The 144,179-nt window shown below is 40.5% G+C and overlaps 1 protein-coding gene across 2 annotated transcripts; it reads right to left on the reverse strand.

Moving 5' to 3' along the window:
• Positions 1 to 3,188: 3,188 nt before the first annotated feature.
• On the reverse strand, positions 3,189 to 111,560 carry Ptn (pleiotrophin). Of its 2 annotated transcripts, none has more exons than XM_004661183.2 (5): positions 111,429 to 111,560; positions 29,119 to 29,234; positions 27,795 to 27,968; positions 25,541 to 25,702; positions 3,189 to 3,939 (listed from the first exon to the last, which is right to left on the reverse strand). In XM_004661183.2, the coding sequence occupies exons 2-5, from the start codon at positions 29,231 to 29,233 to the stop codon at positions 3,884 to 3,886; spliced, it is 507 nt and encodes a 168-aa protein (XP_004661240.1). In that variant the 5' UTR covers position 29,234; positions 111,429 to 111,560; the 3' UTR covers positions 3,189 to 3,883. The 2 variants fall into 2 exon arrangements, with proteins under 2 accessions (XP_004661240.1, XP_045016739.1); XM_045160804.1 differs by lacking the exon at positions 111,429 to 111,560 and adding an exon at positions 103,967 to 103,985 and having other exon boundaries at positions 3,189 to 3,936.
• Positions 111,561 to 144,179: the final 32,619 nt, after the last annotated feature.

Consider the following 144,179-nt stretch of genomic DNA (forward strand, 5'->3'; position numbering starts at 1 on the left):
AATAAAGACGTTCAGAATTACACAGTCCAGAGTTAGATGTTATGAGATTTGCCCTTCGTTCCTGAGGAAATATCTGTTCTGTCATTAGAGAAAGGACTGTAACTTATCCTGTCTCCCTCTCTTTTTCATGAAGGATGTGGTGTGTGTGTGTGTGTGTGTGTGTAGATGTGGACACCTCAGACGTACACACGCAGAGGTCAGGGGAGGACATTGGGTGGCCTCATTACTCTTACATCTTATTCCTTTGAGACAGAGTTTCTCCACTGAACCTGAAGCTCACCACTTTTTTTTCTTTTTGTGTTGCTGGTGTTTTGGCCAATCTGGTTAAACAGTAAGTTCCATGACCTTCTATCCCCCCAACCCCAGGGCTGTGGTTACAGGCATGCACAGCCATGTCTGGCTTTTTTACATGGGTGCTGGGGATTGAACTTGGGTTTTCATGCTAACTCAGAGCAGGCACACTTACCCACTGAGTCATCTCATCAGCCCATGGCTTTTCCTGTCTCAATAAAATTTTCTACTTTCAAATGAATATTTGTGTGTGTGTGTGTGTGTGTGTGTGTGCGCGCGCGCGTGCGCGTGTGTGTGCGTGTGTGTGCAAGCGTGCCTGTGCCTCCCCACTCACCCCTTGGTAAATACTTGGTAAGGAGTATTAAATAATATGTGTTGTTCTACTTCAAAGAGGTAACAAAAAGAGAGGAAATCATCCCAGTTGTATAGAGTCACACTGTTCACACATGCGGCAACAGCATCATGCCTTCAAGAGACATTGGAAAGCTCCCCTTCTGCTCCCTGGGGAGAGCTTTTTTTAAACTGTTTATATATTTCTGTTCAAGGCAGGGTCTTGGTCTAGCCCAAGCTGACCTAGAATTCATTCTGTAGTCTGAGCTAGCCTCAAACTCCCAGAGATCCTTGTGCCTCCTCTTCCCAAGCACTAAGCTTAAAGGTATAGGCATGTACACCTGGAATGATTTTCCTTTTTAACCAGAACTTGTCAAGGCTGCTTTATATCCATTGAGTTATTAAATAGAAAATAAAATGCTTTAAAGTGTTTGCGGAAGTACAGATGGGTTCTTTACAGTTTTCTTCCCATCTACAAGGCACCATGAACTTCCAGGTAGCAATCATTAAAAAACCAGGACATGGGGAAAGAGAACCATTCTTTAATATTCTATACTGTGAAAATGAGAGTTTGTTTGTTTGTTTGTTTGTTTACCCCCTTTGTGTGCACACCATTGATTTGGGGAACTGGTCCTCTTTATATTTCAGTGATTTTGTGCAATTTAATAAGTTCTTCAAAGCTGATAGGGGGTGAAATAAGTTTCAAGACTTAAGGAAGGTTGAATTTCACACCCTGTGCACAGGAGACTAATATTCCAATCCCATTTTAACAGAGAATCCAGGAGCTTGCGCACTTGGAGTCGCGGTGGGTGCTGCCTGCCTGGGTGTGCCCTGGGACTACAGAAGCATGCCATGGGCACCTGCAGGACTGATCTTTCCCAGAGCTTCTGTTCTTGTTCACCTTCCCTCTTTCCTGACCCATGGGCTGCTGTTCCTATCTACATGACGATGGTGTGACAGTGTGCTGTTCACCCAGAGTCTCTCCAAAGGTGTTGCAGCCTCTTCCATCATCCCACTCTTTTGGGATTTGCTGGCAAAACCCACGTAAGGTATCATTTGTCTCATCCTTTCCATCCATCCCCATGAGAACCTTTTTTCCTATTCAGGTCAGTGCATATTTACTATTCATGTCATTTACACTTCACAAACTACTCTGTTTTTGTTAAGCACCAATCCATAAGATGCCTACAAGTTTATCCTGTTTTTTGTTGCTTTTTTTTTTTTCTTTTACTTCCCCACTGGCCATGGGCTTTGAGTGAGTGGAAGGAATGGACCCTTGACAATCTGTCTTGAAGTGCAGCCTTAGACTAGACCATGGTAGATTATCTGCCCACACCTGTCGTTAGACCAGAATGGGATGATCTGTTTTATAGCTAGCAAGGGTATATGGAAGCCACTGTTTCTGAACAGGTATTTACAGTCCTCTGGGTAACATGGGTTCTTGCTTAATGAGTCCTATCGCCTTGGATGTGAAATGTCAGGAGACATACTTTGAAATCTCAGCAGATTTCCTTAGATATTATTTCTCTGCATAACAGATGCATATGCAGTTGCTTACTTAAAAACCGTGCCAAAAGTCCCACAGATAAGGGAGCTTTACAAAGTCATTATGTCTGTGGCAGAGTGAGTACAATATCTTGGAAAGTAAGCAGCACAAGCTACCATTTTGCATCTGATTGATTTTATCATGTGATTCGGATTTGTACTGTCCTAACGCAAACTCATTTTTTAAAATTTTTTGCTCCATTAAATATTAGAGTACTTTGGAACTTTTGTTAAATTCAGTAGCACCGTTCAAGTTTACTAAAAACTGACACAAATTGAGACTCCTTTATCTAAAATGGTTGAGATGAGCTATTCCAGATATCATCTCTTTGCAGATTTATGAACCTTCACTAGTACCACAAAATATGTGGGGTTAGGGACTGGCATTGAGCACTGGCTTCATTTATGTCTCATAAATGCTGTGCACACATAGATAAGGCAATTCTATGCAATAGTTTTATTATGGATGTATTTTGACTATGAACCTTCATGCAGAATCATGAATGAAATTTTCCATTTGCAGTGGCATGTCTGTGCTCAATGACTGACTGCTGTTCTCACAACTCCAAACCCACAACTCCATGGTGAATCCCGGTAATCCAATGGAGGAGGGCCCTTAGTGGAGTGGAGACAGGGAGGAGGGAAAAGATGGTACCAACACATGATGTGTCCATATAAAGTATACACTTAATTAAAAAAAGAGAAAAAAATGGACTTGGGAGCACTTGAGAGTTGGGATTTTTATATTTGGAATGCTTATTGGTATAGAATGTACCAAAAGACAAAGAATAGGAAAGAAGAGAGGAGAGGAAAGGAAAGGACAGGGAAAAGAAGAAAAAGAAGAGAGGTGGGAGGGGAAGGGCAGAGGAGGGAAGGAAAAGAAAGAAAAGAGGAAGCGAAAGAGGCCATTCTGTGTGACACTTTTACCCTTGGATTATTTAACCTGACTTTATGCCAATGTCTTTCTGTCAGCGGAGAGAGGAAGACAGTTCCCATGTAAAATTATTGCACACAAGAGCACCTTTTATTCAGCATCACCTTGATTTATTTTCCTAGTTTTTTTTTCTCCGATGGAAAAATAATTTTATCAAGAAAACAAATGTTTCTGCCAAAGTGAAGAAATTTTATGATTCAATGCTTTTCTTAAAAAAATTGCACTAAGTCATTGCTCTGCCTTTTGCTTTCCCTCATTTTGCTAATTTTTAAAGAAAACATTCACTGGCAGAAAACTATATATTTTTCTCAAGTACAGCGATTACATTTTATTGCTATTTTTGTTTAGTATATATTTTTCTCAATTGGGAAAAAAAGTCTAGGTGAAAAAATGTCTACCTAACAAGAGAAGTAGTTTACATGGTCATAACATTTAAATTGCTGCCAAAAGAAAAAAAGTGTAAAAAAAATGTAAATGTGAAACATCACATAACCTCAAAAAACTTACCTCAATTGCCTATCATCTATCAGGTACTACAAGTCAACTTACTAAACAGTATTACAGTCCTTTATTATAAGCCCCTACTGGTACTATGGTATACATTTCAAAAGAATGCTACTACAAAAAAAAAAAACTTTTCTCTTTGTTTTTGCCTATTTTGTACTTAAGCTATCGATAATTGTTGAATAAAAAGCCTAGAGTAGGTATAAATGCAATAGTTAACCAATCCTTCTTGCATCAATCACTGATGTTCTCCTCATGTTCCCCAGAAGGTGGCATCTTTCAATCCAGCATCTTCTCCTGTTTCTTCCCTTCCTTTTTCTTCTTCTTTGATTCTGCTATAATGATGAGGAGAAATAGAGAAAGGAAAAATAATTATCAAAACAGGACACCGAGGCTTGTGAAAATTGCTGCACCTTTCCAGATGCGTGCCTAAGTAGGAGTAGAGCTTCCGACTTTTGCCTCATCTTTTCTTTGTAAATTATTTATTTATTTATTTATGGGAGAGAGAATGGGCACACCAGGGCCTCCAGCCACTGCAGACGAACTCCAGACACACGCTCCACCTTGTGCATCTGGTTTATGTGGGTCCTGGGGAATCAAACCTGGGTCCATAGGTTTTGCAGGCAAGTGTTTTAACCACTGAGCCATCTCACCAGCTCCCCCATCATATGTTCTAGTAGTTTCTAAAGTCCATTGCACAATGGTTGAACTAGTATTACGGTCCAGTGCAGCTGTTACAGTGCTTCCTTCATTCAGGCTTCAAGGGTGTGGACGTGTAATGTGTTCAGCAGCCTCCACAGCCCTACTGGACCGCAACCCTGTAAATACATTTCTTTGGCTCACAACTAAACTCAGTGACACCATGTCTAAAAGGAAGAAACATAATCTTCATTCTCTTTACTTTTAGTCCTTTTATTTAACTACATGCTGTCTTTTCAAACAATCAAATATCTCATCCTATCCATTCTGCTCCTCCAAATGCCCCTGAGGAATACAGCAACAGGCTAATCAGGCACTTTGTATACATTTACGTCAGGATACATGAAATTATTTTGAGTTGACAGTATATGACCTAGACAATGAATGTTGTCTCTCTCCATGAACACATTGGGGATGAGATTATGTCCACATTCTCCTAAGAACTCTCCTTCTCTCTCTCTCTCTCTCTTCTTCCTAGGACCTAACATTGCTTACTTAATAACGGAGAACTTGTAACGTAGTAGGTCATCTGCACAAGGGCAACCAGTTCTTTCCGCACTGTTGTCAAGACATCACAGGGCTGTTTATACACTACAGACCTTTAGCTCACTCTGTTCTTAATCCAAATGGAATAAAAAAAATAAAAGTTGAGAAACTCTTCTTAAAAGAAAATGTAAGTGTAAAACAGAAAGTTCTGGGACTTATAATAAGATCAATTTGACTTCTCAACAAAGAAATTTGGGTTGGTAATATTGATTCTAATCAAAACAATTTTTTTGTCTGACTTTCATGCACATCTAAATGAAAAACTAAAGGAATTCTGTCACGGCTTGTCTCTGTGGCCTCGAAAACTTACCACCTTTCAGTTTTCATCCAGCATATGTGCAGCATTTAAAATAGTAGAGTGAAATCTGTGCTGCAGAAAGGATGTAACAGATGAAGAAAAGGAAACAATGAAGTGGCCTCCAATGGACTCTGCACGCATACTGATTTTGTGATTTAACACATGCATTCTGTTTTATGTTTGTTTGTTTGTTTTTCTCTCAAATCTTTGACCTGCAAATCCACATGGCATTTAATCAATCCCATCTTTCCACTGCTGCTATCCTCCCGTCATCTCTCTTCCACCAGACAGGGACAAGATTTAACTCTCTACTTCTCGCATGGTGAGAATGAGAAGCTTTTCTTTCTACGTTCTAATTAGAGCAGTTTTCCCAAAGCACAACTACCATCCAGGCACAGGCAGTGAGAGAGATAAGGCTTTGCTCCTGGCACATTGAAGACAACAGTGAGTCCTCGCTGGCATAAATGGGTAGCATGTCTCACCATCTTCCTGATGGAGGCTCCTTGAATAGTCCATGCTTCTTGTGTCTTGCCCCTTATGTGTGATGACCTCCCCCTCCCTTACCTGAGTGATTTCTCAGTCTACTATCTTAGCTTTGCTTAGCCAAATGTATTCATTCTTGAGATCTCTGTCAAATTTTACATCCTCTGAGAAGCCTTCTCAGAACTCCTGCATGAAGCAAGCAGGCTCCAAGCACAGCAGACACTCCCTTTGTGGCACACCTTGCTTTTTCCAAAATCAGAACTGAGCAACGTAATTTTGTCCTTAATTAATCTGCATCTTACTCCTCAGCTGAGTGCAGCAACAATTTCTGTCGTTTACCTCTGTATCTGGTGCATGACAAGTTCTCATGAAATACCTCTTGCCTGCAGAATGTGTGTATGTGAGCATTTGAATGGAAAATAAGGAATATCCTTTCATCAGTTTTTGAAAAAAATACTTCCATCAGAAATCAAGGACTAGTAATTCAATCAGAATCTTGCTGTGTCTTAGCATATCTTTAAAAAGGGTGTTTTTTTTTTTTTTCAAAATTCTAGTTAGGTTGTGAAATAATGGGCTTCATCATAATATTTTCATGCACATATATTATTGTGCATATTTGTCTCACCCACTATCCTCCCTCTCCCATCCTGACTTCCCCTTTGTATCTCCCAAATAATCTCCATATATATATATATATATATATATATATATATATATATATATTTTTTTTTTTTTTTCTCCCATGAAAGAAAACGTTAATTTTGTCTCTACCCCTCTTTACTCACTTTGGACCTCTCTCTACTCCCTCCTAGTATAGTATGCCTTTTACTTTTATGTCATGGGTATTTTTATTTAAATAAGATTTTGCATGTAAAAGAAAATGTGATAGTTGTCCTTCTAAATCTGAGTTATTTTGCTTAACATGATGATATTCAGTTCATGTATTTTCTTGAAAATATCATAATTTCATTTTTTATGGCTGAGTAAATCTCAATTGCATATAGATGCTGCATTTTCTTTGTTGATTTACCTGTGGATGATCATCTAGGCTGGTTCTATAACTTGCCTCATACAAAGAACATGAATAAACATGTATGTAAAAGAATAAAGATACATAAATATATATATATAAAGAAGATATAAAACATATTCCTAGAAAATTTATACAGATTTCTTTTTATATAAACAAACTTCTGTGCTCATACCCCTTCCCCCAAATGAATTCCACACTTTATGCTAAGCTGGTCTGGAAATCACTATGTCGCTTAACGTAGTCTTACACTTAAGACAATCCTCCTGCCTCAGCCTACAAAGCACGAACATAAACAACACAACTGTTTTTCTTCCTTCTTTTACTTTTATTAGATGGGGTCTCATGTAGATCAGGCTAGTCTTGAACTCCTGACACCACCTCTCAAATGCTGAGATTACAGGTGTGCATCACCATACCCACAATGTTAAGAACATGTTAATAGTTTTTTTTTTCTTTTTCTTTGTTATTTATTTATTTATTTACAGGAAGAAAGATAGAAGGGAAGAGAATGGGTGTGCCAGGACCTCTTGCCATCACAAACAAACTCCAGATGCATGTTCCACTTTGTGCATATATGGCTTTACATGGGTACTGGGGAATCAAACCCAGGCCATCAGGCTTTGCAGGTAAGCACCTTTAACTGCTGAGCCATCTCTGTAGCACAATAGGATTTGTTTACTGTTAAGGTAGAGTTAAGACCATGAGCAAAACCAGTGTTCAATTTTAGTAGTCTTTCATGGTTGCCATAGGTGTTTACCAGGAGTGTTAAGATTACAAGTTGGCCTAGAGCAGGCCTGCCCCTTAGTAAAGCCAAGTGCTTCATTATGGAGTCAGGTATTAAGAACCAGCAGGGTCCCATCCCTGATGTGTGAAAGTAGGGCACCTTAATTCATCATGAGCAGAGCCAAATCAGGTCACATGTGGCCCCAGGATACATTACCCCCACTGGATTTAAGCTATGAGACTGTCATGCTTGCATTCACGGAAGGATCACCTGTGAGAAGAAGGAAAGAAAGAAACAAAGGAAGAAAGGAAGAAAGGAAGAAAGGAAGAAAGGAAGAAAGAAAGAAAGAAAGAAAGAAAGAAAGAAAGAAAGAAAGAAAGAAAGAGAAGGAAGGAAGGATGAAAGAGAGAAGGGAAGAAAGGAAGGAAGGAAGGAAGGAAGGAAGGAAGGAAGGAAGGAAGGAAGGAAGGAAGGAAGGAAGGAAGGAAGGAAGGAAGGAAAGAAGGAAGGAAGGAAAGAAGGAAGGAAGGAAAGAAAGGAAGGAAGAAGAAAGAAAGAAGAAAGAAGGAAGGAAGGAAAGAAAGACAATAAATGAGAGAGAGAGAGAAAGAAAGTGTGATGGTTTGAATAGAATAGATGGCCCCCAATATATTCAGTTGTTTGTTTGTAGTTTGCATCTGTAGCCACCTGGCTGGAGGCAATGTCACTGGGTGGATCTTAAGGTGTGGTGATGGGTTTCAGATTTCAGTCTAAAGATATGCAAAGTGTACCTAGCTGGAGTACCTGAAGTGTGATGTGCTGTATGGCTTTTGGCTTTTTGGCTTGTACTTCTCTCTCTCTGCTTGGTCCTGTGAAGGCAGGCCAGCTTCTTCTGCCATTTATGGAACTTTCCCTGGATCTGTAGGCTTCAACAAATATCCCTTCCTCCATAACTGTGCCTGGTCTGGAAGTTCATCTCAGTGAACCTGAAGCTGTCTGCTACAGAACTAGAGGGAAAAAAAAGATCATCTGCCAAACAAGTGGCTTGTTGTTTCTTTGATGATCCCAGTGGGGTCATCACTGCTCCAGAAATCCCAGCAAAACCTTGTTTATCTTCCTGCCATTACAAACCTTCATCCTTTCTTTGGCCATTTTTTTCCAGGATGAAGGACAGTGCTTGGTTGGTATGTTGCAGACATGCGAGAGAGAGCAAGTACATAAAACTTTATCTATTTGATTAGCAATAAATTGTTTTTGTTTTAGGTATGAGTGTCCAGAAAACCCTCAGACTTTCCTAAGGAAAAAGAAAATATAGTAAGGATCCAATCTGCTCCTATTTCTGTGAGCCAGAATATCTGAAACATCATCTTCACCATGTTCACTAGAGACTCAAGATTTAACCAAGGGAATTCTTGCAGTATATTGCACCTACTAGTGGGAAAGAAGAAAGGAAATGGAGAGAATGAAAAGTGGTGAACAGGAGCCATGCTGTGATGCATTCTGTGCCCATTGTGTTTGTTGGGAACAGAAATCAAATGTTGATGAGCAATGAAATGGTGTTACAATGGCCTTTGGGTTCAGTGCCAGGAGGAAATGGTGAGGTTTTGTTAGCACCATGAATCAAGGGTTAACTTATACTGATCAGTTGTGTCATTTGGGGATTCTACATTGTTTACTGTAAACTATCAATAAAAAACTATATCTTGGGTTGGAGATAGTGGTTAAGCACTTGCCTGTAAAGCTAAGGACCCCCGTTTGAATCTTGATTCCCCAGGACTCACGTTAGCCAGATGCACAAGGGCGCACATGCATCTGGACTTTGTTTGCAGTGGCTGGAGGCCCTAGCACACCCATTCTCCCTCTGTCTCCCTCTTTCTGTCTCTGTCTGTCCCTCTCAAATAAATAAGTAAAAATTTAAAAATATTTTTAAAAAAACTATATCTTGCACAGAAAGCCCAGGGGAGTATGATTTTGAGATCCCATTTTGTCATAACTATCTCCCCCAAACGCATTTATTCATTGAGCAAATATGCACTCCATCACCACACTGGAGATAGCACTAGATAGCTCATATACAATAGTAGAGAAAACAAAATTCTATTTTCAGAGAGCTGACATTACAAAGAATGCCTTCCCAAGTGCTCCATGTGAGTCTATCAGAATTGTATTGAAATATTTTTATGCTAAAGATCATGACCCCATTTTTATGGCTTTAAGGCCTATTTTTATTACTGATTTACTGTTACATTGCAGATTCATGTGATGTAAAAGAGACAGTTCACACAAGGAAAATGAGTTATTAAGAAGGAAAACTTTTACCTGTATGAGACAGCTTGAAGAAAAATACAATTTCTCTCTTCTTAGTTATTTCATGCTTAGAAATATTAATTGTATGGGGGCTTTAAATGTAATATGGACTCAAGTAGATAATTGAGAAATACATGCAATATGTTAAATGAAGTTATTCACTACTTCATAATATAGAACAACATGGTTAATGGTGAGTTTTGTTTATATTTCTTTCTATGACTTTTATTAGGAATGCACTGGAAATTGATGCCTTATGACCAAAGTTCAATTGCTTATACTTTCTATGTTACCACACATACTTTGAAATATAACTAAGTAGTAATCTTAGATATAATTCCATCTCATACTTTTGGTAAACTTTACTCTTTTTACACACTTGTAGGTCATTTGAATTGTACTCATACCTTCATATTTTGCATAATAATGCAATACTATTTTCACTCACAACTACATTTGGTATGTTTGAATTTTTATTCAATATATATTATGAAACAGGAATTTATGGTGTGCATTTCTAGAGCTCTACATATGCACTAGCAACTTTATTTCTCAGAAGTACTAATCTAAATTCTTCTCAACAGTGTTATGACATCTTATCTCTGCATACTTATTCTCCAAAAATGGACAATCAAACAGCCAGCATCATACATTTTCAAATCTATTTACAGTCCTTTTGGAACAGATTTGTCATGTCATTGTCATAAGTGAATGCCTACTTATATTTTTATATTAAGTAAAGTTGGGAAAAATAGGTCAGAAGTCAACATTGAGGGTGCCATCAGTTTCAGGACTTTGAGGGAAAAAGCTTTTCCAAGCAAAAGAGTTGAGTATTCTAGAGCAGGCTTATCTCATTTTCTTACCAAAAGATCTTGTATTGATTTCTTTATTTTAGGTGGTGTTATAAGGGAAACCAGAAGATAAATGCTGCTGGGAATACCTGATTTTAGACAAGTGAGCCTTTATTTGCTGTCGACTTGTGGCCTTTGGTTCGTTGAAGCAATGAAAAATATTGGTTAAAAGATAAAACTGAGATTTTCTCCTTCTCAGAGGTAAATTTCATATTTTGTGGGATCTAACAAGCTATAAACTTCATACTGAGGATTCAGAGCTAAAGAAGCTATGACAATTTTGCTGGGAGGGACCAGCTCCATAAGACGCATGAACTCACTGAAGGAGCAGGACTGTTTCACTGTCACACAGTACAGTCACAATGGACACAGGCCCCAGAGCTTGGATGTCACCAAGATCCTTTCAATGCTCAGTAACTCACTAGCACTTTAGAATGAACTACCTAGTCTCCTACAAATACCTCATCCCTTACACTGTGCCTTAGAGCTAACAGTGAGGTCTGTGGGACCATGAACGCATAGCTCAGTGCTCCAGCTAGAACCAGAATTTTAGTCGATGACATTTTCTAATATGGTGCCTTTCATTAAATTTCCAAATATTTACATTAAAACCATCATTTTATATTATAATCTCGACCAATTAGGGCAGTTCCTAAAATGGTCAGCTATTTTCCAAAGACACTTACCTACTATAAGAAAATTAATATATGCTAACAACAATAGTAGCAAATGATAATAGCAGTGATGGGTAAGTTAGTGTGAAGTCAAGTTATCTTTGAGTAATGCAAAGATTCCTCAGAAGCCTCCTAGGCTTCTTTCTCCTTCCATCTCAACACTGCTCCTCCTATGGGAGAGGAAGGTGAGTCAGCTTGCCCAGCATTTTTAGAACGTGTGTTCTCTATGCAATAGAGCCAGATGTGGGCAAGCCAGCCATGTCTTCTTGTGTAAGGGTCACTGTCTGGTCTGATCTATACAGGTAGAAAATGGGCAACTTAAATTCCTGTTTTAAACTTAATATATTTACCCCAACCAGTATCTTACCCATGCCTATTGTCTCTACCCCCATCTCTCTTTCTTGTGCATATGTGTGCACACATGTGTGCACACAAAGACACAAGAAATTAATGTTTGAATTTATCCTCAGTTGATGCCTCTCCCCCTTCTGCATTCTATGGGCCACCTTGAGGTCCTACATTTGACTTCTTCCACCCTTAGATAGGAATGAAGATACTAAATATTTAATATGCTATTTCTGCAACAAGGGCACAGCTATAAAATTTTCTTTATGGCAAGTAATTGAAATTTAACTTGACAGTAAAAAAATAAAATATAGTATTTGCAGCAGTAATGACTAGTTCCCACTTAGCTCATCATTATTTCCCATTAGCATATCTGCCCAGTAACTACTAGGAAATCAAATTATGTCTTACAAAAAAAAAAAGAAAGGGAAGTTTGAACTCTAGGATGTACAAAATTTTATTAATTATAGTACCCACCCCCAAATAATTCCTTGTTTGCTTCCAAATGATTTTTTTTCTTTTCAATTCACAAGTTACATAGACAGTTGCTATGCGCTGAATCCCTCCCATAAATTCATGATATAATGCAGACTCCAGAACCTCAGTGTGGATGTGTCTAGAGCCAGAGGCTCTGCAGAGGCAATAAAGCTAAAGTGGCATCATTAGGATGGACACTTATCCAATGTGACCAGTGTTCTCAGAAGAAACAATTTGAATACGGACATGTTCAATGAGGATGTAAGGAGAAGTCAAAGGGAGAAGTCTCAGAAGACAACACCCTGGCAACACTTTGGCCTCCTTCTTCTAGCTTCCCTAACTGCAAAAATAAATGTGTATTGTTTAAGCTACTGGGTCTGCATGCATTGTAACAGAGGCTGTAGCAGGTGTAGCACATCATTAAATTACATGTCGGATCACGTTGTTTACATATACTGGAGAACTTTTTTGTGGAAGGACAAAAATATATGTTTCTTGCTTTTTCATTTGTCCTGAAGAATTATTTTTTAAAAATCTTTACATTCTAAGTCATTTAAATATGTGGCATTAGTACTATAAAGAAGAGAGCCTAAGGGATGAGTAAATATTGCATGCTTCCTATTAAATGTAGATTCATATACATGTATATATATATATAAGTAAATATTTTTTTAATTATTTATTTTTATTTATTTGAGAGCGACAGACACAGAGAGAAAGACAGATAGAGGGAGAGAGAGAGAATGGGCGCGCCAGGGCTTCCAGCCTCTGCAAACGAACTCCAGACGTGTGCGCCCCCTTGTGCATCTGGCTAACGTGGGACCTGGGGAACCAAGCCTCGAACCTGGGTCCTTAGGCTTCACAGGCAAGCGCTTAACCGCTAAGCCATCTCTCCAGCCCTACGTGTATATATATAAATATATGACATGAGCTCAGAAGGGGACTAAAGGACCGTCAAATGGGAGAAGAGGAACAAGGGAAGATACTGGGGTGAGAGGCAAATATGAGGAAAGTGCATTGATATAAATGCATGAATATGTCACAATGAAACTCATTATTTTGGGTTCTAAAACTTAATAATAAAAATAGTGTCTGCTATCAGATTTCATTCTCAGAAGTGGTCCCATACATGCAAAGTGCGTGCCCGTCTCCATGCCAGTGCCTGTGAAGCAGGTAAGACACCAGTTCCCAACAGTCATAGCAGCACAGGCTGAACCCTAACAGCTTCCCCTGAATCTGCCAGTTTTCAGCAGCATAGCAAATTCATAACAGTTGAATGTATGACTCCTGTGTGTCTGGATGCACATCTGTAGAGAACGCTCTTCTGCGTTACATGGAAAGCAAATAAATTTTGAAAGCTTTGTAAGAGAGGATGATAATGGCTTTTTAAATTTTTTTTGTTTATTTTTACTTATTTCTTTGAAAGTGACAGAAAGAAGGAAGGAGGGAGGGAGAGAGAGAGAGAGAGAGAGGGAATGGGCGCGTCAGGGCTTCCAGCCACTGCAAACGAACCCCAGATGCATGCGCCCCCCTTGTGCATCTGACTAATGTGGGTCCTGGGGAATCGAGCCTCGAACAGGGGTCCTTAAGCTTCATAGGCAAGTGCTTAACTGCTTAGCCATCTCTCAGCCCTGATAATGGTTTTTTAAAACTTTATTTATTTGAGAGAGAGAGGGAATGGGCAAGCCAGGGCCTCTAGCCACTTCAAACAAACTCCAGACACATGCACCTCCTTGTGCATCTAGCTAACGTGGGTCCTGGGGGATTGAACCTGGGTCCTTTGGCTTTGCAGGCAAACACCTTAACTGCTAAACCATCTCTCCAGCCCCTAGAGAGTGATAATGTTTTAACCTGTGGTAAATATCTACTGGGCTGGCTCTAGCATCAGACACCAGAAGTATGTTTCCTTGCTTATCATTTACCCTTTGGATTTCTGGTGAGTTTTTCTATGAATATTGCTTCATCCCCCTCTTTTTTTTTTTTAAGCGCTTTAATCTTTTCTTTGCACTGTCTCTGTATGCTGAGCACTAATCAGCCTGATTTCCCCGTGGGCTCCCTGAGGCTTTGTAGCAGGGCTGAGTGGAGCCGCTAAGTGTGTGTCCCTCCTGACAGCGCTAGTTACCAAGACAGCGGTGTCTCTGATTCCCGGGACACACCAGAGCCTCCCCTGCCAATCCCACAGCATGATGGAGACAATCTCCAGTCCTCAGCGTCCAACCTGGAAGGCCACTGGGTAAAACAAGGTGGCTTGTTCTACTATTGTTTCGTGTGTGTGTGTGTGTGTGTGTGTGTGTGTGTTTATGCATGTTCACATGTGTGGGCACACACGTGTGTATAGAGGCTGGAGGTTGATGCCAGGTATCTTCCTCAATCATTCTCCACCTCTATTTTCTTGAGACAAGGCCTTTCCCTGAACCTGGAGCTCAAAATAATTTGTCCAGCAAGCTCAAGGGATGCTCCAGTCTTCACCTGTCCAGCATTGGGGTTACAGATGCGCACCATGGGGCCCCAATTTTACATGGACACTGGGAAGCCAAACTCAGGCTCACAGGCTTGCATGGAAAGCAGTTTAACTTTTAAGTATCACCTCCCCAGAGCCTGTGTTACTTTTATTTGCAATAACAGTAGCAATTCCTTTGTAGGAACACACTTTGAGAAAAACAGCACTAAAAGTTGTCATTTTGTTTCAACAGAGTTATTATAGACTAAGGGTCAGGGGATTCTTGGAAAAATTCAGTCAAAGATAACTCCAAATATCTTTAAAATATTTCATTTTTTTTTTTATTTAAGGGAGAGAAAAAGAGACAGAGAGATTGAGAGAGAAAGATTGGGCACACCAGGGCTTCCAGCTGCTGCAAATGAACTTCAGACACATGTGTCATCTTGTATACCTGGCTTATGTGGGTCCTGGGGAATTTGAACCTGAGTCCTTAGGCTTTGCAGGCAAGCACTTTAACCATTAAGCCATCTTTCCAGTTTGTATCTTTTCATTAATATTCTTTATAATTATCACAGAAACAAAAATAACAGATTGTTAATGCTTTAATAATCCCTATAAAATCCCTTCTGGTTGTATTTAGTGTAGAAAGCTCAATTTCCTTTCATTTTTTTCACTATTGTTTTCTTTATTAGTTATATACATACCCAGCTTGTAAACAGCCCAGGTTGGTACCATACTTACTCTCATCCCTGTCTTTGCAATTTACCACAAGTTCACCCATCCAGTGAAAGGGTACACTTAAAATTGAAGTTGAGTATAACCACTCACTGGATGGGTGAACTTGTGGTAAATTGCTAACTTATTGTGCTAGATTAGATTAAGAAAAAAAAAAAACTCCTTTGATCCACTATGAAGGTTAAAAAAGACAAAAACATACTAAGGAATTAGCTTAAAGTCTGTCATATCATATTAATATTCCATTAATTAAACTGCATCTATAATGCTCAGAAAATGACAGTAACTACATAAATCGTGGGAAGACATTCTCAGTTCAGAAGTGAGAAGGGAGGAATGCAAAAGCCTCAGGGGAGTGAACAATCAGGTGCCTCAGTCCAGTCAGTAATTAGTATGAACATTGCTCTAGTGCACTGCCTCCCGTAATACTAATTATCATATAGCTGCTTTCTGTGTGCACGGCTAATGAGCCTCCAAGTGGGGAATTTACCAAGGGAGATGAGAGTAGACACATGATATGAAGTGAACCCTGAAAATATTTACAGTCCTAGTTTTTCACATCTCTCCTGGAAGTTAGGACCAAAGGTTCTTTACTAATGATGGGAGTGAAACACTCAGGTGACCCTCGGTTCAGGTGAGCTCCTTGGGTTTTTGCAGTCAGGACTCATGACACTGAGGTTAGAGTGCCTCAGTGGTGTGTCCTTGTGTGCCTGGACAAGACAATGGGGCAAAAAACATCATTTACTAAGTCAGCAGAATATTGCTTTACTGTCATGGACTATGCTTTATGACAAATAGTCATTGGGAAAGACAGATAAGTGCCTCACGAGAATTTCCAGGTGAACCAAGACAACTATGACCTCAGTTTACGGTACTGAAGACCTTATCAAGAAAGCCAGTACCCTCTTGAACAAGGTAGTAATTGATGTATGGGAAGTAAACACTGATCTCATTTCTAGACCTTGACTAAATTTGAACTTTCCCTGTTTCCACTCGCATTCTTTTGGCTGTCCTCAAATTCAGCTTCAAAAGAGATCCTCAAAGAGGTTTATCCAGGTTTCTCTCCCAAGGCCGCTCCACACCAGGTCACTGTTTTGGTTGGACTGTCCTAGTCTAAGTTCACTCATTCTGACATCTACTTGTTGTTTTAATGATTAGTCATTTCTTTTGTTCTCTTCACTGTCTAGCTACCACCACTGTAGGCACAGGAGAGTGGGATAGAAGAAACTTGTTTGACGTCACTAGCATGGAGCACACTCTGTGCCCTCCATATGCTCACTTTACATTTCATAAGTAAATGAATGAATTTAAAAGCCATAATGAAAGATTCCATGATTCTCTTCCAGAACATTTATGGCTTGGCTGGATATATCCAGATGTATCACTCTGATATCAGTCTCTCTGCTAAAAGTCGTTAACTTTTCCTGTTGTGTAACACTAGTAACTATAATGCAGTTCCGAGTATGCACATATATTGAATAGGTTTACAAGTAATTTACTGATAATAAATTGTTAATGTTTGAAAACAATTATTTGATATATAGATGTGTATTTTTAAATTATTTTATATATTTATTTATCCATTTTTATTTGTTTTCTTTTGGTTTTTCAAGGAAGGGTCTCATTCTGGTCCAGGCTGACCTGGAATTCACTATGTAGACTCAGGGTGGACTGGGACTCTCTCAGTGATCCTCCTACCTCTGCCTCCTGAGTGCTGGGATTAAAGGTACACTCCACGCCCAGTCTATTTTATTTATTTACTTGAGAGAGAGAGAGAGAGAGGAAAAAGAAGAGAGAGATTCAGAGCTAACAGAGAGAGAATGGGCATGTCAGGGCCTCTAGCCTCTGCAAATAAACTCCAGATGCAAAAGCCATCTTGTGCAGCTGGCTTACATGGGTCCTGGGTCATTAGGCTTCACAGGGAAGCACTTTAACCACTAAGCCATCTCTCTAGTCCCATATGTGTACTTTTATTAAAGAAAAATTAGATGAATATTTGATGCTACATGATGGAGTGCATAATCAGAGTTATTGAACTTGATCACTATTTTTGAATTTATCATCAATTCTAAGAATTTGATATCCAATAAATACATAGTACACAATGGCACATGTATGTCTAGGACCAGACCATCTTAGAAATTACTGGAGGATTGGAGAGTTTTGTTTTTTTTGTTCTTTTGCCTGCAAAGCCAAGGGACCCAGGTTCTATTCCTTAGGATCATGTAAACCAGATGCAAAAGGTAGCATATGTGTCTGGAGTTTGTTTTCAGTAGCTAGAGGCCCAGCATACCCATTATCTCCATCTATCTACCTCTTTTTCTCTGTCTTTCCCCAATAAATATATAAGAATAGAAAATACTGGAAATTCTTCCCTAGTCCCAAGCCAAGATTTATTTAATGATTACTTTTTGTAAAATTCCAATCAGTAACTGAAAGCAACTATGAAAATCAAACACCCCAACACAACACACTCAAAGATATACTAATATGAAACTTATATGCTAAGAAATGAGAGTCAGAAGACTTGGAAAGTCTTTGTCGGACTGGAAAAATGGCTGAATGGTTAAGCACTTGCTCGTGAAGCCTAAGGATCCTGGTTTGAGGCTCAATTCCCCAGAACCCACGTAAGCCAGATGCACAAGGTGGCACATGCATCTGGAGTTCGTTTGCTGTGGCTAGAGGCACTGGAATACCCATTTCTCTCTCTCTCTCTCTCTTTCTCTTTCGCTCTTTCTCTATCTGTCTGATATTCTCAAATTAATGAAAATAAACAAAAAATTATTTTTAAAAAATCTTTGTCTCCCATGGTTAAGTTAGTTAAGTAATTATGTTTCTACACTGGTAGAAAAAAAAAATTGTATGTTCATGAAAACTACTGCAGTTCATAACATAAACTGGTTTCAAATCTGGGCTGAGGTGTTTCCGGCAGTGCCGCAGCTGTGACGTCACGGACACTGCAAAGTGCACATGGTGTGTGTGGAGCCAACAGGTTATAGTGAAGTTGTGTGAGGCCACAGGGCAAGGGCATCAGAAACACCTCAGATTCATTATGCAATTTATTTACCTATCGATTTTTGGTGTGTGAGCATTCAGAAACCTCTAACTGTTGCAAAAATTTGTGTGACCTCCACATGTAGTTATGCATCCCCAAATGAGATCACACCCACAGTTTAAGAAGCTGGATCATAGATAGGCACATTCAAAAATTATTTGCCAGGCTTCACATGAAGAATAAAAAGTTTCAAAATTAAAAAAAAAAAATAGAAGGAAACCATTCTTGGTTGTGCGAGCTACAGGTCCAGAAAAAATATCTGCTTAAGAATTCATGTCCCATTCCTGTCTCCAGAAGCTCAGGACCTTGGATTGGCTGAGGCAGATTATGTAGACAATAGAAGCAGAATAAGGATCAGGCAAATTGTCATGATTTGAAGGCTGTACTGTTAATGATTCAAGCTGGGCTTGAATGCATTGACTTCCTTAGGTAGGAGATGTAATACCTCTGTTTAATGGATATAGGGAACGGGCAATGAGGGTCTAGCGTCAGACTTCCATGCATTCTAGTCCTTGTCCTCGGCTGCTCAGGTAGATGACCTAAGCATCCAGCATCCTGAAGCCTCAGTTTCCTCAACAGTAAGGCTGGGAGTGCTGGGGTAATGTTACAGCTTCATGAGCATTCAGTACACTGGGTTATACCAACAGTGTGCTGCCCAAGCTCACAACCATGGTTTCTGTTGTAATCAGCTGAAAAGTTTTGGAGAGAAACATACACCTCAAAGCTAGCTTTGGTGTCACACAACCTAACTCTCTCTATCATGGGATGCCCACTGTCTCAAATCAAGCTTCTTGGGCAATGTTTCCCCCATGAGTGACAGCAGTGCTTCATCCACTCCAAGAGAAGGAGGGGGTTAAATCTAATGAGACTCCAACAATTCTAGAACTCCTGCCCATTCTGACAGGTCATCGCACTAAGTACCAATTCAAGACCTTTGAATCATTCCATCTTGTGCTTAGGGACTCCCAGAGTTCCTTGCAGCAAGATGTTCTATGTGTCCTAATTTCCATCAGCACACATACATGAGATAATGGAGATAGAAGAGATTGACTCATCAGAGGAGCCACTTTGGAGAGAGTGAATATTCCCACAGTAAAGGAGGAGGTGGAAGGTTTGGAGGGTCAGCTGTGTGATTAGATGCACTGAACAGTGGACAATTTCATTCAAAGGGCTTCTGCTAGAACAGCCCCCTGTGGTGTGGTTTGGATTTCTCCTAGTATTGTTGCCTTTGGCCACATTATTCCTGTCCTTGCAGCACCCAAGCCAGATCTTCCAGCCCTCCTGGAGGGTCTTTGAAGTACCTAATACCATTAAATAAATTCACTTCAGCTTAACTTGCTAGAGTGGAGCTTATTGCCTCAAACCCTGACAGATGTAGGGTTTTCATAATTAAACTAAACCTAATAAATTAAAATTCTTTCTTAAGATAATAAAAGCAGAAGTCTCCCAAAACAATCATTTTCTAAGGTATCCATAATAGACTCTTTCAATCTCAACAATCTCTTGTTACAGTTTGTCAGTCCTTTAAGCAGTTCTGCCTTAGTAAACCCCTAAGAAAGTGGTATGTCAAACCAGCATCATTCTATTGTTGTATCCGCATAGGGATAGAAATACCTTCTCTTCTTATGAGTATATAATAGTGATGTTGTTGTTTCCTTGGGGTTCAATGAGTTCTCTACATGAAAACGTGGGAACCATTAAGCGATGGGCTCTGAGGTGATATACCACTGAAATTTTCAACTGAGTCTCCAGGATAGAGTTTGTGTAATACTGACAGAGCAATAGGAGAACCCTTTCTATACCATGAGAGGTAATGCCCCTATACTAACCTGAAGCAAATTTTAAGGCAACGTAACATATGTTCTGTGTCTAGTAATTTCCAAGTGTGTGCATGAAAACTAGATGCTACAGATCCACATATTTATGAACCAAGTCCTCTGATCTTTAATCCTCACTACCAGTGACCAAGTCACGAAGACATTGCCTAGTCTTCCTTGGATTTAATATTGCGTAATGAAAACACTGCCAGCACCTTCATGTTACGTTCTAAAAATCAAACCTACATTGTTTCATCATGGAAATCATTCAGTTTCACGTTAACTCAAACCATTTTCTAAAATGTGAAAGGCAAGAAGTTTCTAAAACAAACGGAAAAACACAGGATAAACGAAACTGATCCTGGTTGTGTGTTTCACAACAAGACTAATACTGAGGAAAATGGTACTTTTTGTCTATGAACTCAGTGGCTATAACATATGAGAAAAGCATATGTAATTGTGTGTGTGTGCGTGCGTGCGTGTGTGTGTGTGTGTGGTGTGATGTGGTGTATGCACATGGACATAACTGTGCAACTCCCTGTGCTCAGCTGTGGTGGCCAGAAGAATTCCAAGTGTCAGAGTCTATCACCCTTTGTCTCATTCTTTCTTGAGCCAAATCTCTTAATGATCCCAGAACTTGAATTTTTTCTTTTTTCTTTCTTTTTTTTTTTTTTTTTTTGCTGTTTTTGGTAATCCTAGTGATCCTCGGGTCTCTGCTCCCCTGTTCCCAATGGAACTAAAGTTACAAGCACACATGGCAATGCCTAGCTCTTTATTTATTTTTATTTTTTTAATTTTTTTGTTCATTTTTTATTTATTTATTTGAGAGCGACAGACATAGAGAGAAAGACAGATAGAGGGAGAGAGAGAGAATGGGCGCGCCAGGGCTTCCAGCCTCTGCAAACGAACTCCAGACGCGTGCGCCCCCTTGTGCATCTGGCTAACGTGGGACCTGGGGAACCGAGCCTTGAACCGGGGTCCTTAGGCTTCACAGGCAAGCGCTTAACTGCTAAGCCAGCTCTCCAGCCCTGCCTAGCTCTTTATGTAGGTTCTGAGGATCAAACACTAGGAAAATCTCGAACCTCCTCAGGCCCTAATGCCTGCACAGGAAGGGCTCTTAACCACTGAGCAATCTCTTCAGTCCTTGAATCTTAATAATTATTTATTTTCCTTGAACTCACAAAGTATGAAAACTACAAAGACTGAACAGTTCCCATGCATGGGGGGGATAAAAAGCCAAGAAATGTGTCAAGTGAGAAGACAATGTGGAACTGATTGAGTGACTGATAGTGTCTGTCTGAATTTTTCCATGAAGCTTGTGTCAAAGAACAGGAAACTTCCCCCGGATCTAATGAGTTCAGACAGAAAACACTAAGGAGCATGACAAGAGTTTCAGGAGACTGGAGGCTGAAGGCAGGCAACATGGCACAGTTGGAAAGGCATAGCAGCCTCTGCATGGGTCTGGGTATGGACTTGAACCCTGGGCCCACCTTGTATGAGCTGCAATGCCTTGGGCAGATCACTGATGCTCTCTAAGCCTGTACTTTCTCCTAAAATTTATGAGAAATAAACTTTGTTATATAGAGTTGCTTTGAATTTGAATTGAATAATAAGAAGCCCCTACCACAGAACACAAGGTTACTGAGTTCCTAGTCCTGTTATTTGCCTTCTAAACTGAACTAAAATAGACGCAGCATTGATGACTTATTCTTGCTTGAGTAAAGGAAGAAAATAACTCATAATTATGCCACTTTGGAAAAATATTAGATAAATAATTACTAAACTTTGTTCCAGGCTTTGGTGGGTTTATTTGTTACATAAATATTTATTAAGCACCGATTACATGCTATTTCTTGTACTGGGCACTGGGGACATAGGAAACAAAGCAGGCCAAGGTTCTGACCTACTGAAAGTAATTTAATGCTGGATATCATTTAGAATTGTCAAAAACAATGGTTGGAGGGGGAAGGCTACCATTTGGCCTACTGGCACAAGGCTTTACAAAGCTCACATTGTCGTGTGTGTGTGTGTGTGTGTGTGTGTGTGTGTGTGTGTGTGTGCGCATACACATGATTGCAGTAAGATACCATCAGAGTACAAAAGGGCACCTGAATTTAGAGTTAACTAAATCTTGTCTCTGTCATTTATAAGAGATATACCCCTGTATATAACAATTAAGCAGTGTATTTTAGTCCCTTTTATAATAATACTTACCTGCAAGGTTATATGAGGCATTATGAGAAGGTATCTGTCCAATGCCTGGACCACTAGGCAGCAGTAGAAACAGGATAATGACAACAGCCCAGATTCCAACCCAGTACCACCAGCTCCCCCATGCATCAGAAGAACACAGAGTCATTTTAAGACGTAAGAGAAAGCTCTACCATTCACCCATAGCTGCTTTAGGGGGAAAAAAAATAGCACAAATATATGCAACTCCCAAATGTCCCTTGTTACATTTTATTTAAACTAAGAAAATTACATCTAGGAATGCATATGTGTTTTTCCCATTAAGAAGGTTTCCTGTCGACATGTCCCTGGCTCAGCTCCTACTAACGCAATACAATTGTGTGGAACCTGTAGAGCCAAGTGACATTTGTAAAAGCCTTCACTGTTAAGAGAGGAGAGCCTGGTGAATTTTAACAATGGCCTATTTGGAATAAGAAGGTTGCAATTTAATGACCTATGAAATGCAGAGGTAGTTTAAAACATGATGCTCGTTCAGGCTAACCCATTTTAAATTAATTATATATCCAAATTATTTTGTGGCACATTATGTAATATGTGGTGTGTGTGTGTGTGTGTGTGTGTGAGATGCATGTATGTGTGGCTTATGCACACTGATATGTAGATGTGCATGCCCCCCACACACATGCAAAGGCCCAGGAAGACACTGGATACCCTCATCTACCCCGCTTCTGCTTTATTTTCTTGAGAGGATTGAGAGAATCTCTTGTGAAGCTGGTGCTCAGCATCTTTGGTTAGAATGGCTCACCAGTGAGTCTTAGCCAACCTCCTGACTCTACACCCCTCAACACTGAGGTTGCATACATGCGTGACCATACAGAGCTTTTCTATTTATTTTTTTTTTTACTTTTACGCTTGTGAACGAGCAAGAGAGAGAGAGATGGCACTGAGGATTGAGCTCAGGGTCTCATGCTTGTGCAGTATCCACTTGTGTCCTCTAGTCCTCTCCCCTGCTCCCTACCTGATTTAATTGTCAATGAACCTGAGAAAATGTCTACCCATTTGAAATATATATTTATTTTTACCAATATATTGCAAATGGAAAGCCAGAGTCACATTTTATTCTACCTTGTGTGCATATGTGTAGAGTGTTGTTAGCATGTGTGTGGGCACTCACGTGGGCGGGTGTGACTACATATAGAGGCCAGACGTAGATGCTTGTGGTTTTTCCCAGTTGCTTTCCCCCCTTATTATTGGAAAATGAATCTCTCACTGAATGTGGCACTCACTGATTCAGCGACACAAGCTATCCAGAAAGCCCTCGGGGCTTAACTATCTCGACTTCTCCAGTGCTGCTTTGACAATAAGTTCATGTGAAAACTGAATCTCTGAGTTCTTCCATTTCTGGAGGCACCTCTCATCATAGATATAAATGGCTCCTGGTTTTGACCGGTCCTTGCAACTGTCTCTAGATAAGTGGCACTTGGAATGAGGGCGAACGTTCCCACTGCACCTTTCCAGGCCCCGATTCCATGTGTGGCTAATACACACTACCACAAGCAGCCTCCTGTCATCTGCAAACAGCCTCCAGAATCCCAGCTTCATCATCTTTATGTCCAGGTAGACTCTGGTCATCCTCAGGTTGGAGGCATCTATTTCCGTGGCCAAGTTCATCAGAGGGCAAAGAACTTGACGTGAGACCACATGCAGTAAGCCAGCCCTCCTCCCCAGCCTGCATAGGATTACTTTTTCTATTTTCATTAACTCATAGGTCTGTTTTCACAGCCGTTGTTCTGAATTTATTTTTATAATGAATCTGAAAGGATGAATTTTCAAGTTGATTTTGGGCTGCACTATAAGTAGAGGCCAGCAGGGTGTTTTAACGTAGAGTCCATTGGACTGTGTGAGTTCTCTAGCGCTGGCAGAGCAAAGCCCCTTGAAGTAGGTGGTTTAAACAATAGCCATGGTTTTTGTTTTTCTTTTCTTTTCTCTTTTTCTTTTTCCTCAAAGTTCAGGAGGTTAGAAGCCTGTGATCAAAGAATTTGGCTGATCTGACTTTTTGTGTGCAGTTTCTCTCCTCGCTTCTCAGATGTCTGTGCTTTTTCCCCCATGTCCCCCACGTGGTCCTCCCTCTGCATATGTTTGTGTCCTAGCTTCTTCTCAAAAGGACCTTGTCCATATTGGATCAGAGTTCACTCAAATGGCTTCATGTTGACTTAAGTATCTCTTGAAGATCCGTACTTCCAACAGTGATCACATTCTGAGGTGCAGGAAGATAGGACTTCAATATATGATCTTGGAGAAGACAGAATCCAGCCCATAACATTCATGAAATTAGGAATTTAATACCTTCTCAATACCCTTGCCTTGAACTCTGTTTGCGTGAAATGGTGGCTCTACTCGTTTGGGGTTCACGTTGACAAGCATGAAAGCATGTCCTGGCCTTCTGGGAGCCAGTACTCTATGGATTATCAAAACTCTCTGTTGAATACAGTTGTTTATCTAAACTATTTAAAAATACATAAAAGTCATGAAATAAGTATCAGAAACACAGAGCCTATCATTTCATGCAGTATAGGAAGGAGGGACTGTAAAATAACCTTTCTGATTTCATGAAAACAATATCTTGGTTAATTTGGCACTCAGGAGCCTCAGATTTATTTGTCTTGTCAGAATCTACTTTGGACTTAGAGTCTAAGAAACTTGTCCTCCGTACTACAACCACCTTAATTGGCATGTTTTACTAAGATATTTATTTGTGTAAGGAGGTCACATCCATCCCTCCAACTCTGCAGAGGACTTGAATTTGAACTCAAAGATTTTGGTCTGAATAGCACGACGGCAATGTTCAACATGTGATCACTTTTTCAGTTGTCTTAATAAAAAAACTCAACTAATTTTCTTCTAGAATATTTGGGTCTACATGTATGAAACAAGTGCCCAGTCTGCCAATCTAGTAATCTCAAAATATATAAAGAGAAGGGCTAGAAAGATGGCACAGTGGTTAAGATGCTTGTCTACAAAGACTAAGGACCCAGGGTTCAATTCCCAAGTACCCACATAGTGGATGCATCTGGAGGTCATTTCGCAGTGGCTAGAGGCCCTGGGGTACCCATTCTCTCTTCCTTTTTCCCTGTGTCTCTATCAAATAAATAAATAAAATGTTAGATACTATATTATATTCATACTTATTAATAATTGTGACACGTTATTAATACTTAATAATCAACAATTGTTACATTAGTTATGACATTTGTAAATATGTGGAATTATAGCAGGGACCTACCTTGAGGTTTGGGCTTGGTCAGTTTTCCACAGGGCTTGGAAATGGTGACTGTCTTCTGGCATTCGGCATTGTGAAGGGCTCTCTTCAGACTTCCAGTCCTGGTCTTCAAGGCAGTATTCAGATCACATTCTCCCCAGGCCTGGAACTGGTATTTGCACTCAGCTAAAAGGAAAAAAATATAAAAAAAAGCATAGGATCAAACAGAAGTCATTGAGGGAGCCTATGGTGGTGCTGTGATTATAATTAAGGCATAAGCTTGACATTAGGTAATTGTAGATTCCCTTCCAGTTACAATAAATAACACATAAAGAGTCCACATACTTTGCCCATTTCCCCCCAGTTGAGGTGTCTTGAATAAGTACTTGGAGAGCACAATCATTTAATGGACGCTGATAGAAATGTATTCAGATGTCACCAATTTTACATGTGCTCAATTGGGTCTTAGTGTATAGTAGTTCAGGGCAATGCTATCATGTGAGGATATAATGTAGATGGTGATCATCACCATTCATATGTAAAATAATTCCAGCACAAGGGGCCTATGGATTGGAATATGTATAATGATGGCAGGATTTATATACTATACACACACATGAATATATAGATATCCCCTTTTAAATCTCTCATAGCTATAAATAACTTCCCAGCTCAATGATTCTGTAATCTTAAAAATGTTCTGTGAATGGAATTAAACGATATATTAAGTTTTGTGATTGGGTATGTTTTATCTGGGTGTTGGGTTTTCTTTAAAGGGGAGTTTTATTTTTTAATTTATTTGTTCACCTTTACCTGACAGAAGGAGAGAATAAGAGAAAGAAAGAGAGAGAGGAGGAGTAGCCTCATCAGGGTCTCTTGCTACTATCAGCATATGCCCAGCTTTATGTGGGTTCTGGGGAACTGAACCTCTGTCAGGCTTTGCAGAGAAGTAAGTACCTGTAGCTACTGAGGCATCCCTCCAACCCAAGAGTATATTTGTGGTTTACATTATGGCTTGGAGTTCAATTAAAAATTATTTGTATCAATATTTTTTACGTTTGTTTGTTTAACCATCTACTCATTGAAAGACAACTGGCTGCTTCTAGCTTTTGCCTATAACATATTAAATTATTAATTATTCAGGTTCAGGGTTTGTTGGAATCATAGATTTTTATTTTTTTTCTCTGGGATAAATGCCAAAGAAACTGTTGGGTTGCATTGTATCCATTCACGTTTAGTTTGATGCAAAAGCAAGGTATGTATATTAAAAAAAATAACCCTGCCATATTCTTTTCCAATAGGTTGCTGGTGGGAATGTATATTCACTCACCATTTTCACTCATCTGTAGGATGTCATTTACTTTTGCATCACATAGATCGGATATTTAAAGTGTTATGACCCACCATGGCCAAGAAAAAAAAATTGTGCTATAGAAAAAAAAAGATTATCTGGGTGTTGGGTTTTAAGTTGTGTTGAATTTGGAGGTATTGTGAGAACTTGTCTGAAGTAGATAGTATAACTGACTGTAAATAGTGAGAAAGAGGGAAAAACAATCCATGAAAACTGGCTGGGACCAGCCCTGTGAGATTCTATGAATCCATGTGTGAGATAGGGAGGGTTCAAAAGAGGGAGTGACAGAGTTATGGAGAAGGTGAAAAGAAAAAAGGAAAATAAAGGCAGTGCAGAAATAGGAAGGAAGCCTGCTGTGGTTGCACACCCCTTTAATCCCAGCATTCGGGGAAGAAGAGGTAAGAGGATTGCCATGAGTTCGAGGCCACCCTAAGACTACATAGTGAATTCCAGGTCAACCTGAGCTAGAGTGAGACCCTACTTTGGAAAATCAAAAAAAAAAAAAAAAAAAAAGAAAGAAAGAAAGAAAGGAAGGAAGGAAGGGAGAAAAATGGAGAGAAAATAGGACAATGAACATTACTGGAAGGAGTCCAGGGCATATTTCATCCCTATAAAGCAGTGATTCCAAAAGGACACCTAACTATTTCCCACAGCTGGTGGGGGTAGGCCCTATTTCTAGAAACTAGTCATTAGATGTTAAGGACGCGGCCTACAGTGCATGAGACAAAAAAGCGGTGCCTGTCCCACCATTGCCACTAAGTGCTAAAGCTAAGAAAGTTGGGGCTAATTATGCTATTTTATCACTTGGTGTCTAAGAATACAAAGCTTATGCATTATAAACAACATTTTACCTCAAAAAGAGATTTAATAGCAATAGACCAGAATGCTAGCAGATTAAAGCAGGAGTGCCAGGGGGGTCACACTGACCTCCGAACTGTTTCTTCCAGTTGCAGGGGATCTTACATCTCTGGGTCTTCATGGTCTGCTTGCATTCCGCGCCAGTGCGAGTGCCCTCCCGGGTGCCCAGCCCGCAGTCCCCGCTGGTGGGCACACACACGCTCCACTGCCATTCTCCACAGTCAGATTTCTTCACCTTTTTTTCTGGGAAGAAAGAAACAAAGTCAATCAACACACACACACACAGTCTCTCTCTCCTCACCCCCACCCCCCCACAACACCTGGACACAACTAAGTTCATTTCTCAGTGCCTTGGGAAGTCTGAGGATTTAAGCTCCAACCATATTGTCCAGTAAACAGCAGGAATGTGTCAGATGCCAGCCAAGTGACCAAATCAAGAAATGAGCAAGAAAAGAGAGCAACGGCGTGGAGGGAGGAGACGGACTTAATAAAATGGACTGCTGTCTATGCCAGCTGTATTCTGAGTGACTCACTGACATCTCTTCTAAGAAACATGAATTTTTATAGGAACAGATTTTTTTTTAAGTCTGGACAAGAGAGAGTGAGTCTGTTAGAGATAGTAGTTTCAGATGGCTACCGGGGCAGAACCAGAGCATCAGTATGATCTCAAGCTTAATCTGCCTGCTAAACCTTTCTGCGTCGACACGTAACATGTGTGTGTGAGCGCATGTGTGCACACGTGCATGAGGGGGCCAGAAGATGATAAAGCGTGTTTTTCTAAACCACTCTCTACCCTATTTTTAAAAGCTTTTATTTTTATTTGTTTACTAGAGTCAGAGAGAGGGAAATAGAGAGAGAAAGACAAAGAGATAGACAGACTGGACATGCCAGGGCCTCTAGCCACTTTAAACACACTGCAGATGAATCAGCCACCTTGTGCATCTGGCTTACATGGACCTAGGGACTAGAACCTGGGTCCTTAGGCTTCACAGCCATATACCTTAACCGCTAAGCTATGTCTCCAGCCCTCCACCCTATTTTTAACTGAACCTGGAATTCAATCAGCTAACTAGAAATTTCTCCCCTAGTTTTAATTAAGTTAAAAAGTTAATATTTTTATTACTGAAAAAAAAAAAGGAGTAACGGTTGCCTGATTACCCAGTTCAGTGCAAGTTTGGGGTCCTTTTTCTGTCTTGTATGTGGAATAATAAAAATATGGTTGGTCACAGTCTTAAACAGCCTCCCAGCTCCATCGCCTACTATGCCTATGAAAGGGGCATAAAATGGTACTTATAATGCAGAGGTGGACAGCAGAAGTACCAGCTAGGTTCCTGTCACTAAACAGGAAAGAGAGAAGGAGAGAGTAACTAAAAGCCTCAACACTACTGCTCACCTGGCTTCTCTTTCTTCCCGGCCTCAGCAGTGTCCACGGCTGACAGAATGAAAATGAATGCCAGGAAGGCGACTATAAATTTCCGACGCTGCTGCTGATGCGTTGGGGCCAGCATTCTAGGAGGGAAGAGAGAGAGGAGGGTGACTTTAACCCACGTCGGGAGAGAAGATTCATGAAGTCTTTGATGAGCAGCTTCTCTTTCACTTCCAGAACTCTGGATTTCAGGAAGACAATCTCGATGCTTAAAAGCGCGATTCGATCATTTCTTCTAACGTTCTGGCACAAGGGCCCCTCCTCAGTCACACACATATTTTCTGACAAAATGCAACCGTTGTCCACCTCAGACTTCACATCTTACTTGCAAAATGTGATTCTGGGATGTGGAAGCAAAACAATTTCAAGGCACGTTCAGTGGAGTAGATTCCTACGCTAAACCCTATTGTTTACCTCACTTGGTGATATCAACAACTACAGCCATCTTCAGGGTTCCTGGCAGTGCCTAGAAACAGTCACCATATTGCAATCTACGAGGTTCGTTTGAATGACACCAACAAATGGGTGGTGTACACAAAGATACATTTGCCGCTTATCTTTAGATATGTTGGGAATGGCCAATGCCTCTCTCTGATTTTTCTCTGTTTCCACAATGATTTCTATCATATGATCATTACCCCATTATTTCTAAATCAGAGTGAAACACGTGGCAGAGATGATATACCCACGATGCACATCAATCTACAAGCTTACTTCTGTTCAAGTTTCTAAATTCTAGGCTATAGGAAAGAGTGATTACACTTCCTAATAAGTTTGAATTTTCATCTAATGTGAATTAAAATCCATGAATAATACTGGAAAGATTTCCCCTTGGCATTCAAAGCCATCTGTAATCAACCTAATATCAAGATGTCCACCTTTCTAAAACATCCCTGTGGAAGTGTTAGGGTTGCCAGCAGCTATTCCAAGCCACAGACTACAGCAACTTTCCTTTTAGTCAACTAATGTGTTTTATATTTCATACACAATAACAGAAAGAATATGATCATTGTTAGCTTTCAGAATTTATTTTCCAAATGTGCCAATAAATCAGTTCAGATGCTTTTACATTCTCTTCATTCACATGTATGATTGTGATCATCCTGTTGGAAATGTCACTTATTCATGGAATTTTCATTTCGTTTATTATCAATGACTTTGTGTTTTATAGTACCAATGAGGCAGAACTGGCTTACAAACTCAAGTTAACATTTTTGATCAATTAGTCCTTTAAATCATGAACTCTGGTTATTGACTCAAAAATTTCATCACCAGCAACAATCTAATGCTGAGTGTTTTGTTCTTCCTGATGCAGAGATTCTGTGATTGTACCTTAGTGGTAATCTCCTTGAAATGTTCCTACATAGTCTGAGGCTTCTTGTGTGCTCTATCAGTCATGAGTTGCATGAGGAGACAGCCTAAGTATACTTGTTTGAAACACTTGTCAGTTCTCATTGCTGAGTAACCTAGTGTCCCTTTAGAATGAGCTTCTTCTTAAAATATTCAAATACCACTTAAAATAACAAGTTATAAGGTGAATCAGAGTGGCTGCCTTCTAGATTCCCCAAGGGCATACAAGAACCTTCTATCAGTGACTAATAACCTGGGTGAAACGTTTCACTGGAGTTCTTAAAGGGAGAAATTAACTTTTCAGGTCAGAACTTTTCAGTTTTGATATATTTCTGTCCACCTTAGGATTTCGTGTCTGACAATTAGTCCACAACAACCTTAACTATGAAGATCATTGTGCAGTAGATTACTGTGAGAATTTGTAAATTTCCACTGAGAAAGCATAGTTCTTGAGAAAAGTTTGTGACTGAGCAAAATGAGGGATATCCTAATCTTCCATGCTCAATAAAGTAACGGGTAGATGTCAGAAGCCCCTCAGAGCCCAGTGAAGTTGCATGGTTATTATCAGAACTGGAAAGAATTCCATCTTCCATGCATATAGCACACTACACACACACACACACACACACACACACACACACACACATCACACACATATACATGACAGTTGTTAAGAGAAAGTCATTATCATAGGTGAACTTCAGTCTCAGCATTTCTAGTAGTATGTTCCTAAATTCTTGTTTTCAGCATTATTTTCAAAGAGATTTCTAATCATTAAGTTATATTCATTTATTTAAAGGAACACACACCAGGCAAAATTTCCTAATCATCTTAAGTTTTGAGCCATAGAGTACTATGCTATCATAACTGAATTATGAAGGGAAAAGAGGAAAGGTAGGAATCTGGATGGAAGTTAGAGAGATAGTAATGCACTCTACTTGCTCTGCATTTTAGTTTAGAACAATTCAAAATTTCAAGAACTCACTCAATGGTAAACTTCAGTTCTTAAATGTTCTAAAGCAGGGCTGGAGAGATGGCTTAGCAGTTAAGCACTTGCCTGTGAAGCCTAAGGAGCCTGGTTCAAGGCTTGATTCTCCAGGACCCACGTTAGCCAGATGCACAAGGGGACGCACGCGTCTGGAGTTTGTTTGCAGTGGCTGGAGGCCCTGGCGCTCCCATTCTCTCTCTCTCTCTCTCTCTTCTCTCTCTCTCTCTCTCTCTCTCTCTCTCTCTGTATGTGTGTGTGTGTGTGTGTGTGTGTGTGTCCATCGTTTTCAAATAAATAAATAAAAAATTTAAATGTTCTAAGGCAAAAAAGCACGCATACTCATATTAGTGAGATACCTGTGGAAAATATGTTCAGCAAGGGCTTGTGGGTTAGATTGCTGTTGTCTATTCAGACATCTCTCCTCTCCTTCCTCCTATTTTGCCTGTCATCCTGCTTAAGCCAATAGTTTTGATATTCTGAGTAGAAGAAAGGAATAATGGTGTTTGAAAGAAGAGAATAATAGAGTTCAAAAAAGGATTGATTGAAATTACCCAAAAACTCAAGCGTTCCAAACAATACCCAATTACCTCTGCTTGCTTGTGATATTTGCATCGTTGATTGCTTATTTGTCCTTAGTGTCAAGTAAAGATGAAGGCAAAAGCTGTCCCCTATTGAGTTTAACCCTGCCTGTTCTCCAAGATGCATGAAGAGGAAAAACATCTTCCCCCTTCCCCTCTACACATTGCACAAAGCAATTAGGATAGTGGCTTTTTTTTTTGCACTAGAGGAAAATAGTGGAAGAATGAGGCTGTAATAAATTTGCTCAGTTCCTTTTTTTATTTCAGAGAATGTGAGAGGTATACCCAGGCTTCTTGCTGCTACAAATAAACTTAAGATGTATATGAACTTTATGCATCTGGCTTTCCATGGGTACTGAAGACTTGAAGCCTAGGCCAACAGGATTTACAAGCAAGTGCCTTTCACTGATGAGCCATATTAGGTTTTATAAATCAAATACTACCCAAAGTGGATATTTGTTAAACCTGAATGAACGAAGCCTGAAACTCAGTGACAAATACCAACAAAACTAATTGTCAGGCAGAGTGGTTACTTAATATATCCCAATTTCTTCTCCTGAGATGCAGCTGACTAAAAGGTAACAGAACCAGCTCAAGAATGTTTAGGATGGCAATATCTGGTGTAAACACAGAAAGGATACTGTGAGCTGGACCTTAGTGACCTGTTTGAAAGGACCATTATTGGATTTAAAGGAAGAAATTTTGATTCTGGTTCTGGGGAGGTAAAGCCTTTCTACAGGAGATGTGTTACCAGGGATGGGATCTGGAAGATATCCCAGCTCCATTCACACTACGCTACTTCCTTCCTGCTGATGTGGAGAAGAGAATCAGGTTTCCTGGTCAGGCAGATCACAGTTTCCCCACCTGATGAAAGTTCCCCTGGAAACTGGAAACTGAAATAAACCTTTAGCTCCCATGAGGGTCTTCTGGACAGGGTGTACTGTCCCAGCAATAAGAAGGTAACTGCTTTGTGTTTTGGATTTGAAGTATGCCTCCAACAGGCTCATGTGTTGAAGAACTGATCCCCAGTGCAAGCAAGCGACACTCTGCAGAAAGTATTACATTCAGGTGAACTCTAACATTCTCAATGTTCTAATCCATAGATGCACCTGTTAGGGCCTCAGAACATTCCTTTCTCCTCCTTCTGTCCAGTCATAATCAAGGTTTCAAAGGTCTCATTTCTCCTGTCCTCCACCCATTGATCATTTGGCCATTTCTCCTGGATCTTGCTCTCCTACTGTAATGTAGCCCTTTCCTCCTGACCCCCACTCTTTCTGGGTTCCCCTTTCCTTTGTCATCTTGGATCTCCTGCTGATAGAAAATAGACGTCTCTATCCTGAAGAAACTGTGTCACAAAACCTCTATTCCAGACCTTAACAGAGTTCAAGTTTGAATAGACTATTGGGAGGGGTAGAACTGTGGAAACTCTGGGAGAAATTAGGTCACTGAGACATATCTTTCAAGGATATAGCTTGTTGTGACACCTTTTTGTTACTTCTTTCTGCTTTCCTTATTTCATAAGATGAACACATTTATATTTTCACACCTTTCTATATGGCATCTTACCATATCCCCAAAACAATGGAGCCACCCAATCCTGAACTTGAAACTGTGAGACAATATCAATATTTCCTCTTTTAGACTACTAACTTGGGTACTTGTCACAGTGATGAAAAGTCTAACACAAAGTCCTCCTTTTATTGCAATATATATGTATTTAAAAAGCATTATATTTGGGGTGCTTTTTCTATTATATGTCCAAAACAGGGAGGCAACCTAATGAAAACCAACTCAAAGCTTGCTCAGCCTTATCAGAGTACAAATTCATTCTTCCTTTGCATTTTGGAAAGCTAGTATGAACAAAAAGTCCAATCCAGTATATCTTTTGAGTTCAGGGATTTCCTGTGTTGCAAATTAGAGATTATGTTGAAGTAACTTTACCTATATGAAATGAGGAAAGGCATCTCACTCTGTACCTATATCCTATGCCCTTTTTCATGGCAATAAAAAAAAATTCTTTCACCACCCTCTTACTTAAAATAGCTAAGACAGAGACTCAGTGCTCACCTATTGTTCATAAAACATTTTTTTGCTATTGAAAAATATCAAAAACAAGGGATAAAGCATGAATGTATAAGTTCTTGAAGACACGACTAGAAACAACCATAGTCTCTTTAGAGGTGATATATGGGTGAAAGTGACCATTAATTATTGGTCACGCTCCTCTATCATTTCATGCATTAGATATTTTGTGATCTTCTCATCATTTTTAAACTTTTCATTGCCAAGTAAGACATAAGATATGTAAAATCATATGTCAAAACCAATGACTAACTTAGTGAGTCATAAAATAAATCAGTTTTCCAAGCACATCAGAAAGGTTCATATATTCCCTATCCCAACTGTAGCTCATCCCTCAAAGGTGTAACTCACAGAGAAATGATTGCCTTGTATTGTACTGGAGCATCATTTAGGTATACTTCCCTAGTCTTGCTTAATGGAAAACTAAAATAAAACAGTGGGCTGGAGAGATGGCTTAGTGGTTATGATGCTGGCCTGCAAAGCCAAAGGATCCAAGTTTCATTCCCAAGGACCCATGTAAAGCCAGATGCACAAAGTGACGCATGTGTCTGGAGTTCATTTGCAGCAGCTGCAGGTCCTAGTATGCCTATTCTTTCTCTCTCTCTCTGTTTCTCTTAAATAAATAAATAAAATAAATTTTTAAAACTTACATGCCTTTTAATTAAAAAGCCATTCTTGTTTTCTTTGTATGTAATGATTAAAATATGACAGCTACCTTTCTGAGACTTCCTGACTTTTATGTGGGTTTCTTTATTTCCTACTGTTGCTCTCTTGGTCAACTTCTATTACACTCTGAACAATTTATCCTCACAGGAGACTCCCATCCTGGAAGGAAATTCTAGAGGATCAGCGTTGATTCTGAGAATGGTTCCCCGTGATTTACAATGGGGGAAAGGGTAGTTTGGAGGTTTGTCCATTGTTTGGTCTATCTGATGTGCGTGAGTTCTCTCTGCCTTCATTTGTTCAGACACCAACAGCCTGTGGGTCTTAATAGCATTGTTGTCATTGATTATACCATTATTTATCTTCATCTCTCTCACTTTTACTTTCAAATTGTAAAGAAATAATGTGTGCTGATTTTTGCTTCAAGCCTTTTCCATAGTTTTGGGTATTGACATTTTCCAAACTGCTCAACAGTTTATAGACGAGGATTCAGAAAGATTCCTCAGACTAACCTCCTGTCTCTTTCCTAGCAAAATAAAACAATACTTCAATAAGCTTTAGAGAGGCATCAACCTTATGCACCATAGACCTACATTCTTAGGATACAATAGAAACGTGTGCTAAAATGCACATTTTAACTCATTTTCATGATGCTTACACTCAATAAACATTGGCGAAAACAAAATAGCTAGTCATAACTCCCTGTGATCTGATAAAATGTGCAAGATATTATGAAATATAAGGGGAGGTCAAGTGTTTTGCATTTATTTTCTTATAAAGAAATTTAAGACAAAGATCCAATTAAGCCTTAAGTTTTAATTTGCCTATATTCTCTGTAATAGGATATAAATCACTTACACATATAAAGCTGTTATGGAGCATTAATTATTAGTTTCTCATTCTTTTAGGTATATAGTAAGTGATTTTAAAATTCAAGAAAGAAGGTATTCATTTATTGAACACAGTGACTTAAGTACTATAGTCAAGATCATATATATGTATATATATCTAGAGAGAGACTTGTTAATACTGTTACCTGAATCATCTTCAATAATGTATCCATTCACTCAATTATACAGAAGTATATGAAAGATTCGCCTCTTTTTGATCAGTCATTCTAGGCAATTGGGTATTCAGAACTCTCCTCTGAAATAAAATGGCCATATTTTGCTTCCACCTTTTATTTCTTCCGCAGTTGAACATTCATGTCTCCTCTATGACCTTTTACCTGACTGTACTGAAATCTAAATTACATTGAGTCATTTAATTTCCCTAGGTCTGACCAATACCAACTTCTCACTTCTGCTCATTTGCTACCAGTCACCCTAGCAAAGCATAAAGTCTTAACAGCTCAAAATCAAAAGAAACCAAACAAATCATAGATTTAAGTAATGTTTGCTTTTCCAAAGAAAAACAATGACTGTTATGTCCTGATGTATGCATGATGCCCCCAGAGTGTTTCCTAATTTCTGACTTAGTATATAGTAGGAAATCCATTTTCACTAAAAGCATGTAGCCCTTCAGCCCTGCCTTCAATTAACCTTTACAAAGTAGTATACATTTCTTGAAAATTAGTTTCTGTGTCACATTTAGCTCTAAATATACAGAAGCATCCAGGAATGTCAAGAAGCAAAAATAAATCAATGAAAACAAGTACTCAGAGGGAAAAAACCTCAGTGAATTTTTGTTCCTTTCATAATGGGACTGTGATGTGCAGGTGTTTTTGTTTTTTTAAAAAAATAATTGTGGTGTGCAAAGAGTTAAAGGACTTGAATTGATTGTTTCATGTCTTTACTGCTTTAACTTGTAATCAAAAGAAACTGGAGGTTTTCTTATTTTTATTTTTATTTTTATTTATTTATTTATGTATTTGAGAGTGACAGACAGAGAGAGAAAGAGAAAGATAGAGAGGGAGAGAATGGGCACGCCAGGGCCTCCAGCCACTGCAAACAAACTCCAGATGTGTGTGCCCCCTTGTGCATCTGGCTAATGTGGGTCCTGGGGAATCAAGCCTCAAACCGGGGTCCTTAGGCTTCACAGGCAAGCGCTTAACCACTAAGCCATCTCTCCAGGCCCTGGAGTTGGTTTTTTAAACTTTTAGAATCTTCTAATATTTTCATGATCATTTTAATACCTACCTCTTACAATTTGGTATGGAGGAGCCAGTAAGAGCTGTGGGTAAATCAGACACTGGCTGGGTAATGTGAAACAATACGTTTAACTTCTCTGGAGTTTGTTATCTTTGCAGACTCTGATATGATGTCTTCCCAACAATATTTTGCAATTGCAGACTATGAAAAGCAAGGAAGACAGGAACTTTCACCTAATAGGGTGATACATTCTTATCAATGCCCTTCCACATTACACTAGAGTCATCTCACCAGCTCATCTGTAGTTGTCCTAAGGCTACACAGGGACACTGAGTGACTTCTGCTGTGATGGAACACAGATACTGAACGTTCACTGGGCAGAACGCCCATGCGCGGTGCCTTCTCCAGCTCCTCAAGCTGTCTCCTGACTCACCTCACTGCTGCTTTTCAGGTTTCCCTTCTTTTCTGTCTGTGTCCTCTACAAAGCTGAGCTGCCTAGGCAAGCTCAAAAGCGTTGCTTCTCTCAAGCTTATTTCTCCAGTCTTGTGCCTGCCATATGCGTATATGTAGGTGGAAGTGTTCTTTTGTTCTTTCAATCAACTTCCCTTTGCTCATGCTGAGCCACGTGATTGGAATTTCTCCTCGCCTTCAAATCCATTCACCTGGCAAAACTTTATCACCTTGGCAGGTTAAATTCAATGATTTTTTTTTTTTTTGCAACTTTGTAGAGTCTTTGTTGATAGTCATCTTTAGAGTACACTGCTCCATGCCCACTCCATAGACTATTTCCAAACATAACCCCTGGATGCCCAATTGGTATGTTAAGAGTCCCATTAAATATAGCATGTAAAACTGAAAAAAAAAATGACATGGGTTCTTAACACCATTTATTTTTTTCATTAAAATAAAAAAGCATCTAGCTTAAATTTTTTTTTTAATAAATGAATATAATCAATAAAGAGGAGAAAACCCAGCCTTGGCCATATGGTTTCGGACCATAGCAGCGAACATAGTGCTCATACGCACATCTCCATTTCCTGACCTGGATTTGTTTCTGCTGTCGCAGGAATTTATGTTGAATGTATCACGTCTTTATGTCCCTTTGCTAATTATGTACTTATCCCTGGAAGGCAGCCTTCTGTAGATTATCAGCACCTGCTGGCTGGGGAAATCACACTGAAGGCTGGAGCAGGTTGGGGGAGTCACAGGCATGTAATGCGATATCACAAGGGATGTGTAGAGCACAGGCATTTTCTGTCACACTAGCTAAAATACATCTCATTTTTTAAAAGCTCAAAATCCTTTTTTTTTTTTGTTTGTTTGCTTGTTTTTTTTTTTTTTTTTTTTTTTTTTTGAGGTGGGGTCGCACTGTAGCCCAGGCTGACCTGTAATTCACTATGTACTCTCTGGTGGCCTCTAACTCACAGTGATCCTCCTACCTCTGCCTTCCGACAGCTGAACAGGTGGGATTAAAGGTGTAAGCCACCATGCTCAGCTTTCCTTTTTTAAAGAAAAATATTTTATTTTTATTTATTTATTTGAGAAAGAGAGATACAGAAATAGACAGGTTAACAGAGAGAATGGGCGTGCCAGGGCTTCCAGCCACTGCAAACGAACTCCAGATGCATGCACCCTCTTGTGCATCTGGCTAACATGTGTCCTGGGGAATCAAGCCTTGAACCGGGGTCCTTAAGCTTCACAGGCAAGCGCTTAACTGCTAAGCCATCTCTCCAGCCCATCCCTTTTTTAAAAATAGTCCATTTCCCTTACTTTGCTTAGGAATTGCAGAAAATAGTTAGAACTGGTAAATTCTAAACCACAAGGTTCATTTGGCAAATATGTTTAAATTTTATCTTTCTGCTTTAGAAGTTTACTTATAGTGAGTCTTCTGTTTCCTGTATCATATTTGACAGATGTTTATTTCTCAGGGAGATTTGGTGATTTCAGTTTTACTTTACTGTATTCATGAGTCACTTTTCCTATGTTTTCATTGACTTTATGTTGGATGTACTATGCAATGATCTGACCATTCCTTCAGATTCCTTCTGTCTTGCATAACCACAGACCTGTTCATGATGTAATCTGTTGCTGAGCTCCCTCTGGCCTCCCTGAATTGCCATAGTTAAACACTTAGCCTGAAGAAAAAGTGTCCTAAATACAGGAGTTTGGAACCTCAGGAGCACCCTCACAGAACAGAAATGAGTCCAACAACATGCCAGCTGCAATGGTGTTCTCATAAATTAGATTATGAAAGTAGGACAATCAGTTAATTTTTTTATGGCTCCATGTCTCAAAAACATGGAACTTGACGTTTCAAATATTCCAATGTCATGGTAGCACAGGCTACAGTTGTGTGATATTCTCAGATGTTAGATCTTCAAATATTCATCCACAAATGCTTGTATCCTCTCCTACAAGTGGGCCTCTGCTTGGAGGTGAGAATATGAGAACTGAATATGACACAGCCTCCCTACCACAAATAGTTCTAAGGACATATCCATGGACATGATGTTTCACTGTGGTCAATATTACACACCAGTGCTTGTTGAGTACTCATGCCCAAGAAATCATATTGCTTGATGAGATTAGGAGTGTACATGTTTTATTATTTTTTGTTTTAGAAACTGATTATCTTCCAAGTGAAGAAGGTGAGAAAAAGAAGGGAACTTCAGACTAAAGGGACCACCTGAATCAATGTGTAGAGATACCATTTATAAAATGTTCAGTGATGAAATGAGTTTGCAGAGAAGGGGATGGAAGTAACTATGGGATCCGTTTGTATGTGAGACCAAGAGACAGAGCCCTGAAGCAGGCTTGAGCAGAGGCAAAGAGAGATCATTGGGAAAGGAGACGATTGTGCATTATCCATGCTCTAAAACTGCTGAACCTTGAAGACCAGCAATGCATAGAATAGTTCACTCAGACCCACTTCACTTAGCACATTAGGCACTACCTTGACTTTCTTATTTTTGTTAGTTTTATAAATCTTTTAGGTACTTCATCTCACTGAATGATATTTGTTTATTACAAAAACGGCTACAGGGCTGAAGAGATTGCTTCGTGGTTAAGATGGTTGCTTGTGAAGCCTAAGGACCCAGCTTCAAGTCACCAGTACCCACATATGCCAAATGCATATGGTGACTCATATGTCTGGAACTCATTTGCAGTGGTTAGAGGCTCTGGTGCACCCATTATTTCTCCCTCTCTCTCTCTCAAGTAAATTTTATAATATCTTAAAAAGAGCTGCAACGAAGAGTCAATAACAAGCTCTGAGGCCCCAATAATCATCTTCCCACATGAAAAACATGTCTTCATATGTTAAATTTAATAAAACATGGGCTAAGGCAGTAATTTCTGGATCACTGGCATATCAACGAGGAGGTCCTGCAGCACATTATTCTGGACAGTCTAGTTTCTTATGTGTAAGAGATTCAGTGTAGATGGCCTTCAGGGGTGCCTCAGATGCAGTGTTCAGAGACAAGGCTCCCCTGTCCTAAATGGGTTTCACAAAGCTGTGGGACTACCTAGCAATTAAGTTAAGTCTTTATTATGATTTGCTGCCTATCTGTGAACAATGAGGTTGCTTTATCTCGCCCGTGTGACTTTTGTTAGAGCAGACTATACAGGTGAATTGTCACTGGATCATACAGGGGAAACATGTACAGTCATCTTTGGGAATGTATATGGAAACTTAATGAACTAAAATTATTATTCAAAACAACAAAGAAATTGTACCAAGGCAAAGTGTGATTATAGTTGAAAGACTGGAGCATGCTTCTCATGTAGAACTAACTACTAGAGTCTGGAAAGGAAAAGGATACTATTTGCAATGCAATGGAACCATCCCAAAGGTGAGTAAGTAGAGCTTAGTAAGGCTCTAGGATGCAAGACAAAATATCCAAAAATCAATCATAAACTGAGTGTGGTGGCACACAATTTTAATCCCAGCACTCTGGAGGCAGAGGTAGGAGGATTCAAGGCTATCCTGAGATTACATAGTGAATTCCAGGTCATCCTGGGCTACAGTGAGACCCTACCTCAAAAAAAAAGATCAATCACATAATTAAAATATTTATAAAATTTAAATCTGCCAAATAATTCTTTATGAAGAACAAAGAACATAGAAACTGATTGATTTTCAAGAAAGATACACAGATTACTTATTAATCATTTTTCTTGTGACTGTGATGAACTACCTGACAGAAGCAATTTAAGGGGGAGCAATTCATTTTAGCTCACAGTTTCATAGACACATTCTTTCATGGTGGGGAAAGCATGATAGCTAAGGTGGCTCATCCCATAGTGACAGGATGTTGTGTCATGGCATAATCACATTTTGATGGGTCAGAAAACAGTTCAACCCAGGACCTGAAGAGAATATAACCCAGGACCTGAAGAGAATATAACATTCACTTGGAAGATAATCAGTTTCTAAAACAAAAAATAATAAAACATGTACACTCCTAATCTCATCAATCTCTTTCTACTAGGTAGCCCCAAGGCTCAAAGATACAATGATCTGCCCAAACTATGTCTACAACTAGAGAGCAAGTGTTAAAACATATGAACCTGTGTCAGACATTGTGGCTTCAAACCATAGCAGACAAATAAGAAAATTCAAGAAAAGAAAGAAAGAAAGAAAGAAAGAAAGAAAGAAAGAAAGAAAGAAAGAAAGAAAGAAAGAAAGTTCCATTATGAATCCACAACATAGTCTACTCAGTGACTAAAATTTAAAAGATGATTATCCTGTGTTGGTCAAGATGTGAGTGAACATTAACTGTTCTGTCCTGGTTGTTAGCCTATAAAATGATTGCAGCAGCTCTGTAAAGCACTGTGGGTGTCATTTTCTTTATAATTTAAAAGTATGGGCCTGGAGGGATGGCTTAGCTGTTAAGGCACTTGCCTGCAAAGCCAAAGGATCCAGGTTCGATTCCCCAGTACCCACATAAAGCACATGAACAAGTGGTACATGCATCTGGAGTTTGTTTGCAGTGGCAACATGCCCTGGTGTGACCATCCTCTCTTTCTACCTTCCTCTTTTTTCTCTCAAATAAATAAATAAATAAAATATTTAAATAATATATATATATATATATATATATATATATATATATCATACATTTCAACCAGTATACTTAGTGTATTTTAAGACTTCAACACAAATGTTTGTAGTGCCTTGCTCTATTTGCAGTAGCCCAAACTGAAAGTAAAGTATATAGCAAGAGGTAAACTGGAAAACAACTAGGAAATGAAACAAGAATTAGGATTACTGAAACATGCATAATATGTATGAATTTGAAAATGAGATGCTATGATTCCATTTATTTATAATTCTACTATATAACAATGCTTGCATACTTGAATAAAACAGATCAGCTTTTGCTTGAATATGGAATTTGGAGACATCAGGTAAAGAATGTAAGAAAGATTACAAAAGGGGTTAAGAACACTTGGAAGGTTTTGGACATAGCCATTTTGAGTGTAGAAATCATTTCAAAAAAGAAACTGAAAAGCTTTCAGGCATGATAATTATGAATAGCATCTCACTTAACACTTCAAACGATTAAAAGTATAAAGAAACAAACAAATGAAAGCAATCAGGGTGTGAGAGTATTACAGAGGAGCAAAGCAATGATGACAACTGCATACATCCAATTGAAGCAATGGATGCAATGCTAACGACAGTAGAACACCAAGCAAAAGCCCAGTAGTGAGTGGGACGTCAGGAAGACACTAAGTGCACTGATGCCAGTAAATTTCTTGTACAGTAACATTTTAATAAACTTGTTCAGATTGAGGAGAAAAAATGCATATATATATATATATATATGTATGCATATATATATATATAAATTCAGATTTATATGCTATAATGAAAGAAAACCACATACATGATGTTGAATTATTTTGTTATTTAAATAGGTAACATTAAAGCAAGGAAAATAATACATTTAAAGCAAACTTCATAAATGGCATGAAAGCATGTTTAAACTCACACATAATTAATTGTATTAAACACTCAAATAGACTAAGCATATCAGTCAGGAAGCTAGAATGACAAAATAGATAAACAAGCAAAAACGAGATGTATACTATATACAAGTGGGATATTTTAACAAATTTTTAAATAAAAGGTTAAAAAGGGCTAGAGAGATAGCTTAGCATTTAGGGTGCTTGTCTGTGAAGCCTAATGACCCAGGTTCAATTCCCCAGAAACCATGTGAGGCAGATGCACAAAGTGGTGCATGCATCTGGAGTTTGTTTGCAGTGGTTTGAAGCCATGACACACCCATTTTGTCTCTTTATCTGTCTCTTTCTCTCTGTGTGTCTAATAAATAAATAAATAATTTTTAAAAAATTTTAAAATATAGGTAAAGTTTCCACAGAGATGGTAATCATAAGTAAGCTCATATAGTCATAACAATTTTCATAAACTTGACGCTAAGACAGACATAATTAACAAAACAAATAGCATCATCTTATGATTGGAAAGATTTCTGTTGATCTGGAAGACATAATACCAAATGGGTTTGTACATAAGAAACTATTAAAATGCACAAAGTAACTACAGAAAGATCTCACAAGTACATTACAAAAAAAATTGTACACCTGTACCCTAAGAAACATATGCAATGAAGTCTTTAAAAATATTATTAAACCAAACCAAATAAAGAAAACACAGAATCTAAGAAATCATAACTAGTGGTACCTACAATAGAATACAAGGTTGACTGGATAATTGTTAGTGTACTTGAACACATTGGCATATTACAAGTGAGTATCTTTTATCCAATATGGCCAGGATCAAAAAAGGTTTGCATTTCAGTTTTGAGAGGAATGTAAATACTTCAGCATACATGATAAGGAAATGGAAAGCCTGGGCATCTCTATAAAAATAGGTCTCAGCCCCAAGGGACTGTGAGAGTCTGTTTCCCTTGAGGAGAATGCATCAGTGGAGAACTGGATGCCCATGTGTTGATAGAACAATACAAGGTGAGGTGTGCATTTCACGCTTGTGATGTCCTGTTAACATTCAAAACGTTCTAGATTTTGGAGTATTTAGTGTTTCAGAATTTATATTATAAATGTCCACCCACCCTTTACCAGGAAAATGAGGGAAAAATCATGAGGTTACCTCATCAGATGCAGACTACTCTGATCAATTCTAATATAACTGCCGGATGGACTACGATATGCTAAAATGAGAAAAGTGGTGTAACAAAGTTTGCTTTTATAAAAATAGGAACTAGGGCTGGAGAGATGGCTTAGCGGTTAAGCGCTTGCCTGTGAAGCCTGGACCCCGGTTCGAGGCTCGGTTCCCCAGGTCCCACGTTAGCCAGATGCACAAGGGGGCGCACGCGTCTGGAGTTCATTTGCAGAGGCTGGAAGCCCTGCCGCGCCCATTCTCTATCTCTCCCTCTATCTGTCTTTCTCTCTGTGTCTGTCTCTCTCAAATAAATAAATAAATATTTAAAAAAAAATAGGAACTTAACAGTTCCTTAATGAAGTTCACAGACATTAAGGAATGCATTCAAAGGAAAATAACTTTGAGTTTGGTCTTAAAATCCAGATTGAGAGAAGGGTGAACATTCAAGAGAAACCACATATTCCACTAATGTAATCTATTCCATAAAGCATCAATAAGTTAATGAATGATACAGCATCCATGAGAAAAACTAGGAAATAACAAAAATATTTATAAAGATTAGAGACTGATCTTGTTTCTCTGCTTGTCATACATCAAGATTGCATGAGAAATTTACTGTTGTAGGTATTTTAGCCCTGAAGAGTCATAAAGAACTTTAGAAGAGGGCTGGAGGGATGGCTTAGCGGTTAAGGTGCTTGCCTTCAAAGTCAAAGGACCCAGGTTCGATTCCCCAAGACCCACTTTATCCAGATGCACAAGGGAGTGCACGCATCTGGACTTCGTTTGCAGTGGCTGGAGGCCCTGGAGTGCCCATTCTATGTCTTTCTCTCTCTGTCTTTAGATAAATAATAATTTTTTAAAAAAATAAAAGAACTTTAGAAGAAGGAAGATCATGTGCATTTCTGTGACAATAAGAGACGATAGGGGGAAGTACAGAATGATGAAACTTGGGCCAGGGGGCTTCCAGAGGACCACTTGACACATCCCAGCTGGGCATTGCAAAGACACGCACTGCAACATTGGAAAGAATGTATAGAGAAGAAAAACAAAAGGTAAAATATTGGAGGGCTGGAGAGATGACTTAGTGGTTAAGGCATTTGCCTACAAAGCCAAAGGATCCCAGTTTGATTCTCCAGGACCCACGTAAGCCAGATGCACAAGGAGGTACATGCATCTGGAGTTTGTTTGCAATGGCTGGAGGCCCTGGAGCACCCATTCAGTCTCTCTCTTTCTCTCTTTCTTCCTCTTTTTCTCAAATAAATAAAAATGAATAAATAAATAAAAATATTTGAAAGAGAAAAATCTGGGCCTTGAGAGATAGCTCTGTGGTTAAAGGAACTTGCTTGCAAAACCAAACGGCTTGCAGTTCATTTCCCCCAGGACCCATGTAAAGCCAGATACAGAAAGTAATGCATGCATTTGCAGTGGCCGGAGGTCCTGGTACACCCATACTCTCTCTGTGTCTGCCTTTTTCTATCTGACTATCTCTCAAATAAATACATAAAATAGAATATTAAAAATCTATAAAATAAAATTAGATGAATATTCCATTGAAAGAATCCTATACAACCAAATTTCTGACCTTTAGTCCATAGATAAGATATCAAGAAAAATATGAGGGTTCATAGATAGTGTTCAGTTTCATATATAATGTACATTGTTGGGGTCTAGGCTTATGGTAGTATTTAAAGTAACTAAAGACACATAGTAAATGCATTTAATTCTTTTAAAATATCTGGTTAAGGGCTGGAGAGATGGCTTAGCGGTTAAGGCACTTGCTTGTAAAGCCAAAGGACCTCTGTTTAATTCCCCAGGACCTATATAAACCAGATGCTAAAGGTGGCACATGTGTCCGGAGTTTGTTTGCATTGGCTGGAGGCCCTGGCATACCAATTCTATTTCTCTGTCCCTCTTTCCTTCTCTCAAATAAATAAATAAAATATTGTTTAAAATCTAGTTGAATATGTTCTTTTACTAATTCTACTTTTCAGATCAATAATTAGGTGTTAAAAAGTCACAAAAACTGGAAGCCAGGAGTGGTGGCGCATGCCTTTAATCCCAGTACTTGGGAGGCAGAGGTAGGAGGATCATCATGAGTTCGAGGCCAACCTGAGACTACATAGTGAATTCCTGGTCAACCTAGGCCAGAGTGAGACCCTACCTCAACAAACAAAAAACAAACAAACAAACAAAAAAGTCACATAACTGGGATTTTACCTCAGTGTTAGAGTGCTTTCCTAGCATACAGGTGACCCAAAATCAGAAAGCTTAAAACTGCGTGTTCTCTCTCGTATGTGGATCCTAGCTTATAATACTTACACACACACACACACACATATATATATATGAGCAAGACCAGGTAAAACCTGAAAAGTTATAAACGTGAACGAGAGCATGTAGTAAGAGATGAGGAGGAGGAGGGAGGGGAAGAAGAGAGGACACGGCACGTGAACAGAAGGGAGGTAGGATGCAAGGGATGGCAGGGAAATAGGGAAATGAGAAATGGGAAGAATCAGCTAAAATAAGACCTTTAAAAGCCATACTGATATGATAATTAAAAAATAAAATATAGGACTAGTGAGATGGTTTAGCAGTTAAGGTGCTTGTCTACAAAGAGAAAGGACCAAGGTTCAATTCCCCAGAATTCATGTACCCCAGATGCACCAGGTGGCACATGTATCTGGAGTTGGTCTGCAATAGCTGGATGCCCTGTCATGCCCACTCTTCCTCTCTCTCTTTCTCCCTCTCTCCCTCCCTCTCTCTGCTTCTTTCTCTGTGAAATAAATAAATGATTAATTTAATCATAAAATAAATATGAAATATAGTATGTCCATCATGAATTTAAATACACTCACTACTGCTCTATCCTGTTGATGAATCTTTCTAGAATCTGATATAAAGCAAGAGAATAAATAACTGAAACATTTCAAAGCTTGTACTTAATTCTGTGCCTACCATTATGTTACCAGATTGGTAGGAGGACACAATCACTTTTTAGAGGCGCTACTCAGCCTTTTAAAGTGTAAATTATAGAAAACCTCACCACACTGAAATGCGTAACAAAGATTTAAGATGGTGTTTCATAGCTATATGTACATAAAGCAGCCTGAATTTTTAACACCACAGTAAAATCCTGTCCAAATTTCAAATGGATGACTGAAAATTTATTATTTTACAGTAGAAAATGGAGCAATTGGCAACAAAGAAACAGAGTCCAAGGTCAGGAACAAAGCTGTTATGTTTGTGTCATCCCATCCATTGAAGTCACAGTGTCTCATTCAATTCTGAAAGTCTCAAATTGTTTGAAATATGAGGTAGTTGCCTTTAAATAATAGCTATATAACATACCACGCTGTCAATTTCATTAAAAAAAAATATGTACCAATCAAAAACTGTGCTCTTTTAGAATATCATTGACCTTCAGGCAAAACACGTCGTTCAATGGTTAAGCATTTACCTAGCATGCATGAATTCCTGGGCTTAATCCTCAATATAAAATAAAATTAAAAAAAAAAAAAAAAACTTGCCGGGCGTGGTGTCGCCCGCCTTTAATCCCAGCACTCGGGAGGCAGAGACACGTAGGAGGATAGCAGACAGTTCGAGGCCACCCTGAGACTACATAGTGAATTCCAGGTCAGCCTGAGCCAGAGTGAGACCCTACCTCAAAAAACCAAAGGAAAAAAAAAAAAAACTTAAATTTCTTACTTTGCAGAAATACTTGCTGAAAGGGAAATTACTCTTTTAAAGTTACAATAATTTTAAACTTCCAATTGCAACCTTGTATGTGTGTGTGTGTTTGAGAGAGAGAGAGAGAGAGAGAGAGACAGAGAGAGAGAGAGAGAAAAGATTTATACATAGGATTTATAGATAAACCTCTTGTGAAGATATCAGAAGTCACTGGTCTTAGCATAGATACCAAAGAAGATATGTAGTTTCCAGACCATTCTGAATCTCCTCTTTCTGTACTTGGAGCCCTATGTTTGGCTAGGGAAAAACAGGAAACATCAGAGCCTGAAAATCGCCCCCGCTACCTCCTTGCTCCACAAATGATGGAAAACCCCTTCCAGAACAGTTCCCACAGGACTGCGCAGAGTCCAGATTGGTTCTGAGGCACCACTAGGTAAAGATGAGACGTGTGCTCTCTTGGTTTAGCTGGAGCATGCTGGGTTATGAATGCCTGGTTCCATACCAAAAACAAAAGCCTAGAATAATCCAACAGTTGCCCAGGAAGCCATTTGGATGGAAGCTAGCCTCTCCTTGAAGAACGGAAGAGCTGAGCCTTGCCAGCCATGATTTGCACGCCTTTCAGCAACTATTTCCAGTTGATTCAGCTCATACAACTCCGGCTTTCATTTAGGGCTGAGCTCAATGACTTAAAAAATAAAGAAGACTGGGAGGGAAAGAAAGAAAGCAAGGGAAGACTCAATTGATTATGCAAAGTGTGGCTTTGGGAAAGAGGAAAATCTTGTTAGAAGCCTGGCAAACTTAATTCATTAGAGACCTACTGACATCTTCTGCGACCAGTGTTTCACCAGGTCAGTTTAAACCTCCAAGTGGCCCCTAGTTTTGCAGGACTCCATTTCCATCCATTCTCTCTGCCACATTCCTGACATTCCTTAAACTATTACCAATAGAAAAATACTAAGAAATATGCTGAAAAAATAAAACATATTGGAAATTAAGGACACTGAAACTAAGGATGGTATTTCTGACCACTCACCCTGTACTCTGAGCCAGTTTCTTCTTCTGCATAGGTGTTCATTTGGACGTCGCCACCACCATCCTCCTTTCCTTCGCACATAATCTCAATCAGTCCTCTTTCACCCAATGACCCACTGTGTGTAGTATTGAACCTTAGCATCAGAATCCATCATGATGTGTGAGAGTCAGTTGCCTCCTTTTGAGATTCCCTGGAGAACTAACTGCATCAGTTCTACATGGAGGAAGTCATGCTTTCCCTTTCTGCAAGAAACCAAATGCTTCTGCCCACTGACTTCCCTTCCCTCCCAGAAATAGCTAGGCTTAGAGTTCAATCTACCATTGAACATAATGGAAGAGTAGCCAAGAGATCGAAATAGGCCAGTTGTGTCAAATAACCCTTAGTAAAGTTTTGGGAGAAAAATTACTAAGTAACAGTGACTTCTTTGCCATAATGTATCTTTGTTTCAGGAAACTGTTTGACAAGTATTCGTAAAATATACATCTGAGTAAATCAGTGACATTTACATTTTACAATAATATTGTAAGAGTTATAAACTTAGATAGTCACATTCCAGAGAAATCAACTTGGATAGATTGGTGGAGATTAACCTGCTGTAAACAGGTTTTATTAATAATTGGAATGAAAATATCAAAAGTCTTCTGTAAAGTGCATGTAGTCAATATTGGGATAAATCGGGCTGGAGAGATGGCTTAGCGGTTAAGTGCTTGCCTGTGAAGCCTAAGGACCCCGGTTCAGGCTCGGTTCCCCAGGTCCCATGTTAGCCAGATGCACAAGGGGGCGTACGCGTCTGGAGTTCGTATGCAGAGGCTGGAAGCCCTGGCGTGCCCATTATCTCTCTCTCCCTCTATCTGTCTTTCTCCCTGTGTCTGTCACTCTCAGATAAATAAATAAAAAAAATGAACAAAAAAATATTTAAAAAAAATATTGGGATAAATCTAGAATTATATTGGTGATAGAATCAAGATGAATAATGTTCCAAATGGAATACACTCTTGGTGAAATAAATTAATCAAAATTTCACAATGGCAGCTATAAAAACCCAACTGGATGCATGCATATTAATAACTTAACTAAAAACTTAAAGATAGCTTTCTTCATAGTGGCACAGAGAATGCAGTGAAGGCTTTATTTGATTGCAAGGTTAATATACGCAAATGGAAGTACAATAGAACAAACCTAGTAAGCAAATTAATATATCACATTTTTAAGAAACTCAAATTGTTAGAAATATTTTCTTTACATTGAGCTAAAACTTATTCACTGTAAATTTCACTTACAGTTTCTTGAAGTGTATTAAGGTTGAATTCCTAACCAGTCATAGACAATAGGACAGAGAATTAACTTTGATATAACAAAGTGGCTGCTGTGAGATGACACGGGACACATGCACAAATAGACCTGAGATTATTACCTTGTAGTTGCTAATTATAACTAGAGTCCAAGTTGTGATAGTTGCTAGGTTGGATCTTATTGTTTTCTAAAAATTATAAAACAGTATCATATTTAATGCAACATCCATCTACCAGTCAGTAAGGCAATCAACAAATGTTGAATAATGGGATCAAAAAAAACTTACAAGAGTAACTAGCCAACCCAATGAATGGCCCATGGTTCATACTGTTAGGATCTTCCATATCTTATTCATCATCTTTTGAATTACACATGAAATTCTGTAGATTTGACTGTCTCTCTTTAAGTCTGTGGTAAATTAGAAGGAATATAAATGCTACAGCTGAGGATATTGGTGTCAGCATAAAAATAAAGGCAAATATGGAAAAATTATTTTTGAAATTCATATGCACAGAGTTTAGAGTCATTTAAGGTAGACTCAAATAACTCCCATTAACAAACAGTCCTCACAGTACTGACAAGTACATCATGGTGATGCATACTAAATACCAGGCTGGGTAATGAAAATACAGAGAAATTGAAATCTCTTGAGAAAATAGAGACATAAACATTTGAGGGATTACTATAAAGATGATTTCAAACTTGGAAGGTCTGATATGTTTAAAATAATTTCTACATAGCTCCACACTGTCTTCTTTAAATCAGTACCATTCTAGTTTTATATATATATATATATCAGATATAGTGTGTGTGTGTGTGTGTGTGTGTGTGTGTGTGTGTGTGTGTGAGGTTTTTTGGTCTCACTCTAGTCCAGGCTGACCTGCAATTCACTATGTAGCCGCAGGTTGGCCTTGAACTCATGGTAATCCCCCTACCTCTGCCTCCCAAATGCTAGGATTAAAGGTGTGCACCACCATGTCTGGCTCCAGTTTTCTGTATTCTAAACAATCATCGACTATTGAGATAGAAAAGTAACTGCTGATCATTTTGTCCAGTTAAATGTGGAAACATGTTGAAGAAATTGGAAATTTTACCCCAAATGGTATATTTGGTGTTTTGCTAATACTTGTTTTGGCCTCTTCTCTTTTTTACATGTTCTGCAGGCAGAACTTATGAATCAATTCATTACTGTCTCAATTTACAGCACTACTTTGAAGTAGATACCCTATCCAGGGGATTTGTAAAACACGACTCAAGTGTAGCCCAGACCTCATTAGAATTATATTTAATCCTTATCAGCTATTGTTGGGATGACAGAGACAGGCTCCTTTTTGTGTAGGGGAATTCAAGTTTGATAACAAACAAAATGTAGATTTATTTTGTTTATTACAAACTAGGAAATAAACCAATGATCTAAAATTGATCCTTAAGATTCTATTCTGTCAACTAAAATTTATTTAATTATATCATGTATAGGACTATAGTAGACAAGCATTTACTTTACATTAATTTTTAAAGTAAGACTTGCATTAACTTTTAAAGTAAAAATTCCTGGTAAATTTTAAGATAGCTCTGCTCAGCTGAAAAAATATTCCATAGAACCAAAGGCCTCAATTACATTGTGCATGGTCTCAAAATGAACATAGTACAGCCCTAAAGACAGGAAGATCTACCAGAATTCTTATTTTCAAATAACTTTTCCAGATTATAGAAGGGATGTATGACAATTGTTCACTGATAATTCCTTCTAGAACACAAGCCAGTACATTTCTACTAAATATAGAGTGTAAGGCCCTAACCTGACCTAGAGCAATTGTTTGTCTCAGGAGCAGATCAACAGGACATTTACAAGGTGTGGGGGTACAGTTCCCAAAGGGAAGGAATGGATAAGACCTGAGCCAAGTTCATACTTTAATTACTGTTTGAGGAGAAGGCCATTAAATGGATCTTGATAAGTGAACAGATATTTAACAATTAAGTAGTCAATTATTGTAATGGGAAATCAATCAGCCAAGATGGGTTGGTGTGTTTGGAGACACTGGCTTTCAGCAGTTTTATGAAACAAAAAAATGTAAATTGGCTATAATGTCTTATCTTTATAGATGAATATTTCCTAGAATAACAGAGGGAACTAGTGATCCCTGCTAGGCACAAACTCATGTTTTAGCCACAAGGTCCCAGCAATGGCCTATAATGTTTTGGGGGCATCAGGGACATCCCTGGCCAACAACTCACTGGAAGGTATCCCATCCCTGGCACTGAAAATTTTCTAGCAACACTCTAAGGTTCCTGAGTGTTCCATTGTCCAAAAACATAGGTTTCCATATGATTTGTTTATATCCTTTTAGATTTTAATTAGCCCTCCATTTTGCATGCAGTTCAATGGGAGAGAGAGAAATCACCAGTGAATGTGCTCAACAGTGGACACTGCAAGCCTTATAATTGGTCAGCCAGGCCAAATGAGCCAACGGGTGCAACAGTGGCACGTCTGTCATGGTGGAAACCAACTGTCCTCCAATTGGACTGCAGGCCCACTCCATGGGAGGGAATACATCCCTGATACTGAAAACTTAAAACAGGGGTAGTCATGAGCCCTAGGGTATAACACCTTCTGCTGTCTGTCTAAATGTATATACTATGCTTATCAAACTGCCCAGTAAGCACTTCTCTTAATGTTCATACCCTTATATTAATACTACTCTCACCTTTGATAGAGAATCTTCTCTTTTCAGATGGCAGTGACCTTGGGATGACTCAGAAGGCATCATGGTGCAGGAAAGAAGTGACAGGAGTGCTCAGTAATGCAATATCTCTATCACACCTTCCAAGGTCTATTGCAGAAGAGGTGGAAGAAAGAATGCAAGGGCCAAAGGAAGGGTAGGACTCCTTACAACATGCTCCCCACAGACACAAAATGGTCTGGATATCTATGATCTCACAGTGCCTGACACTACCTACACAAGACCATCATAATAGGAGGAAAACATCATGACAAAAAAAAAAGAAAGAGAGAGACTGATTGAGAGGTGGTGGGGATATGATGGAGAATGGCATTTCAAAGGGGAAAGTGGAGGGAGGGAGGGCATTATCATGGGCTATTGTATATAATCATAGAAGTTGTTAATAAAAAACTTTTGAAAAGAAAAAAGTCAAATGTAATAATTTAATTTCATCTAAGGGTAGTTTTTTGTTTTTGTTTTTGTTTTTGTTTTTTTAGTTGTAGGACTCACAAGCATGAAACACATGTCTTCAAAGAGGTGGAAAGTGATGCATATTTGGAGGAAACAAAACTTTCCTGTGGAGTTTGGATAGTTGGGAGATATTATGCCTCAGAATAAAACTAAAATTATAAACAATATATTTAGTACCATGGATGCCACTGTGAGTAAAGTACATTAGGCAAAATTAGCCTTTTCTCTAAATGGCAGGCTTGGTTCAAAAATTCCAGTGGGTAAAAATAATATAAAGCTGATCATAACATGAACGTCCCTAATGAAAGTATCCCCATGGAACAAGCTCAAGATTGCAATGTACAAGTAGGTCTTGTACCCAGACTCCGGGGCTCTGTAGTTTGATGCAGCACTTACGACAGACTCAATAGGCAGCAGGCATCAGTGCTGTTTCACGCACAGGAAAGCAGAGCCACGCCTTCTGCTCAGCTCATACAGATGGGTAGTGATGAAAGCCAGGACTGAGGCTGGGTTAGCTCATCTCTAAGCCTGTTCTCTGCAGAATGGTAGGGAACATAGTTGTCATCATAGAATTAGAATATTCAGGGGAGAGCTGGAGAGATGGTTCAGGGGTTAAGACAGCTGCCTGCAAAGCCTAAGGACCCAAGGTCAGTTCCCTAGTACCAATGTAAAGACAGATGCACAAAGTGGCACATGAACCTGGAGTTCATTTACAATGACTAGAGGCCCTGCTTCATTTATTCTCTCTCTCTCTCTCTCTCTCTCTCTCTCTCTCTCTCTCTCTCTCTCTCTCTCTCTGGTTGTAAAGTAAATAAACATTTATAGAACCTTGGTATTGAAGTACTGTTTACCAGACCCTTAAACATTAAGGTTCTGATAAGGTTTATATGAGGGCCAATTTTCCTCAGAGGAAAGACCACTGCTACAAATTGCAAAAAGAGACACTCTCTAGCTTTCAGGACGTGAGGGCTCAGAATTCTAAGATGGCACTCAAAGCATAGACCTGTTCTACTCACTCACCAATGCAACTGAGGTTCCAAATCAGTCAATCTTATAATAGGGGCAATTGCTGGGTGTGTTGACACATGCTTTTAATCCCAGCACTGGAGAGGGAGAGGTAGGAGGATCACTGTGAGTTTGAGGCCACCCTGAGACTACATAGTGAATTCCAGGTCAGCCTGAGTTACAGCAAGAACCTACTTAAAAAGAGAGAGAGAGAGAGAGAGAGAGAGAGAGAGAGAGAGAGAGAGAGAGAGAGAGAAAGAAAATAGGGGCAATTATTTCAGTGGATCTGACCTAATCCCATGAAGCCATTGAATCTGGGTCTTGTGTCCAGAAAAGGATAAGGCAAAATGTGAAATGTGATGTTCACTTGGTCATAGGTTTTGAGATGAAATGGTCAAGGAATCTCAATGCTTTCTTTCCTGAAAGTCAACAAGGAACAAAAGAAATCCTCAATGCAGCATCTGCAAGAAACTTCATATAGCTGACAATCTGAATTAGCGGGTATCATGAGTTGAAGATGAATTGTTCCCACAGGCTCATGTGTTGAAGACCTGGGCCTGGTCCCTCTCTGGTCGGGCAGAATTGGCAGGTGGATGGACTATGAGAATATGAATTTCATCAATGGGCCAATGCATGGAATTCATAGCTGGATGGGTTTGGGGTCGTGGGGCCTGGCTGGGGAAACACACCACTGGGGTCAGTCTTTGAAAGTTAAATTTGTCTCTTTCTTTGCTTCCCAGATACTATGTGGTATGCAGTGTCCTCTGTCCGGTCTCACTACAGACCCATTGCAAGAGACCCAACTGACTATTGGCTAAGACCTCTGAGAGTGTAAGCCAAAATAAATCATTCCTCCTTTAAGTTAACTTTCTCAGCTGTTTTGGCACAGTGATGAAAACCTATCACTTCTGAGGAAAAGATTCTTCCCCAAAATCTCCAGAAAGAAGCACAGTGCAGCTAGTAGCATTTATAAACTCTGAGCTAAGAACTCAATCACCTTCTGCCCAAGCTTCTAACCTATATAACAGTGAACTAATAAATTGGATTATTTTAGACAATTAGGTTCATAGTAATTTGCTATGTAACAGGAGCAGAAATGAAGGGTTACAAAGTGCATTAATAGAACAATAATGTTAACCTGTGATTAGGACTTTAATGGATGTTTCAGATTAATTTGAAAATGACTTGGCTTCTCTATAAATCATATAATCAATTTTATGCAAACATGTCTGCTACATGATATTAATGATGTATAAATAAATAACAGGTCCATTAAATCCCTCCTGCCATATAATCATGTGGTCTTGGAAGTAAATAAAGGTAATCTTGGGCTGCAGAGAGGGCTCAGTGGTTAAAGATGCTTGTGGGTAAAGCCTTCTAGCCCAGGTTTGATCCTTCAGTACTCAGTTAAACATGGATGCACAAAGTGGTATATGTGTTTGGAGGTGGTTTGCAGCATCACGAGGCCTTGGCATGCCCATGTCCCCACCCATCTCTTTCACACACACACAATAATTAAAAATATGTTCACAAATCAACCTTTAAAGTAATAAAATAATGGTAATCTTATTAGTAATATGTAAATGAGGTTTAGAAGTATTCAATGTGTTCTCATTCACTTTAGTTGTTTAACTTAGTGGACTGTGAAGTCAAATATTATTTTCTCTCCTGGTAGCATAAGAAATGAGCATGTATAGAAGATAAGTGACTGACAAGGGTGAACACCAGGACTTGGGGACATGATGTGACCAATAGATGGCAATCAGGATCCATGTTGTCCTTTCAAATTTATTTTTAAAGCTGATAAACCATTTTGACAATACATGGAGTTATATTCATTTCCCATTCTTCCTATTTAAAAAAATAAAACAATAATTATATTGTATAAATATAAAACTTTGGCTTAGTTAAAGCATTTGCGTGTGTAGCCCAAGGACCCAGATTCAACTCCCCAATACCCACGTAAGCCAGATGCACAAGGTGGCACATGTGTCTCGAGTTAGTTTGCAATGGCTGGAAGCCCTGGAGCATCCATTCTCTTTCAATCTGCCTTTCTCTTTCTCCCTAACAAAATAATAAAATGAAATATTGTTTTTTAAAGTTTGGGAATGAGTGCTTCCTATCCAACATACAATAACCCTTACTCTTATACAATGTAAAGCATTTTAAAAATAAAAAACAAAATTCTCAAAAAGTTTTCAAAAAGCCTTCCAAATGATTGAAGTTGCATGATGAAAAATTGCCCAAATTTTTCACTAAATATGGTGCGGTGATTTGAATGGATGTCCCCCAATTGATTCAGGAGTTTATTGAAGCTTGTAAGTTAGATCTCCAGTGCCTGGCTGGAAAAGGTGTCTCTGAGGGCTGCGCTGAGGGTCCAGCCCTAAAGTGTGGGTGGATTTGTAATTGTAGTCTAAAGACATGCAAAGTGCTCGTCTGGAGTTCCCGGTCTGTGCTCCCTTAGGGTGATGGTGGTGGTGGCATTTTCTCTCTGTCTGGACCTGGAAAAGTGGGCCAGCTTCTTTTGCCCTTATGGGAACTTCCCTCTATCTGTAATTTTCAATAAATCTTTTCCTTCCATGACTGTGCCTGGTCTGGAAGTTCATCCCAGCACATGAAGCTGGCTGCTATATATGGCTTCATTAAATAGTCTATAAAAATGTAATAGTATGTAGCCATTAAAATATGAACTAGAGCTATCTACATGCCATTCCTAATACAGATCTACCAACACAAGAAAATATTAATTTCATGTGTATACTACAAACCCATTTTGTTTTAAAAATGGACATATGCATGCACACACACACACACACACACATATAACCAATTTTTGGTAGAAGTTATTCATGGACTGTAGTTGATTGTATTTTACTTATAATATCTTTATAAATTTTCTGCAATTTAATAAGTGCTTAATTTTTTTAGTCTATGTTGACTCTCAGGAAAATGACACTGAACTCAATTTCATTTTATAGAATAACTTAATCAAAACCATTCCTCAGTTCTGTACTAAAGCAACATGGTTATTACTAAATATGTCTATGTAGAGATTGAGAATTAAATTTAAAGTAAGACTCTTATCATGTCATATTCATTCACTACACAGCTGGGCCTCTGAATCAGAGTCTGGGCATCGTGGGCTTCGTTAATTGATGCCCTAATTCTCTCACTGTTCCCAGCCATCAGTTTTGACTTCAGTAGCAAGAGCTAATTAAAGTTCTTAGCAGCATCCCAGGCTTGATCCAGTGTGATGGGTGCTGAGCACTTGTCTCCTCTTGCATCAGTGTGAGCCCCCCCCACACTTTTTTTTCAAACTTCTCCAACTAAAGATTCTCCTCCTTCATTTTCTCCCTTGTGGGCTGTCAAAACACCTCACACTTTTTGAACTGAGCTTCCAACTGATATGCTGAATCCTCAAAATCTCTCGCCAGAGGCAGAATAAAAAAAAATGCCATAGATTATTTCCATTTGTGCTTAAAGGTAAGAATAACTTAGCTAGGGTTTAAAACTCCCAACTTGCTGGGAATATATCCCTATAAATCCTCCTCTATGTCATTCAAGCCTTTGAGTCTGAAGTCCAAAACTAGGCTTCTCATAAAACATGAGAAACATTGAATCTTTGGTCTTTGCAAACCAGTGAATACTGCATCATTCTGTCCATCACCAAGGATGGAAAAAATAGTCCATTTAGAGACAGTGTGTGAGTTTTGGCATACTGTTGTGGTCACCTTCAAGGACTACCAAAATATAATCAAAATGTAGAATAACACAATATTTTTATAGTGAATCCTTAGACTTAACAACCTTCAAAATTATTTTGCTTTAATTACTTTTAATCTTCTACTCACATCCAGTTATTTCTTGACTTAGCTACCATCTATAATACTATCTTGTATTCTTCTCAAAAGTTAACAACATAAAAGCTGGGAGTGGTGGCGCACACCTGTAATCCCAGCTCTAGGGAGGCAGAGGTAGGAGAATCGCCATGAGCTCGAGGCCACCTGAGACTACAGAGTGAATTCCAGGTCAGCCTGGGCCACAGTGAGAACCTACCTCAAAAAAAAAAAAAAAAAAAAGAAGTTAACAACATAAAAGATGTGCTCATGCCTCTTTTGTGTCTTAGTTTATGTTTTAATGGCCAAACAATTCCTACCAAGTAGAGATATGACCATATGATATGTCAGTTATGTCCCTTACACGTTTCACCAACTTCTGAAAATGAAAATTTTGTTTGTTTGTTTGTTTTTGAGGTAGGGTCTCACTCTAGCCCAGGCTGACCTGGAATTCACTATGGAGTCTCAGGGTGGCCTTGAACTCACGGAAATCCTCCTACCTCTGCCTCCTGAGTGCTGGGATTAAAGGCATGCACCACCACGCCCGGCTGAAAAGGAATATTCTTACCTGAACTTTTGATAAAAGTATGTAGGAGGTAAAACCATACCACCAACCAACTTGCCTCAAACTAGGGCCACCCGAGCTACTTCCACAGGTCACCCAGGGCTTCCGCTTTTCCTGGCCTCAGTGTTGCAATGGGCTTAACAACAGGGTCAAGATGGGAGATAAGCAACAAGAGACAGACTCCATGGAGGATGGAGGCGAACCAGCCCCTACTTCCTGATGCTCAGACTGGAACTGGGTAATTGATACGAGATTATGCTGGTATGGGTAAGCGTCTTCTGCCTCTCCCATAGTATAACAACTGAAGAATCAAAAAGCAACTATTCCCAAATACATTTATTAGCCATGGGCATACAATTGATCACGTTTCTTGCTAGAAAATGGGCTGGGGGATAGCTCAGCCAATAAGCGCTTGCCTCACAAGCATGAGATCCCAAGCTTGATATTCAGAAACCATGTTCAAAAAAAAAAAAAAAAAAGGGTCAGGATGCAGTGGTACCAGCATTTAATTCCAGAGATAAGGGGGTAGAGACAGAGGGATCCCTGGGCTCACTGGTCAGCTAGTCTGCACAACTCATTGAGCTCCAGGCCACTGAGAGAGCTTATCTCAAATGAGAGGTAGGGCACCTAGTGAATGGCTAGGTGGCTTTTTGCCCTCCACAAGCACATACACATACATGAATTCATACCTATGCACACACGTGAACCTGCACATGCACACACACGCATGCACACCCAGTAAAATGCCAGTGGTTACTTACATGGAAATGGTTGTGCAGAGGTTCCAGGGAAGACAGAGACATTTTATTTTATGTTGGGAAGTGAGGTTTGGGGCCATTCTACCAAACACAGCATCACAAATGTAGTGAGCTGATGGCCTGCTCTTACTTTTCCTGATAATGCATTTTCGTTTTAGGACAATTTTAGATTTATAGTAAAACTGAGCAGAGAGTGCCAGGATGTCTCATACATCCCTGCTTTCACCCCTAGATCACTGGTCTGGTCAATCTGTTATAAATGGGGAACCTCCGTTGACATAGCATTACCAGCAGAGCCCATGGCTTTCACTGGGTTCAGTCTCAGTATTGCACTGTCTAATGATCTGGGCAAATCTGTAGTGACATGTATTCGGTGTTACACATTACACAGTGTACCCTCATGACCCTACCAACCCTCTGTGCTCTGACCTGACAGTTGAAATTGAACAATTCATTATGGAAATAGAGATCATGATAAGACAAAGCACGGAATCTTGCTGTATTAATTTCAATTAGGACCATAATTGTTAAAAAGCTCTTGGCATTTTCAAATGAAAACTAAAATGCTTAGACCTTTTTATAAGATACTAAAGAAAAAAGAAAGTTCTGGCATGCCCTACAAGCAAGGAATGTGGGCAGTATTGCAAATGTATCTTGAGTTTGTTCTTGTGCAAGCAGTTACACCCTTTATTTTACTTCTTTAAAAAGAATAATACTCATAGCTAGACACAAATTCTGGTATGGTTCAGATAGCTTCAAATTGATGTTTTTAATTTTTTTTATTATTTATTTTCTAGTGGAGCAGGAGAAGAGAGAAAGACAAAGTGAATGGGCGTGCCAGGGCCTCCAGCCGCTGTAAAGGAACTCCAGGTGCATGAGCCAGTTTGTGCATCTGGCTTTACGTGGCTACTGGGGAATCCATTCCAGGTCATTAGGCTTTGTAGGCAAATGCCTTAGCCACTAAGTAATCTCTCCAGTCCAAAATTGATGTTTTAGTTATTGGTGGTGTTACTTTTTTTTTTTTGTCATATCCATAGTTTATTTTAAAAAAAACTTGTTAAAAACTAATGATACAGGAATGGAGAGATGGCTTAGCGGTTAAGCGCTTGCCTGTGAAGCCTACGGACCCCGGTTCGAGGCTCGGTTCCCCAGGTCCCACGTTAGCCAGATGCACAAGGGGGCGCACGCGTCTGGAGTTCGTTTGCAGAGGCTGGAAGCCCTGGCGCGCCCATTCTCTCTCTCTCCCTCTATCTGTCTTTCTCTCTGTGTCTGTTGCTCTCAAATAAATAAATAAATATTTAAAAAAAAAAACTAATGATACAGGAATATTTAATATACTTAAAAAGTTTGTTCCCCGTAATGAAGGAAAATACATTTGCAACATCTTCCAGACACCATCTTTATAAAAGTAAAACTTCTAGATGCTGAAATGTTCTACAGTAGATTCTAGTTTACACCTTTAAGCACAGGGTCGGATTTGTTCTCGCTACTCCCCCACCCCCAATGTGGCAGTCATTCTTAAAGCAGTGACATTCGGCTTTCCCACCACAGGCCCTTAGAGCACACACTGCCTAAGCAGGAGCAGAGCATGTCTCCTTTAGTTGCTATCACATCGTTATTTCAGATGAGCATTTGACTTTTAAGTAGAAATACTCCATCTTGTGATTGTAAACATTCACCAAGAGCTTCCAGAGTACAGCGAGTTACAGAGGTGGCCCCGTGACTCAGTCAGCTGTCCCTGACTCATCTGGATACTGCTGAGACTGGGAAAAACGCCTGGAAGGCAAATCGCCTTCGTGACTTCTTTCTGTAAGAAAGTAGTTCTGGATGTATGTGTAAGTGGAAAACACCTGAAAATCCTTCTAAGACTAGTTAAGCACCATTGTCTACTATTTTTTTTTTTTTTTCAGAGTTCCAGGTTCAGCTTTATTACTTAGTAGAAACCCAATCTCTGGAACATTAAAATAAACTGTTCCAAAGTTTAATTAAAAACACAATTTACAAATAGTTAATATCTCCAGAAAAGTGTTTCCAAGTTCAGAATGGAAAAGAATATGTACATAATATATACTCAGATACATTTTTATATCTTAGAGTAGGAAGGAGTTTCTTTTAGCCATCATTCCAGTATTTACTAGGCAGCCTGGGTTCTAATAAGAACTGCTGATGGCCCATGAAATTGCCTGGCACGAAACATGAAGGAGGAATCTCTTCCTCGAAGTAAACCTGATATTACTGCCAGGTGCATTGGCTCTAAACTTTTCTCTGCACTCTCCTCCTGCCTCCCAAAGTGGGGTACCTTTGGACCAGGCACATTTTGCTTCAAAGTATGTACCGGCCCAGTTCCTGAACATTAGCTTGCCTTTGTAAAGTTAGTCACTGGCAGCTTTGCTTGGCAGTCAAGAAGCTCATAAAATGCCAACTTAGGATCACTTGCAACCCATGGTGGCATCTCAGACCCCATCAAGAGAGTTTGGCCAATGTGCAAGTTTCTCTGCTACTTACCCTAGCCACCAGAAAGCAGGCCAAGCTGCTGTTACTGAAAAGTCCTTTAACTATTGTGCCTTGACTTTCTCCTCTTGGTGCTTCTAGGTATGGTGATCGCTCATTTGCATATGAGGCAAATAAAATATATAGAGCAATGTCCAGGCCTGGTGATACACACCTGTCATCCCAGCACTTGAGATGCTGAGGCATAAGATGCTAGGGTTAAGACCAGCCTGGGCTACACAGCAAGATTCTATCTCAAACCCAAATTGTTTGGGTTGGTAAGAGAGTTAACTGGTTAACTGATAATGCAACTCTGATTGTGTGTGGATATGAGATATTTCTCTCTTTTTTTCTTTTTTCCTTTTATAATAAGGTGTCTCACTGTATTTATAGCTCATACTTCCAGAGAGTTTGGCAAGCAATAAATAAGAATCTATCCTAGTTCATCCATCTGGTTTACACCAATGGTATGATCAGCCTTGTATCTCAAAAATCTAGATCTTTCCTGTCTAACACTGTAGCCCCTGACCGCCTGTGACCATTGAGCACAGAAAGCATGAGAAGTTGGAACTGTGGTGTACTATGTGAAATGCACAGCAGAGTTTAAAGACTTCTTATGAAAAATAAAAGTAAAATTATCTCAAGTATAGTATTTTATCAAATCAATATTGACTTACTTATTCAAGAGTCACCTGAGTTGGCATTAAAACTAGAGTAATAAGTCAGATAGGTTCAGTTTTCACCACAAAATCAAGTGCATAATATCAAAACTTCTTCCTCAGTTGCTTGGTATTGTGTGATGTGATAGGGAAAGGACAGAGATTAACCAGAACACCTAATGCTTCTGGTCTCAGAGCTCTCATTTACAAAAATATCAAGGACATATTATGAGATCTTGTAGGATCTCTATCTCTTTAGGTATAAAGGTAAAAATGGCCTGCCCTTGCTATTTCACATAGTAGCATATTAGGCAAAATAAGTGCATATCACCACCACCTGATAAACTTTAAACTCTACCACCATTGGCATCTATACTAATTATCCCAATAACTACATGAATAAGCATTCAAAATACACATGAGATGAAGAGAATTAAAATACCATAGTCTTGGGACATTCCCAAACCCACAAAAATTCAAACAGTAATGGTAAAATGCTAATGAAGGAACTCCAAGGCTGACAAAGTCAGGGCAGAGTTGCAGGGATCTGGAGACTTTAGGAGTGTAATCATATGAAAGAGTCATGACGATCTGATTTGGGAGCCATGCATCTGTAGCCGTTGTGGGTACAAGGGGACCTCTTTGACATGGCCTGCCTTTGCAATGAAGCTTCTTTCATAGGAGCCATTACAATGTTACTGATGACGGGCAAAACCTGTATTCCACTTATGCCATGGCCAATTGTTTCAGTACTTCCACGGTGGGAGGTGGGGCTGATTTCACACTGCTTAAATTGCAGCTTCAGAAACAGGGGGCCCTCTGTGTAGGCCCCGGCTGAGCATTACCAGGCACCACACCACTTAGCCCGTACAAACACAGAGACGCGATTATTCTCCTGACTATCTGAGCTGGCCCCAACATTCCTGGTCTCCATCAGACCCTGATAATCAAGGCAGATCAGAGTATTTCAGAAGTCCCACTCCGCTTGTGCCCACTGCAGGTTTGTTACAGTGGGGGGAAGTTGAACCGATTTATGCTTATACACACTGATTTATGCCGCACAAAAGATACAGAAAAATATTCCAAATCAGGGCCAAGTTCCATCAGTGAGTACGTTTTCTATGTGCGTGACAAAGTAACATACCACAGGAACACACATGGAAGAGAAAGAAATGGGCTTTGCTTCTAGAAGCTTCCATAGACAAATAGAATATTGAAAATTTATATGTGTGTGTGTGTGTGTGTGTGTGTGTGTGTGTGTGTGTGCTTTAAATAGGGCATGTTACAAAACACTGAAGGTCCATTTCCCCCCCCCAAAGAATAGATTATCACCTCCCTCGGTGAGGACGGTTAGATTGGGCTTTGATGTTTTGTAAGATGGATTCAAGGAGCAAGGGTATTGCATAAGTGGAGCTTGCAAATGCACAAAAGCTTTTTTTAATTTTTAACTGACAATATACCATGATCATGATCCCTCCCATTACCCTCCCTTAACCCCTGTCTGCTATCCCACCTCCACTGAATCCCTTCATTCCAAAGAATCCCTCTCCTAGCAGCTAGAGAGATGGCTCAGGAGTTATAAAATTGCTTGCTTACAAAGCCTGCCAATCTGGGTTCAATTTCCCAGTGCCCACATAAAGCCAGATGCACAAAGTGGAACATGCATCTGGAGTTTGTTTGCCGTGGCAAGAAGCCTTGGTGTGTCTATTTTTTCTTTTCCATTTCTCTCTCGCAAATAAACAAAATACTTAAGATTAGTGAGTAAGCCTGTGTAACATATTAGGGAGAAGGGACTCGGCAGAACACACTTCAATGTATTAATTGAGGAGTGTTTAATGAAATGTATTATTTTAAATTGTGTGAAGAGAATTAAGAGTCACCAAGGAGAATTGCATAAGCATGCTAAGCTGAGCAAGAACAAAACATTTGATCAACTTAAGGCCTCAGTCGGAAAGTGGAAGGGAAGAGAAGCATAGGAAAAGGCAGCCTGAAGAAACTGACAAATAAGCAGTGAGAAAGGGAGGGATAGAGAAAGGGCCTTTACAGCTCAGAGTTGCTTATTTCCATAATAAATAAAAAAGAGATGGCGATGGGTGTCTGTTAATATTTTCTATAAAGATCACCCTCCTGATACTCAGAGCAGAACAGTGGAGCAGCAGAGTAGAACTGGAGGTGCCTTAGTATCTACCCGGCAGAGTTGACATGGTAGATGAAAATGGTACACGTGGATCCCGAGGCAAAAGAACACCATTGTTTCTCAACTTGAATTTTCTACAACCTTGAGATGTGCACTAATCCCATTTTTGATTAAATTTTGATTGAACTAATTCCAAACTCTGTGTTCATTAGCTGAATAAATATACTTTAGGTTTCCTGTTCTTTAACTTAGCCATATACTGACCTGAACCATTCAGAAACTTACTGGGTCTCTTCATGACATTAGATAAAAAAAAAAAAAAAAAAAAAAGTGCCCCAGCTAAGGAATACAATAGTTTCTGAAATGTGAAGTTTTCTTTCCAAAATCAACTGATTTTTTCCAGAGGTTTTGATATGAAAATGTTGGTCATTAAGTACTTATATACTTTGACGTTTCGAGGGAAAGGCTCAGAGGATAAAGCAGGTGTCGCTTCTCTGGATATCTGAGTTAGGATCGTAGGACCCCCCACATACAAATGCTAGAAGCTACGATGGGCTTCTGTAATCCCAGCAAGAAGAGAGGCAGAGCCCTGAAGCTGGCGAGTGAAAGGAGTCAACAGGAAGAGACCCTGTCTCCAAAGGGATTGAAAGTGAGGATTAACCTGAAAGTTGTTTTCTGACCTCCACATGTATGGAGGAGCACTCCAACACATGAGCACTTACACACACACACACACACACATAAATGAATAAATGAAATTCAAGAGTCATAAACTTATTATAGTTTGGGTTTTAAAAATGCATGGTCCACTGGAGGTCCAACCCCTGAGACGCAGTGAGACCCAGTGGAATTCGGACCCTTCTATGGGTGGCTCAACACACCACAGTGAGCACAGGTCTTGTGACCCATAATAACTGGGATGACTTCCTGCCTTCCTGCCCAATGTAGTTGGATACATCCAAATCCTTCAACTGTGGCACCAGCCTGCTTCAGGGGGTTGAGTTCCTGGCCAGGAGTTTCAAAAGATTTACTTTGCTTTCGTTTCTTGTCTAGAGCTCAGCTTGTGAGCAAAGGAAACAGCATTAGCAACACAGCAAGTGATTCAAGAGAAACGAGATGTCTCCAGACCTCGCTAGGCTCATAGGGCTGGGACAATGTTGTAGCCCTCTCCTTCACACACTCTATGCTAGGTACACAGAGGTAATGAGTACCAGGAAAGCTTTAAGTTTCTTGTTTATTGGAGGAAAAAAAAAGAGGAACTGTAGAGAGCACAGAAAGAGAATTTCCCGTTGCTGGGGTTTAGTAAAACTTTGCCTTGAACCTTACTGCCTGCTTCCTCTATGGGTGTGTAAAACTTAAGTGTGAGGATTCACAGCCAGAGCACTGTCGATATGTTTACTGAGCCTGGTTCCCAGCATTTGGTTGCCACTAAGGTCATGTGACACAGGGATCCAAGGCCCAAGATATAAGAATACTGTAATAAAACTTTCAACTACAGTCTTAATTTCTCATTCCCTCCCATTAAGTGAGCTTATTACTAATTTTAATCTTTTTTTTTTTCTTTTAGACTCTGGTGTAAAACAAAATGTTCCATATGCTTATTTTTCACTTAATCCTTATCCTAACCCCATTCACAGATGACTACTCTTCCTATCTATAAACAGGAAAGCTAAGCTTCTAATAGAACAAGTCATTATCCAATGATTAGGAGAAAATAGTGCTAAGTCCCAAAACATGGGACACTCTGCACTGTCCACCACAAGGTACACTGTGACATGTATCATATAAAACACATAAGGTCACTGTGCTGGACAAAATAAATAAATAAATATTTCTGATGAAATTACCAAATATGGTCGACAGTTATCTCCAAATGGGAAATGGCCCCTCGTGTTCCTTCATAAAGCCATGCTGGGTAAGAAAGACAGCGCCATCACACATGCAGTCTGCTCTGAGCCCTCATTCCTACATCTGCCCCTGTGAAAGGTGAAAGGGACAAACACCACAGAAGAGCTGCTTCTTACGTGTCCTCTGCCTGAGAATCAGCCCCAAAGAAGTCATCTGCTGACTCTTCCAAGAGGCGTGGTCCTGCTTCTAGAATCACAGAGGCCTCAAGAAAATAGTATCCCTCTCTTAAAGGCCTACAGAACCCCAAATTTATTCCATACACATACAATTCTCAAAATCTTCTTTTATTGAATCTAAGTTTCCTACCTTCTTAGGAAAAACTCACAGCCTTATTTATTTATTTATTTGTTTATTTATTTATTTATTTATTATTTCTTTGGTTTTTTTGAGGTAGGGTCTCACTCTTGTCCATGCTGATCTGGAATTCACTCTGTAGGTCTCAGGGTGGCCCCGAACTCACAGAGACCCTATCTCTGCCTCCCAAGTGCTGGGATTAAAGGCATGTGCCACCACGCTCAGCTGTACCTTTACATTTTTACATGTAAGATAAGTAGGTGACATCAAAGGTCTGAGACTATGGGGAGGTCCCACTCTGTGGAAGCAATGCCACCCTCTCTTTAAAACACCAATCCTCCATCTTTCACAATGGGCAGATGAGAGATAAGTGATAGATAAAATAGAAGATGATTGAGAGGTGATAAGTGGGTGGATGATAGAGATAGGATGAACATTACTATCACATTAGAATTTGTGATTTAAACACATTCACACTCTTTGCTCTAGGGCATCCAGGATTTCCTGTTTATCAAAGTGGACTGAAGGTTTAGGGCAAGGGTGATTGATCCCTGCCATGTGACTTGAGAATTATAACAAATGCATCAAGTGTTTCAGAGGATTATATCAATTTGTTTCTATTTCTTCTTGTAATGATTCATATGAACATTTGTTTCATACTTCATCAGGATCAGCCTTTGAAACAACACCAGAGATGCTGAGAAAAGGCAGTGTGGAAAGAGCCTCAGCAATACTGCTGCCAGACATGAGGCGCTGGGGAAGACACTGGGCATCTCAGACAGAGTGAGCATGGATCCATCTCCTCCTGGGTATGAGGGATGAGGTAGGGGAGGCTATTCACAGACAGTGAAACCCAGAAGGGAGGACCAGAGATGGACTGATCTAGAGGCAGAGTATACCCTGGTGCCTGCTCAGCACAATCCTAATCCATGAGAAAGGGCACAAGGACTGGGATGGAGAAGAGAGACGCAATACAAACATGAAGGCAGATCCTCCCTGTTCCTCAGTGCATCTTCATGGGCCTTGGGTTTTTCTTTGAACTCATCTTGTTTCAATTCCAAGGTTCCATAGCTCCAATTTCTAAGCTCTACGTTGCCCAGCTGAAAGTTTTATCCTCAAACATCCAACACTGAATGTACTTTTTATACAAAGGTTGTTCAATCTACTCTTGCCATCTCTATAGCAATGAGCTCTGTTATTATGCTTGAACCCTTCCATCTGCACCTTAAGTGGAATCGTCACTCTTACCTCACCTTTAATGTTATGCGAACAGGCTCTTAAAAGAAAATGTTTTAAGGCACAACTACAAAGAAGGCTGAGTTTTAGATAGGCAAAATTACATAGGGTAAGGTATAATATTTCACAAGATGTGGCTGTTCCCACAAACACCCTTAAACAACCACAGTAGCCTTGATAAAATTCTGAAGATCGGTGGTACGTTTCAGAGATAGAAAAGACTCACTGAGTGAGGAGCACAAGACCTGTGGTTCCTCAAGGAATCCAGAAGCATTGTAAAGGTGGCAGACAGGCTGAGCTGGACCCAAGACCCTCACTCAGTCAGCCACAACCCCATCAGGAGACGCAGAGCAGTGAAAGCCGTCATGGTGCACAGTGTAAACCAGCTCACAAAGATTGGACCACATGTTTAAAGGAGATAAGCAATGCACAAATTTGGTCGACTAAGATAAATAAAGAAGTAACTGGGCTGAACAGATGGCTAAGAGGTTAAGGCATTTGCATGAAAAACCAAAGGACCCACATAAACCAGATGCACAAGGTGGTACATCTGCAGTCTGTTTGCGGTGCCTGAAGGCCCTGGTGCACCCATTCTCTCTCTTCTCTTTCTCTCTCTATCTCAAATCAACAAAATGAATAAAAACCAATAAAGTTTGAAAAACGAAGTGCCAAGTAGAAAGCTCTCATGCCTCTAAGGATGTCAGGCAGGATGAGAGTCACGTTCACGAAGTCAACAAGGATGTTCAGAAGGCTTATTTAGCACCACACAGAAGCCTAAATAATCCTCACAGAAAAGTCTCCGTGAGCACATTTATAGATTGAGCAGAGATCTCAGAGCTTGGGTTAAAGCAAATGTGTCAGAAAGAAGCAGACAGTTTTCTTCTCATTTGAATACAATGTTTTGCCCTGTTTTGTTTTAAATTTAACATCATAATTAATAAAACTATTATGGAATTTGAAGATTCAGCAAGGGAAAAGAAATATCAAACTTCTTGCAAGTAATTTGAGATAATTTCAAAGTTAATATGTACTAGGTGTATTTTTTTGTGTTTTTCAAATAATCTTAAAATGTTCCTTTGAAGAAATATGTATGTGTGTACATGCATGCATATGTGTGTATTTATAGGTATATGTGTATGCATACATACATGTATACATATATATATATACTACTCTCTCTCTCTCTCTCTCTCTCTCTCTCTCCATATATATATATATACACACACACAACTATCTATCTATATATATATATAGAGAGAGAGAGAGAGAGAGAGTAGTATATATCTATATATATATAGAGAGAGAGAGAGAGAGAGAGGTTTCTCTTTTTTAATGACAGAGTCTCCTGTAGTCCAGGATGGTCTCACTGAATCGCTGAGACTACTCTTAAACTAACTTCCTGCCTTCTCTTCCCAGCTGATGGGATTACAGGTGTGTATTACCATGCCAAGTTTAAGAACTATGTACCGTGTTCTGTATAAAATAAACTTACCTGGATAGTCTAGTAAGTCTCTATATGTCAGTCCTCATTTGTGACTTACAAGGACTGTTATACATTATGCACATTTTCAGATTTTATCCCACATATTCTGTGTGGCAAGAAGGACAGTTTTACCACCTTCATCTTCTAGAGGAGAAACATGGTCCTCAAAGAAGCTCACTGTCATCAAGAAATTGACACAACTAATAAGAGACTAAACACACGTTACCCGACCACTGACTCCTAGTGACCGACTGTTGGAATGTTGACTGTATGGAAATGTAATATTTAACTGCTGCAAGGAGTAGGGAATGAATTGCTTTAAAAGTCAAAATGAATAGGTTTAACAATTGTGGTAAACTCCAATGGAAAAACAATTACGGGAGAAGGTAAAGTAGACCAAAGGGAATGAGAAATGGCTGGGAAGGAGCTGGGTTTGCCACTAACCTACACCTTCTGAAAGGAATTCAGGAGCTAAATAACACTGCAATTGTAATTGACAGGAGCCTTTGCTGAGTGGAATGTGATGAGCGACTTCAGACTGTACTGACCTGCTGTGGCATTTCATTTGAATTATCTCATCCTACTCTCTAGGAGTGTGGTTGGATTAAATAATTGATGCTGCCTAATGGTAAGGTTCACTTACACACACAGATCAAAATAACTCGGAAGTGTATCCACTCAGCTTAGCTCTTCCCAGTCTCCACGTGGTCTGAGTGCAGCCTAGCTCTTCCATGAGACAATTGCTCCTACTTGTGCGGCTCCAGTGAAAAAGTCCTTGAGGGCCATGTTTACGTGCTACATTGCGGGCATTGTGATGCGGTCAATGAGGGCCTGTTCTAGTGGTCCAGCTGCATGGGACACTCGCAGATAGCTTTGTTTGTGTCGTCCTCACTGTGCATTGCTTTTGTTTGGTTATAATGGAATTACGTTGTCTGTGGCTTTAATTCCAAGAGACTTAATAAAGACTTGACCCCTCTTCACTTTCGCTATCCTATGACTATCATCTCCAGAAAACCTAGTCTAAAGGCCTATATCTTGCAATGTCAAAAGGGCTAGGGACAGCAGAAGCTAAAACTGTTGTTTGGCTGAATGGATATGCTATGCCCATCAAATTACCCTCTACATATTCATGTTCATACTCATATAGTACTGCTGTTACCACTTCTGATCAGAGAAACTTTTTTTTTTTTCAGAGATGTCAGTGAATACAGGGAAGACCCAAACTCACCAAAACATTGAGAAGAGACAGTTAAGTTCCCAGCATTAAAAGAGAAAACTCCATCACACCCAACAAGGATCTGGGAGCATTACAGAAGAGATGGGGGAAAGAGTTTAAGAGCCAGAGGAAAGGGAGGGCTGCTTTGGAGTGCTGCACCCTGGACATGGGGTAGAATTTTGCCTTCATGATCTCACAGAGGATGCTGTCACCTCCACAATTTTGGGTCCGTCAACATGTCATCATGGATGATGAAGGAAGATAAAAGAAAAATAAAGAAAGACATCAAAATAGAAAGACCAGTTGGAGGGAGGAAGGGGTGCATTGGGAAAGGTGTGAGGGTGTGGGGGAAAGAGAGAGTGAAGGGAGAGGACATTGATCAAAATGTATTTTGTAGGGCTGGAGGGATTGCTTAGTGGTAAAGCACTTGCCTGCAAAGCCAAAGGATCCAGGTTCAATTCCCCAGGACCCACATAAACCAGATGCCCAAGGTGGCACAGGAATCTGGAGTTCATTTGCAGTAGCTGGAGGCCTTGGCATGCCATTCTCTCTCTATCTCTCTCTCTGTCTCAAGTAAACAAATAAAAATATATTTTTAAAATGCATTTGTGCATATGTAAAAATTGCCAATAAGAAGTCAATTAAGGGCTGGAGGGATGGCTTAACAGTTAAGGCACTTTCCTGCAAAGCCAAAGGAGCCAGGTCCAATTCTTCAAGACCCATGTAAGCCAGATGCATAAAGTGGCACAGGCATCTGGAGTTTGTTTTCAGTGGCTGGAGGCCCTGGTCCACCCACACTTTCTCTCTTTCTCTCTCTCTCTCTCTCTCTCTCTTTCAAATAAATAAATAAATTTTTTTAGAAAGTCAATTAAAATCATATATAAGGGTCACTATTATGGAGCCTATGAAGAAACACTTGTTTCTCAGGCGAGGTTCATGAACTGCTTGGTTTCTTGGCAGATGAACTTATGTACCACACTGATTTCATGGTAGATTCAAGATGGCTCATCAGATTTTAAAAACAGAATCAGTTCATTATTCTATCATTAGAATGGAACCCTTAAAAGCCTTATCACATGAAAACAACAAAGCAAGTAATTTGTGTTAGGATCATTTCTTAAAAACCAGGTAATTTCCTGGCATTTGAAAAATCCTTAAGGTGACTGAAAACTTCCTAAATTTCTCTTGTTCTTCATTCAACCTTGCCACGTGCTATTGTGGGATGCTGTAGAGGTTTGTCTAGGGGCAAAAGGCAAGAGGCAAAAGGCAAAAATAAATAAATTAATTAAAAGGGAAGACCTAGGATTTAACACATTCAGTAGGAAACTGGTATTTTTGTTATGTTAATCCATTCCTCTTGAGTGTTATGAGTGAAAAGTAAGCACACTGATTCCACTGAGTATATTTTAAGAATTTCTTACAGTTCAACCATGATACAAGAAAAAACTGCTGATCTTAAATACAAATATATCATACCAAGTGGTATGCACCCCACTGAGACTTGCAAAACCTCTAGGTAGAATTTCACATAAAGGATCGTCCTTCCACTCCAAAAAAAAAAAAAAAAGGAGGAGAAGAAGAAACTTTACCATTAAACAATAGATTCCCACCTACATTGTTTTAAATAAAGCCATGAATTCAGTGGGAAAGCTTTAATCTTCTGTGCATAGACTGAACCAAACATGTCAAATCCAACCCTTGAGAAGACTGGCAGATTGATTCCAAGCACAATATGCCTCCTATATGAAGTCACCAAACACTGCTTTAAAAATCACTGCCTTTAATGGTAAGTGACCTCAGGGTACATGTTCCTCCCCTTTCCTCTGATCTTCCCCTCCTTTCCCTCCTCCCTCCCTTTATGTTGAGCATTCTGGGGGACAAGTACTGGCACAGTTTCTTTGGGTTACAATATGTTATCCCTAGTGGGAATCAGAAGCTTTCATTCAAAAGGTGATCACTCTTGACCCTTGACCCCGGGTGCCTCCCACCCCACAGCTCGCCTCCATTTTCTGTCTCCATGGAACTGAATAGCCAAGAGGAAAAATGGGAGCAGGCAGAGTCTATAGCTATTCATAGACCACCCCACTCTCCCCCCCAACCCCCGCCCCAAAAGCGAGAAAGATGAATGAAACTCATTCATCAATAAGCAGGAGATGAAGAAGAATGGTCAATTGGCTGAAAAGCCGGCTGAGAACCAGGGAGGGCCAAAGAGAAGGAATGCCAGAAAAAGAGGAGGAGGGGAGCGGAGCAAGGAGGTTAGCACAGAGTACAAGTTGCAAATTCTCCAAAGTAAAATCTCAAGGTAGAAAGCTGGAACACATAGTTCCCCAAACGGAGCATCTGCCAGGGGCCAACAGTTTCAAAAATAAGTATCTATGATTTGCAGCACAGCTTCTTAAAGCAAAGCTATGCTCTTAAAGGAGACTCCCGAGGAAAAGCCAGGGAGCCAGTGGGTGGCACGCCTTGGGAGCTGTAAGATACGGGGTCAGGAAATTGGCAAGGAAAGTTAGCAACTGAGAACTCAGAAAACCCAACAGTCACAGAAGGAACACGTCTACACAAGTCATAGTAGATACAGTCAATCTAAATTGTACCCTTCATAGTTGAATAGAAGGAAAATACCCAAATCTGGGCTGTCTCCTGGCAGCAAGCAACTTGGTAACACTGCAGAGGCTGACAATCAAAGCACTTCCTTTCCATTTAAAAATGCCAGTTATGGACAAAATAAATGGCATTAAATCAGATCAAACTCAAAACTGGAGCTCAGTACCTCTGCAACGATGATTATGAGTCCTCTGACTCCACAAGATACAAACATCCCCAAATTACTAACTGTACATCACAGATGTTTTATCATATGAGTATTATGTTTGAGATTAATACTCCAAAGACTTTTCAGTCTTCTTGAGTCAAAGTAACCACCACATGACGAAATAGGTTGTGGCATGAAGATAGTTTTACGACCTTTCGATCTAGCTCACTTCTACCACAAAGACATCACTTATAACATTAGGGATGGATAGAGATTATGCCTGTAAGAAACAAATCCTCCTGTTTCCTCAGTGATGCAGCCTAGCTATACTCAAATAGAATTCTAAAATTATTCCACCAGGAAATTTGGCGCTGGTCCTAAATGTCTGTTTGCACTTTTCTTTCTTTCTTTTCTTTTTTTTTTCTTTCTTTCTTTTTTTTTTTTGTAACTTCATCTGTCCTGACACATTTCTGACTACATTTTTGAGAACTGTCATATTTCAAGCTTAAAAATATGCATGCGGGAGGGGATGGGTTACGGTTGGGGTGGGAGAGGAACAAAGATGCTGACAGTCAACTTGGTGAATTAACAAGAGCCTGACTCAAGAGAAGACCCCCCGCAGACTTCTAGCACAGACACGTATCACCATGGGGAGAAGGGAAATTGGGCACCTACAAATGCATCAATGCAGGGCAGAGACATAGGTATGGAGAACCCTCCCCCCAAGCGAAATCATCAGAGCCTCTGTCCACCACAGTAAAAGGGATGCCGAGAGGAACCTGTAGCCCAGACTTTGCAGCTGGCGCCTGCCAGCCCTGTTTCCTCACCTCCTCTCCTCTGTTCCACAGGTTCCCATGAACAGAACCAAATGAGGGTCTCTAATGCACAGCCAAGAAGACTCAATTCCTTTTGGACCTCTGCCAGATTCTCATTAGCTCCTGGACATGTGAACCAGTGTGGATTTCCAGGCCTGACCTAGCCTAAATCTGCCCTTCCTGAAACACTAGCCTTTGTCCTCGGGTCGCAGCCTTTAAACGAGGATTTGGGCATGAGCAGTACCAAAGACTCCGTCGCTATTCAGCCATGACTATATGAAATTGATGAGCTCTAAGTCTTGCTGGCTGAAAACTCTGACAGGGTGAGATCACGCTGGATTGCAGAATCGCTGCTTTCCCTGGTGAGTCTGGTTACAAATGAGGAGTGGCGTTGGAAGGGAAGGTAGGAAGGAGGGTAATGGAAGAGTATTTTTTTGTTCCTCAAGTGCCTCTCACTTCATGCTGGAGTGAGAAGCAAACCCTCCATACTCAGGGAAGGCTAATTGCATAAATCAGATACTCTGGCTGCAGTTCCAGCCCTCTGGGAGCAGGGAGAGCAGGAAATAGTGAAATGAAAGAACCCCTTTGAAAAAAGTCCAAAGCCAAGACAGCTTAACTTGCCATTTATTTTAATAGAAGCAGAAAACTCTGGACCAAGGATAACAAAAGTAGCTGACTTTTCATCTTCCAGCAGATTTGGAAATGTATTCCCAATTTATTTACCTCCTTGTTGGAATCTACTTATCTTTATTCTGAGCCATGCCCAGATCTAAATACATCCTCAATTGAAATCTGAAAATGTTTCAGAAGACCCCATTCAGGGGAGCATGTCATAATGCCAACCATCTTTAAATTATTTATTGACTTATTTCAGAGGGAGAGAAAGAATCGGAGGGGGGAGGAGAAAATGGGTGTACCGTGGCTTCTAGCCACTTCAAACAAAGCTCAGGCACACGCGCCACCTTGTGTATCTGGCTCACATGGGTACTGGGGAATCAAACCTGGATCCTCAGCCTTTGCAGGCAAACACCTTAGCCACTAAGCCATCATTCCAGCCTCATAGTAGACATTTTTGTGGCAGCCAGAGCTGGTCGCAGTAAGGAAAACTTAATAGGATTGAGAAACAGGAATATTCATACTTAACTTAGCTTTGTCCCTCACTAGCAAGCATTGTTGGGTAGGCACCTCCTATTCTGGGGCCTTAGATTCCACCTATGAAGTATGGGTTTGGCAAATATTAATAGCTAGAACCTGTGCTGCTTGATTCTCATTCTTCCATACATGCCACAGTTAGGCCTCAGTTGAAACCCTGATATTCAATACAGATATCAAGGGCACACATGCTAGCTACTTTGAAAGTCAAGTATAAACTTCGGACTTTGATGCCATTGGGTTTTTATTACCGTCCCCATGGGCAGCCTCAGCCTCCTGAAATTCCTGCAGCCCCTTCTCTTCATCACTGGCGTGGCTTCATGCTAGACGCACTGAGGTAGCACTCTTAAAAGCTTTTTTTTTTTTTTTAATCCTCATAATACAAATGGCTTTGGGGAACAATAAAACAAGGTAATTATTCTCCTTGTACCTATAAATGTACTATTATCTGGATTTCCAAATTTGGTGGCTCAAAGTTATACTACACTTGTGTGTGTGTTCAAACAAATCATTATACCAACTTCTCAAGAATGTCTGCATGGGCAGCTGACTTAACAAAAGTGATATTTCTTTCCAAAAAGTTTATTTTTATGCCTTTTTGTTTCTGACTAGAACCAACAAATTAAAATTCATTCTTGCCCAATTAAGACCTCAGACTAACTACATTTAAAATTTTGTTGTTGTTGTTGTTCATTTTTTATTTATTTATTTGAGAGAGACAGACATAGAGAGAAAGACAGATGGAGGGGGGAGAGAGAGAGAATGGGCGCGCCAGGGCTTCCAGCCACTGCAAACGAACTCCAGACACGTGCGCTCCCTTGTGCATCTGGCTAACGTGGGACCTGGGGAACCGAGCCTCGAACCGGGGTCCTTAGGCTTCACAGGCAAGCGCTTAACCACTAAGCCATCTCTCCAGCCCAGACTAACTACATTTAATGTGGGTAATCCAACTTGGTGTGTATCTGTGTAATGCAGCTTTTCTTTCTGCAATGAGCTTTCACAGTATGTGCTGTCATACCCCATCCCCACCCACAGCTCCTAATGCCACAGTGTGGAATGCAATTTCCTTATTGTCACTGATGACGGGCAGAGCAGAGCCTTGAACCCCTTCCTTTACAACCTGTACAACTGTCTCTACCCCCAGCTCTATTCTATGCAAAGTGTCATGTGTTGAAATGAGATGACACGACAGGCTGCTGTGTTGTTTGTGACTGAGAAACACCTTCATGAAATCTGTAAATTCTTAGGGTTATGTATTCTGTTCACTTTTATGCAAAGGCAGGGATATGGGATCCTTGCTAAGGGACTCAGATATGTCTTTTATATTGCTCTCCCTTAGACCCAGTCTTCCTAGAGCCTATAATTTTTTTTTTTTTTAATCTCAGGGAGGAAGAGCTACCTCTTACTGAGTGACTTTTGGTTTATTATTATGAATTTTATGTCTCCAGTCCCCATGGCTTTGGAAGCTCCAAAATTTATTGCTATTCAAAAAGTCATGAATTTCATTTTCTTCTCCTATATTTAGCTATAGCCACTCTCTTTGAGAGGTTACATTACGTGTGTTTGTTTTTTCTTAGGCTGCTAAAAAGAAGGAAGGTAAAAGGGGAAACTGATTTTTCCAGTTGGATAAAGAAAGGTCGTACTGAAAAAATCCTGCTGTTCAATATCCCCATGTCACAGAAATACAGCTATGTAAATGTACACACAGCATAAAACACATGCATGCATACAACTAGCAAGTCACCTGGCCTGACCCCGCTAATTCCTCTCAAAGGATTAACAATCTGTTTTTTTTTTCTTTTCATGGTATCTTATGCCACACTACCGACTGGTGCTGGAATACAGAGATTAATAAAACAAATTTCTGTTAGACAGAAACCATGAGGGACTTGACTGGTGTGGCCTGATTAGTCTGTAGGCTCAGACACTGTGATGAAGAAACCCGTTGTGTCAGACAGGAATGGAGTGAAAACGGGATGTGCCTTGGCCAATCCCCACCTCACCATCTCTCTCTATCAACTTGCACTTGGCAAGTTTCCTGAAACAGAAGCAATAATCTAGGGACTGTAACAATGGGAGCAAGAGGATGATGTGGCTACACTGAATGGCTGTTAAATTAGTGACTCATCCTGAGTCACCTAGGTTGATATATTGATGCCTGATCATCCCAAATAAAACTGTGTTACCTCTGAGCCAAGAAGTTTCCTTATCGTAGTTCAAAAGGCTACATATACCTGACATGGAGAAAGAAAAGAAAGATAGAGTCTGTGGTGGTGGTTTGAGTATAAATGGCCCCATAGCCTCAGGTTTTATTTTTCCTTGTTTTTATTTTAGTTTTTGGTTTTGTTTGGTCTTTTTCAAAGCAGGATAGCTCAGGCTGCTTAATCAACCAGTAGGCGGAGTCTTGTTCCAAAGTGTGTCACTGGGGACTGTTCTTGAGTTCAGAGTTAGCTCATAGTTGCTGGGGCTGGCTGTTCTCTTCTGCTATGGACATAGGATGAAGTGAGCCAACTTCTTCTGCAATGAAGGTGCTTCCCCTGGTATCTATAAGCTATAATCTATGAGCTGCTTCTGGTCAGGTGTTTGTGCTAGCAATGAGGGGTCCACAACAGACATTGAAACGAAGCCTAGAACAGAGTACCCAAAGAGGATTAAGAACAGTGTCATGTGACCTGCAGTACTGGAACACTGGAGGAAAATCATTTGTATCATTGACATCATGGGAAGGCAGTGAGACCAGGTTTTGAGTCACCGGTAGCACTGCTATTGCCCAAATGCACCTACCAAGCATCACCAACATGGGATAGCCACACTGCCTTTCATTTATAGAACAAGAGGAATCAGCTTGTCTTTAGTGGCCAATATTTTAAGGTACTCTCTAGTGAACCTGTATGCGAATTAGGATGTATAGCCATTAGGCAGCCTAATGAATTCATCCTCTTCTGTTTGGGGAATCTATACCACACATGCGTCTCGCAATTTTGCTTCAAGATGTCTCCCTTGCTATTTCTATGATAGAGAGCAGGGTAAAGACAAAGGAACAAACTAGTAAGAAAACCTTCTTCCATAAGAGGGGACAAGGTGGCTTTGACAAGACTACCTGCTTTAACCCTTTCCACAGAGGTGATTAAATTGCACTTCTGTTTCCTTTACCTAATGCAGAGATCTACATTGTCCTGCTGGCTGAGTCATGCTTTCATTTTTTAATCTCAAATTTGGTTGAAAACACCTACCTTTTTGTAAATTATTGATATTTATTTGTGGGTTTTTTTTTTGTATCATTCTCCCAGTATCTCTCATACATTTAGTGAAAAATAGAGGCACCAAATCACTAGAAATATTTTCAACAACCATGCCAAGAGAAGACCAGAATAATTTAAGCAGAAAGCTAGGATATTTCATTTCACTTCATTAAAAAAAAAAAAGCTTCAAATCTTGATTTTGGATGCAGATACTCAAAAACAACTCACTCTAAAACATGAACTGAGCAGTGAAAGAATTAGGTGGTATTAATACTAAGTCAAAGCAATTCAGTATTTGTAACCTATTACAAAAGATTGTTGTTAAAAATCAAATAAAATGAAAACTAGCAAATTGAACATAGTAAATACTGGAAAATAACTTTACACAGAGATGTTTGACATCTTGTATTCTCTATCAAGTGTTCTTAGTTAAGTGATATTCTACTTCTAGGTGCTGCACTGCTGTGTTTTAGAAACCTCTCAGTGGTGGTTTTAAATATAATATTCCCATAGCCTCAGATGTTTGTGATTAAGTTTTCTACTTAGTCTCCATCTAGTAGAGCATTTGGGAGGTAGAGCCCTGCTGGAGGAGGTGTGTTGCCAGGGGTGGACCTTGAGTTGAGTCCAGCCCTGTGTGTTTACAGTCAGCTCCTGCTTGCTGGTGCCTAGCTGTTATCTCTCTCCTATGGATGCATGATAAGGTAAGCCAGTTTACTCTGCCCTGCCAAAGCTTCCTTTTGAAATGATAAGCCTTAAATAAACTCTCTCCTCCCATAAGCTTCTTCTGGTCAGGTGTTTGTCCCAGCAATGAGAAGGTAACTGAAAGAGTCTCCTCTTACATACCATTTATCTCCCATTTCTTCACGCGTTTTCATACAGCAAGCCCTCCTGACTGCTGTCCCTTCAAAGAGACACTTCTCTAAGCACATTCTGACTTCCTAGTCCCCAAGTGTTTGCCAGGCAATGTCATGTTCAGTCACTCTAACTTTTTTCCAGGCAGCCGAAAGTGACATGTAAAAAAAGCAGAAAGCAAAACGAATAAACTTTAAAAATCGCAGTCATAGTTCCCAATCTATCTTATGTCACCTGGGAGGTGTTTTGGGGAGTTGCCACTCAGATGCACTCTTAAGACAAACCCAGTCATGAAGGGACAAAGGCAAGGTGTGCGGCATCTGATAAGACTGGAGATAACAGTGCCTACTGTGTGTGGCCTTGTAATTCAGCCATGGATGTTTCTTCCTTCCTGTACCTGACAGACGTGGCCTCACACTGGAGCTAGCAGATATGAGAGCATCCTTCTAGATCTGCTTTCAGATTGTGGCTAAGCAGTAGCTTCCATACTGACCCAGCTCCCAATGTATTTTTACAAATGTCCCAGACACTCAGACTAAAATTTATTTACTCAGCTCTTCCAATAACTAAGAACTATCTATATCCCTTCATCGATCTCATAAGGGTAGAACTTGTTACAGGGGATTTTACTATTTGCAATTAAAAAAAAAATTACTTGAATCCACTCTTTTCCTCATTATCAAAGTTTACTCTGAACCATATCTTTCATAACTGAAAAATAATAAAATAAATTCCCACAAAGTGTGAACAGAGCTGAGAAATCATTTTAGGAAAGCAGAAAATAATGCTTACTTTATTTTGGATTTTATTTTATTTTTATCTCATTTTCTATTATTCAGCTGCTGGGTGATGATGGGAGTAAGAAATCCTATTACAAAGGAAGAAGAAAGGGTGGGCTGAAGCTCAGTTTTAAGCTAGGAAGCATAGGCAAAACTTTTTCCTAAGCTGCATGATACTCTAAATGAGACAGTCCCACCAAGACCAGCATTCAAGGAGAGGATGTGTGTTTAGTATTCTAATAACTAAAGCAGGTTCAGCAATACCAAGGCTCATTATTTCTATGTGCATTATGATACTTTTTCATATGAATTGCGGTACAAGATTCACTAATATGATGCCTGCTGTGATAGTTTGAACATAACAATGTCTCCACATAGACTCTTGGGTTTGAATACTTCATCTCCAATTGGTGACACTATTCAGGAAGGTTGTGGTACCTTTAAGAGGTGGAATCTTGCTGGAAGAAATGTGTTACAGAATTTTTTTTTTTTTACCTGACTCTGATCTCTGGTGTGCTCTCTCACTCTCTCTTGCTCTTGCTCTTTCTCTTTTTTTTTTTTTTTCAATATTTTACTTATATTTATTTATTGGAGAGAAAAATAGGCAGAGAGAGAGAGACATAGACAGAGAGAATGGGCACTCCAGGGCCTCCAGCCATTGCAAATGAACTCCAGATACATGCACCCCATTTGTGTATCTGGTTTACATGGGTTCTAGGGAATTGAACCTGGGTCCTATGGCTTTCTAGGCAAGTGCTTTAACCACTAACCCATCCCTCCAGCCCATCTTTCTCTTTTTTTCTCTATGCTGATGTGACAATATGATGCTGATCTCTTGCTCTTGCTCCTACCATGCTTTTCCAGCCATGATGGAATTCCATCTTCTGAAACTATACACTAAAATAAATAAATTCTTTCCTTCCCTAAACTGCTTCTGTGCTTCTGGTTGGGCATCTTGTTCCAATGATGAGAAAGTATTTATATACCTGCATTCAATAGAATATAGACATATATGAAAGATTTACAGCATGATTTAACATGTAGATTATGAAATGAAAAGAGCTGTAAGAACAGAGTCTGTCTCAGGAGATTGGGTTAGCTAAGAAGTTGAGGGGAATGATATGTAGAATGTTCATTTGCCTATTTCTCAAGTTATCTCTCAGATCCAAACCTATGCTGCTTGGTGATACTCCATCATGTCTCAGTGTTTCATTTCAGTTACCTAATTAAGAAGTTAGCACATGGTCTGGAGAGATGGTTTAGTGGCTAAGACATTTGCCTGTGAAGCTTAAGGAGCCATGTTTGACTCCCCATATCCCACATAAGCCAGATACATAGGGTGACACTTGACACACTTGTGCAAGGTCATACAAGAACACAAGGTGGCGTACTTGTCTGGAGTTCTATTACAGTGACTGGAGGCCCTGATGTGCCAATTCTCTCTCTCTCTCTCTTTCTCTCTCTCACTCTTTCTCATACAAAAGGGTCAGTCTGTTGGGCTTGCCTCAAAGAAAAGATGTTAACACATTGCTATCTACTATGTATGCTTACCTTCAATGTGAAATGGACAGAGTTTATTTCGTAGCCACTCCTGAAAGAAAACTTCTGTGCCTCCATGTATCAGGGTTCAGCCTCTGAGGTATGGATGTTAGTGACTGAATTTGTTGTACCCTTGGCCTGCAAATGTCATGATGGGGCCATTGACAATGGAAAGGAAACTGCAAGGAACTATTCAGTGAAATGATAGCACCACAAAACAAATGCTTGCCAGAGGATTGTTGTGCTATGAGCCCACTGAAGGATCTTTCTTGAGAACTCAGATAGAAGCTGTCCTTGACTGTTATAAAGACAATAATGACTGTGTGGGCCATGTTGTAGAAATGCTTCTATAAACCATGGACACCTACAAGAAGTACCAAGCCCAGGCCAATTTCCTCTCAAATCATAGAAGAAAACTTAGATGGTGTCCTCAGAGAAATTTCATGTCTTTATAACCTCGAAGTTAAGAATGCTGAAAATTAAACAATACTGTGCACACACATGTGTGCATGTCTGTGTGGGGAGGGGGAGGTGGTGGTGCAAAATAACAATATAAGTAGGTGGCACTGTTTCAGCAAGCTTTCACATGTGGGTTCAGATACTGTTTGCCATAGTAAGTTCTTGACACCTGGAAAGGATAGCATGAGCTGGACTCAGGCCATACTCAGGATCTTCAACCTCAGAGTTCCTTGGCAGCTTCTTCTAGTTCCATGTATTGGTAGCCTACCTACAATGGGACCAACTGACAAAACAGAAACACAGTCCACTCGTCTACAGTGCCCCAACCCCAGCCTCTCGGCACAGGGTATGGTGGGTGGGTTGGCAGCAGAGATGCAAGTGAGTAACACCCAGCACATACATAGATCCAAGTGGAGTGGGCTTGGGGAGGTTGCATCATCGCCACAAAGACCTCGTCATACAGCTCTGTGACCTCTTCTCTAGGTTTGTCCCAGCATGTACGTGTTGAAAATAAAATGACATACTCAACTGATAGTCTCATTTTCTTAAGTAGTGAAAACTTCTTACCAACTAAAAACAATGGGTAAAGTTCCAATACATAAAACAGATCAAATAATTTGTGCATATTATATCTTATGCTGAAATGGGAGGACCTTCCCTGATTGTCCAACATTCATGAGTCCCTCTTCAGAATTATAAGACTAAAGAGTGAAGTCAGTGATTCCCCAAATTAAATAGTCCCATATGATCCGTCTTGCTCTAAAGACAGTTGGTTCTCAGATTCTCTCTGCCTCAGGCACTTGTCCTCAGTCCACCAGCATCTCCAACCCTTGGGGGCCTGCTAGAAATGCAGTCTCAAGGCTCTGAATTCTTCCTCTGAATTCTGCCTCAACTCAGACCTATCTCCTCAATGTTGCATCCACACTGAGTAACAAGTTTACCTAGGCTTCCATTTCTATCCCACAATATTGAGCTTGAATCCACCTTAGATATCAATGGATCACATCTCTCCCCAGAAAAATCCCTCTGAAGGACAAACAAGTACTTGTGAAGAATTCAGCAAATTCCATGACCACATATGGTAAGCAATGTCATGGAAGAGAATTTTATGAAGACAGGCCAAGGTCACAATTAATTAATAATAGGTTACTCCTGTCTTTTAAATAGAAGGGCACTGCTTTAGAAATGGCCAAAGCAAGATACCAGAAGAGAGCAGAGAGCACTTTGTTTGCAGGCACAAATGGCCAGCCATCTCAACAAGGCTGAAGGAGGGGACTAAAGCCCATCAGGGGAGCACTGGATCACAGACTGAGCTGCTGCAGGCATTACCTTTCCTGTAAATTAGCCAACTGCCAGATCTGGTGAATGTCATAAATCTCCCAGAACAGGGCTGCACTCATGAGAAAGCCCCAGGTGTCTGACCATCTAGGGTGTTGAAATATGCAAGGCCAGGCCCACTGGTGCCAAATGGGTCACAGCCACCCCTCTGTGCTCGAGTTTCCCAGGCCCCTCAGTGGAACTGCTCACAATTAGCTGCTTTGTCTGTCCCCAAGCCAGACCTCTCCGTTAGACATGGGGTTACTCTCAGGTTGTTGTTACCCACCCCCGATTTCCACACATGCACAGCAAGCTTAACCAGAAAGAAAGTTAGTCACCTAGAGCTGCTCTAAGCCCTTCAGGGAGCAGTCATCGTGGATGGCAGGCTTCGTGAGTGGGAGAAAGCCAGAGCGAGGAGTGCGGGTCGTAACTCTACTTCTCTCCCCCTCCTCTATGCTCCAGATAGCTATCATTCTGTCCTTAGGTTTCCTGGGTGTAAGTCCTAAATATGATTTTTAGTATTATTACTAAGTGGTTTGTAAGGAAATTTTAAACATCAAAGAGTTTTGTAAATGTCCAAGCCCCTCTGGAGTTCAAATTTCTTCTTTAAATGTCCTTGCTCAGCAGTGAATGTCAGTAGTGTGGGAAGCATCTCAGTGGGCCCAGGGAGGCAACTTTCGTACCTCAGACCTCCTGACGACATACCTATGAGTCCTTTCTCCGAAATCCTAAAGAGTCTGGTACGTGACCCACTTCTGTTTCACCTCAGCAACCTCAAACTCTTCCCATCTCCCCACAGCAATAAATGCCTTAATGGGAAGTATGCTTTCTTTACCTTCTCTCTCTGGATTTCATAGGGTATTCTTCAAAGATTTTATACTTTTAAATATGATTAAAAGTATTATAATAATTATATATTTAAGGCATGCAATACATCAACAGAGTTTCACTCAAAGAGGTTACAAAACGTTCAGGAAGAAAATGGATCCAGTGAGACACTGGTGGTCACAGGAGTATGCATGAAAAGGTGTCCTGGGGGCTCCTGAGTGGGGTCTAGGGCAGCTGTCATGTGCTAACACTTCCTAAGCGAGATGGACATGGATCCTTCCTCACAGGAAATCACTGAGTGGCAGAATGCTCCTAACTTCCCTGATGGTTACTCAGGAATTCCAGAGACTTCCATGGATAGGAAAGTTGGGCAGAATCCTTCTGATTCCTTCATATAATATTAATTATGTGTGCATTACTTTTAAGAGGAGAGAATGGGTGCACCAGGACCTCTATCCACTGCAAACAAACTCCAGAAGCATGTGCCCCCTTGTGCATCTGACTTACATGGGTCTTGGTGAGTTGAACCTGCAGGCAAGTGCTTTAACCACTAAGCCGTCTTTCCAGCCCCTGTTTATAATCTTAATCTAGGTCTCATTTAACTTTCAATTCCCGGACTTTTTAGAGACCAGACAAGTAAATGTGTGTATTGTGCATTGTAAGCGATTAGACAGGTGGACATAGGCTTTATGGGCAGCAAGAGCCTCTTTCCCAGTCTCCTGGGTGTTTAACCTTCATTTATGATGAGGTTATAAGCAGCATGGATTTCAGTCAGATGACCTGATTAGCAGTCTTTGTTAATTACCAGCTGCAGATATTGAGAAATGCATTTAGCATATGAAAACTATGCTTTTCTGTAAATTGGAATACTTATGTTCCAAGTGAGATGAGGCACATGAGGCAGTAAACGTGGGAACAAATAAAATAGCCCACCCCACCCCCATGAGCACCCAGGTTTTGCTCTCCAGCATTTTAGTGGTGGGCGCCATGCATCTTTTTACATGTATAGGAAGACTCTCCCTGATCCCTCTGTCCATGACTTCTTTATGCATCAGTTCACCCACATAGTAGCCAAGCTCTCTCTGTACTGATTCGGCACAGTGGCTCAGTTCTTGAGTCAAATAATCAACTTGCTCTCAAGGTGTATACATTTCAAGACTACAGTTTTCCTTTACCATCCTTAAACCTCCATTTCCTCGTCTGTAACAGGGCTTCTTAGAGCCTCACTGAGGATTAATGGAGTCATGTACATACAGACACATTTATCAGAGCATCAGGCATATAATGTTCAATATTACAAAGAGCTAGCATTCACACCCTTCTATGTCTGTTCAGAATCCTGAGTGCCCAAAGATGCCACAGTTTAGAAGCCATTACTGCCAGGCGTGGTGGCACACGCCTTTAATCCCAGCACTCAGGAGGCAGAGGTAGGAGGATCGCCTTGAGTTCGAGGCCACCCTGAAACTCCATAGTGAATTCCAGGTCAGCCTGAGATAGAGCAAGACCCTACCTAGAAAAACCAAAAATAGAGCCATTACCTGACAGTTTTTGGTGAGTACTTCTAAGACTCCGCAATGAATCAAGGTGCTCTGAGGGGATGAAACATACACCTATCATTTTCCCAAGGCCTCAGACCCCTTTGTACAACTTATAGTTGCTTTGGGGGGGGATTTCCTGAACTTCCTGTGTAGTCATAAAAATATAAACCCAAGATTCCTCTCCCCTGGTGGTGGGCGGGGGGGCTTTGTTTCGTATTTCATGGGAATCAGACTAACTCTGAAACTGTCTCTCAGTATCCAAAAGGGGATTAAAACCTTTAGAGATGAGGATAAGGGCACACTGCCAAGACTCAAGCCCTGCTGGGTGCAAGACCTGCACAGATTTGCTGAAGTGAGCATAGCTTGTGGCACTTTCCCCAGCTTCACAGTTTTGCTACCACTGACTGATGCCATGGCTTCTTAGGCTCAGAGTAGCATTTAAGTAGCTTTCAGTGTGATATCCAAGGGCCAAAGGCGGTGTGAAGCAGTCTGAGTTGTTTTCACTACTCCTACCTTGCTTGGCCCGCCCTGCTAAACACATTCTGCTACTGAAGGGTCTGCATGTCTGTGTTCCAGTGACATTTCAGAAAGCAGAAAATAACAGTCCCCTTCTTTATAGCTAAGAATCCCTTTACACTATTTGCACGAGCTGCTGCTTTGAAAGATGTGCATTCATGTTTAAACAAGCACTGAACAACTTCAATTTGATGATTATTATTTTATATAGTGAGGGGATAAAATAGTCTTACCTTTTCTTCTCATCTTTCAGTGTAAAGGACCCACATCCTCCTTCACCCAAAACACACACTCCTTACTTACCTGATAGAAACAATAAGAGCCTCAAGAGAGGCCAGTAAAATATGTTTAGTAAAAGCCAAACATCTTAGTGCCAAATTCTCAATAAACACTACATTTTCTAATTACCCAGCCTGCGGTATTGCAGCTATAACTGGATCAGTTCACACTTCAAGGAAATTCAGCACCACTGTTTTTCTCTGAAAGGTTCATACCTGCCCCCACCCCCACCCCCCGCATGAATAATTCATGAGGCACTGGGTATTTCACAGAGATTAGGAGCACTTGCTCCACACCAAACTTAAAGCAATTGTTGAGAGAAAGAGGGGCAAATCCCTCAGAGGTATGGAGATAAAACAAGAGGGCTAAGTCAAGCTTCAGAAATACTGCAGAAAATAACATGACTATTTGTTTGTTTGTTTCAGGTTCACATTAAGTGATTTCTGTTGATTTTCTGGTATTCACCCGTGTTACAATTGGAACAGCCTTTCACAAACCAGCTCTCTGTCTTCTCTGGCCGGTAGCTGACTGTGAACCCAGCCCACAGGACATCTTGTTATCCTCCACACATCTCCGCGTGGTGTGGATTCATCTGGCAGAACAAAGCTGGGCCGGGGGGATGCTGAGGGTTTGGGGTGCTTGCTTTGTTTCTCAGTCTCCAAAGCAAGCTTTCACATGGACCACATGTATCTGGATCATCATATATTTTGTGGCCACAGGTGTCCGACTCAGAGCATCCAGCCTAACGGTCAATTAGGAAGATGAGCTGACAGCTGTTGGGACTTCCTTGCCGTATTGCCCATCTTGCTTTTCTGCTCTAAGTGGAACTGAATTATACTGCACAGCTAGGCAAGGAAAGAGGCTTCAAGGTCACCTCGCGTTCTATCCTTGAAAATTGGAGGTTAATAACATTTGTCAAACTCTCATACGGCCAGGCTCACTACTGCCTTACAGCCTGGCTAAGAATCAAAGGGATGCTTGCTTTGTAAAAATAAAATCCTTCAACCCCAAAGCTGGGCATGGTGGCACATGCCTTTAATCCCAGCACTTGGGAGGCAGAGGTAGGAGGATTGCCATGAGTTCGAGGCTACCCTGAGACTACATAGTTAATTCCAGATCAGCCTGAGCCAAAGTAAGTCCCTACCTACAAAAACAGAAACAAAAGCAACAATAATAAAAAAAAAATCCTTCAAACCAAATATGACTTGGATTCCTCTGTGGCTTGAAGATATATTTTTTTAAATATTTTATTTATTTATATGAGAGGAAGAAGGACATGGAGATAATGGGGCACCAGGGCCTCTAGACACCGCAGACACTTGTGCCACCTTGTGCATCCGGCTTTATGTGGGCACTGGGAAATCGAACCAGGGTCCTTTTGCTTTTCAGGCAGTTGCCTTCCCCACTAAGCCATCTCTCCAGCCCAAAGATAACTTTTATCCAAACAGATTGATACACATTTCTCTTTCACATATTTCATGTATCACATGTCATCACCTAAACTGCAAACTCAGTGTCTCTATTCATACCAAGTGCTAATTACAAAACTATTTAATAAATATTAACTACAAAAGACTGCTGTTCTGAATAGAATTTATCATGGATGCCAAGTCCTTAGATGTTTGGTGCTAAGGAATATTCTGTACAAATTTATTACTTCTCTACCCAACACAATACTGTCTTTTTGACATTGAATAATGTGTGACTATTTTTGTTGTTGTTGTTTCTCAGGTCGGGTTTTACTCTAGCCCAGGCTGACCTGGAATTCACTATGTAGTCTCAGGTTGGCCACAAACGCATGGTGATCTTCCTACCTCTGCTTCTCCAGGTCTGGAATTAAAAGTTTGCGCCACCATGACTGAATAATCCTATTTTTTTTCTTAAATCAACTTCAGAACATGTTTTTCCCTTTTGTCCCAACATTATTTGATATTCATTTTTCAGTTGAACTAGGACCACTAACTTTGGTATTCAAATATATGACCCCAGACTTACATATATGTAAACAGTAAAGCAAAATATTACTTAATGTTTAATTCATAAAATATAAAGTTATCATATCTTACATTGAAGTTCTATTTATAAATTAAGTTTTTAAATTCATTTCACTTAAAAGAGATAATTAAGATAAATCAAATTATGCATGTAATATTAACTGTTTTTTTTTTTTTTTAGAAAATACTGTAATACAAATGTCACATAAAAAGTTTGGACTTTGGTATTGAAATTGTACAATGTTAGTAACTTTTTCATTCCAGCATAGGCATGAAGATATGGTTGTTTGAATGGAACCCTGAATGCACATTTCTCCTTCACTCTCCTTCGCTCACCCAGCCCTGCGCTCCTGTATTCTCTTCATTGCCCTTGGGAGACAAGAAGGCAGAAATATCTCATGCTTTGTGCTCTGAGGTTAAAGCGGAAAAAAAAAAAATCCATAGTAACCAATTACAGATAGATGATGAAAGAAGTGATGTGATTGGTCACTTTTCTAAAACATATCAATGTTCCATGTAGTGATTTGTAGACTAAGTAGCTTTCAAAAAAAATGTATATCTCATAGAAATACTTGTTCAATTACTGCTTGCCTTTTATTTATTCAAAATGGAAACAGGTTCTTTTCATGTTTCTACCCTTTTGTTAATGGGACTTAGAATAATCATATAAAGGCATTCTATGAATATTAAATAAGTGGATAAAGGTATGGATTTTTTTTTTCATTTGGTGACCTCTGAATTCTATGATAAAAATGTAAAATTCCTCTCAATTAGTTACTTTGTCTTGAGTGACACATAGACATATTTGTAGGCAATCCTTATTTCCATGATAATATAGGATCATAGAAATGCTTGTTTAACTAGTTACTTTTTCCTGAGTGACACATAGACACATATTTGTAGGCAATCCTTATTTGCATGATAATATGGGATCATATAAATGCTTGTTTAACCTGAACCATGGAAGAAAGCAACCTTTATAACTAGCAGGGGAAATTGCAATTATTATGTGACTCCAAATTATATCCAATCACTATAAACACTCTTGCTATTGCTTACAAATGTATAGAGAAAGTATTAAGATATAGCAAAACTAATGTATTTTTTTAATCATACCATCATATAAAACAGAAATATTGAGATTTAATGGTTCTTTTGTAAGATATCTAGGTATAGTTTGAGCAACTTGCTTCCTTGTTCTTATAGCCTACAATGTAAAACAGACCCTGTTCCTTTTTTAATGCCTGGTCAAACTGTCATACCCCTTTCTAGGTTTGCATCGGCTTCGAACATTTTATTCTTCACTCTGTCAATGTTGTAAAATAGACCCTAGAATGCCATTATAGTGATTTTCTTGCCAACATCAATTCTCCCGGGACTGCTTCCTCTTTTGTCACATCTGCAATGCCCTTTGCGCTGATTAGCTTGCCTTGGCCAAGTGCATTTGCTCCACGCAGAGAGCCTCTCAAATGGCCATGGTGCCAGTGTTCCCACACTTATTTCATCTCCAGTTCCTCTTATGTTTGACTGGAGTTTCACTTCCCTTGTTAAATTGCTTCTCTTTTCTGCTATGCACTTTGATTTGGGTTGGTCAATTTCTTTGAATTGCCCATTTTTGAAAAAAGTCTTGAAAGTTTATCACTGGGAAGCAAGAAGACAGGGCCACCACAGCTTTGTGCTCTGAGGCTGAAGAGAATAAAAGAGCCACGGTGACCAGTTACTTACAGATGATAAAAGGAGTCATGATGTGATTGGGCAAAGTTTGTTAAACACACCCATCCTCTACATAGTCATTTGTAGATTAAACTGCAGGGCAAGAAAATATGTATTTTATGCAAAGATTCAGTTCACATGCTAAAATATAAACCATGCCGTTGGAAGACTACTGCTGTTAGTTAATTCAAGAGTGTATTGGAACCATGGAAAGTGATGATCACCAGTGATTGATATATTTTTCTCTCCCAAACTTTCATGTGACCTTCATATATTTTCTTATGCTTTTTCAGGTGTGTGTGTTTGTGTGTGTGTGTGTGCAGTTGCACGTGTGTATACAGTTGTTTGTGGGGGGGTGGTGGCCAAAGGTCAATAATGGTTGTTTTCTTCAATCTTTCTCTGAAACTGGAACTCAAAAAATCAGCCAAACAGATATTTAGAAAGCCTTAGAACTCTAAATGTCTTTATTCTCCCCATTTCTGGGATTATAAGTGCATGCATCTCTACCCAACATTTATATAGGTACTGGGGACCAAAACTCCGGATGTCATGTTTGTGCGGCAAGCACTGAGTTATCTTCCAAGTTACCAACCGAGTTATCTTCCAAGTCCCTCTATATTTTAGCTGTGGGAAAAGCACCTTTAGAAGCATGGAAAATTGGGTTCTCACCCCTGGAAGTCAACTATTATAAAGAAAAATAAAGTTTCTTAATGCATTTCCCTGAGACACAGAACAATAAACCCGTAATCACATCCATAGCATAGCACAGGTTTCAGACAGCAAGAGGTGAGATGGTGAGTTGTAGAAGTTCGTTCACTAGGCAGGATCAAGAATGTTTGAGTCAGTGGTTCTCACACTTTATCGCCTATTGGAACCACCAGGTCTGAAGAAAACACAGCGATTCTACCGTCAGAGTTTGGGACATTATCTGAACATTTCTAATGAGCTCTGAGGTAAAGAGACACTCTGCTGGGACCCACGCTTGGGACCCACTGGCTTAGACACACTGAAAAGGCAATTCCATGAGAAAAGAAGTAAGCGTCAGAGATCTTTGGATATCAAATGGCTTCAAGGGATCACCCTTACTTCACAAGTAAGGGCATGGAATCTTCCAAAGGTCCAAGTGATTTGAACTAAATCACTTTCAATTAATGTTAAATTAAAGTTAATGGTGAAGACTGATCTACAATCAAGGTCCTAGTGCAAGTCACTCTGGAATGAGGATAGTGTTGTCATGTGCTGTATTTTAAATATACACATGCTGAGTATGTTACATGCACACACAGGAGAAAATAGGATCTCAGGGCTGGGAAGGTGGCTCAGATGTTAAAGGCACGTGTATGCAAGCCTGCCAGCATGAATCTGATTTCCCCACATGCATGCAAAAATCACACACACAGTGTGTCTCATCCATCTGTGATTCCAATACATCTTTGGCAATGGGAGCCAGAGTCAGAACACTCTGGAAGCTTACAGGTCAGCTAGACTCTCACACACACACAGAGCTGTGAACCAACAACAGAATATATCAGAAAGAAGGCAGGAGAGGAAGACACATACCCTGAGGTTGTTTCTCCCCTACACACACACACACACACACACACACACACACACACACACACACAAACACACACACACACACTATATTCTCAAACCTTATTGCCCATGTGTCATTAAAAAATCACTATTTCTAAGGCTGGAGATATGGCTTAGAGGTTAAGGAGCTTGCCAACAAAGCCAAATGCACATAAGCCAGGTGCACAAGGTGGTGTGTGCATCTGGAGTTCATTTGCAGTGGCTGAGACCCTGACATGCCCATTCTCTCTTTCTATCTGCCTCTTTCTCTCTACCCCCCAAATAAATAAATTGAAAAAAATTAATCAGTATTTCTATGGGGCTGGAGGGATGGTTTAGCAGTTAAGGTATTTGCCTGCAAAGCCAAAGCACTCAGGTTCAATTCCCCAGGACCCACATTATCCAGATGCACAAGGGAGTGCATGCATCTGGAGTGTGTTTGCAGTGGCTGGAGGCCCTGGTGTGCATATTCTCTCTCTTTCTCTCTCTCTCTCTCTCTCTCTCTCTCTCTTTCTTTTCCTCTCTGTCTCACTCTTTTCCTCACATTCTCCATCAAATAAATAAATAAATAAATATTTTAAAATCACTATTTCTAAACCCTTAGCTCAAAGATTTTATTTCATAGATGAGAGAGCCTGGGACCCTAATACAGATAACCTGCTCTTAAACTGTCAATGATGTCTGAAGCCACTGAGCTTACACATAGGGAAGAAGAGAATGTCAGCTTGCCGTTGTTTTAAAGAAATATTTATATAGATTATGATAACTATCCTCAAATATCCTACAAGGTAGGATGGGCAATCATTATTGTCTCTTAGACAAAAGTTGTAGGGATTTTCTCTAGTCTCAGAACTTCATTCATCCAATTTATATTAATAATGATTTTAGAGATTGTTTTGAGGATCAAATGAGATAAGATGTACAAAAGTGATTTGTGTATAGAAGGATATCAAAATTGACTACACAGTAAGGTCATTAGAGAAATGGCTAAGCAATACTGATTTATCTTTTAAATATCAAGTGGGCCACTACAAATAAAATATTCCAGTTTTTGTTGTGTGTGGTATAGTATAAATAGTGCAGTAGTTTATGTGTATGTGTGAACATGTGTGTCTGGTAATATGCAGGTGTGAAGAGTCTTAATGCTATCATAATAAAGTCACCCTGGCAGAAGCTACCTAATTCAAAAAGCTCAAGGAAGCAAACCCTCAGTAAAATCTAAGATTTTATAAACCTAGGCCTGAAATTGCCTGGACCAGGAATTGCTGACAAAAAACTCTTTCCCAAAACTAGGCTAAACATAACAGATCCCAAGATAAATGGCTCTCTTAGAAAATATCTTTCTAATCTCTGTCTTTGGGACATTTCTCTGCTTCTTCTGACTCACAATTGCACTGAGGATTGGAAAGTAGTCAATTTTGACTTCTTGAGCTTGCTATTCTTTTAACCAAGCTGGAAAAAAAAAATAAATGTTAAGGAAGGAGAATGAAAATGATCCAATGATCCATTCCCATCTCCTTCCTGCTCTCGCTGTGAGGGAGAATCCTGGAGGGCGATGAAGAAAACAGAGAAAGGACAGAGTGGACCTTCATGACCCAGCAGAGTATGTGGTGCAGTTCCCACATTAGCAAGACCCCCCCCCCCATCCAGGACAGGAGCTCATTGACAAAAGTCTTCAGAACTGTCCCTACCTTTGATACAGGCCAGCACTTGATCTCACAGAATTTTAATCATTATTGAGTCCTGTCAAGCGGGCTTTGTCTGACACTCCAGGACTGAGTTTCATGAGTTACCAAGTTCTCCCACTGGCTGAAAAAGTAATGATTGCCTATTAACAGCAAATGAATATTCCTCAGAGCAAAGGAAAATAGGCAGTTTCAAGGAAGATGAGCACCTCTACTTGAAAATATGGTATTTGAATTACCAAAGACTCTCTGGGAGAAATGGGCCTGTTCTGGAAGAGGTGGCCTCAAGCCATTCTATACGCCTTTGAAATATCTCAGAAGCTCTAAGTAAAGAGCAATGTCATAAGATATATTCACCAGAAAATAAAATTGTTATGATCATATTACAGCTTAGAGAAAATCAGTCACAGGATTAAGAAAATGTCATAGAACTCAGAGTGGCAGAAGCATGTGGCTGAGGAACCTTGCACCTTGGCTAATCAGGAAACAGACTGGAAGTAGTGCTGAGGTCAGAAGACCACCACGAAATTACGAATGTCCTCCAGCTTGTCTCCAAGGTCTAAAGTTCCCACAACCTTCCAAACCTGCAAGCCCAGCTGGGGACCAAGTGTTCAAACACACAAGCCTGAGAGGGACATTTCAGACCCACACCATGGCATCAGCTACTACCTCCTCCTTCATCCCTTCACTACAATGCTTTCCCCTGTTTTTTTTTTTTTTATATGTAACACTATTCTGTCTTTTAAAATCTTATACCCTTTTTGTAGCCTCTCTTCTCCCTTCCAGAAGATCTTCCTCCATCAAAAACCTTCACAGAAGCACTCTAGCTAGAGTCTTCTTTGTCTTTGGTGAGGATCCCCAAAAAGAAACCATAGCCAGGGACTGGAGAGATGGCTTAGCAGTTAAGACACTTGTCTGTGAGGCCAAAGGACCCAGGTTGGATTCTCCAGGATCCACATAAGCCAGAGGCACAAGGTGGTGCATGCATCTGGAGTTCGTTTGCAGTGGCTAAAAGCCCTGACACACCTATTCTCTCTCTCTCTTTCTCTGAATGCTTCTCTCTCCCTCCCTCTTTCTATCTCTCTTTCAATAAAAGAAAAGAAAAGAAACCATATCCAGGATAGTGGATAGGGTCTTAAAATATGCATAATATCTCAGACAAATAATCTGCAGATTAACAATCCTTGCTCTCTGAAGCATTCCTGTCAGGATATATGAGTTAATGTGATTCAAGCAGATACTATATTGCTTAGCTTTCAGGGGCAAGGGATTGTTTAGATCAGAATTTTAGATTTAGTTCAGTGAGAACACTGAAAATTCAATTACCAGTTGAAAGAGGAAATCATTGACTTTGTCTATGTTGTGAAATGAAACTTCCCACTTCCCATTCTGGTGTGCTACTTCTCAGTAGGACAACTACAGATTACAATAATGTGCTACACATAGTGGATAAAGGATTTTGGGTGTTTTGCCATAAGGAATGGGTGATTAAGATGATACATGGCTTAATCTGATTGTAACACTACACAATGTACCCATGTATCAAAACATCATATGGTACCCCATTAATATGAGCAATTTTCGTATTTTATGTATCAGTCAAAAAATAAATTTATGTGTTGGGAGATGGCTTAGTGGCTAAGTTACTTGCCTGCAAAGCCAAAGGACCCAGGTTTGATTCCCCAGTGTCCACATAAGCCAGATGCATAAGGTGGCACATGCATCTGGAGTTCACTTGCAGAAGCTGGAGGCTCTGGCATGCCCATTCTCTCTCTCCCTCTCTCTCTCTCTATCCCTCCCTCTCTCTTTCCCTCTCTCCCTCCCTCCCTTCCTCCTTCAGTCTCTCAAATAAGTAAATAAATAAAAACAAAACATTAAAACAATTAAAAAAATAAATAAATTTGAATCTAAAAATACTGTTTATTTCCCCATTCCCTTGTTGAAGTAAAACTGGGGCTATTTTTATCTCTTTCACACAGCAAGACTAAATTTTTTTTTTTTTAACTGTTTGTGACGCGTGCTATTTTCACTTCTCTTGCCCTAGTTCTTGTGCTCATGGGGTTTCTTTGCATTTGCAGCCTTAACTCCATCAATAGACAGTCTCAACTCTGAACCATAAAAGACATTTTGAGGACTCAACGTTTCATGTACAGGAGTGACCTTGTCACACACAACGGGACGCAGGGCATGGAGAATCCATCCCCTAACCTTTCCCAGCCTCTCTTCTTCTGTGCCCCACTGCTGGGTGTCCGAGTTGGACAGTGAATGCTTTCCAATGGGAAACTGTAGCAAGATTTTTTCCCCCCATCCTTTGGTCCCTATTGTATGTTCAGCTGCACTGGAGCTTGCTGCTAATCAAAGCCAGGGAGTCTCGCACACAAACAAACACACCATTGTGGCCTCCCCTGGGGCTGGAATACAGCAGCCCAACAAACAATTTAGTAGGTGATAGCAAGCCAGAGGATCAGGCAACAGCTCCTACACACCCCTCCTTCCTGCTGTCCCAACTGAGTCTTCCTCGGTTCAGACATATTAAAGCACCAGGCAAATGGATGCTTGGGGAAATAATGATGAATGCCGCAATGTGAGGTACCATGCAGTCAGGGAGGGCTCAGATAACCATAACATGCATTGACCAATAAAGCATATTTTCCAGATCTTACTGAGGTAGAGATAAATGATGCAGTATGAAAGTACATTCTTGGATACTGGCTATGGGGAGCAAGGTCATATTGAACCAAAATGTCTCCAGATACTCACCGAACTCTTGTCATTGGGTCAGGCCAGAATTAATAAAGTATTGAAGTTAGGTGTACTTGGGCTGTGATCGCAATTGCATTTCTGACAAGTTGGAGATCTTGGAGAAGTTACTTAAGAGTGCTGATATTTGGTTGCCTTATACAGGGGGCGGCGGGGGGTGGAATGGTCTCTACCCCATACAGTTGCTGGGAGAATTTAGCCCAGCACTGAATGGAAGTTATAATACCATGTCACCCACTGTCTAGAAAAGCACTCACTGCATACTAACTACTGTTGGCCATGTTGCTCAATAGCGCTCAGAAAAGAACAAGGGTAGAAAGGCAGTGGTGGACTCTGTACTTTCACTTACTGCCATGGGTGCCTGAGCCCAACAAGGAAAGTAAGGGGTGTCCTTGGCCAACCTGAAGTCCAGATAGGAGACGTGTCTTTATTCGACCGCAGAAGGCTGGACTCTGCGAGCTTGAAGCACTGATGTCGGAAATACCCTTGAAATACAAGGGAGGGAAATGGGGTTGGGAGCATAATGGAGGAGTCAAAGATTATCATTCCTCCTGTCTCAATCTTTGGATAAGACAGTCAGTTAATTTTTCACCTCACCGAGACCAACAGAGAGCTAACAGTGAGCAGATAGAGGGGCAGAAACCGAGGGAAAGCTGATTCCAACAGCAAACGTGGATGAGCGAGTGTCTGCTGTGTGCAAGTTCTGATGCAAGAATGAAACTCAGTATGTTCAAAGCACAGTATAAGCCATGGGGTGCAGTTAAAACATGCCCAAGTATCAGAGCCCACACTTAGTACAGAGACTTCCTTTACACGTGAAGGGTCAGGGGTTCAAGATGGCTTGGTGATGGAAGTTGCTTCATATAGAAACTTCCAAATGTTAAGTATTTCCAGTGAGATGTCTCATGTCTATGATACAATGTTCACATACTTTTTGTTTTGTTTTGTGTCGTGTTGTGTCGTGTTGTGTTGTGTTGTTTTTCCAGGTAGGGTCTCACTCTAGCCCAGGCTGACCTGGAACTATGGAGTCTCAGGGTGGCCTTGAACTCACGGCGACCATCCTACCTCTACCTCCGGAGTGCTGGGACTAAAGGCGTGTGCCACCACGCCTGGTTCCAGATGCTTTTTTTAAACATCAGTTGATAAATGTGTGCTACGTGTACCACCCCTCTCAAATGCATGGGATGCTTGTCCCTGTATTTTCCTTCATTCTTATTCAGTAAAAATCATACACACCTGATGAATCAGTTGCATGGTTTCTCCATTTACCTCCTGAAAGATAACTTGGCTACTTGGTCCTTAGGGATATGCTTCCCCATCCCTCCAGTTCAGAGGTTCCAAGTCTCCCTTCACATCTAAAAGACTCACTAATCTCCCTGCTACGTTATATTGCAGAGCATACAAATAGTTTAATAGTCTCAAAGAACAAAGTGTGGTTTTGTTTAAATGACCGCAAGAGTCAAATAGAGTAATCCCATGTCAACTTACAAGAGCAACGAAATGCATTACTATTTGAGTAAGCAGCCTCTAAACCTCAGGCTGGTATTCCTTGCCAAAGAAGAAAAATTACATCTTCTCCTTTCCTATCTGTCTCCAATTGTTTCAGTTCAGGGTCCAGTGGATGATCCCAAGGAATCAGGCTGGAGTTTGTCTCCACTTGGATATTAGATGAAGAAGGAGGCAATTTGAGATAGGAAGACGGTAAGAGCATTGTGTGTGTTGCTCAGAATTATATTAAACTTTTTCATTAAAAAAATGCCCCAAGTCCCAGAGCTGTGGAGATGACTCAGTAGTGAAAGATGCTTGCTTATAAAGCCTGTTAGCCCGGTTTGATTGCCCCAGCCACAAGTGTAAACCCTGGTGGGTGTTCATTTGTAGCAGCAAGAGACCCTGCAGTGCCCCTTACCCACTCATCCCTCAGCACACAAATAAAGAAATGTTATTTTTGTTTGGTTTGGTTTTTTTGGAGGTAAAAACTCCATCTAGCCCAGACTGACCTGGAATTCAACACGTAGCCTCAGGATGACCTCAAACACACAGCAATCCTCCTGCCTCTGCCTCCTGAGTACTGGGGTTAAAAGCATGAGTCAACATGCCAAGGTTTTTATTTTTACTTTTAAATCCCAACTCTAAACATTTTCATAATGAAGAATGTTTAGAATGTCACATATTTTAGCTGATCAGTAGAAATCAAAAACCTGACCCATGGGTTGGAGGAATGGCTTAGTGGTTAAGGCCTTTGCCTGCAAAGCCAAAGGACCCAGGTTTGATTCCCCAGGACCCATGCTAGCCAGAACCAGAGTGCACAAGGTGGCACAAGCATCTGGAGTTCATTTTTAGTGGCTGGAGGCCCTGGTGCACCCATTTTCTCTCTCTCTCTCCCTCTTCCTGTCAAATAAATAAAAATAAAATATTTTTTAAAATTAAAAAACAAAAATCCTGACCCAGGAAGCTGACAGGGCAGTGTATTTCGGACCCTGGGCTACAAGGACTCCACAGTGCTCTGACCCAGGAAAGAAGGCTCCTCCTAGGCTCCTGTCACCAGCTGACCCTCCATGGAAAGTGGAAAGGACATGGATGGAAACTAAATTAAAGGACGAGCAGCTATAGGAAGAGTTAGTTGACTTCAAGGACCATTCTACCCAGCTCAGGGTTCAGCACCCATGAGTGTACATGCCATGGTAATAGTGGGAGACTCTGACTGCTTTGTTCTCAAAGGCTCCCTCTGGAAAGGGCAGGGAGGGGCCAGGTGGACTTAATGGAATGACTATGTCAAGAGAAATTTTCCAAGGCACATCACCAGAGAAGAGGAGTCCAAAAGACCCAGTGATATTTACCAGATCATTTGTTTTTTTCCATGGTGGGAACAGGTCTCAACACCATCTAGGAGTAGAATTTTCTGAGACAGTTCCTCCCTGAGGACCCAGGGCTCTCCCCTCCTTGAATGCTATCCCTAAGGTCTTGGTTCAAGTCCACGTTTATGTCTTTTGTCGTGGATGTCCTGTCTTTGAAGCTAATGGCTCCTATTTAACCTCATGCAAGAGAACATCACCGAGTGAATCACTAGAAACTACGGAGTCAGCCTTCCCTTGGGAAATGTGGGTTTGATTAAAGAGAAATTGGTAGAAATCCACATCTATCCACTTTTTCCTGTGGAGTAGCTTTTGATCTACTACTCCAAACCAAATCCATTCATGACAGCCTTGAAGAACATCTTCAGATCCCCAGATATCATATATCAGAAGGGAAATTGCAATTCCCTCACCATCAGACACACACACACTTGTTTAAAGGACTGCAAAACACTCCAGGCTAACGTTAGTGGGAGTCTTAATACTGGCATAGACAATAAAGGCATTTGACTTCATCCCTCCTCTGTGATCAAGAATGTAGCTGTCAAACCCAAATTTGATCTGAATCACTTTCAACTAGAGCCAATTGGACACTAGTCATTCCAAATAATAACAGCAAATAAATAATTCCCTGAAGGGTGCCAGGCCCTGGGGCGACAGGCATCAAAGAAGTTTGTTGGCCTTGTGGCTCACCCACCTGCAGTGAGTTAGGCTCACTCTTGGGAACCTCAGGGTAGCCCAGAAATTTCCCAGGCTCATGGGACCAGATGAGGAGTTACGTGGGGTCCTTGTAGGGTCCAGGCCAGCTGTGTCTTCCTTAGAGAGACTTTCACTTTTGGGTATATGGAAGGGTCTTTCTGGGTAAAAATGAAGCACTGTGTTTACTCAGCTTGACCTTGAATTGCTACATGCTAATTCCTCAAGAATATTTTCTGTTGTTGTTCTCATCCAAATATGTCCTTTTCTGAGACACAGACTTTTTTCTTTCTTCTTTGGATGACTGTTTGAATTTTCTATTCCATCTTTTTAATGAGAATCTATAACTTATGAAGCAATTTTTGTGAGTATAGTTTACCCATATTGAGCTAAATAAATTTAATGTCCTTCTTAATTGTCTCATATGGTGCCAACAAATGCACATGTTGATGTCAGACTGGCTATTATAATGTGACATGAATCAGTTATAATGCTGATAGAAATGAGGGGCACACAATTTTGCACATAACTTCTTTTAAATTCTTACCAGAAAAATTGTACAACCATATCAATGCTAATAATGGTGCATATTCTGAGGGTTTTAAATAAGTTTTATTCATAAAAGTTAAGTAACATACCATGGACATATATTTCTCTTGAATAGGAAAAAATATAATGTGTTTCTTCAGGTATAACTGTGATTTCCTAATAACAAACATAAAAATGAAAAAATTGTATTTTTCATAGGATTTCATCAGCTTACAAGTCTGGCAGGCATTGAGTTCTCTGAGACTCTGGATATTTCCAGACATTATTCAGTAATGTAATGCAGTGTAAATTTAAAAACAAAAAAGGAAGAGAATAAGAATAAACTCTTTAGGGCTGGAGAGATGGTGTAGCCGTTAAGCGCTTGCCTGTGAAGCCTAAGGACCCCAGCTTGAGGCTTGATTCCCTAGGACCCACGTTAGCCAGATGCACAAGGGGGCGCACGCATCTGGAGTTCATTTGCAGTGGCTGGAGGCCCTGGCATGCCCATTCTCTCTCTCTCTCTCTCTCTCTCTCTCTCTCTCTCTCTCTCTCTCTCTCTCCCCCCCATCTTTCTCTCTCTGTCACTCTCAAATAAATAAATAAATAAATATGTTTTTGAAAAAAGAATAAACTCTTTATATTACTGTTGCAAAATTTAAGTATGTATTCTTTTTAAAAATACTCGAATACATAGCATGCCCTCTTTCCTACAGAACCTTAAACCCTTCTAAAGAAATGCATTGCCCACAGAAAGCAGAGCTTTCCATGTTTATTACTGTTGTTTGTTTTGTAGTAGTTTTGGGGGTGGAAATCAATTAACCATTGAAGGCTAGGGAAATGGCTCAGTGGACAATGCACTTATCTTGCAAGTGTGAGTGCCGAAGTCCATGCACATAGAACCCATGTAAATCCTGCTTCTATAAGGAGACACAGTGGTGAACAACACAAGACCCTGATTTAAATAAGATGGATGGCAAGGACCAATGCCCAGAGATGTCCAGTGACCTTTGCATACTCCCATGAGTGATTACAGACATGGACACACCACACACACACACACACACACACACACACACACACACACACACACTGCTACTGACATCAGATTCTCCAAAGCATAGGGAATTGTTTACTCCAGAGATCCAGGTTCTGGCTTACCACGCACTCGCGGCCAGCTGATGGAGGCTCACAACACCTTCATGACTTTATGATTACAAATGATGACTGCTGAACTTTGAGACCTGAGACCTGACTCTACTGTCGGAAGCAAAGCACGGTTAAGTTACAAAAGGCCACATTCTCATCAAATAAGATAGGCCACTATGACAATACTCTGTAAAATTTTGCACATTTTCCTGAGAATATCATCATATTATGTTACTTATTGATTAAATCTAACCTCTGATACAAAAGTCTGAGTAGTCCAAAGTCTCCAGGATGTCACACAGATGAAGGATGCCTACTCTTCCACAGGGAGACAGAAAGGGACGAGTGGAGGAGTGATAGATATTAAAATCCAGAGAAGAACACCAAGGAAAGCAATTATAACATATCCTTTTAATGATGATGGCAAAATCTTCTCAGTGGGCTAGAGAGATGGCATAGCAATTAAGGTGCTTGTCTGCAAAGCCTAAGGACCCGGGCTCAATTTCCCAGTACCCACATAAAGTCAGATGCACCAGTTGGCGCATGCATCTGGAGTTTGTTTACAATGGCTGGAGGCCCTGTTGCACCCATTCTCTCTATATATAATAAATGAATAAATAAAAATATTTAAAAATCTTCTCAACACTTTTCATCAGCATTTAAGATGAATTAAGAAGGCAATGTTTGGCTCCTTTCCTTCTGTGGAAAAAGGCCACAACAGAAGAATGGTCAGGGAGACCCCTGCACATGGGGACAGGGTACATGGACTGTTAAGGGAACTTCAGGCAATCAGTGCTTAAAGATCTGGACATGTGAGGGAAGTGTGAACAGCTTCTGCAAGTAGTGAGGAGTGTGTCTACCAATGAATGATGTTTATTAAGCTACGGATATCATGGGTGGAGATTTATGGTTAAGGACGTTTATTAAATTGTTCTTACTTTGTTTGGTACACAAAATGGGTTTTCCAGGGCCAGCAAAATGGCTGTCACCTGTTGCTCTTGGAAGTGTGGGTTCTGAGAGCCCCCAGGGAGATCTACTGTTAAGAACCTTCACTCTGGGGAGATTAACAGTGACTGGCTTGAAAGTCACTTGAAGTCTCAGTAACACAGTCATTGTGTCACTCAAGGGATGGCTTGACAATTGTGAAGACCTAACTTTGGTGAAAATAGCCAACTTGATAAATAGGATATGTATCCTTTAAGACTCTGGAGAAGGAACCAGAACACAGTATTTAATAAAAGAAGCCGTGACTGTTTCAGTTTGGCCATATTTAACATTGTCTTCTCAGGGTTTTTTTGTTGTTTTTTTAAACTATGATTCACATTTCCTTTCCTTCATTCCTGTCACACATCTTACCTCCTCGCTTCATTGGATCAAACTTACCTCCAGGCATCTTAAGCCACCTCTAGGTTGTCTGAGAAAATGACAATGACAGAAGCAGGAATGAGGAATGAGAAAGACAAAATGTACCTGGCTGGATTTTAATATCAGTAGCTTATGGGTAGTATAAAGGTTTACAGTTTAGTAATGCTACATTGTGGACAGTTTCCTTTACCAGCGATCTGTCAGCTAGGCAGAGTAGAACATCCTTGTTTCTAAAGTAGAGGTAGAACATTAAACCTGAAGGTTAAAAAGTATGTGACAATACACTTAGTATTATATGCTGAGTAATAACAGCACACACTGGTTCCTTGATTCCAACCTTCACTCCATTCCCTGGACAGAAACCTCCATCCATAGGAGCCAGAAAGGACTTGGCTAAGCACACTTCCCATGTCAACCACAGGAGACTGTGCCTCTGTTGGGAATCCCTGAACAAACACAATGTCCAAGACTTCATGAGAAAAGTCAGTATCCAACACTCCGCTTTGCAGATCTTACATGCCACATTTCCCAGGCCTAGAGAATGCTCACGTTTTGAATTGCCTTTAGAAAGAAAGGATGGGATGATCTGGGCAGATGGGGAGGAGAGACATTTTAGAAAAGCATCAAGTTCCACATCTGTGTGTGCTTGTGCATTTGGCAGCAAGCGGAATCGGGCATGAGGAACAAAAAAGGAAGGGGTCAGTAGAAAGGTTCCCCTAATGCTGCTTCATAACTGTCACTTACCTCATCCTCACCAACACGCCCAGCAAGCAGATGCCGTGTCCAGTCCCTCTCAACCAATGCTCCTATGTCTATCCTAGAGGCTATGTGGCCCACATGTAAGACAAAAAAAGGGAATTGAAGAGGAAACGACCACAGTGTTTGCTCATAATCTCACTACTAATACCAAAGGGAGTAGCTTGTACCTCAATTGCCTTGCCTCCAGAACTTGAATATTCCACCATGAGGGCCAAAGCTTCTACTGGATCATCTCTACCCAAATGCACCGTCATATGCTCTGGTCTCCTTATCCCACCTCTTAAAACAGAATCTCGGGAGGGAGACCCCCAAACACATAGATGTTCAGGCATGAATAGTTAATCCAACAAACACTTAAGGGCAGAAACAGTGTCAGAATACAGACACACACACACACACACACACACACACACACACACACAAATATATATGAATACATGAATAACCTTTATTTACACATATCTATTATCAATTTCAGATTTCATGTGGGAGGCAATTGGGAGGAAAAAAATCAATTGTTTATCCAAAAAGATAAGTGGTATTATACAATAGGGAAGAAAATAATTTACCCAGGCTAGGAATTCTAAGATGTTTGTCTTGTTAATGCAATTAAAAGGAGCCACCTTACCTTCTTTAAGCATTTCTGTACCGTTTAAAAAGGAGCTCACCCATGGCTGGAGAGATGGCTCAGCTGTTGAAGGCACTTGCTTGCAAAGCCTGATGGCCTGGGTTTGATTCCCCAGGACTTACATAAAACCAGATACACAATGTGGTGCATGTATTTCAAGTTCGTTTGCAGTGGCAAGAGGCCCTGGTGTTCCAGGACTCAATTTCTCTCGCTCTCTCTGTCTCCTCTAGTAAGTAAGTGAAATATTTGGATAAACAAACAAACAAAGAAATAAAAATAAGCATATCTTACTAGACCTACCTGAGTGGATTGTTATGAAATACAAATATGAAACCATCTGACAAGCAAAGGCCACGTAGCTAGATTAGAGTTATGCTTCAAGTTTGTTTAGAAGTAGAAGAATGCTGGAAGGAACCACCAGTCAGACACCATAAGACCTTACAGGGTTTGAGGCAGGCGGCTGCACTGAGGACCCTTGGAAGGAAGACAGTGCTGGAATGTGGAGGCCAGAGATCCCAGCTGCACATCTGAGGTGGGTTGATGGCTTGGCAAGGGAACTGGGTGGAGAAGTCGGTCAAGGGACTGGGTCATGATCCTCAAAGAGAAGGATCCTAAGGCTATCTATTTTCACTTATTTGCCAGTCTTCCATTGGGGGCCTCTGATGGTCTCTTGCTAAGTACTTCTCTGGAGGAGAAGGCCCTGCCTTCAAGGAGGGCGGAGTGTGGGTGGGTGGGTGGTGGGAGCTGGCCCTGATGGTGGGAGCCACTAGCTAGACAGCAGGACCTTTCAGCCTTCTGGGAGAGGAGCTGCTCTCTGAGAGGGCCATGAAAAAGAGGCTTAGGGAAAAGAGGGTAGAACTGAGGGCCAGGGAGCTCTGCAGTAGGTCACAAGAGAGCGCCACCTAGAGGGGAGAGGTGTGAGTCACCCATCCTGGCTTCTATTTCAGACTTCCTTAAAATGTCACCCAAATCCCACAACTGAGGAGGGGTCATTTTCTCTTTCTCCATGTGTACATTTTCACTGAAAGAAAATCATCTCATGTCTAGGTACATTATCCAAAAAAATGACATCTAAGGTGAGTTACCATACATTTAAAATTATACTTGTAAACAATCTCAGACTGAAATTTTAAGCACTAAGACCCATTTTCTTTTCTTTTACTTTTTGGCTCCATTATGTGGCAAACATAAAGCATGAAGAAATTGAGAGTTTAATTTTTCCTCCATAATAAATTATGGATGCTTTTAAAATCAGTGTTTGATATGATATCGCATCTTATGAACTCTGTTTTTACTTTTACTCTTGAAAATGTGACCCCTTCATCACTGGAAATGCTTAGGGCAAAAACTGTGAATGAAAATATCTTGTGGAGTAGTAATCTGCATTCTAATCTCATATATACATGGAACAGATTGTAAACTGCTTGAAGGCATTGTCTTTGTATCCCACATCACACTGCTGGATGGCTAGTACCTCACTCAAGCCCTGCTCCCGGTAGGGATGTGCTGGAATGATTTCCTTCAATTCTTGCTCAAGAAAGGGGGGAGGGAGGGAGAGAGGGAGGGAAAGGAAGGGAAGGAAAAGAAGAGAGGGAAGGAAGGAGGGAAAATAAAACAGGAGTCTAGAGCTAAACTACGGTGGTGCATGATGCCTGTCATTACAGCATTCAGAAGGCTGAGGCAGGAGGAGTATGAATGCAAACACAGAGGAGATTTGAGAGTTTTTCCAATAAAAGGTGGGGGTGAGTCACATGAAGGATGGTGCCAGGGGTGCAGTTCACGGTGGCAGAATTTAAAAGTGACTGTCTATATTCAGAAGTTGAGGGAGAAAATGAAAAATAAAAAGATGAGAAACTAAGTGTCCAAAGATGTTGGGGCGGGGGGAATCATATCATACTATGTGGAGGCAGTCACAGGGAAAAGATAGATGTCAGGAGAACACAGGGCCCAGCAAGTAATGCTGCTGAGTAGTCAGAAAAGAAAGAAATGCAAAATGCTGTCTGATCGATGAAATTACTTGTGACTTCTGAAGCATTTCCTCCCCAAGGGATAGGTAGCAGTAAATGGACTTTAATTAAGATCTCTCGTAAAGAAATGTCTAATAAAGAATTTTACACATTAACACCAAAATGAATGGAAATGCAAAACTAAAGTAAAGAACCTAGACTGCATTTCTTAAATAGGGCACGGTGTCCAGGACAGTGTCAAGCACCTAGCCATATATACACACACACAGAGAGAGAGAGAGAGAGAGAGAGAGAGAGAGAGAGAGAGAGAGAGAGAGAGAGGGGGGGGGAGACTGGTCAAGTAGCAGCAAGAAAAAAAAAAACTGTTTAGGAAGGACCAGGGAAAGAGTGAAGGAGATGAGTCACCCAGCAGTCCCTCCCCCCACACTTAAGAGGGCAATAAAGTCATTTATTATACTGTTAAAAGTGTAAGCTGACCTGACCAGAGTCTGAATCAAAGAAAGGAAAAATGTATTTCAATAGGAGAAAGCGTATTTGTGTTGAATAGGTCAAGATGTTAGCTAGCAATGCCCAGTCTTCCAGGAATTCCAAGCTCTGGGCCCACGTTTTCAGTTCAGAACATACAGGATTATGTGTGACCACAGGTATGAGGAAAGGGTTGGGCAGGCTTCAAGGAACTTGTGGGATGGGAAATGATGGCAACTGAATTAATAAAAAAATTGCAGAAACAAGGCTGAAAGGAGGAAGTAAGTACACCTAAAAAGTTAGAAGAAATGAGAATGAAAAGCTAGAGAGACAGCTGCTAGTAATTTGGTATTTGCTAAGAGAAATTCTTAAGTCTAAGAGCCCAATTGTGTCCGTCACTAGTTTTAAGACTAATAATATATAGTTTTATATATAATTTTTATTGTTGATTCATATGTATGGAATTTAAGATTCTGAGAATTCTGCTTTTAGGAACTGTCTAATGCTGCTTGGTTTTTGCTTTTCCATTTGAAGTAGGACTCTATCTAAATCTATTGTGAAGAAATGATCCTAAATATAAAGAGCACTAGGGGAAATTAAAGTTTATTTCTCTCAGTAAGCTGTTGACTATATATCTTGCCTACACTTAAGAGAATTTACAGTGAACGTGGCCTCCATGATCAAATCTATTATTGCTACCACAATTATTATACCCTCAGATAATGCCTTACTACAGCTTCACATTTAAGCTGTAGTACCTTACAACATCATGGAAAGGCTTGTTATAATTTATAATCTAGAAAGGTCATGATGGCCCTAGGAAAAATATGTGCCATCTGTAAGTCAGTCTTGAAGTGAACAGAAAAAAAAAAAAAATCCCACTGGGTAGATGTTTGCTTTGCCCACAAACATCAAGAATGGAAAAGAGATTCCCAAAGGGAGGCCACAGCCCAAATTTAACTCAAGCCAATTGACCCTACATGGGAAAGCAGTCTTACCACCCATATCCTAATGTTCCTTTAACCCCTCATGCCAGGGGCAAGTGCTTGGCCTCATGCCAGGAAGAAACAGAGGTCTGAGGTTTAGTCATCGGAACAGCATCCACAGGAGAAAACACTTATCTTCTCAAGAAGCCCTGCTTAGCATCTTCCCATAAGCGTGGAGCAGAAGCAGCGAAGGGCCCTTTACAAAAACCGGAGTTGGAAGTGTGTCAAGTCTACTCCAAAGTGAAGGACATTTGCTGTCCCATTGCCCTGTTTGGTTTGAATGTGGACAACTCTCCTATCACCATGCTGCCGTATTAAAAGTATAAGTGTTGGGCTGGAGAGATGGCTCAGCATTTAAGGCATTTTCCTGCAAAGCCTAAGGACCCAGGTTCGATTCCCCAGTATCCAGGTAAGCCAGATGCACATGGTGGCACATGTGTCTGGAGTTAGTTTGCAGTGGCTAGAGGCCCTGGAATGCCCATGCTCATTCTGTCTGTCTGTCTCTCTCTCTCTCTCAAGTAAATAAATAAATACACTTAAAAAAATTAAAAGCACAAATGTTTAGAGAATTGTTGTGTGTATTCTGAATTCTGACTTTAACATACTGTTACCCTCACACTTTTAAATAAGTCAGGCTAACTCAGACTCTACAAATACAGGGAGTATGTTCAGAAATCAGGAGATAATGCCATTTCAATGAGAAATTGACTATTGCTTTAGGGAGGACATTTAAATCTAAAACAGCTGATGTGTTGGACTGATTTTATTGATAACAGCAGTAAAATGCTTTGGGGGCCTTCTCTCATTTTATTTTCCACTGATGAGATTTTGTGAAAATTCAAACCAGTCCATTGGCTCTATTACTAGGGGGAAAAAAAAATTCCCATTTAAACACAACAGGCTTTGTAATACATATCACTGTATGTGAATACTAAATCAGAAACATAGAGAGTACTTTTTTTTTTTTTTTTCCTTGAGGTAGAGTCTTGGCTCTGGCCCAGGATGACCTGAAATTCACTCTATAGTCTCAAGGTGGCCTCAAACTCACGGTGATTCTTCTACCTCTGCCTCCTGAGTGCTGGGATTAAAGGCGTGTGTGCAACCACACCCGGCAGGAACTTTTAACAAACTAGTAAGTTGCTTTGTTCCTCATGTCATGGAAGGAGGTCCAAAAGCACACAAAAGTATACATGATATAAAACACATAGTGCATTGCAGGAAATCTAGTCAAATTCAGTTTATTTTTCTTATTCTCTATAACAGCTCTTGTAGGGCTCACATAGTTAAAAGACTGCATAAAGTTGTGCATAAAGTTGTGTCTCACAGCTCCAGCTGTGAGGACATGATGCATTTGTACCACCGGAAAAAAAAAAAAAAAAAAAAGCTGGGATCCAGCAACAAATGGGGCTCTGGATTTTATGTGGCTGGAGGTGGTGGGAGTCTTTCCACTTCTGGCTGGTCACTAAATGAGGAGAAATGTCCTGAAGCGGGTCATTGAGCAGCAGTAGAAAGAAAGTTGTCTTTTAAAAATTTAAAGTGTGGGCTGGAGAAATGGCGTAGAGGTTAAGTGCTTGCCTGTGAAGCCTAAGGACCCCGGTTCGAGGCTCGGTTCCCCAGGTCCCACGTTAGCCAGATGCACAAGGGGGCGCACGCGTCTGGAGTTCGTTTGCAGAGGCTGGAAGCCCTGGCGCGCCCATTCTCTCTCTCTCCCTCTATCTGCCTTTCTCTCTGTGTCTGTCGCTCTCAAATAAATAAATAAAAATTAAAAAAAAAATTTTTAAAGTGTAATTACAGAACTTAAAGCAAAAAGAAAAAAGTTTCTTAAAGCACAAAAGAATGACACATTGGGGCATTTACTATTTTTAAAATTAAATACCATATTCTAACTTAGTTGACAAACTATGACTATGGACTGTCTGAAATAACTCAGGTTCCAAAGGGGAGAGGGATCTACTACCCACTCTAATTTCCTTCACATTTAACTGGAGTATAAGTGCTTTTAATGATTTGCCCTTTAAGGCACATAATTTACTTTAAAAGGGACATAATGAAGCTAGAAAACACCAGCTTTATTTTGTATGTTGGCCAACTTCTCTTTTGTTTCACTCTCATTACCTTTTAATATTCCCACAAAAACGATTCATTCCCGGATGATCAAAGGGCTGAAATGGGCTCTGCTCTTTCTCCAATTCAGCATTGCCCCCAACGTGAAATTGCCCTATTATGTTGTTAGTTCAAAGCTTTCCTTGGTGTTTCCTGAATCTCCTCCCAGGCCTCTCTCCAACACAAACACACACACACACACACACACACACACACACACACACACACACACACACACAGTGTGGGCAAGGAATACCTCTAAGAGGAGAGATGTGAAAAGAACTTTTCCCTCCAGGAATTTCACCTCCACTCCGCGTGGCCATCCACCCTCCCTTCTCTCTCTGCCCCTCAGCCTACTGGGCATGTGGCAGAAGGCAGGAGGAGCTGATAATACAGTGTACATCAACCCTACTTGATGCAGAAACATCGTATCATGCACACAGAAAAGTGTGCGTGTGCGTGCGTGTGTAAGTGTGCGTGTGTGCGCGTGCAGAAAGTTTTGTTTCGTGCAGTCACTAAAGAGCTGAATACGTCCCTCTACCAAACCCTGCTAACTTGTCGTGACATCAGCTCAGAAATTCAGAGTTATCTAGTCACTTTGTCCCAACCATACCCTAGGTTTGCGAGGCTGAAATCGAAAACCCAGGCGGCTGTGTTGGAGGCCGCCATGCTGTTAGCATTCAGGTGGGAGATGAGATTCACGTGTGTCTTGGAAACTTTGGGGTGAACCAAGTCTAGGACCAATTACTGGCCTGGCACTCAGGACAAGGGGTGCCCGCTGCCCCTGGAGAGAAGCCCTGGCTGCCACCAGTGCTGCTAGGAGCAAATCCAGCTCCACACCTCGAGCACCCCCAAAGAAAAGTCCCCGGTGGGCCATCAGAGAAGCGCAGGCGGGGAAGGGAAGAGAGACCTGGCGTCTCCCGTGGGGGCCCAGACACACCCACCAGAGCTCTGGGTTTTGCCCCGAGCACCCGCCCAGCCCTGCGCCCCGCGCCCACGCGTGCTCCAGCGGGTACCGGCACCCGCCGCCCATCCCCACGCGAGCGCGGCGCGACAAAAGCCTTGCTCTCATCCTAGCGCATCCTAACTAACCGGCCCCCACAAGACGCCTGGGTTTGAGTCTGAAACGAGTCTTGCCTCTGGAGCAAGTCGGGTTTGCCAGCCTCTCTGTCTCCGGTCCCCACCACCTCAGTCTGCGGGCAGCCGGGAAAAGTGGTCCAGGGTGGGGCCGCGCCCGCAATCGCAATCGCAATCGCAGCAGCCCCCCGGAGGCGCCAGGGAGCCTGGCGATCACTTACTTGGAGTCGCCGGGGTCCTCGCGGCAGGGCGCAGGGGAAGAGGATGCGTTTGCTGCTCGGGGCCAGGCTCCCCTCCCGCCAAAGGCCGCCTCGTGGGTCCAGGTACCGCGGGCTGCTGCTCCTGCCTGGGAGGCTGCGGCTCGTGCCCACCCACCCCCACCTCCACCTTCTGGACCGATGACTCACTGCGTGCTTTCTTCTCCCCCCCCCCCCCACTCTCTCTTTCTCCACTTCCAGATTTTCCTGTGCTCTGGGGCTCCCTTGGCGGGATTTTTTTTTTGGACTGGAAGGCGGGGAACCTGATCCTGTCTTTGACTCAATTACACCCCGCCAGGGAGGGAACAGAAGGGAAATGGAGAATGGGAGGGAGAGAGATGAGAGGAGTGGGCAGAGGAGGGGGGGGGAGGCTGGGCGAGGGAGGGAGAGTGCCTTGCCCCTGAGAGCTGATTGGGAAGCTTATTCAAAAGCAAGATACTCCAGGGGCAGGCTCTCCCCACGGAGCAAGTGAAAGGATTCACACCCAAAGACCAGGGATGATGTGAGAATGTTTTGTTCCTACCAGAGACCCAACGTGATTATGGTTTTCCAACTATTTTTTTTTTTTTCCCATGGATTCGTACCCTGGTTTTATCAAGTCGGATATCTTAAATGGGAAAATCGATGGCCCTTTAGGGTGCAATTTTGACCTCACACGTTTTTGTTTTCCTTTTTTTACATGACATTCGGGGACGAAAAAGCAAAGTGCAAAACCAGCCACTCCTTCCTGCCCACACCCCAAAAGCCCTCCCTACAGGAAGCCTGGTTAACTTCAGGCTGTCAGGCCCTGCCCACCTGCCTCCACAAAACCTGAGAACTTTTTTTTTTTTTTTTTTTGGATTGTCACAAGGAGTGATAGGTCTTTGAAAGTTCCCAATTAAGTGCCACTCTTCTTTAGAGGGCTGCTCCCTCCCCACTACCACCATTTTGGCTTCTTTGATGCCTCTTGTGACCTATTTAGTGACATGCTTTGATGAAGAACATAGAGGCTAATCACTGTAGCTCTAATTCTGGGGTTAGTAAGCCTCAGGGGCTGGACTTACTGGCTTTGTGAAATTTGCATCTCATTTAACTGAGGAAAGATAAAGGGGTAGATCTAGGGTCCAGTCTCACACAGATGAATATATACAATATAGATGAGATTAAAAATTATCACGTCAAATAACTAAGAAGCAGGAGTCAGCTACCCAAATATATTCAAAACACAGATTTCAAGATTTTTCTGGCATCCATCAGCTCTCTCCTGCTCCTTGATCCATTCCTTTCCCTTTGTTGATTGACAGCTTGGTGATTGGCAGCATCCATTTCAAATTCTGTGTAAAAATATACTGCGCTTTGCCACAGCTCTGAAGCTACATTGTTTCAATTCAACTTCAGTGGTATTTATTACACATATCATATGACTTTAAAGTCTTCTTTCAATATTATATTTATTTATTTATTTGTGTGTGGGTGTGTGTGTGTGTGTGTGTGAGAGAGAGAGAGAGAGAGAGAGAGTGAGAGAGGCAGATAGAAAGAAAATGGATACACAAGGGCTTCCAGCCACTGCAGATAAACTCCAGATGCTTGTGCCACCTTGTGCATCTGGCTTTACATGGGTACTGAGGAACTGAACCTGGGTCCTTTGTCTTTGCTTGCAAGAACCTTAACCTCTAAGGCATCTCTCCAGCCCTTCATATGATTTTTTAGAGTATTTATTTCCACTCCTATCCCAAAATTAGAGACATTTTTTATGGTAAGTAGTTTTTAGGAATTCTCCTCTTATAAGGAATGCTATCTGGACAAAAGAGTCAAGAGAGGGCTAAGATGTAGCTCTGCAAATAGAGGTTTCAATTAATCAATCTCTTTTAAAAACAGAGAGAAGCACTATAAATTTATTTGCCTACCTCCAGTCTATTCTCCTAGCCAAACTCTCCCCCAAGTGAGTGATTAAGTAAGGATTAATAAGTAAAAACCTTTCTTCTATACAGACTTCAGGTCACCTATTTTTCTTTTCTAACTCCATTTTTTACCCACAAACAAACCATCTGTTCAATCTGTTGTTACTTGTATAAGTTATGGAGAATTACACATGATTATTTCAAAAGGTTTTTCTAGCCCTTTTAATGAAATGTCAGCATTTCTCATTATTCTATAGAGATGGAGTTCTCAGACAATTCAATGAAGGGTTATCTCTTTTTTTCTTTCTAAACTTATCTTTGTACCCACCACTCTAATGTGCTGCTATTGGGTGAGCAATGCTGGCCTAATTCAGGCACTTACTGATGGGGTGCATAAAGTAAGTATGGCATTCTCATAACCACTACATTGCGTGTTTTATGTAAAAAATAAGTTTATCCAAATAAATAGATATGTATATTAATTATATCAGTAGCTATAAATTGGGAGCAATAATTTTGCCCCTCCCCAGGGACACCTGGTAATGTCTGCAGACAAATTCAGTTGTCACAATTTGGGGGAAGAATTGACATCTTCCATCTGACCTCTAGTGAATAAAGACCAAGAAGGCTACATAAATATCTCACAAACCAACCCTCACCACAAGTAATTAGTTTTCCCAAAATATGAATAAGGTTAAGACTGAGAAGCTCTACCATTATTTATCATTATATTTAAAAATGCAGACATAGGAGGATCCCCATGAGTTTCAGGTCACCCTGAGACTACATAGTGAATTCCAGGTCAGGCTGAGTTGGAGTAAGACCCTACCTCAAAAAAATGCAAATGAAGATTAGAGAGTTTGTGTTTTGAAGTATGAATCTATGAGAATTCAATGTTAAAATTTAATCCAATCCAGCACATTCACACAAACTTAAGTAGAGCACACTTGATGCATCTTGAAGTGCCCAGCCTCAAATCCAAAGGCCCCAGGACCATTGATTTAAGAGTTCAAGTAATTTCATTTATTTCACCATCATTTTTGAGCATGTAAGTATCTGCCTGAATAGAACCATGGAGGGAAAAATAAATTTAAACCTTGGCATTCCAGATAGCTTATATTTTTGTTCTTAACTTTTAAAAGTATTATTTATTTATTTTATTTTCAAGTAGTGGTAAACATAGAAAGGAGAGGCAGGAGAGAGAGAGAGAGTTGCGGGGAGGGGAATGGGTGCACCAATGCCTCCAGCCACTGCTTAAGAACTCCAGATGCATGCACCACATTGTGCATCTGGCTTTTCATGGGTACTGGGGGAATTGAACCCTGGGTCTTTAGGTTTCACACACAAACACCTTAACCACTGAGCAATCTCCCCAGGCCTGGTGCTAATTTTTATTTTTATTTATTTATTTATTTTATTTATTTTTTATTTTTTGGTTTTCCGAGGTAAGTTTTCACTCTAGCCCAGACGCTAACCTGGAATTTACTCTGTAGTCTCAGGATGGCCTCAACCTCACAGCGATCCTCCTACCTCTGCCTCCTGAGTGCTGGGATTAAAGGCGAGCGCCACCACCCCCGGCTGTTGCTAATTTTTAACTAAGTAAATTTAGGGGAACAAAAGAAGGATGTGATGAGTGCCCTGAGATGAAAAAAGATGATGAAGGAAGATAATATGTTGATTTGTGGGAGAACATTTCCCTGAGATGAAATTAGAATGAAAATCTACAAAAGTGGGGCATAGATTGGGTAAATAAGGGGGAGAAGAGTCTCTGAGTAAAGAAATCAGCAAATACAAGGGTTCTGAGGTATGACCTAACATTGTAGCCAGATAGTAAGAGTCCACTGTGGTAGGAACTCAGTCAGGGAATGGAGGTATGAAGCCTACCTCATTCTCAATTTAGGAGCATGTCCACTGTAAGGAACTTCAGTTTACTCCAAGTGACATAGGAAGCCTTTAAGCATGAAAGCCCCTGAATATGTTTTAACAAAGTCTCTCAGCTGTATTGAAGAAGTCACAGGAGGGCAAGAGTAGACATGGAGTCCCCCGTAAGAGGCTAATATAATCATACACTGACCAAATAAATAACTACCCCTCTATTCAAAGTCACTCTTCAGCATGTCTTTTTGGTGCCCAAAGTTTCTGTCCATGGTTACTTTTGCTGGCTTTTCTGCCCATGATAAGTGTCATTTACCACACGAGTATTGGCCAAGCTAAAATATAACTAATACAAGGTGATTTGAGATCCTGGGAAATATACCATGTCCTGAGGGTGTTCTGAAAACCAGGCCACTGAGTCTGCACTGACAAATGGGAAGAGAAGGGTAATCACCATGAAGCAAAGGGAAAATGCGAAGGAATCCAATGAAACATTTGTCAGTGTGCCTCTTGGATTGTCTACTTGGCAGGATGTTTAGATTCCTGATTACCACTCCCAGTTCTTCAATCTCCCTGGAATGCAACAGGATAATTCATCAAGTTATCACAGCTTGAGAGCTGTCCCGGGAACCCATCTAGAGGAATGCATCTTACCAGACATGGCTGGTAACTTCCCAAATCCTTTCTACCTCTTCCTTTTGCTGGCATACTCTGTGGATAGGGGCCAGGGAAGCTGACTATGTTAGAATTTTTTTTTTTTCACTCTGACAAATGATGAGATAAACAGCTTTAGGGAAGAACAGTTTGTGCATTTTATACATTTCTATTCATTTCATACATTTTTATACATGTCACATGTTTCATTTAGGCTGTACTAGTCAATCTCTTAGGAATATAAGAGTTTGACTTAAGCCCTTCAATACAATAGTTCTTGCTACAAACTGTTAACATGAGATTCTAAATTATCAAAACCATTTGGAAGAATAGCCCTTGAACAATGACATCACTCAGACTTACACACACAAAAAAATCACTCAGACTTATACACACACACACACACACACACACACACACACACACACACATCAGGCCTAAAAAGAAAGTTTAGTTACATATTAACAGAAAACAAAATGTACAGAGGACTATCCCTCATGAACATAAACATAAGAGACTTTAATAAATATTGTCTTATCCACACTGATAATTTATAAAGATTGAATTGGATATTTATCCTAGAGACACAAGCTTAGTTTTATAAGTGAAAATCAAATGCAATTTACCATATTAAAAGATTAAGTAGAAGGAAAAGGGATATATGAGTCTCAATGGAACCAACACTTAACAAAATTCAGCACATATTCAGAATAAAAATTCTCAGCAACTTTAGAATTTAAATGAACGTGCTTATTTTGATCATAGAGAAAATTTCTGGGGGATGCAATGTTTAATAATAAAAGTTAATGTTCTCCATCTAAAGGCATCTAAGGCAAGCCGGGAGTGGTGGTGCACGCCTTTAATCCCAGCACTCAGGAGGCAGAGAGGTAGGAGGATCACGGTGAGTTTGAGGCCATCCTGAGACTACATAGTGAATTCCAGGTCAGCCTGGGCTAGAGTGAAGCCCTACCTTGAAAAACTCTCCCCTCCAAAAAAAAAACAAATCAATAAACATATAAAATAAAATAAAGGCAAAAATGTGACCACTTTAGCTACTTGACAGAATTTTGTACTAGTAATCCTTGCTAGGAACATAAGGCCTGCAAAAAAATGCAAAGGAATTGTCTTTATTGTCAGATAACTTAAGTACATATATGTGAAGTTATTAAGACGATACAGAAAATGGGTAGATTAAGTGAACTGCATTAGTCCCTTTCCTCTTCATTGTGACAAAGTACCTGACAAAAGCAATTTCAGGGAGGGAGGACTTATTTGTTCTGGAATGTTGTTCAGGGAATTTGAGCCCGTCATGGAGGGAAATTCGATGGAACAGCTCAGTCCAGGTTGCCAGGAGAAGGAGGTGACTAGTCACATCACATCATAACAGGCAGGAATTACAGAGTGCTCTGGGTAGAGCCATAAACATATATGCCCGTCAGAGCCCACCAGTGACTCACTACTCCTAGAAGAACCACAGTCCCTAAGGTCCCACAGCCTCCTAAAATGGAGCTATTATCTGGGTACCATCTGCACAAACATATATGAGCCTGTGAGGAACACTTCACATTTAAAACAAAGTCCACGTTACCTACATAGAAGTTAAAATGATCTTAAAAATCAATTTTATTCCTACATTTGAACAACAAACAGTTTGAAAATGAACAATTTAGGTGCGCATTTCAAAATATGAAATACTTAGGGACAAATTTAACAAAGCATACTCAAGGATTTTACCCTGAAGAACACCAAACGTTTGTGATAGAAGTTATGGCATACCTAAAGAAATGGGAGATATTCATTTTGTTCATCAAATGAAAATGTGAGACTGCTGTGTTCTAGATCTTTCCACACTTATAGCAGAATCAATGCAATCCACCACAAGTTCCAATGAATATGTTAATTAGAAACTGCCAACCTGATGTCAACATGTATATGGAAGTACAAGGGAAGTACAACAGAGGAAACACGTTTTGGAAATAAAGAGCAAGAGTGAAGGACTCATACTCAGATTTACTAGAAAGTTCCAACATTCATAAGTACAAAACTATAATCAGTGCGGAAAATGAACAATTCTCAACTAGAACCAAAGGTGTTTCGGCGAGGGAAGGACAGTATTTGCAACAAACTGCTAAAGGAATTTATGAGATGAACCAGGCTTTGACACACCAAAAAGAAATTAATTCAAACCCTAAATGTAAAGTTAAAAAATAAAACTAAATATAAAAACAAAGTCAGGGCTGGAGAGATGGCTCAGCTGTTAAAGGCGCTTGCTTGCAAAGAAAGTGTGATGATTCAGGTTCAATCCAGCACCCACGTAAAGCCAAGAGGCACAAAATGACACATGCATCTGGAGTTCATTTGCAATAGTAAGAGGTCCTGGTGTACCCATCCTTTATCTTTCTCTCACATTCTCTTCTTCCTCTCTCTCTCCTTCCTCCTCTCAAATTAACAATGAAATATTTGATAAATATCAAAATTAGCTGGGCATGGTGGCAAATGCCTTGAATTCTAGCACTCAGGAGGCAGAGGTGGGAGGATCACCATGAGTTTGAGGCCAGCCTGGGACTACAGAGTGAGTTCCAGGTCAGCCTGGGCTAGAGTGAGATCTTGTCTTGAAGGAAAAAAAAAAAAAAGGAAACAGAATATCAGTACAATTTCTAAGAAACAATAGGAAAAATTATGTTACTTCAGAGCATTTCTTTCATAAAACATTAATAAATACAATCTGCTATTCAAATACTGATAAATTAAGCTTCATTGAAATAAGTTTGCCTTTTTAAAATCATCATTGAAGGAACACCATTGAAGAATCATCATTGAAAAGAACAAAGCATTTTTGAGATTACAAATAAGTCTTCTCAAAATACATGTGTAATAAAGGTTGTGATCTGAACTTTTTTAATATCTCAGAAAACATAATAATCAGAAGTGAGTCAATCCAATAAAAGCTAGACAAAATATTTCAACAGACATTTTATAAAAACAACAGGTGAATGTCAACAAGGATCTGAACAATGACTCCTACCATTTGATCCATTAAGGACACGTAGACCAAAGCCACCAAGGAGTACAGCTGCACTTCTCACTAAGGAGCTACCGTGTACACAATGGTAATTCCATGTGTTGGTGGCAATGAAAAAATAGTATAGCCACTTGGAGAAGCAGTTTGACAGCTTCTCATACATTAAACATACCTTGAGCATGTAATTAGGCTTCTCTGGATATATTAAACTTCTCACTCTTAGGTACTTAGGAGAAAAACGCATCCCTCAGAAATGTTTGTGAATAATGTCCATGACATCTTTACTCTGCACAGCTCAAGGGAAATGGATGAGCACAGGAATAAAACGTAGTAGATCCATTCTCCTGAGTAGCATTACACAATGAAAAAAATCCCTACTAATCCATCAATGAATTAACCTCAAAAAAAATAAAAATAAAAATAAACTGAGCAAGGCCAATGCTTAACACAAGCCTTGTTATCCTGTTATATGAAATTCTACATAAAGTAAACTCCATCTATATGGCTTAAGAAAAAGACACCAGGTCTGGAGAAAATGGCTGAGTGGTTAAGGCATTTGCCAGCAAATCCAAAGGACCCAGGTTCAACATCCTAGGATCCACATAATTCTGATGCACAAGGTGGCACATGCATCTGGAGTTCGTTTGCAGCAGCTGGAGGCCCAGATGTGCCCATTCTCTTTCTGTCTGCCTCTTTCTCTCTCCTTCTCTCTCTCTACCAAATAAATAACTAAAAATAAATGCCTTTTGTTTAAATTAAAATAAAAAGACACAAATGGCTGCCTGAACCTGCAAGTTGGGGTGAGAATAAGTTGTTGGAATAACTAAATAATTCACTGATATGATGGCTGCCATCAAGATAGAAATTTTAAGGGCTGGGGAGATGGTTCAGCAGTTAAAGGTACTTGCTTGAAAGCTTGCTGGTCTGATTTTAATTCCCCAGCCACTCATGTAAAGCCAAACGGTCATTTGCTATCAGTAGTGAGAGACCCTGGCATGCTCATACACACAATATGGAAATAAAGAAGTTAAAATAGATTTATTTTATTTTCTGTGACTAAATTTTGAATGAACCACAATACATGTATTTTTAAAATAATATATAGAGAAGGAATGGCGTAATGGTTAGTAGTATTGACTGAGTTCAGATTGGCTATTTCAAGACCTTGGCCTTTTACTTACAGAGGAAAAGGTTCGAAAGTTATCTAACTCCTCTGTGCATTGGGAGGTTTTAGTCTGAAAAGCAAGGATGATGTGATGTCCCCACATATTTTCGTAGAAAATTAAACTTTTATGCCAGGCATGGTGGCACATGCCTTTAATCCCAGCACTCAGGAGGCAGAGGTAGGAGGATCGTTGTGAGTTTGAGGCCACCCTGAGACTCCATAGTTAACTGCAGGTCAGCCTGGACCACAGTGATAACCTAACTACACCCCCCAAAAAAATAAAAGAAAAAAATAAAACTTTTAACGTGCTTAGAATATTACTTAGTAATTTCCCTATCATTTGGTAAACTAATAGAGTTTTGGAAATTTGGGGCCAGATATTGCATTAATTTGGAACTAGATATTATGCTGTAAAGTAGTCAGTCCTCTAAGTACACACATTCTCTTCGAGGAAAGCCATTTCAAGCACGTTGCACCGTAAGAAATAACTTGCATTTGCTCATTTCCAAAATTCGGCTGGGGAGCTGAAGGGACAGGTCAGTGGATGCAGTACTTGTCTCACAAGCATGAAGACCAGGTTCCAAATGTGCAGTACCCATCCAAATGCCAGAAGGGCATAATGGCCTGCCTGTAATCCCAGGACTCACTTTGGGGGCAAAGACAGAGGATCCTGGAGGAAAGCTGGCCAGCTAGACTAGCCCAATTGATTAGCTCTGAGTTCAAACAGGAGACCCTGCCTTAGTAAATGAAGAGAAAAGCAACCAAGGTGGACACCTGGTGCCAACCTTTGACCTCAACATACACGCAAGCATACACCTGCATACATATGCATCAACACGCATGCACACATATGACCACATGCACGTGTGCACAGTACATACCTGTAATAGCTAAACTAAGTTGTCCAATATTAACATGTATGAAACAAGGAAGAATGTTGAGTTTGCAGGTATGTGATTAATCTACCCTCTGAAATTCTGTCTCAGGAATAGAATATCAGGTGTAACATGTCTGGTTCCCCCAAGCCTTATGCTTATGACAACACACTTACATTCAAATGCGTTTTCCTCATTTCAGAGGAAAATGCATCACGTCAAAGGTTAGGAAGCAAAGGAGCACAAGCAAAAGCACACTCTGGCTCCACTGAAGCAGAGGGATCAGAACTGAGTGCCAACCTGGCTTGTCAAGGGGCTCACTTCACGACAGGTCTTGATTTGCTTTACTATCGACGCCACAACAACACAGGGACATTCCAAACAGATTGATTTAATGAAAATTATATGTATGAAGATTAATTTGGCAGGTATATAAAGCATGAAGACAGCCTAAAAGTTACAAAAAAAAGAAAAGAAATAAAATGCATGAACACCCATGACTCTAGAAGTCTTTCAAGTATATATGCATTTAAAGCATTAGGTAAATGCACTTGAAAAGCATCATCCACACTTTGCTATTAATGCACTTAAGTTCTCACAGTCACTGACTTTTGTTTCAGTCATATCAAAAGAGTACTCCTGATGCCCACTGAACACAGCATGCTTTTTCAGGCTGCTTAAGGTTCTTGCTGTCTTCCGTCATCATAGGTCTTTCTGGCTCCTATACTTATCAACGTATTTATTTCTTTATTTATTAACTTCAACCACGTTCCTCACTCTCTGGGGAGTGTTTCTAGGATTACCCAGCCCTGCAGAGTGGCCTCAGCGCCAGCGTCCCTTCTCCTGGAGCCCAGTGTCTACTGACTAAAATAAGCAAAGACTTGACATTTGGAAGGAACGCAGACCTAACAACACAGACTCAAAAATGAGCTGTCAGATTCCCTTGATCTGTTGCTGGACCATTTTTCTGACTTCAGATGAAATGCAGATGACTGGGCTGAGGGGATTGCTTGATGGTTAAAAGCACTTGTTGAACAAGCCTGATATGACCAAGTGAGGAGTCCTAGAATCCATTTTGTCTTACTGTCACCCCGTAGATGCTAGCATCACCAAATCTAACAACACTACTGTGTCAGAATGGCGTAGGCTTTCAAAGTCTTTCAAATACATTTCACCATTGGATGGGCTTCATGAGTCCCCTTAGGCTGGCCAACACCATTACCACTTCAGAGCTGGTGGAAGTAGAGTCCTTTAACTGGAAAGGTGGTAGGGACAATTTATAGGGACGTTTGTGTATTACCCAATGGTTCTTATCTTGAGTACCTATACTATTGCCAGAAAATGTGTAGATGTTACATCTGAGATTAACTGATTTTATACTAATAGCAATTTTGTAGTATAATGAAAACAGGCAAGAAATAACAGGTATTAAATTTAGAACCCTGTTAAACCATTAATCTCTCTCTTCCCAACCCCCCCCCCCGTGTGTGTTGTGTGTGTGGGTGTGCATGTGGGTGTGTATGTGTGTGTGTGAGCATGCATGCCCTGGAGCACATGTGAGGTCTGAAGACAGCCTCAGGAGGTTAGGCCTCACGTCCCCCCTTATCTGAGACACGGCCTCATATATTTTTGCTGCCTTGGTCACCAGACTAGCTGGCCCAAGAGTTACAGATCCTCTTAACTCTTCCAGCTCCAAATGCCAGAGGTGCATCTGGAGTCACAGATGTTTCTGCTACTTTTCTCCGGCTTCAAGTGGGTTCTAGGGACTCAAACTGCTTGACAAACTTGCATGATAAGTGTTTTCAACCACTGAGAAACCTCCAGCCCTAAGTCACTAATCTTCCCTTCTGTACATCTGTACACATTTAGTGGAACCAGCCAAGGAGATGTGAACGTGCATCAGTGGGTTATGGCACGTTAAGGTTCTATGGTATATTTTAAAATCAGTTGCTAGTTAGTAGTCCATGACCCTATTTTGATTTTGGAAATGATTTTCCATTTCAGGACAGGACAGGAGTATCTATGAAAATGTTATGATTTGAGACCAAAATTTTTCCTGTGAAACTAAGTAGAGCATTTTCCAAGACTTTCCTAGAAGGTAAGGCTAGGGCATATTATTAGAAATGGAGTCTGCAGGGGCTGGAGAGATGGCTTCATGGTTGAGGCACATGCTTGCGAAGCCTAAGGACCCAGGTTTGATTCTCCAGGTCCCATGTAAACCAGATGCACATTGGTGGCACATGCTTCTGGAGTTCATTTGCAGTGGCTAGAGGCCCTGGCATGACATTTCTGTCTCAAATAAATAAATAAATAAATAATCTTTAAAACAAAGAAATGGATTCTGCAATATATATGCTCACAAATACGCAATTACATGCACATCTTCAAAGGAAGGAAATCTATCAACAAATGTTTTATATATGGCCTTTTCCAAAGGCTGAACACACATACACACATGTGCATGGAGTGAAGGAAATGTGCCCACAAATTATGATTACTAAGTCGCTCTTTGAGATGAAATTTCAGAATCGTTATTAATGCTTTAAAGAGGAAGATTTGAAGTAGAGGGAATGGGAGTCAGAAAAAAAAAGAAACAGTGCATTCCTTATTGGTCCAAGGTTAACTTACAGTATCTTATATTACAGTATCTTATATCTATAAAGCAATTTTCCTTTTAAGGGCACCCCAGACTATCCATTTCCTGCTACATGTGCATAACGAAATGGATACAGATGTTGGATAACTGAGTTGGAAGTGGACGTTCTCCATAGTTCTGGGGAACTCAAGAGCTCAGTTTGCAGCCACTTCTGCTCCTGCTTCCTCCCCCAACCCTCTACATGGGTTAGGAATTGTGCACGAGAAGGGAGATTCTGTGACTAATGTCAATGAGACAAAGAAATGAAAGCTCTCTAATCCCTGGGACAGGCGCCAGCCTTCCCCACTGTATGGGGCCATTGGCCAGAAATCCCACTGGATGCTGGGCCCAGCGCCAACCAGGATTGGATACAATGAGCTGCACAGGCACCTTTTCAGAGCTGACAGCAAATGTTGGGGCTCCGACAGCCTTTGATAAGAGCTCCAACTTTCTCTCTAGCATTTCTACCCAATAATAACAATAAAGCTTTCCTTTCTTAATTTATAAAGCGGTACTCCCTTGAAGATTGCTCAGTGCTTCCAGATACTCCAACTCATTCATCTCTGTACTTAACCGTGAGAAGAGGTGGGGCTGGTGGCCAAAACTGGGAAATCAATATTCTCTTCCTGTTTTCAGAGAAAGAGCGAGAACAATACATGACTTTATGCAACAGTTCGTTCTAGGCCTAAACTTTCTAGATGAAAGTCTCACAGGCATATTCTTCCTTAAATTACATGTGCTTGCCTTGAGCTCAGCGAATCTGGTTGTGTGACTCCCTAACGAGTTGTTTACTGAGAAGATCTCCTACATTCTTAAGGCCAGGAACTTTTGAAAGGCCAAACACATACACCAAACCAGTGGATACTGGCAGCCCTTGTTGAACTTTCTCGCTGCTGCATATTGAAATATTGATTTCGTTCAGCCTTTCGCTCTCCCGGTCTCTTCACAAAGACAACAGCTGCCAGGGAGCTGGAAACTTCATGCCAAGAGAGCACCCGAGAGAATATGAATGTCATTAAGATTTTCTTTTTACCTTATACTTTATTATGGTTCTCTGAAGTCCTTGAGTAGTGGGTAACAGAGAAGGGCTGCCTCTCCTCTAGGGAGACGTAGGATCTGATTTCCATTAGAGACACTGAATTATTTAGTGAGGACAAAACCTCAATCCTCTACCTTCAGAGTGGCCGATTCTTTTACTGAGGCTATCTGCTCTTGAAAACAGAGCACATGTAATTTATAGCTCGATTATTGTCATTTTTAATAGCTTAGAGAAAAAAAAAACCTTCCTAGAGTAAGGTTGGCTAGAGTATGCATGTACTATGCAAACAGAAACCTTAGAGTATTGAAAATTAAAAGAATTGTAAAGGCCACATTTAATCACAACCGGCTCCGATTTCCACATCTCATCATAATGTATTCAGGTCCATCACTTTCTGATTTTGCATCTTCTAAAATGTAAATGAATATTAATTATTCTGGGAACTCACATTTCTAGCACTCAAGGACAGCTTGCGGATGAGTTGGTTAGGGTATGTTGACATTGATGATTTGGGGAGAACAGTTTGGTCCTAGAGCAAGGGGCTTAATGAGCAAAATTGGAAGCAGCTTGCTAAAGCGGCATGGTAGGGTCTGAAGCCAGAGAGAGAAAGGACAAAGCAAGGTGCTCCCCGTTGATGATTTTTCTGGAGAAGGAGGAAAGTTCCACAGCATGTGATTCAGCCCATGTGCCATGAGCCACAGAGGTAATAGTGTGTGGGGGAGGAGGGGTGGAGAAGATCTTCAGTCCTTCATGTCTCTATGGGGAGAATCTCTCTTCTGTCCCAGTTCATGGCAGGGATGGGGGTTGGGACAGGCAGGAAGGCGCTTAAGTAAGAGGCTGAAATCATACTGTAAAATTACTTCAGCTTGGTAAACAGCATAGGGGGCTAGGCTTGCCTGCCTGGCCTTGGGCACAGGCAGCAGAGGGACTCCTAAAGTGACTGCATCTCTCTGCTAACAGATGTCTTTGAATGATGCTGATAGTGGTTAGAGTGCACTTTCAGAAAAAATTGAAAAGGTTGAAGCCAGGTGTGGTGGCGCACACCTTTAAGCCTTCAGTCCCAGCACTCGGAAGGCAGAGGTAGGAGGATTGCCATGAGTTCAAGGCCATCCTGAGACTACAGAGTGAATTCCAGGTTAGCCTGGGCTAGAATGAGATCCTACCTTGAACTAAATTTCCACTGTTTGCATAGCATGCTAGGAAAGGAATTGTCTGAATAGCTGAGCACAGGAGAGATCTGTATATGGTTTGCCAACATCATTAAGAAAGGTCACATCTATTGTATACACATGTCTTCCTATGTGCTAAGCCATGCAGTACCATAGCACAGATGTGCCCCTTTAGAAAACTCAGTTGTCATTGCACTGAGTAGATGAGGTGAAGGATGTGATGTGGATTCCAGTGGAGATCATTCAATTGGTGAATAATAATGATCTGAGTAGGTAAACAGGCAATGGTGATGGAGAGAGGTCACTACTGAGAAAAGAAAGGGTTAGAAGCAGTGGTTCATTCACTGTAAGTAGATCTTAAAGGAATAACCTCTCAGGCTGGGGTTTGGCTAATGAGACCGATCTTTGAGCCAGGGAACAGAATTGGACAATGATTGATAGATTAGATTAGATAGATAGATAGATAGATAGATAGATAGATAGATAGATGTGCACCTTTAGAAACACTGAGTCTGGAGATTTTTGAAAGATCCAAGTGGTAGAGAATCTATTCATTAATGACATTTATTTTCAAAAAAATTACTTTGTGTGTGTGTGTGTGTGTGTACCAGTACACAGGGTCTCTTGCTGGTGTAAATAAATGCCATATGCTTACATCACTTTTTGCATCTGGTTTTATATGGGTTCAGGGAAACCAAACCTAAGACAACAGGCTCATTAAGCAAGTGCCTTTAATCTCTGTGCCATTTCCCCCGCCCCAGCAATATTTAGAAGAACAATACTTACTACAACACGAATTGGCATTGTAAATTCAACTCATGTGTATTTTCAATAAATGATTCTAAAACCGTGAAGCAATTAATAATCCACTTATAATGCCTTAAGTCAGTTCATGTAAGAAGCTCTCAATGCTGTAATAAAATGTTTTTAAACTGGCACTTGCCTCTTTAAGTGGAAGAGAAATGAGAAACTTCGTTAATGATTTTTAGCTTCTCCCAGCTTTGAAATGCAACCGTATTTACATGCTTCCTCACATCAAAGAGTATTGGACAAGGAGAAACCTTGTTTTTATTTTTTAAAAATCTGGTTATCTAGTAGTAATATAGATTAAGGACAAAGTGGGTAGTTTCCTTAATCCTTATTTTTCACACCAACCATTCTTCACTCTTATCACTCCCATTTCCCATGCTCTTCATTTAAACATTTCTATAATTTATTCCAATGAATACCTGATTGGATGACAGATTGTTGATATGCTAAAGTGCTATGATTTTAAAGTTTTAATTCCTCTTGTTTGCGTTTTGTTTTACACATTTGTTGATGTCATTTCCCTTTCTTTACCTATATATCTCTGCAAATATGTACAATAGGTCAGTGAAACATAAACTCCTTTCCTGAACCCAGCTCATCACAATTTCTCTGCTGTTGGTTTTTACTTGTATAAAAACCTCTATCCAATCCAGGCATGGTGGCACATGCTTTTAATCCCAGCTCTTGAGAGTCAGAGGTAGAAAGATTGCTGTGAGTTTGAGGCCATCCTGAGACTATATAGTGAATTACAGGCCTGCCTGGGCTAAAGGGAGACTGTACCTTTAAAAAAATATTATTTAGAAAACCTCTCTGATTTCACAATTCCATCCTGAAAATTTCTCTTTCAACTTCCCTTATGCTATGGTGAGCCTGATTTTTACCTTCACAGCCTACCACAATGGTTGATCTGAATATACTCTACACAAGATTAGAATAATCAGTCAGAAAAAAAAAATGCCATTAATAGGATGGTAAAGAAAGGGGAAAAAAAATTGGTGTGTCTGAGAAGTAAACAAAATAAAGCCTACTTGAAACTTTTGAAAATGCAATTTTATCTTGAGAAGATTACTGTACAAATGAACATTTATTTTGCTAATAAGCTCAGGGGTAGAAAATAAAAACAGTTTATAATCATTGTCATCCTTCAGGCATTGGTAAGGGAATTTACAAATATCACATGTAGTCCTCATGAAAGATCTCAAAAGTAATCCTCACGAAAGATCTCAAAAGTAAAAGGCCTTATTGAATCTTTTTTTTTTTTTTTTTGGAGTGGTTCACAAACCTCAAAGTAGTCAAGTTGGGGTTCAAAGCAGGCCTAACCAAGAATGAATTTGGTTCTATTTATTCATCCCCTTCCCAAATTTATCATTATATTTTCACCTCATGATGTGACGATTTGATCTGTGAGAAAGGGATCACTATGATTATTTCCCCGTCACAATCGGTTAAAAAAATAATAAATCATGGTGGAATTCCAAAGGTAAGATAGCTATCTCTCTCTGAAGTATGGCCTCCATTTTTAGGAACAGTTAAGAATTTTTTCAGCTTCATAAACCAGAAACCTACTAACTGTGTCTCACATGATAGACATCTGGAAGAAAGTAGCTACTGGCATGGGTTCAGGGTCTTAGAGATTTCAGTCTGTGCTGTGTTTCTGTTTGGCTGTGCCATTTGGAATGGCTGTGAGATGGCTGTGTGTGGTGAGTGATGGAGAGGACAGCTCCTGCTTCAGCATAACCTTTTTTCTTTAACAGTTTTTTTTTTTTTAAGAGAGAGATTGAGAGTGAGAGCACGAGAGAGAGAGAGAGAGAGAGAGAGAGAGAGAGAGAGAGAGAGAATTGTTGTGCCACAGCCTTAGCCTTAGCTTGCCTCACCTTTGTGCATCTGGCTTAAGTGGGATCTGGAGAGAGACTGAACATGGGTCTTTAGGCATGGCAAACAAGCTCCTAAACCATGAAGCCATCTGTGGTGGTTTGAATAGAATAGGTGGCCCCCAATATATTCAGTTGTTTGTTTGTAGTTTTCACCTGTAGCCACCTGCTAGAGGCAATGTCACTGGGTGATCTTAAGGTGTGGTGGTGGGTTTCAGATTTCAATCTAAAGGTATGCAAAGTGTGCCTAGCTGGAGTTCCTGAAGTGTGCTGTCTGGCTTTTGACCTTTAAGCTTGTGCTTCTCTCTCTCTGTTTGGGCCTGTGAAGACACGCCAGCTTCTTCTGCCATTATGGAACTTCCCCTGGATCTGTAAGCTTCAATAAATCCCTTCCTCCATAACTGTGCCTGGTCTGGAAGTTTATCTCAGCGAACCTGAATCTGTCTGCTATACCATCTTTCCATCCCTTCAGTATATTCTTCACAAGAGGAGAGGACAAACCCTTCCAAAAGCTTCCAGAGGATCCCCGCGTATTTGGTACAAAGCAAAAACAGGGTCATATGTGGCACTGTCTGGAAGGGAAAGGGAGCAAATTAAAAATATGGAATTTTCACAGCCTTTCCTGAAAAACAGGAAAATAAAATGGGGTCTGAAGAATGCTTCAGGATATCCAGAAAGTTACCATAGCTACACCCACTGTAAGGCATAGGTAGGCTTTCCCCCATTATATGATGAAAAAGCTGTAATTGTACAGCACTTCTCAAAAATCCAAACTGTGACTCTCAACTACCTGAGAGTTACTCTTCTTTTGCTGTTTTGTATTTTTGTTTTATTTGAATTTGATTTTTTTTTATTATTAGGAACCTATTTTGTATGGACACATCATGTGTTTTCCTTCCTCCATGTCCCCATTCCACATGGGGTCCTCTTCAGTGGGGTTGCTGTATTCCCCGTGGGATTGCGGGTTATGTATTGTGGGAGAAGCAATCAGCTCATCACTGAAGTAGATTGTTAATGCACACTCACCAAGGCTCAGAGAATTCTGCGGAAGAAGGGGCAGAAAGATTGTGAGAGTCACAGGTTGAGATGTCACGCCCAGAGGCACTGTCTCCACCCCCCCCCAAATAACTGAGAGTTGCTCTTTTAAATGCTGAGCTTCATCTGCTCCTTCAAAAATGCTTAGCAGAGTAGAAAGATAAATGGCTTAGCAGTTAAAGTGCTTGTCCATGAAGCCTAAGGACTCAGATTCAACTCCCCAGATCCCATGTAAGACAGATGCACATGGTGGCACATAATTCTGGAGTTCATTTCCAGTGGCTAGAGTACCTGGCATGCCCATTCTCTCTCTCTCTAAATAAATAAATAAACACAAAATATTTTAAAAATATTTGGCAACATTTTGACTGGGGACCTGGCTCAGTACGTACAAATGTTTGCCATGTAAGCATGAGAACCTGAGAATACACTGTTGGGCTTGAGTCCCAATTCCCCAGCACCCACACAAATAGTTGTACATGGCCTGACAGGCCTCCAACCCCAGTCCTGTGGGGATCAGAGACCAGAGAATCACTGGATCTCACTGCTCAGTTTGTCTGACTAAAACTGGAAGCTCTGTGTTCACTGAGAGACTCTGTCTCAAGAACAGAGGATTATGCATAATAGGGGACACCTAGCCTTCCCCTCTGCCTTCTGCATGAACTGCATGAGGTGTGTACATATGCGCTCACAGGTGAATGCACCACATTCAATGTACCCCCCACACACAGACATAAGAAACCACGTGTGCTTTGATTCAGGTGTTGTTCTGGGTGCTGGTCTCCCAGTTCATGGTATTAGAAATTGAAACCTCCTTGACGAAGTTTATGGCTGGGGGCGGGCTTATGGATGCTATAGCCAGTTTCCCTATGCCAGTGTTTGGCACACTCTCCTGTTACAGTTGTCCAACTTGTGTTAGCCAGAAAGTGATGTCCACCCTCTGTTCATGCCATCATTTTCCCCTGCCATCATGGAGCTTGCCCTGGAGTCTGTAAGCCAAAATAAACTCTTTATTTTTCCAAAAGATGCTTTTGGTCAGGTGATTCATGCTGGCAATGTGAACCTGACTATAACAGTAAAGTGGTACCAGGAATTGGGTTGCTGCTAGACACCTGACTGTGTGGCTTTACCCTTTTGGAGCTGATTTTCAAGAGGAATGTGGAAGGATTTGAAACCTTTGCCTAAGAGACATCTTGCAGTGCTGTGGGTACAGCTTGATGGACTGGTCTTGTCAGAATTTAAAGACCTGAATGCATGGACTGGAGAGATGGCTTAGCAGTTAAGGCATTTGCCTGCAAAGCCAGAGGATCATGGTCGGACTCCCCAGGACCCATGTAAGCCAGATGCACAAGAGGGCTCATGCATCTGGAGTTCGTTTGCAGTGGCTGGAGGCCCTGGCATGCTCTCTCCCCGCCTTCTCTCTCAAATAAATTAATTAATTAAAATAAATAAATTTTAAAAATACATGAATGTAGTAAGAACCATGGACTGTGAGGTTTGGCTTATGACGGTGAGAAAGAAGCCTTTTGCTAGACCCCTGTCCTGAGAATTTGTGCAGGGTTGCACTGCATAGAAATGGACTGGTACGAGCAGAAGGATATGACCCAGGAGTGAAATCTTTGGGCCAAAACTGCTGCCCATTCAGCTGCAGTTGTATGAGAGATTACAACCATTGAGACTGGGCCAGCTGACCTGCACTGGGGCAGCAGGAAGAATGTGGACTCTTTTGAAGGGGCCTGAATGCTCAAGTAATCTCCTGTTCTTCAAAGTCTGCTTTATTCCCCCCTGGGTTAACAAATTGGCACCCTACTTGGTATTGTAGAGTATATGAAATGCAGGAAAGAGGGGGTCATCGAATTTGCAATACGTTCTTGTGTTTTGGAAATGGCCGTGGGCATGTGAAGCAGGTTTGCTAGATGCCTGCATGGAGACCCAGTGGAGCCATGAGGATGAAGCATGGATTGCAGTGGAGTCCCAGTGGAAATGCTGGGACCACGAAATGGCTACCCAGGAGAGCTGCCAACCCCAGATGAAGTTTTCCAGGTCTGTGAGTAGCCTAGCTGGAAGGGCAGAATTGGAACTCCAGAGACTTGGTGGTGGTCAGAATTATCTGACTTGGAGACTTTTCACTAACTAGAGTGGTTGAACTTGGAGCTACAGAGTTTGATGTTTGCCCTGTTTAAATCTTGCATTGGTTGAATATTTCTTTGTTATGCCCAATGCCACCTTGTGAAGTATGAGTGTTTATTCTGTGCAATTATGGCTTGGGGGGGGGGATTTTTTAGGTATTATGGCTCAGTTAAAAGACCTTGGATAATGTGGATATTTGAACATCCTCCGGATTGGTAAAAACTATGGGGACATTTAAAGTTGGACTGAATGCATCGCATTTTATAACAATATATGGATATCAGTTTATGGGGACTGGGGCGGAATGTGGTGATTTGATTTAGGTGTCCTCCATAAACTTGGGTGTCCTGGGTGCTGGACTTCCCAGCTGATAGCAATTGGAACTTGAAGCCTTCTGGGGGCAGCATATTGTTGGGGTAGGGGGGACGGGCTTATGGGTGTTAGAGCCACTTTCTCCATGCCAGTGTGTGGCACACCCTCCTGTTACGATTGTCCACCTTGTGTTGGCCAGGGGATGATGCCCACCCTTGGCATATGCCATCTTATGCACCTGCCATCATGGAGCTTGTCCTTGAGTCTGTAAACCAAAATAAATCTTCCCCCCTCCAAAAAAAAAAAAAAGCTGCTCTTGGTCAGGTGATTTATGCCAGCAATGCGAACCAGACTGCAGCACTATGTTTAGCAAAATGTTTATTTTTTAACTGCCAGGGAATTAACAAGAAGCTTTTTAAAATCACTTATTTCATTTCTTCTGCCTGCGCCATGGTTCTTAGCAGCACGCTCCTCTTTCCCTGTCATTTCCGACTGCAAAGCCTCAGGGATTTTCTCATCTTATAACCCAAAGTTCCGCAGCAAGATCTATCAGTAATTAATTCACTGAACTTAAACGTATGTTTTTAATAATGAATTTTTCCTATCAAGGAAGAGAAGATAAAACTAGTGAGAAACCTATTATTTCAAGCACTTTTTCCAACATAATCTTTTGTATAAGAAAGTAATAATAGCATAATATGTGATCCCAGGAGTCATCCTGATGGCTCATTCAGTCAAATATCTTATCTCTAATTTTGGCATAAAATGTATGGTATGAATAAATGTTATTAAAAATGGGATATAAATTAAAGAGCCTCTATTTTTATGACCAATTAATAGTCTATCCTTTTTCATGACCTTTTACAAACTTAGCTGGATAATCTTATCCAATTAAAGAGAATCTGTAAACCTTAAGCCATGTAACCTTGTGGCCTACATACTTCTAGAAACCAGCTATAGAAAGCCTGCCTATCTTTCCAAAATATCCAATATATAATATACAAATTGGAAGTATATAGTATATTAGTCAGAAAAATGTAGTAATTTGTCTCTTTTGCTTTCTATTTCTTGTTTTCTATGTATGTATACTCGTTCAATTTTAATTTCTCAGTAGCCTGCAAAATTATGTGAAATGATGTATGTTATATGCTAGGTCCCTATTGAACCTCCTTATTAAACAGCTCAGAATTACAAGTGCTCATTTTTCACACAAGTCTAAATAACCTTATAAAGTGACTTACATTCTAATCATGGTTTCTTCGTCTGTGCAGCAAGATTACTGACAACTACTTATGCAGGAGACTGTGATATGGATCAGTAATGCCAAATTAAATGAGGTGAATATCCAGGGAAGAGCTCTCTTTCTTTCATATCTAAATTGGTTAATCTCCATTGTCAACTTGATTGGGTCTGGAATCACTGAGTAGACAAATCTCTGGGTATGTCTTTGAGGGATCTTCTAGATTATGTTAATTGAGGTGGGAACACTTACCCCTAGCTGTGGCCAGCACCATTCTGTGGGCTGGGATCCCAGACTGATTAAAAATAAAAATAAAAATAAATGACCCCAGCGCAAGTCTTTCTTGCTCTCTGCTTCTTGACTATAGATGCAATGTGGCTAACTACCATCTGTCCCCACCACATGCCAAAATAAACCCTTCCTTTAAGCTGCTTCTTTTAAGGCAACAAGAAAAGTAACCAGTACAGTACCAAAATATAAATCTAACATATAATAAAATTCACATATATGGGAGGACTACATTTTCTGAGGATTATTATAAAGGAGAAAATATACATTTATGCAGAGAATAAATTTACAGAGCACATGGGCATTCCTTACTGAAGAATCAAACTAACATGATTTATGTTATTTAATAAGCTTAGATTTTAATTGCAAATCACTATCCATTATTAACCGAAAACAATAAATCAAATGTTATCTTTTTACATTGGGATTCCTGTTTATCCAACAAAATATTATAGTTGAGCACTATAATATAGCTCATTTCTCATTTTAATTCTACATTCTAATTATAACAATATGAAAATTGTTAGTCTTTTTTTCAGCATTCTTTCTTATTCTTTGCTATTCAAATTATACTCACTTCCAAAGACTACCCTGTCATTATCTTCTAACTTCAAAAGGTCTGTGATTATCTCTACAATGGATTTCCTCTGTCTTATCTTATTTGTAGGCTAGAACAGCAATCAAAACATCAGTGAGAAACTAACCAACAAGACCTTCCCTGAGCTGAGATGCCAGTGTCAGTAACAGGAAGCTCTTTGAATAGAAGCTAATTTTATTAGCCATATTCATAAAAGTGAATGACTCCATGTGATGGCAACCTTTGATTCTCGGGTCTATGCATCTTTGCAAATAGAGGGTTGGGTAACAACAAGTTGAATAGATAAGATACTACTAATCAATTACGTTAAGCTTATAGTAAGTTTGAAGAAGTATCACATAAATTGTGTAAACCTCAACAATGTATCATAGAAATGTGTGTGTGTGTGTGTGTGTGTGTGTGTGAATGAGAGAGAGAAAGAAACTCTCTATGTTTATGTGCTCTGAAAACATAAAACTGTACCTCCCTAAATATGTTTTCTAATAAGAAATTATTGAAGGTAAAATACTCCATTTTAGGGAATAGCCGCTGCATTGATAAGGAGCAAAATAAATAAATAAATAAATAAATAAATAAATAAATAAATAAATAAATAAATAAATAAGGCTATTGATAAATTTTCAGTCTTTTGCCTTACCCTTTCCTTCCAAAGTCTTGATTATCAATGTATACTGTGAACATAGCCAGTGATCTGGAAGTTTTGGATTAACATTAGCAAAATGTGCAACAGAGATGCATTATTTTATATTGGCATTTGTTATATCACAGGTATGACTGCTAACAGTTGCCTACTTTCATGAACATGTTGGAAAGCAAAAGTCAATATAGCAGATACTGGCAAGAATCATAAAAATGAATTACATTAACTTCTTTAGACTGCAGAGATCTTTTTGGTTTCTTTTTTTTTTTTAATAGTTTTCAAGATGTGGAGTCTAAAATATGGAATAAATGCTGTGTGTGGACTTTCCAACTCATCAACTTGTGATCACACAAGCAGAGTTGGAGCAACTCCAAAACCACAAATCAAATTATTGGTTGGGTTAAAGAAATTAAGTAACATGCCTTCACCCTGTCCCACTAACAAAAAGGAATAGGTCACAAATTGTCAATGACATTAGACTGTCTCTTTTCAGACACTGAGATGCTGATTTAATTAGCTATTGCTGGGTTGCAAACTAGTCCCAATCTGACGTCTTTAAAAATCAGAAATTGTAGTAATCCCAGAATTCAGAAGGCTGAAATAACAAGATCATGAGTTTGAGGCCAGCCTACACTACATAGCTATTCAAGGCCAGCCTGGACTACATAGTAAGACTATGTTTCAAAAAACAAATTACAAATTTTAAAAAGGTAGGAGGGACTGGAGAGATGGCTCATTAGTTAAGGTCCTTACCTGCAAAGCCTAATGACCAGGTTCAATTCCCCAGTACCCATGTAAAGCCAAATGCATAAGGTAGTGCATGCATCTGGAGTCTGTTTGCAGCCCCTGGAGGCCCTGGCATGCCCATTTTCTATGTCTGACTCTCTTCTATCTGTCTTTCTCTGCTTGCAAATAAATAAATAAAGCATATATTTTAAAAGAGGGGCTAGAGAGATGGCTTAGTGGTTAAGGTACTTGTCTACAAAGTCAAAGGACCCAGGTGGAATTCTCCAGTACACCTGTAAATCTAGATGCACAAGGTGACAGATGTGTCTGGAGTTTATTTTTAGTGGCTTGAGGCTCTGGCATATCCCTTCTCAAACTTTCTCTCAAATAAATATATAAATTTAAAAATAGCCATGCGTGGTGGCGCACGCCTTTAATCCCAGCACTCAGGAAGCAGAGGTAGGAGGATCACCATGAGTTTGAAGCCATCCTGAGACTCCATAGTGAATTTCAGGTCAGCCTGGGCTAGAGTGAGACCCTACCTCAAAAAAAAAAAAAAAATGCTATCATGTATTTATTCCTGGCCTGCATTATGGACAAGACTATCATAACAATTCCACAGCAGTCAAGACACCAGTCTGCGAAGCCTAAGGACCCAGGTTGATTTCCAGTACCCAAGTAATCTAGATACACAAGATGATATATGTGTTTGGAATTCATTTGCAATGGCTAGAGGCCCTGGTATGCATGCCCACTCTCTCTGTTTCTCTCTCTCTCCCTCTTTCTCTCTCTAAAATATAAATTAAATAAAAAAATATAAAGAGATGAGCTGGAGAGATGGCTTAGCAGTTAAGGCACTTGCCTGCAAAGCCTAAGGACCCACGTTCAATTCTCTAGGTCCCACGTTAGCCAGATGCACAAGGGGGCACATGTGTCTGGAGTTTGTTTGCAGTGGTTGGAGGCCCTGGTGTGCCCAGTCTTTCTCTCTCTCTCTCTTTTCTCTCTTTCTCCCTCTCTTGTTCTCAAATAAATAAAAAATAAAAATAAAAAGCAATTTGAAAAGAAGATAAACCTGAAGGCAAAGGAGGGTCAGGGTTCCCTGTGGCCTGTTGTACCAAGCCAGTGAAATGGTTATTGCCATCATAGAGAAGACATCACTGTGGTGACCCGAAGAGTACCTAGACCTCTATAGCCATTATGTCCTCATTGCTGTGAACATACACCTAACCAAAAGCAGCCTATGGAAGGAAGCGGATTTAACTTGACTTACAGTTTCAGGAGGAAGTTTCATCATGGCAGGGAAAGTGTAGCAAGCAAAAGCTGGAAGCTGCTGTCACCTTGTAACACAGGAAGCACGTGGAGGCAGGCTGTAAGACAAGGATCACTGCCCCCCCTCCCCAGCGACACACTTCCTCCAGCAAGGCTCCGTGCCCCAAAGATTCCACAGCCTTCCTGAACAGTGCCACCTGCTGAGGCTCAGCATTCAAGCACACGAGTCTATGTGGGGCCCTTTACAATCCACCGTAGCCCCGTAGTCATAGCAAAGAAACGAGTGAACAGTGCCAGGACTGACAGCTAGGTCTATGGTAATGTTACCGGAACTCTTGAATACTTCACACTGTAGAACAAGTGGTGGGCAGAGGCAACTGACCCTCTCAGGGCATTCCAACTCTTACTACCTCTTGCCCGTACCACAGGCACTGGAGTTCTGAGTGGGGGAGCTAGAGTATGTAGAAGGGTGGAAATTTAACAGAAAATGGGACTCTGTGGCTATAGCTTTCGTGAGGTTGTTGCTTATGCTGGCGTGGGACATTTTGGTGATGCTTCTGACTTTGAGTCACCCATGCCTTTGTGTGTCATGACTCATCCATGCTCCTTTAAGTAAGCCCCCACCACCCCTGCCGCAAACCCATTTGTTCATCAAGTGGGTCCTAGATGGAATCTTAGCTTTGGCCTGTTATCACTGCCCTGTTTGGAGTAGATTGACATTTCTTCATGTCTTGCCAGCACAAAATCGTGAAAAAGAGACATAAAGTTGCCATCAACTAGAGACACCCATGTGGGACTTTGATCCAAGTAATTCATGCCATTGAACACCCTGATCTGATTTACTGAGACAGACTTTTACAACATCTGCTTAGTCGTTTGAAAATAAAAATTGCAAGAGAATGAATAGATTCCCGAGAAGTCTATTTTTCTTGAGTACATCAACTACACCTAATGGCCAGCACATTATTTTACTATAGCTACCCAGATGATCTTCAGAATTTATTTTTCCATTCAATGCTTACTCCATACTTCTTTTTAGAGAAGAAACCTAGGATGCAAAATAGAGGCTGGGTTTGGGTCAGGGTTAGAAAATTCAATTCTCTCAGTGTCCCTGTGCCCTTGCTATGATTCATGATCATTTTCCATTGAATGCTGAAGCATGTAGCTTCTTCCAAGGGTATTGCTTGAGAAGTGGGGCTTGCTTCTCCTGGCTTCTGTCAGAGCATCCAGCATGCCTGTGGCAGCCAGAGTCCCTGACACCTCTCCCCAGAGGAAGCCAACAGCTCACTGGAGCAGGACAAATGTCTGCCATCAATTTTTCCATATAGGTAACTGAAAACGGCTTGTAAACCTGCATGTCATGCACATCATCAGCGACAACTGATGATAGCTTCATTTGTGTGGCCATATCATGATCCTCACTGTAAACCTTGGGCCTGGGTCAAAGGACACTTTTCTCTTTCTGTAAAAGTACTAACAATTCTTAACTCAGAGAAGCCAGGCCGAATGTAATTTGAGAGCTAAAGTTAAAAATTTATGGCTAGAGCTGGGACAATGGCTTAGTGGTTAAGGCACTTGCCTGTGACTCCTAAGGACCCATGTTTGCCTCTCTCGGTCCCACTTAAGCCAGATGCGCAAAGTGATGCAAGTGCGCAAGGTCACGCATGCACAAAAGGTGGCGCACATGTCTGGAGTTTGATTGCAGTGGCTGGAGGCCCTGGCATGCCAACTCTCTCCCTCTCTCTCTCTCATAAGAATTTACCAAAAAAAGAAAGAAAGAAAAAAGAAAATAAAATGGATGTATAGATAAACTTTAAAGATAAGTTACAAGCAATGGCACAAAACCTAACACTGAAGTGGAGCTGTTGGGGTTGTTGGAGCACATACGGAATATGACTGTGAGAAGCCACTCAGAGGTTTTCATGCTATGAGGCCAGCCCTCATGCATTTGGCTCTTTGCTCTCTGACTTTGGAAGTGTGGTGATTCTTAGAAGAATGAGGACAGTTGTATAAAAGACCAATTTAAAACCAGAAAGATATCCAAACACTTTAAAATTAAATTGCTAATGTGGGCTGAGTGTGCAAGCATTTCCAGAGGGACAGTAACATAGTGGTTTCTTCTCACATCAGCAGCGCCCACAGACTGATGTAATAGGAAACTAGATTTAGGATAAGCTGATGAGTTTTCTTTCCACTTGTGTTTCAAAATTTTGGGAATGCTTATTCCACATTTTTTCCACTGGGTGTAAGCCTGTAGAATTGTACCTTATTTTATTGCTTATTTTTATTATCAAAATTCATACACCTCCTCCCCGCCCCCCCCCCACACAGGATAGAAGTACAAAAGGATTGGGGAAAATCGGGGAAGGTGTCAGTGTCAAAATAAAGAGGGTTAGGTAAACTGACTAAACCATCCAGAATGAAAGCATTTGTATCCTTCTCTCTTGCTTGTCCTCTACCCTATGGAACAAAGAATAATGCTAGAAAAATGATAATCAATGTAATAATTCCCAACCTGTTTTGTGGTTACACTTTATTGATACTTAAAATATGCTAAGAGGGCTGGAGAGATGGCTTAGTGGTTAAGCACTTGCCTGTGAAGCCTAAGGTCCCCGGTTCGAGGCTTGATTCCCCAGGACCCATGTAAGCCAGATGCACAAGATGGTGCATGCGTCTGAAGTTTGTTTGCAGTGGCAGGGTGTCCTTATGTACCCATTCTGTCCCCCCCCCTCACTGTCTGTTACTTTCAAATTAATTAATTAAAAAATATATATGCTAAGAGCTGTGTCCCAAGTATGTTTCCTGACAATACCATTTCAAGAACATGCTAACTCCATTTTGATTAGTATTCTTACCCCATTTACAAATGAGGAGAGTGAGGCTCAGAAAAGAATGCCACATGGCCCAGTTCTCTGCACCATAAGATTCATTTCCTGAACTGTCCATGTTGATTCAGAAAATGAGAAAATGCCCTGGCGGAGAAGAGACCTCACAACCTACACAGACTGAGCCTTGAAGGGGAAGCACCCTTCCTCATATCATTATCATACCCTTAATGCAGTCGTAAGACATAATGATCATTAAGCATCTGTGCTCTGGTTAAGCTCTGGACCTTTCCATCTGCATGAAATTGAGCAAATTATCTTCACGCCTTTGAACTGATAGCCTGTAGAGTCAATAAACTGACATGTGGCCCCAGAAATGAGCACTCAGAAAATTCTCAAGGAGTTTGCAGTCCACAAAAAGTTAGGCTTAAAGTCATGAACATCTTGTTTAAATGACATTTGGTATAATATATATATGACAGCCAATTATGAACACTTATAACAAACATCCCTCAAACAATCAGCTTCAAGGACCATGTTGGTGGTTTCCAAAGTGAGGGTCTTCATTGTAACTATCTGGGAAATCTTTAAACGGAGTTTTCTATTCAAACTTTCCCCCTCAGAGAGTCTGAGATTAGTAGCCCACCTGTGCTTTGGAGCTGAGGCAGGAAGGAGCATGCGTGCCCTGGGGTTCCCCATGGAGGCTGGACTCCAGGTCTACTCTTGTCTGGGTGCACTTGGCTCCCATAGTGACTTCACAGGAATCCTCGTGTGTGAACAGGTGTGGTGATGTTGTGATCCATGTTTCTGGTGAGACCTGAATTTTGGTGGTGTCTGCCTGTTACTAGTTACCTATGTGACCTGCAGAAAACTTTGATGGCTTCAAGCTATGGTTTTTCCCTCCATGAGAATGGCATTGTCCATCTGCCTCCTAGAGTCATTTCTCACCTTTAACAGAGGTTTCTCTGATCTCAGACTGTTGGACTTGTGAGCCGATTACTAATTTCCACAAAGCATGTAGTCTCCCTCTTTTTCCTCATTATTGTATTCTGGGTTTCTCATGATTAGTGATGCTGTATTTGAATTTCAAAAACAGATGAACCTTAAGCAAAGGGCAAAATACACATTTTCAGATGTGGAAGAAGTAAGAGAATTTATGTCCTTGCTGCTTAGTTTTAAAAAGTCATTTGCCAGGTATGGTGGTGCACATCTTTAATCCCAGCACTCAGGAGGCAGATGTAGAAGGATCACCGTGAGTTTGAGGCTACCCTGAGACTACATAGTGAATTCCAGGTCAGCCTGAGCTAGAGTGAGACACTCCCTCAAAAAAAAAAAAAATCATTTGTAGGTAGATGCTAGCAAATCAAAAACTCTTAAGAAATATATGAGAGATGGTTAAGGCACTTGCCTTCAAAGCCTAAGGACCCCAGGTTTGATTCCTCAGTATCCACATAAGCCAGATGCACAAGGTGGCACATGCGTCTAGAGTTTGTTTGCTGTGACTAGAGGCCCTGGTGTGCCCATTCTCTTTCTCTCTCTCTCTCATAAATAAATAAATGAAATAAAGAAATATCTGAGAGTTAAGAACTGAGAAGAAAATCCTACTATGAACAATTCACAGCATGCCTATGGAACAATTCTTCAAAGTAAGGAGGCAGGGAAGAGGAATAGAAGGAAGAAAGGGATGATTCCAAAACTGACTAAATAATTATGTATATAGCTACTAACTTCACACTGAAAGTGTTATCTCTTAGCAAGCACTAAGAAACAATAACACACACCAAGGCAAAACAAAAATACCCTAATAAAAATTATATACAAGAGTGCAAATGTGAGGCAAACTAAAACTTGGTAATAATTTAGGACAGCAACAAACAACATATCAATAAAAGACAAGTTAGAGCTGGGCATGGTGACACATGCCTTGAATCCCAGCACTTGAGAGGCAGAGATAGGATTGCCGTGAGGTGAGTTCGAGGCCACCCTGAGAATACAGAGTGAATTCCAGGTCAGCCTGGACTACAGTGAAACCCTACCTCAAAAACAAACAAACAAACAAAAAAAGACAAGTTATTTGGCCCAAATGATAGAAGGCATTGTTTTTCACTGATAATGAAGTCAGGGCTTTGAGATTTCAGGTGGGAAGTATTATGTTAAGGAAAATAAGCCAGAAAAAAAAAAAGACAAATATAGCATGCTTTCATTCATATGCAATTTTAAGTTTTACATATGCGCATATATGCAAGGAGGGACATGAAATACATAAATATAAGCAGATTATGAGTAGGCAAATAGAGGTCTCGGGGGGAGGTAAGAATGTACTAAAATACATGTCTCATGAAAGCAGAATGGGGACTGCCAGGAGAAGGAGCCAGAAAGAGGCGATGGGACAGTGGGAGAGAGGTACAGGGAAGAAAATTTATGGCACAATAACTGCGTTACCTTGCATATAAATATTAAAAAGCTAATTAATGGCTTGAGAGATGATGTGGTACTTAAGGTGCTTGCCAGCAAAACCAAAGGACCCAGGTTTGATTCCTCAGTACCCACATAAAGCCAGATGCACAAAGTGGCACATGCATCTGGAGTTCATTTGCAGTGGCTAGAGGCCCTGGTACATCTATTTTCTCTCTATATACTTATTTCTCTCTTACACTCTTTCTCTCTCAAATAAATAAATAAAATATTTTTTTTAAAGCTAATTACAAAAAAAAACAGCTCCTTGAAAATGTAATTCAGAGATATCAACACAAAGTAGAATATTGTGGAGTAAGTTTGAATAAACAAAATGTAATTATAGCATATTACTTGTCTGTGCATGCACATTATTAACATGCCATACTATTAACATTCCACATTCTTAGCTTTCAAATTTTAGAATTAGAAAAAGTTGATTGACATCATGACACCATGTATAAGTTTGTTTTTTTTTTTAAAGTGGAAAGTTGTGTGAATACATCATGTGTTGGTACCATCATTTCCACCCTTGCTGCCCCCTCTCCGCTGAGGGCCCTCTTCTAGGTTTGTGGGTTATGAGATGTGAGAACGTCAGTCAGTCATTGTAGGAAGATTCCCTTCCACTCTGTGACTCTTACCTTCTTCCCACCCCCTCTTCCACAAAATTCCTTGAGCCGTGGTGGGCTTGTTTTAAGTCTGCTATCGTGTTAAGCTCTCAGCAGCTTCTGGATTTCTGCTTTGGTGTGTTTTGAGTCTCCTCGGGTGTCTGTCTCCATGACCCTGGCTGTGGTAGACAGGCTCGCTATAGCAGCAGCACTTTTGCTCATGTTGCCAATTCTTCTGTGGTTTCACCTGAGCCCTGGCTGATGCGCAAGGGGTAGCTTATCTCCTAGTATTGATAAGTAGAACAAAACTGAACCCGGTGGAGGGAAATAGCATTAACAGAGTTTGTGGAGGAAGAGAAACACTAAGAAAGACATCTCTATAATACCAGCTCACCTAGCTATGTGGAAGGCTTCTGAGCTCACTTTCCCCTTTGGTTTTCATCCTAAGCCTGAGATATGTCAACTTTATTAGTCATGACATTCATTTCATGTTCAAAAGCCAGGCTAAGAATTTTCAGTGGTCTGCAGAGCCACTGTGCTTGCATTCCTATGTTTTGGGCCATGGCCCTCATACTTCAATGTGCTTCTGACTTTACTGGGAAGACAGATTCCCAGACTCAACTTCCAGACTTCCATAGGATGCACATTTCTAAGTTCCCAGGGATGCCATCAGAGCTCTGCTTAGTGAACCTCTGACCTGGGAAATGCCTGGGACGCTAAATCCTGCCCTGTTGAATACATGCTCCTGAATGGTTTCATGGTCTCAGTGATGTTTGTCTTAACATAGGCATTTGAGGCTTTAAAGTTTCCTGACTGCTACTTAAGGCTATTTCCTAATGTCTTATGATTTCTCTTTACTCATTGGTTAAGAAGATGCACATATTCAGTTTTCCTTCAATTAAACTTCTGTACCATTCTATTATAGTCTAAAATGGGCTCTTGTGGCTCCAATATGTTAAAAGCTAGTGAAACTTGTTTTGTGACCTAATGTATGGTCTGTAGTGAAGAACATTCCATCTGCACCATTTGATTACAACCGGGCAAACATCTGTGTATTTTTCCCTGTATATTATTCTTGCCATATATTACATATTAATAAACTATAGCTATCGGTCTATGCACTTTTCAATAATACAAGAAAAACAGGAGCTACAAACCTGAAGTATATTATGATGTCATTAGCTTTTTTTCATTTTTTTATTATTAAATATGGACATATTTTGTATGTAAACATCACATGTTGGTACCATCCTTCTCCTCCTCCCTGCCCCTTTTCTGAAGAGGCCTTCCTCACTGGGATACAGGTCAACCCCACGGTTTGTGGTTTGTGGGTTATGAGATGTGGGTCATGTATTGCGGGGGCAGCGGTACCAGGGGAAAGTGGCCAACATCTGTCCAAGCAACTCCAAGTCTAAGAGTCTCAGAAGCAAACAACCTGATGTGATACTCACACAAGGGCAATAACGGCACACAGCCATGGTGAGTAACCAACTGCTCTTGGATTGGCTAACAGATCTGCTCAGTGTAAAGAAACCCATATCTGGAACTGGGAAACAAGGCATTAGCTTTTATGTATATCTATCTATCTATATAGT

Source organism: Jaculus jaculus, chromosome 10 (genome assembly GCF_020740685.1).
Source record: "Jaculus jaculus isolate mJacJac1 chromosome 10, mJacJac1.mat.Y.cur, whole genome shotgun sequence".
Lineage (NCBI taxonomy): Eukaryota > Metazoa > Chordata > Mammalia > Rodentia > Dipodidae > Jaculus > Jaculus jaculus.

Excerpts from the sequence above, each read along its gene's own strand:
- Ptn (XM_045160804.1), bottom strand. Across the intron at positions 27,969-29,118 it reads CGGGAAGAAAGAGAAGCCAG|AAAAAAAGGTGAAGAAATCT; the intron begins GTGAGCAGTAGT and ends CTTTCTTCCCAG. Across the intron at positions 25,703-27,794 it reads CTGGAAGAAACAGTTCGGAG|CTGAGTGCAAATACCAGTTC; the intron begins GTCAGTGTGACC and ends TTTTCCTTTTAG.